The 121,896-nt window shown below is 42.6% G+C and overlaps 6 protein-coding genes across 11 annotated transcripts in view; 5 read left to right on the forward strand and 1 right to left on the reverse strand.

Moving 5' to 3' along the window:
* Nucleotides 1–33,812, forward strand: part of cadm1a (cell adhesion molecule 1a) — a 330,464-nt gene extending 296,652 nt beyond the window's left edge. For 2 of the 3 annotated variants that reach the window (XM_034550066.1, XM_034550067.1), the window contains 3 exons: nt 6,548–6,580; nt 31,345–31,473; nt 33,417–33,812. In XM_034550066.1, the coding sequence (XP_034405957.1) occupies nt 6,548–6,580; nt 31,345–31,473; nt 33,417–33,535 (281 nt within the window). In that variant the 3' untranslated portion in view covers nt 33,536–33,812. The remainder of the gene's footprint in view (nt 1–6,547; nt 6,581–31,344; nt 31,474–33,416) is intronic. The other variant, XM_034550068.1, reaches the window with a different exon arrangement.
* A 25,427-nt stretch (nt 33,813–59,239) lies between these two features.
* Nucleotides 59,240–62,501, forward strand: sc5d (sterol-C5-desaturase). Its single transcript, XM_034551074.1, has 5 exons — nt 59,240–59,340; nt 60,276–60,493; nt 60,691–60,823; nt 60,948–61,048; nt 61,575–62,501. Exons 2-5 carry the CDS (start codon nt 60,284–60,286, stop codon nt 62,037–62,039), a joined length of 909 nt encoding a protein of 302 aa, XP_034406965.1. The 5' UTR covers nt 59,240–59,340; nt 60,276–60,283; the 3' UTR covers nt 62,040–62,501.
* Nucleotides 62,502–63,575: 1,074 nt separating this feature from the next.
* On the reverse strand, nt 63,576–69,950 carry plekhb1 (pleckstrin homology domain containing B1). Its single transcript, XM_034550837.1, has 6 exons — nt 69,758–69,950; nt 67,126–67,278; nt 65,718–65,820; nt 65,514–65,553; nt 65,343–65,433; nt 63,576–63,709 (listed from the first exon to the last, which is right to left on the reverse strand). Exons 1-6 carry the CDS (start codon nt 69,792–69,794, stop codon nt 63,576–63,578), a joined length of 558 nt encoding a protein of 185 aa, XP_034406728.1. The 5' UTR covers nt 69,795–69,950.
* A 2,041-nt stretch (nt 69,951–71,991) lies between these two features.
* Nucleotides 71,992–81,701, forward strand: LOC117742322 (tubulin-specific chaperone cofactor E-like protein). The gene is made up of 8 exons (XM_034549499.1): nt 71,992–72,069; nt 73,869–74,011; nt 74,130–74,269; nt 74,384–74,565; nt 75,176–75,432; nt 75,548–75,674; nt 75,799–75,915; nt 78,649–81,701. Exons 2-8 carry the CDS (start codon nt 73,879–73,881, stop codon nt 78,992–78,994), a joined length of 1,302 nt encoding a protein of 433 aa, XP_034405390.1. The 5' UTR covers nt 71,992–72,069; nt 73,869–73,878; the 3' UTR covers nt 78,995–81,701.
* A 2,047-nt stretch (nt 81,702–83,748) lies between these two features.
* On the forward strand, nt 83,749–106,327 carry tecta (tectorin alpha). Of its 4 annotated transcripts, none has more exons than XR_004611020.1 (24): nt 83,749–86,382; nt 88,484–88,548; nt 88,632–88,768; nt 88,885–89,172; nt 90,031–90,168; nt 90,253–90,418; nt 90,523–90,935; nt 91,070–91,640; nt 91,738–92,348; nt 92,420–92,990; nt 94,101–94,729; nt 95,282–95,939; nt 96,759–96,958; nt 98,362–98,742; nt 100,644–100,930; nt 101,533–101,813; nt 102,459–102,569; nt 102,698–102,900; nt 103,020–103,183; nt 103,278–103,526; nt 104,154–104,316; nt 104,422–104,510; nt 104,686–104,805; nt 104,984–106,327. XR_004611020.1 is itself a non-coding variant. In XM_034549496.1 (24 exons), exons 2-24 carry the CDS (start codon nt 88,485–88,487, stop codon nt 105,082–105,084), a joined length of 6,591 nt encoding a protein of 2,196 aa, XP_034405387.1. In that variant the 5' UTR covers nt 83,749–86,382; nt 88,484; the 3' UTR covers nt 105,085–106,327. The 4 variants fall into 4 exon arrangements, 3 of the variants coding, with proteins under 3 accessions (XP_034405387.1, XP_034405389.1, XP_034405388.1); XM_034549496.1 differs by having other exon boundaries at nt 104,422–104,506; XM_034549497.1 differs by lacking the exons at nt 83,749–86,382; nt 88,484–88,548; nt 88,632–88,768 and having other exon boundaries at nt 89,007–89,172; nt 90,062–90,168; nt 104,422–104,506.
* A 3,902-nt stretch (nt 106,328–110,229) lies between these two features.
* On the forward strand, nt 110,230–118,240 carry LOC117743176 (ubiquitin carboxyl-terminal hydrolase 2-like). Its single transcript, XM_034550985.1, has 12 exons — nt 110,230–110,716; nt 114,579–114,626; nt 114,734–114,857; nt 115,842–115,953; nt 116,060–116,170; nt 116,267–116,331; nt 116,463–116,566; nt 116,744–116,824; nt 116,927–117,005; nt 117,199–117,306; nt 117,441–117,561; nt 117,802–118,240. Exons 1-12 carry the CDS (start codon nt 110,564–110,566, stop codon nt 117,905–117,907), a joined length of 1,212 nt encoding a protein of 403 aa, XP_034406876.1. The 5' UTR covers nt 110,230–110,563; the 3' UTR covers nt 117,908–118,240.
* Nucleotides 118,241–121,896: the final 3,656 nt, after the last annotated feature.

The following is a 121,896-nucleotide window of genomic DNA, read 5'->3' on the forward strand; positions in this document are numbered from 1 at the left end:
TAGCAGTGGGGACGAACAATAACTAAACATGAGCGAAATTAGTCCCTTTAAATTGGCACATTTTTATCTTGCTCTTTCAGAAACTGAACTCTGGGCTATTGTGAGTGTAAATCTCCAAAGGGTGTAGATAGAAAACATCACTTTGTGCCTCAACTCAGAAATCAGCCTGAGCCCCAAATGCAATCAAAGCCTCTCTGACAGACCGCTCAATTGGAACAAATCTCACGAGTCTGGCAGAAATCACAACCATTGTGCTTGATTATGCCATCTGATTGGATTAAAGAGAATACCTATCTATGCGGGCTGATTGATAGCTCTCTTGCGTCAGATCAAAGAGCCTGGAGTCCGCACAGATCTGTTCTGATTATTCCTATTTTGACTGATTAACACTTGGATGTCTGCTGGTTATTGCTAATGTGCCTGCTGAGGATAAAAGAGTTCACTATATGGGTAAATAATAATACAAATATGTCGTTAAAGGTAAAATAAAAATGTGTAAGTTAGGCCATGAAGAAAGTGAGAAAAAACTAATACGAAATAAACTAGATTCCAATTACAAAAGAAAAGTTTATAATATCTCATTTAAAGGAGCTGTAACATTCTGACCATTAATATAGCAGCATACGACTATTAACTAAGTAAAGATATGGTGGACTAATGTCTCCCTCCATGTGTGTTATCCAAGCTTCTCCTTGATTTTTACCCCCTCAGATATACACTGTTTGCTCTGCCTGCGCTGTTAGCGCCGTTGTTGAGAGGCAATTGAAATGATCACCATTATTTCCTTTATGATATAAGTAATATTTGCGAGCATTGTGGCCACTGTTTGAAATGTATTTCATTTGTACTTCTGAGTGCTTTTAACTATAATTATGCATTGCTATGAGCAGATTATAAAGCATTCTAATCATCCCTACAGTGCATAATATGGGTGTTGTAGAACATGGTTACCAATATAATTTGCATGTGAATCCAAAATGCTAGCTCCGACTCTGCTTTCCACTCTACAACCACCTCCATACTTAATGACAGAGTAAGATAAGACGGAAAATACAGAAAAATGGCTGCGTACAGCGTGTTGGCGGGTTATTTCAGTCCCCGGTGAACGTGCGTTGAGACGTGTGGACTCCACCTGATAAAGCAAACCTAACGTCTTCAGTGCCAATATTTTCGGGTTAAAACAACCCACTTACAGTTTTCTTCCAGATGTCCTCTCTTTGCTTTCAACTATCAGAGGAATTCCATTATAACTGTGTATATAGATTGAAGGCGGACTCATATGGACCATAATTCGCTCTGCCAGTTGATTTTATGTGCCGCCCACCGCCGAATGAATTTACCAGAGTGGGGTTGAGATATTTTTTTCTTTCTATCAGTTACCCATTAGAGGGACAGAACAGAGCACTTAAAACAATCTATTAGAGCCCCAACACATGGCTCATAAGTGCTTGGCCGGGTTCTCCAAGTGACATGGGGAAATGACAATAGCTTATTTTCACTACTAAATACATTTCTTAATTGCGTAATTTCGCAGACCAAATCGTACAATTAGGACGTATTATTGATTGCCATTCACAGTCGCCCTTCATTTTTTCTTAACGACTTTCAGGAGCATGAATGTTCCGTTTCTCCTTCCTTACTTTTCGATGTGTGCTTTGCTGCATTCTGGGGGGGGGGGGGTTTCTGCCATTTCTGTGTCCGTGTGGTTGGAAAGATTTTTGTTGAAAAGCAACACGGTGTGCGTGCACGCTCTCTTTAGGGGGGGCAGCAGTCTATTGCTTTAGTGGTCGCCGGGGCCAAAAGGAGGTCTTTCTTTTGTGTAAAACGCAAGACCAAAAGTAGTCGTTTGTACATTCATCCTCACACATGTTCAAGCTATCTCATTACCGCAGCTCTCTTTCCCTCATCAACACAATATGACTAATCGTTCCCTAATTCAACACGTCGGCGAACGAACAATGCCACTTAAACCCTGAATGAGGGAAAAAAAAAAAAAAAAGATAATAGATGTGTACCTTGTGCAAATAAAACAATCTTCGCCAGGCTAGCATTACGTTTAATTGATGAAGGACCATAAGCGGGGCTGACAACCAATTAATTTAACCCACAGAACAACAAAACGGGCACGGAAGGGAAGAGAAACAAATATTTTGACTTTTGTCTGGGTCTTGAATCACATGAACACCATCTGGTGAAGTGTCTCCACCTCACATTGTCCGGTCTGACACGTGCACACAATGTGCCGGATAATGTGTGATATTGTTCCCACTTTGCTCAGTTTGATTCCTTGTCTTGTTTTAAAAGTGGAGCAGCCGGCCTTAACTAATTTGATTCGGGTCAATGGCGTGACATTCATGCAACCCTGAATATTATAGCTCTCATATAGCGCGTCATGTGGAAGCATATTGTTGTTTTTCGAGGTATAACTGCGCTCCACGATGACCAAAAAGAGACGACACTCATAGAAAAAGGGTACGGGGAGGTAATCAGCCAGCTATACAATATCTGAAAAGTAGCATCAGTGAAGACCATTTCTCTCTTCATTTGCACATATGCTCATAATTAGCACCGTACGGCTCCTTGACTACACGTAGTGTGTTAAAATGTGTTAAAATAGCTGCTAAATTGTACATGTACATCAAGCAGTCACCTCCTTTGCTGAAAAATGAAGCCAAGACTGAAGTGCGAAAATCTGCAGTTTCTCAAATGGCCACTCAAGGCGACCCTCATGTTAAAACGTCCTACTTTACACCCTGGTATGAAAATAACAGCTATAACTAATATCCTGGTTCATAACTCACCTATTTTAATTGAATATCGTTAGCTATGTCCTCCGCTCCGTCACCTCAGCTCCACCAACCTCTTTGCCCCATTTTTTGGATGAGCAGGATTTTACTTTGCCTCAGTTCAAATTGTAAAAAGTGAAAACAAGTTATTAACACCGTACGACAACAACAACAACAACAACAACATGATTAGTCAGTATATGCTGTTAGTTCCTCAGGATTCAGAACCTGTTGTTGTTTTTTTGTTTGTTTTTTTAGCAACATTCAACAGTTGTTAAAGTGTGAAATCTATTGTTGAAGAAAAGAGATCGCCGCCCCGTTTCTCTATCAACAGATCTCTGTGGGAGACGGAAACAATTCTGATATCTAGGAAACCACAAACAAAAGCCGAAGCAGGGAATGCAGGTTCGAGAAAGTGGATCCAACAAAAAAAAAAAAAAAGTAATCTCGCTGCCAGCGGGGACACCCGGCAAGCCCGTTGGCATTCTCAGCACCGCGGGGGTTCCACCTAATCCATTTCTGCCAATACAATTATGATTGGCATGCAGTTATCTCTACACGTTGAGCTGGATGTCATGTCACAGTAAGTCACCAATGGGCTCATGGTGAAGTGTGGCAACTGGTAATGGAGCCGATGCGGCCGCATCATATCTGTGAACGTCGGCGAGAACACTGCCGATGTCTCCGTTGACCTGTGAAGCTGGGGAGATGGTGGATGAGGAGGAGGCTGTTTAAAAATGGACAGGCAATCACTCAGCAGCAGACATACTGAATGGTCCCACATGGCTGCCCCCCCGCAGTGTAATGAGGGTTACCAGGCCATGCTGGCTTTCTGTTGACTGAGGCTTGCAGGGACGGAGGATTCATTTTAAATTTTAAAGCCGAGGAAGTAGCATGGCTTCTAGACTATTCTGTTCAATTCAATACCACGGAAATAAAGAATACTCCGGTCACTCATTTCCCCATTTCTATTTAATGCGTGGCCTTTATTAATCCGCGTGCACTTGTGTTCACGTGGACCCAAGCACGGCCCTTTTATTTAGCCTTCATTGAGACAAGTTTGCTGTTTTCAACCCTTTTTAGATGTACAGGCACAGTGTGTAGGATTTAGGGATGGATGGAGATGACTCAAGATTATTTTTTCAACATGTATTTGCTACTGCAGAGGACGGTACATAACCCGTGAATTGCCCTCTGGTATCTGTTTCTGCATCGTTGCTCCCTCAATAATGCCAAACGGCTCTTTATTCCATACATTATTTATGACATTACAGTTGGCGGCCTGCTGAGTTTCGTGTATTAAATTCCTGTTTGCTACTTTACTATTCAAGAGCTTTTCAAATCAACAGGAAAACATTGAACCTAAATTAATTACAACAAATCTCAAAACCATGAAAGACAATATACAAGAAGAAAAACCAGTAACGCGTGGTGGGCAAAGAGAGGCAACACCATTAAAATAATAAAAAACACATGTAGAATACAATATATATATAATCCATTAATTGACTTCTTGTGTGAGCACCACGTTGGTAACATAAGTGACCTTCAATTTGTCACAAACCAGCTGTGTAATGTGATTGTAACCAGTAAAAGTTTTAAAGTTTACTACATAAACAATTTAATCTCCAATGAAAACCACAAAACAGTGCCTATGCTGACGATAACTCTGTGTAACAACTGTAATCAGTTTAAATATAAAATTGCTCCAATGATGTAGAATGAGTTCGAAGCGGGCTACAATAAACCAATACGTGTCAAGAATACTGTTGCGTCTAAAAGAATGCCAATGCAATTAATATGCAACTGCAAATATCAGCCATTATTGATAACTGGTGAGCTAGCTCCCTGTTTGTTACATTAAATTGATACGCCTCAAACATTTCGTACATCTCTCAATCATCGTGGTAGGTTGATTGGGTAGATGGGCTGTTTTTTGTTTTATTAGTTGGCCTTGTCGCAAAGGATACTGATGATTTAATTAAATTAGAATCAGCTAGACATGTGGTAATCTTAAGGTAAAACTTAACTGGCTAACTTGCTTATTCGAGTTAGAAGCACTTTGCACTTTAAGTATGAAATCCCTTCAGTGTTGTTACTGCGGCGTGACTCAACCACATATGCTAATACATTGTCAGTGTAACGGCCGGCCTGTGGCATTATTGAGCACTGACTTGTCTCAGCTACTCGAGGACCTAGAAGAGGAATGGGTCCTTGGAGGCCTCGGTGACTCTGAAACGGACTGAAAGCAGTCTCACCTTGCGAGATGGTTCCCCCCGTACCCTGAGCCTCTGGCGGCAGAGCCCAGGTTTGGCATTGGCCTACTGCTCCCCGAATAATTACACATAGCGAGCACCGTTCTCTCCTACACAAACATCGCTGTGTCTTTAATAGCTTTCCGGCACTTTCTCATGTCTCCGCTGAGACACAGGGCCAAAGAAACCTAAGGCACGCTAATGTACACTTAGCCTCTTGGAATAACATTACGGCTGTTGAAACTGTCCTATTTGAACACAATTTGCCTTTTATGCCGATGATTTGACTAAATGTCTGCATGTTTTTTTATTGTGTTAGAAATTTTCTCTCACGCAGACGCACTTTGTTATTCACTCGGAGAGCAATGATTTCGGACGGGCCCCCTTTATGTTGGTGTGCAGGCATCTCCATCAAAAAGGGTTTTTAAATGGCATGCACAGATTTCAGTCTGGGCAAGGTGCGACCCCTGCTTCTGTTTCCCAGGAGTGTAGTCTGTAGTCTCAATGTAGGTAATGATGCACAGGTCAAACCAAACACTGGACTTTCACCCAGGAAACTGACATTGGTGTCCCATTTGAAACTAAGCCAGTGTGGACTTATTTCAGTTGTATTACGGTAACCTCCGTTCTCTGTGAAAAAAAGGTTATTTAACATGACAAAATGTACTTATTTTACCCCAAGCTACAATCTTTTCCTCAACCTGACTTGGCAATTGTGTTGCATAAATAAACGCTCATTTTGAAAAGCGACCGTGTGTACACAACGAGCAGAAACTGTATGTTTCCATTTATTTTTGAAAAGACACTATGCGTGTACAACTGACATGCAGTCCCTGACTCACCCAGAACTGATGCTTGAGGGGCCCTTAGAGGGTCAGAGTTCGAAGATTAGGGCCACTGGCCGTTCTGCCGTAATTGACGAGTAATGCTGCGTTCACACCAAAAGCGTTGCGGATATCCGCAACGCTTTTGGTGTGAACGCAGCATTAGGGTGTTGGAATATTTTACCCACGCCCAGTTAAACTCTTTTTACTTTGAGTCGCTGCCACGCCAAACATTTTCCTTTTGCAAATAGATGGCGAAGCGTTTTCCAAGTCATGTCCTGATACACTGGGACAAGCCGCACAATGATTTCCTCTTGATAGTTTGTCTTTTCTTCCAACCAAAGCTGCCTAAAGCACGTGATAATAGTCTCTTCCATATCTCCTCAAGCAGTAGCCCCCCCCCCCCGTCCCCTCTGAGTGGAACGTCCAGTGTGTGCAATGGAAAGTGTATTTGTGTGTCTGTAAGCTTATGTTTATCTCTGCACTGCCTTTGGTTCCCTTTGATTTCCCTTAAGCCTTATGTCTTTTGTCATGTTCTGGTCTTCTGAATGCTTGCTTATGGGTGTCATTTGTTTTCTCCCCCTGCCCCTGCCTCCTCCCCATTTCTCTTTTTATTTGCATGCTGTTCCTCCTGTTCCACACCTCCCTCCTCAACTGCCATGTCCTGTCCTTGTGTGCTCAGACACTGGGCCCAGCACTGAACCTGCAGCTCATGGTTGGTATCTCTACTTTCCTCTTTTTGTCTCTTTTTTGACTTGTATGCTTTCTCTGCAGCATGCTTACTGTTAACTGTTGTTGCACAGTTGACAGTTACGCCGGGCTGCCCAGCCTGGAAAATATCATCTGTGTGCCGGGTTTCAGTCGTTTATCGATCCAGCTGACCTGTCTCGGAGCACCTGTCAAGGAACAGTCGGGCTGTTTTGTTGTTTTTGCTGCATTAATTGTGCCAAAAAGATGTTTATGTCACATACTGTCACTGCATAGAGCCATGCAGAGCATACAAAAGAAAAAGCCTCTCATCCTCTTCGGTGGAACTGCATTTGTGGAATGGTTGCACCAACTAACCAATTACAGTGTTTCCCTGAAGGTGTCACAGAGGAATAAAACCCACTCTGAGGCCAGGCCTGATTATATCAACAGCATGAAATGATTCTGTGCAGAGGCAAAAATAGACCTCATTTACTCGTTTTCATTAATTTGAATGAAGATGATATGCATCATTTTCTCATTTTGCCTAATTTGCATCCCCTTTTTTTCATTATTTCGTGGCAGCAGTTTCATAATTAGTGTGAACAAATCCATGAACGCTTGGTCACAAACTTTCTATTAAGCATGTGCTCAGTTTTGCTCCATCAGGACATTTTCAACTGACCTCCCTTGCTATAAATGTCAAATGATATGGGGCTGTGCAGCGACAAAAAAAAAAAAAGGAGCTACGGTCCCCTGACCCTCCTCGTTTGTGCTTATTAATCCATCCAACCAAACATTATCTTATGCTTACCTGGGGCGGGGGAAAGCAGGTTTATCAGGGATAACTTCTTAAGAAAGGTGTCCAGGAGGCATCCAGATCAGATGCCCGAACCACCTCAGTGAACCCTTTTTTGACGCAAGGGTGCGGCGGCTCTACTTCGAGCTCCCTCCGGACGCTTGAGCTCCTCAACTTATCTCTAAGGCTGAACCCAGCCACTACTCCAAAAAGGACACTATCCTCCCTTAGCTGCGCCTTGAGATGCAGAATCGGTGAGAAAGGGACAACCCTGAACAACCCTTGGGGTATTTGGTCCAACTAATTATATATATATATATATATATATATATATATATATATATATATATATATATATAGGCAGACAAAACATACACGCTGATTGAATAACCAAAAATCAAGAAGAACACGGTTTTGCCAGGATACTTGGTTGTCATAAAAACAATGTCAATGATTCCATTGCTTTGTTTCTTTTAGTTTCTTTTCAATGGAATGGTCAGATATGATAAAAAATAAAAGATGGGGCCAGACGGGCTCAGGGGTGACGTGTAAACAACAAAGTGTCCTACAGAATCAGAAGCAGCCATCTTATCTTTTTAAATGATAAAAATGTGATGATTCACACGCACGAGGGGATCGGTTTACATGAGATGGGCAGGTTTTTTTTTGCTCTTCTAATGCAATTTGAATTATTTGTTTTACAATTCATGGCTCGAGTCACGGTGCCTCTTGTACTGAGGGTTTTACAATTAAATTAGCCTTTTTAACTGTGAGCGCACGACTGAGGGATCCATTTGATTTTACAGTGAGAATCCAATCCAGAGGGACGTTTTAACACTATGTACCCAATACCATTTCAATAATACGTTCATCAAATAACTATGTTTGATTGGTGTTGAGCCCTTTTCTTTGTTCGTGCAAGGGTTTTCGTACTTATTTTGTCCACACAGTATTACATTGCAATGTACAATCGGCACCTCGGTTCCATATGCTGTGATGAAACAGAAAATATCCCTTTGAACAACTGGTTTTGCGTTGGCTTCACATGTTGGACCAACACATTACCACTCCCAACTCGACAAATACAGACTCTTGGTAAGTGTCACGAAGCTACAAACGATGACCTTCTAGAGGTCGACCTCTAGCGTCACCTTTGGTCGCGTCGGGGACGGCGTGCCAAATATGTGCTTCATACGTGTATCGTGTCTCTTAAAAATTCAATTCATAGGCGGTTAGATTCAGGCAACATAATACTTAGTTAGGAAAAGAGCATTGGTTGATGTTAAATTATTCTTCGCGCCCCGTTATCATGCAATATCAAAGTGTAGATGATTTAATTACATTTTAAAGCACCTTGTTGCATAAATGCCAAAGCAAATAAAGAGAAGTTCCGTCTCTACAGTAATGCTTGATATCTCGCGTTTCTAAAATATTTTCTAATTTATGCATGCATGAATTGAATTAACGATGTAATCAGTATAAATTGGCATGTTTAATAATTCACACTGATGGTGTCGGGGATGTGAGGCGGTTGAAGTGCCTCCTGACATGGCGTCGATTTCTTGTGTCAGACAGACACGCCTGCAGCTCTCTCCCTGTAAATGATGTTGGCAGCTTGTATTGGCCAGGCCGCAGATGCTTTATTCTCCTATTTGTGAGATTTGTTGTCAACATTTATGAGTTTTTGAATGGTTTCCCCAGATGCTGTACTGTATCTCAGCGGTTCATAAGTGTTGAGCTGCGCCTTGAAATACCGTTCTAGTGCAGCAAGGGAGGACGCACATTTTAAATCTATATATGCTTGAAATTGTACTAGAAATGTTGAACTAATTGCAATAAACAGAGGCTCAAGATTGCGGATATTGTAAGGCCAGTGTTCAAGTTGCGTGACGTATCTTAATATTTTTCACAAACTTCAAAATATAATCCATTAAACTCACTTATGTATCTATCTATTCGTCTTATCTTAAAGACATCTCCATCTTCAGCCCGAAGAAACCACAAGGCTGCTCCATTTTTTTTTATTTATCTTTTTTTGTCAAAGCAATAAAAGAAATTAAAGATTGAAATAACTGTTGCTGTGGAAACGGCGACATCATCTGTGATGTGTGTGTGTGGGGGGGGGGGGAGGAGCTACATTTTTTCTTTTTCTTTTATGAACCGCTCTTAGTCCGAGACCTGTTTGTCAGGGGCTGATGCCCCGGACAACATGGCCCCCAGGATCACTGAGCCACTCAAACTCCTCCACCACGTTAAGGTGGCGATTCGCGGAGGAGAAAAGATACATGTTTTTACATTTGGGGTTGAGTCCACCGGAGCCAGAGTGGAATCCGGTGGACTCAACCCAAATGTAAAAACATGTATTTTTTCCAGCGTGCAAGCAGTAGAGAGAGGGGTAGGCGGCGGAGACGTTGGTGTCCAGGAGAACTGGAGCACGGCCCGTCAAGCAGTTGTTTTTTTTGTGTGCAATGTGTTTTTCACAATATTCAAAATGGTGGAAAATATCTAAGTAGGTGGAGCTTAATGCTCCGATTTACTTTTTTGTCGTGAAGACTACTTTGTTGTCGTGCAGACTTTAAGAACACCTATAGAGAACCCCCACCTATGACCAACGGACTAGAAAAGTGTGCCACACTTCTAGTCAATTGGTGTTCTGAATCACCAAAATTGTATATTTCCTCACCGTAGTATTTTAAATATATCATCAACTATGTTCGCTGCTGTAATCCATATAATAACATTATATCAGCAGCGTGGTCCGGTCCCTGGACTTTACAGAGCTCTGAAGTGAGTTTCAGCTCATCGGGGCTCTCTCCAGCTTGACTGTTCAGGTTCATTGTCACATTTCGTTTTTCTTTTTTTTTTTTTTTGGGCTGCAGCGGGCAGCTGCTTTCAGTGAAGAAGCTCTGATGAACCCACTGCACACATGCAGAGACTAGCTGGTGAACATTGTGCAGCCTGTCGTAGCTAAAAGAGCCAGATATCTCCCCCTGAAGAGCTGGTAGAGATCAAAAACAGAGTCAATATTAGAGCAACCCTTTTCTAACTAAAAAGGTGATGATAAATGTTGTATGTTGTTTGGCTAATTAAGGCAGTTGTTGCAAAGTTTAAATTAATTGAAAAAATATGTTTTGAAGACCTGTCACTTTGTTTACAGCTTCTGTTTACAGTAGACGTGAAAGGGGTCAGATATATATATTCTGTTTCATGAGTGTTGAGTGTTGTCTTTTTGATTTGTAGTAAAAAAAAAAAGCATTTCCCTTTAATAATATAAGTGTAAAGGGCAAAAGAACATGGGCTTAAAGCAGATGAATGGGTTTTCAAGGTTGATTGATGGAAATGGGATTTCATTAATATGCATACACGATTTGGTGAATGAACATTAGTGAAGGGTTCAGGTGTTGTATCGAATATTTAAATATAATTAACTCTCACTTATTCCACAGGGCTTATGTTGATGTGAAATCTGGCTCTCGGTAGAAATGTAAGACAGTTTCTTTTTTCGGCTGACTAATCACGTTTCGACCCTTGAAATGAAACGGCAGACACACACACACACACACACACACACACACACACACACACAGAGCCCTGAAACATGTCTAAATGCAGTCCTTAAATACAAGCTCACGACATATCGATCACATTTTAACACGTGAAATTATTCTCACTTTTTCCCTGAAGGTTAAAACCTGCTTTGTTCTGAAAATAGCATTGCGCCCCCCCCCCCCCCCCCCCCCCCCCCCCCCCCCCCCCTCCAGGAGATAAAACCATAAATCCGGCTTCTCTATAGAGGTTACCAACAATGAGCTTACAGTGAGAATAGGATGTTGGTAAGACGCCTTTCCCTTTAAGTATATTCAAGGTCAGCATTTAGACGTACATTAAATTCAAATACAGATCAAGTGTCGGTCCCCTGTTAACACCCACAAAAGTGCCGAAGTCAATCTCTCTGTGTTCGCAAAAGCATGCTATGCGCGTGCCACTGTTGGAAAAAAAACAAAAGCTTAAACATCATAAAAACAATTCCAAAATTGTTGTTTGTGTGCTTATACATCAAGGTAAAAGTTTAACTTTGAAACGGCTATGTTATTGATGTTTTAATATTAGCAATGGGGCAAATTTGGAAGGTGTCACTCGTAGGGATGAACCCACAAACGGGTGCCAGAACAAAGCTCTTAGATTTTGCCCCAACACCTAAGTGATGTAACCCAATCAGAGCTTTGACTAAATGTACCTGTGCAGGCTTGCAACTCAATTGTAGTCAAGTACGTATACGATATTTACTGAGCTGTGGAAATACAACACTGTACTAAAGGCCATTTTGTATAGTCAAATTTTGTATAGTCAAAATTCAATAATGTTAACTCAACATGTTCTCTCAACATGAATGGATAACTTGAGTATACATGAACTTCAAATACAATACATTAACAGTATTATCTATAAAATAATCAAACAAACAAGAATCAAATCAGCAGCAGATTTCTTAACCAAATATACATGCTCTAGAGAAAATAATAATGTATCCTATTATATCTCTTGGATGTTAACTTTTATTTCAAGGAATCAATGTGTTGGTACATTAGGGACCATAATACTCAGGCGTGTGTGGTGCTAAATGTCAGATTTTACATTTATTGCTTGGTTTCTTCCAAATAATCAGGACATATCGCCTATTCTGGTAAACAAAATAAAAGAATCAGCTGATTAATAATACTGTGTGAACTAAGTTACACCATCCAAATGTGCAGGAACCATCGGGGCAGCGTTCTGTGACTGCCGGACCAACAAGTATGTAAATATTCACAGCTTGATTCTGCCGCCCTCTAGTGGCCCAAAAATACCCAGTTATTGCAAGTTCAACAAGTTTAAACAGGAGAGTCCTAAATATCAATCAAGCTCAGGCTGTTCACACCAACACGGTCCTGAGGCGAGAGAGAGGTCTGATCCGGCAGTTCCTCGTGTGGGCGTCCGTCCCGAATACAATACAGACGGCGTTCCAGTAAACAGTGAATCACTTTGTTCCGACTTGGATTTCAAGCCCTGATTCAACGGATATCGACAGTGGTGAGTCACCACCGACGGTCAATGCAAAGATAATGCCATCAATAGCAGCGTGTCCCCCTGGAGGTAGAGCGGGCCACTCGGTAGACCATGAGGAAGTTGTGAAAATGAAGACAAAGAATCCACGGACGTGAAAGCGTGCGATGTCTGTAGCAATACCTTTTTTATGGCTGTTTAATTTGCTTTTGTCGGGGTATACGCATTTCACGGAGGTCTGATACCATGGAAACGCAGCTGCAGCTAATGATAATTACAACAAATACGTTTGACTAAAGAAAGGTTAATGGGTTGCATTAACAATAGTCAATTGTGTTTAGAGTTCTGACAAACTGGCACACTTAATCAAAAATAATCAGGGGTGGATGTGTGGCTCTGGAGGTAATGGAGGTAATATGGTAAATAACCCTTTAATAGTGTTAGCTGTCACAGGGGTGACGCCCTGCTTCAGCAAAGACTGCGTATACGTGCATGAGCCTCCAGTTGGTCAATGTAAAAACGGCCTGTACATGCAGCTGGTCAGTACAAAAGATAATAATGTACTTTATTGATCCCACAGAGGGGAACTTCTTCTCTGCATTTGACCAAACATTAGTTATTAAGGAGCAGTGGGCTGCAGTGTCTTGCTCAAGGGCACTGGGGAACTATGGGGAGAGCAGGGGATCGAACCGGGTACCTTGTGTTTGCGGGTCACCACTCGAGTTGGGTTTATACTGTTGTACAGTAGACATGCCGTCGCCCATTGGTCTGTGCATGCCGTCGCCATCTTGGTTTTTGGAGCATTTTATTTTATTTTATTTTATTTTTTTTAGGTGACCAAAATTTCACATTTGTTTTTTGGTAACTGAAAAAAAAGGAGTTCAAAGTTCTCAGACAAAAACACGGACGTCTCCCATTTCGGACAATGGCGTGGTAACGAGCCGTCAATCACAAGTTAGCCACGTCCTAAAGCTTTATCGTCTATTTTAATCTAAACTAGACCATCATTTAGTAGATGAACCATCATGCTGCATTGATATTGTACCTCTTCTATACAATCAGACTTAATTTTGCGACAAGGGGGATTGACCTGACCCCCCCTTGCTGGCTATTTGAATATAATGCAATTTTAAGGCACTTCATAGGCTTCACTTCTCAGAACTGGATAACAGTTTTGTTGTTTTCATAAAAAAATAAACTTCATTTGTGATAATTTACAAGTGCATTTCATGAAGTGCTCCCTTTAAGTGGTCCGATGTGAGGTCCCGTGACAGGGGTGTCGTATGTGTACAGATTGTAAAGCCCTTTGTGATATTGGGCTATACAAAATTGAATATGATGAATAATGTGGGTGTCAACCGGGAAACCTTTTAATAATCCCTGGTTTATTTGGGGAAAAAGGCAAAATGCACGTGTACGTTTCTGAGCCCCAGTGTGACACCAAGTCAGAGCCTTTAGAAAAAGCATCCGCGCTGACCGCCTCCCGCTCCCCCATATCCCTCGCAAATGTTGTTGCCATGGTGATGCCCCGCTTGTCGCGGACTAAAAAAGAGAGAGAGGAAGCTGAGACACTATTGAGCTCGAAGGCACTTCTCGAGATTGTCCATTTCCCTCTAAAATAGGCCAGGTACGGGGGAAGTGGCGCGGAGGGCAGCCGGGGAACAAATTAAACATGCGAAGAAGAGGCTCTGAGATGAGCTGGAGAAGTGGGTGTTGAAACGTTGTGTTCTTAGAAATTAAGCTTTTGCTCCAAAGCTGAAATGAAATGAGAGAGAGAGAGAGAGAAAGCGTAAAAAAAAAATTCCGTCATAATGACTGATTTTATTATGCATGTGGATAAACACCGCTGCACTTCTGGCTCTCGGAAGCTCTTCTGGTACAAAGTCGTTTTTTTCACCCTGTGAGAGCCGCGGAGTTAAAGGCGCTTCGTTTGAAAAGCAAAAGCTACAGAGAGCGTTACATAAACGCTCACGTGGTAGAAAGAGCGACATCAACTCGTAGAACAGAGGAGGGAACAAACAGAGTTCATGACAAAGCCTTTCTCGCTTACACAAAGCAGTCTTCATGAGAGCAATACAATTACCTCCTTAAACAATGTGCCACACAAATTAAACAAGGTGGGGTTGGGAACCTTTTTTAATTCCCTCTCAACCATTGTGAATTGAGATTTGATTTAATGGAAAATGCCAAAATGAAGTTGACTTCTTTTGGTTGGCTCTTTCGGAGGATGGGATGGAGGACGCCTAGAGAGATGTGTTACTGTGCTGAACATCAAGTATTTCTAATATTCTGTCAGTGTATCGAATGCAATTCCCGATCACAGTGTGTTCCGATGACATGCTGTTTACTGTAAAGTCAACGCGGTTTAGTTGTGTTAATTCGGCGTAACGCAGTAAATAATGCTTCCACCAACATGACTCGCATCACTTTGAGACATTTCAAAGACAAAACCTCCAGAGAAGCCGGTCAAAAATGGTCCCGCGGCAATTCTTCACTGAGCCGGAGCCATCGCTCCCACAGTGTTGCCCTCAACAGTCCAGTCAATAATCATGGCTTTGCTTTGTGGAGGATTTTCTTTTGTGTCCGTGTTGCCTGCGTGAATCGACTCGTTAAAAAAAAAAGAAAATGCACATGGTCCAGCGTTCTGGACTGTTGAGTGTCGGAGCAGCGTTTTGCTCTTCTCATCTCACTTCCTTCTCCTCACTCTTAATGAAAGGGCATGCTGGTCGAAGATGTCAGTTGCTTTAGCTGATGGCTAGCCGCACTGACTAATTTCCCATCCGGAGAGGTGAGAGCGTCTGGAAAGGACACACCTGCCAACGCTGCTGTCAGCAAAGCGTGTGGAAGCAGTGGGATAATTGAGCCGCGCTCCGAGATCTAATAGTGGAGAGAGGAGAGGAATACAGCACTGTAATGGCCACTTTGCTCACAGCAGGATTGTGGCAGGTGAAGCGCGGGACCTTTCTCTTTAATCCAAGGACTCAGCTGTCACATTTGGATGTCATTAAAGAGACGAGGCATTCATTAAATGACAAGGCCACACTGTGTCGAATTACCATCGGGTATTGATGTGCAACAAATGTAGCGATTGTTTCTTCGGACTCTTGATTACTGCTGCATGGGGCAGCTAACTTGGGGAAGTATTATGTAGAGGATGTGTGTGTGTGTGTGTGTGTGTGTGTCTTGTGTCTCGTAATACCTGCTGAGTATGGAAACGATTGGGGAAGACTTGGCCAGATTCCAATAGCTGTCCTTTTGTCTTGAAGACTGAGTCCTTGCAGCGGTGCGCAGGTGATTCTGGGCTAACTGACTATCAAAAGGCCCAGATGGCGTTGCCAACATCACTGACTGCCTGACATATTGGTAGGTTAAAGGGACACAGTGGCAATTTCTTTTCTATTTTTCTGACAGTCAAGGCATTAGTATGATGACTGTGTGCATAAGAAAAATATTCTTTTGGTTTGATGGGTTTTTTTGGCCTTTGAAAGCGGAGAACCCGATTTATGGAATTAGCATTAAAAAAAAAGAGTCACAGAGTACACAGAGAACATAATGGTGGAATCGGAGCAACCTACTCCCTCCAGTGATAAAGTAGCAGCTTCTCTGATGTCAAGCGAGGATAAACATCCATAAATCATAGCGTAGTGTTGACCAGCGCTGACCACTGTGCTATCCGTCTCTGCTCCATAGACTCTCATGCAGTCGATTCATTTTCTTCATGTACAGGCTGGTTTTGTAGATCACGGTTTAATATTTTATGTTATAGTGATTTTTTATTAATTTTTTTACCAGGAGATGTTGGAAGGTGATGTACATAACTAACTTTAGGAGAGTACGCTAGCACATCATTAGCAAGCGTTAGCATTATAATATGTGTTAAGGGAGTGCAGTTAGGGACACCGTGGGCTCCGTGTTAGCTCTCACAGCTTGAGTAGCAAAGGGTCAATTCAGCGTGACTCTCAATTCTGCATTCACCAACATGGAAAGAAATAAAGGGATAAAACCAGAATGACTGACACCATTTGCACTTCCTGTTTACGGTACCCAAAGCATGATGGGATCTACTGTTAATAAGAAAAGGGATGAACAACCTGAGTGACCAAATCCAGGAAGCGTAGCTTTTATAATCTCTTTATTTTGGTTTTAGAACTTTGTATTTGTTGAGTGTATCACTCCTCTGTGCATTTATATTTAATGCATAGAGTAGTGTGTTAAAAAAAAATACCCAACCAATATTCAGCTGCATAAAACGTTTTCTTGTGCAGTACTAGTAAACATGACATTTTCCGAGTAACCTATCAATATATGACATTCCATGCCGAATACTATATGCCATAAACCTGTGAATAAGAGAGTGAAAACTCAGCAAATACAGATGAGGGCTGAAAGGATTTTGGTTCAATACCCTTTTCAGCATTAGCACAGAAGCTGCATTTCCTGGGTCCACGCGGGTCCACAAATATGTGGTCAGGCTAAAAAGGTGTGCTTCTGAAATGGAAAGGCAGATTTTATTTTTTATTTTTTCTTAGAATTCTCTTCGGATGACAGAGATGTCAATAGGTCGGTAACCTACGACTGTGTAGCTGCAGGAATATTACAAAAAGTTCATCTTGTTTCCCACGTTCACTTCATTGTGATTTTAAGTAAGAAGGAACCGGTCTCACAGAAGGTTTGCAGCTCATAAAGGTTATGTCATTTAGTTATGAGTACGCAACTTCCTAAGGCGTCAGAGTACTCAGTTTACTTCTTTGTTGTTATGCAACACGTTAGATTGCAATTCAAGTGATTTAATCACAAATAAGGAATACACTTGTAGCTGGTTGAATCCTGGAGGAGATGCTCCCAATATCAACTGTAGAGTCTCCATCTTTCTCTGTGGTCATTCAAATAAAATCCCTACGATGCATAACAAAATTCCTAATTCATTCCTAAATTTCAGACGCCGTCGTATTCAATGACAACAGAGTCAATGCATTCAAAAGGTAAAGAGTGCACGAGGCCACGTGCCCTCGGGACAATGCACAATACAATTATTATTTTTGGTAACGCCGTAAAGTAACATTACCCAACAACTAGTTTGTGAGGTGTCATCGGCGCCACTCTGGGATGGATGCCTTTATCGTGTGTGTCTCATGCGGGCAACACAGAGATGGATGCGTTGGTGTCTTTGAGACTCGCAGCCCGGTGGCTTGACGCCGCCTTCGGGGCTCTCTTCAAATGAGGCAAACATATGCTGCATTAATTAGTTTCAGACACACAATCGAGTGAGGCAGGTGACAAAGTGAAGTGAACCTCCAAGGTTCCGTCTGGCTTTCGCATGGCGAAGTCGACCGGGGGCCTGTGACATGAGATCTATTTAATTAGTCCGCACAGCAAAGTTAAACATTTCCAACAGGAGGTCAACAAGTGGCAGACGGTTTCTTTTTTTATGTGACTTTTTGGGGGTCCAAAGGGTCAGCAGGGGTATTGCGATATATATATATATATATACTGGTATGGATGATAACCGTGACGCTTAAAAGTAATACACATATGATAATGCCGTGTCAATAATCCAGGTTCTTCTGGTTGCCTTTTCACTAACTACTGCTGCCATTGTTCTTTATTACACTCTCCACCTGCCCTACACTCGGAATTTGAGTGTAATTCATATGCCCCCAAAAAATAAAATAAGATATACATTTGAATGATAACCTTAATATTTATTTATCTTATTTTATTCATTTATTTATTTTATCCTGAATTATTTCGGACACAATAATCATGTGAATGAAAATCTGATATAAGGACAGAGCATATGTACATTTTAGGTTCAGAAAGTCCATCCTATACATGGTCTATCATACTTTTTTGTTAGAAGATGTTCAAATGTACCTAATATTACTATATTGTTAGTAAGTAAATTCTATTAAAATCTGTATACTGGTCTAATGTCCTTGCTTTTATTAAAACAGTTTGAAGCAGACCACACAATCTACCTGTCAATCATCCCAGCTCTGCCACCTGCTGTAATGTTAACACAGCCTGCTGCCACGTTATCTCTCACATGCCCTGAACAACCCTCTTACTAACGATGCAGTGTAATATGCTGTAATCATAAAAAAAATAGTGGTATTGTTGGCAAAAAAATAAATAAATCATATTATGTTCTTGGAATGTGGTCCCTGGAGTCATTGTCTCCAGGGACCACATTCCAAGAGTCTTAGTGCAGTCTAATAGTTCAATATTTTTGTCTGGACTAAAGTGGTGAATTCGACTGACCAATTATTGTCTGCACGTTGTGTAATATCCTCTATTGGCTCCCAATGTGTGGTGCTGGGTATGTCTATTAAATGGTAAAACATTTCTCAGATACAATGCAGTTTGTATGCATTCATATTATATGTATTTTTCTGCGTTAATGATGATCATAATTTGGTTGGCACTCTGAGCTCCAAGCCGGCAGACGCAGCAGGTGGTGAGTTGTAGTTGCAAAAAAAAATAGTATCCCAGGGCACGTGACCTGCATATTCCTTGCTTTTGAATGCTCTTATTATAATTTGCATTTAGGCTCAGTGTTGTCATGACAGCAGCCAAAGTCTTGCAACTTTCATCTGAGACAGTTGTACTGTCTGTTGTTGTTGTTGTGGTTGTAGTTGTTTATTTTAAGCTCGGCTGGGCCATTAGTGTACGAAGGACATGAAAAGAAAACTAAATTATAGATTTTGTAAGGAAACACCGTCACACATTTTCCAAAAGAATGGAAAATCACATCTGAGAGGAAATTGAAATTGATTATTAATCATTGCAAAAGTATCCGCTTCTTCCCCATTTCCCCTCTCAGCTAATGCTTCCTCCCGAGGTGTTGGTACTTCTCTCTTGTGCCATTCTGACGTTTCCCATGATGCCACAGCCAGGGCTTTTTCATTGCAAGGATATTGTTTTTAAACGATATATTAATAAACAATAGCCTCAGCGTTTTAGTGTAAATAGGACAAAACCCATTCGTGGAGATCATCCATTGTTACTGGCTTTATTTTTTTTCCCCTGACACCATCCATGCATGTAAACCGGTCTGGATTAGAGGCCGACACCCTGCACTCAGCCACGTTATAGGATTTTATTATCACTGCCGTTTTTTTTTTGTCAGCGTTGCTACACCTGGCGGAGATTGTGCCACAACAATGCTCCTCAAAGACGGCCGGAATGGCATGACAAAGCCCCCCGCGTACCCCCGGACTAAGATAACAAAGGAAATATCCCGCTAGGCACAACTTTACATAATGGCTGAAATCCGTTTTTTCTTTTTTTGTCTTTTTCTCGTGGCTTAGCAGCCGAACTTTGCGGAGCAAAAAGGTCAAACCTCATAAAGTCCTTTTTTAATGCACCGCGATGAAGACCATGTCCACACGGATTGGGAACAACCGCCTTTAACACACATTGCACTTACTCTTATTTAAGTCGCTGCGATTAGACAATTACAAGAAACTTCAATTATAATAGCCCTTTTGAGACCCCCCACCGACACTGTTTACATACATCCTCGTTTCCTCTGGGGGGGGGGGGGCCGTCTTTGTGCACAGTATGTGTGAGCATTTTTTACATATTTATTTAAACCTTTATTTAACCAGGTGAGTCCCATTGAGATTTTCGAGGGTGACCTTGCCAAGAAACACATAGTTACAAACAAAAAACACAGAGCAAGACAAGTTAAAAGAAACTTAAAATTAAGAGACAGTGGCATAACACTGCACGCAAAGGAGTCATCATAGTTAGTCCAGCACTAACTCTGGAAAGAGGCTCTGCCAAAGCAAGCGGCACAGCACAGTATACCTCCTGGTTTTTACAGAAGAAGAAGAAGAAGAAGAAGAAGAAGAAGAAGAAGAAGAAGAAGAAGAAGAAGAAGAAGCAGCAGCGGGGTTGGAACCTGGAGGCTACGCTGAGTCACAAATCCCGTTCTTTTCCACCGCACATCAACTTCTAAATGAAAAGCGTAAACACGGAGTGCGCCTGGGAGAGACGTTATTCTTCTTCCTTTTTCTGGTAATGCGCGGCGTGTGTCTGTGGAGCAGAGCTGCATTATGCAACCGGGCAATGACATGTCTCTCTCTCTCTCTCTCTGAACAGTAGTCAGCATCCTGTAGCTAAACCTAAGAAAAATAATAGCAGCACTCTGTCGATATCCCACGATACTATTTGTTATGCTGTTCGATCGTAGAGGCCGTAAAAAGCACACACAGGGCGGGCGTCTTGAAACTTAATTGGATTTAGTCTGTCTGACAACTTTCCTTGAGGATCTTGATTATTTCTGCTCAATCCATCTTTTTTTATGGATTTAAAATAAAAACCTTTAACCTCCTTAAGTGTACGTTTAAAGTGAATACTGGATACACAGTTTAAATTGAGTTTAGATGTTGTGGTGCAACAGAATTAAATGTAATCCAGGTTTAGACCAAGCTAAACCAACGTTTATTTTTATGTAACAGTTTTTCATATTAAGCTAGTTTAAAGTTTGGTACCACTTGATTAAAGCTCAAATATGATTTGATAGGGTTTTGTTTTTTTTTAAAAACCTGATGAGCATCAACAAAGCAGATTGACTTGATGGACACACCCAGACCGTAACTATAGCGACAGATTAGAGAAGGCAATAACCTGCTAAATGCCCTCACGGTGTTCGCTGCACACATATAGGCCTCACCACAACATATTCTTTTATTTGTGGATTTATTATTGAGTCAGTGAGGCGAGATATGAAAGTTTCGTGTCGACAGATCATGTCCGTGCATCGACCTTGACCGGAGAATGGCCTCCAGTCTGTTTACTGCACGTATGTAAATGTGGCCATTGTCTCAGGCTCTTTTTTTTTTTTTTTTTTTCCTGGATTAGCCCCTCATTTCCTTGGCACAGTTCCTTCACCCAGGGATGTCTCCGCTGAGTACACAGATCTACACAAAGCCCCCAATGTAATTTCCCTGATACTATTCTGTCTCATAACACCGGGATACACACTCTCCTCTGTTATTGTTATCACTGTACCAAGAGCAGGAGACTTTGGGAGTCAATTTAATCAGCGCCCGCCATTTCTGTTGCGTTGACCTTGGCGAGATCGTCCTCTTTGGATCGCTCAAACCAAAGTTTTAACAATTTTTTCTTCTTCCCGACAAGCAGCGTCACGCCATTTTCTTTTCTAATGAATACATGACCAATTATCATTATCTTACGTTTTGACCTTATCTCTGTTAAGGTCAAAATATGACGTTGTCTCGTACAAGGGGATCCTCATATGTATGTGTTTTAAATCATTCAACATGAGCACACACACACACCAGGCTTCTGGCCACCTTTCACATCCACAGGGCATAAATCCCGGGGAGTTTTTCCAGCCGATGAAATGGCCATGGCTGGAGGCGGGATGAGAGGAGAGCATTGGGGGGGGGGGGGGGGTTGATAATCACGCTTGAGAGAAGAAAGGGCAGTCTGGTAGATGGAGGAAAAACTCCACTGGGCTTCTTTTCTTTTTCTTTTTTTTAAACATTGCCCCCATTAACAGGACTGATGTGCATCTCTGCAACAAGCTGCAAACTCATTTGGCCTCGGGAGCCATAGAGAGTCCTCAGTGTGTTGGGATAAGTCACTCCCGAGACCCCCTAAAAGCCATTATTAGAAGGTGTTTATTGAGCTTGCCGCGGCCCAGATACGGCGTAATATCCTGAGTACAGTTATAGCCCATACTTATATTATATTTTGGATAAACGTGATTAAATAAATGATGAATAGCTCCATCATGAAAAAATAAAACAAGGTGCAAGTTTTCTTAAGAGATAATGCACTATTTCTGCTCGCAGTTGGAACATTTGCTTGATTTCATTGAAAATCCGTACATGCACTAAACTCTTTATATTACATTAGGAATACCACAAAAGGAGAGACATTTGACTATATATATATATATATACATATATATATATAGTTTTAGCTTTCTATATTCAATGCAGGCCCACAGGTTTTGTGCCAGAAAGTAAAAATGAACATTGAATACTGGTGACTTGTTATTTTCAGAAGACAATGCCCTCAGTGTAAAAAGTGTTAATTATAACTGTCATTTTTCTGCAGAAGAAGAAATAATTATAGAATGAATAATGATATGAATTCATATTGAAACGAAGTGTCACTGTCCCCTCGGTGCTTTGTCTAATTTGAATTGCAGCAACATTATTTTATCGCCCCCCCCCAACCTGCACAAGTGTAGAAAAGGCCTGTGGTAACATAACTCTCTCTCTAATAACTCCAAAGTAAAGTATGTTTAGATCTGTTAAATCTGAAGAAATGTACATTCTTCAACGACTTTGAAAAGACGTGATGGTTACGATGGTACTCGCCGTTCTCGTCGTCCGACCTCTCGAAGCGCTTTAGCATTCGCACCCGTTCCTTCACTGATGGGAGGAGCTACCAATGCAAGGTGCCACCTGTCCATCAGGACGCCAACTATTCATTCGTACCCGTTCACACGCTGCAGGAACCGCCTGCGAGAGCAATTTGGGGGTTTAAATGTCTTGTCCAAGGACACATCGACATCAAACCACCCGATCCTCTGATTAAAGGAGGACCCCCACACGCACCTATCCTCATGCACGCTGCCACGATCGTAATGAGGGCCCACCACGTCGTCACACGAAAAAGACCTGTTGCATGGTGGGAAATGTAGGTTCCATCCCTTCTGGGGCTCGACCGACACGAGGAACCCTTGTACGATACCCCGTCTCTTGAAGGCCCACCAAATGTAATTCTGAATTGCTGCAGGATTCTTTCAATATCCCACGTTATCCGGATGGGATCCTCAAGCGAGAGTGTTTTTTTTTTGTTTTTTTTTAAGGTCTCGCCGTTCACTGCAACATATCAAAGGTAACGAGGCCTTTGAACCAACAGACTTCACTATCCAGGGATCAGGCTAGCAAAGCCAGAACTGTCTCTTGAATCACTGCAGAAGTCTTTTTTTTAATATTAATACTCCATGACGTTAGTTTTAATAATTCAATCTTAAACTTTATTTGACCCTTTTTAGCTGCTCTGTTTTTGAACGGCGCCGCTATGTCTTTTTGACGTGTTGTTGACACTTCGAGAAAGACTCAATGATTCTCAGGCCAAGTCGCTCTGTACATGAGCAGGGTGGTGCGCTACTACCCCGAGAGGCAAAAGATTCAACTGACATCTTTTAAATAGGTTCAATGGATAGGTTCATCGGGACTTTAATTAGATTCACTCTTTAACCGAGAGCGTTGCGGGCAATGGCAGAGGATCTTGACAAGCCAATGTGCTCTTATGACACCCCACCCGCATCGCGCCGTCCTAGTCCTGATTGCCCTTCTATCCGCGGGCCGCACGGGCACACCGGTGCAAGCATTCGTGAATGCTTAATTAGCAGATTAGGAGATCCAATTAGGAGATCTCCTCTGTCTCAAATCAGGCCTCTGTCAACATGTCTCGTGAAAATGAGATACTCCCACTTAAGGTGAGCGCTTCTCCCACAGCGGAGAAAAAAATAAATAAAAAAATGGCCTCTCAAATGGCCCCTCTTGATTGACTGTTGGGTGCTTTGTTTAGCCCCGTGGACACCTCGTTCGAGCCCCCGTCCCGGGATTAATCATTTATATTTCAAGGGGCACGTTTCAAAGGGAGACTGAGCTTGAGTGTCAGCGGTAAGATAAGTCCAAGACGGGAAATGAACGTAATATGAAGAAAAGAACATAAAGCTGGATTCTGGAATCGTGTGTTTACGTCGTGTACTTTTGCGATTAAACTGACAACCCGTGACTTACAGTTGTGTTTAGAAAGGCCTTTTTATATGGATCCGGAAACAGAAAGCGGTACTGTTGCTTGTGATGTACAGTAATAATAAACACCACCACTGTGGTTATCATCTATCTTTTTACATCCCTATAGCCGCCTGGATTATTGTCCTTAGCTTTATCATAAAAGCTCTCTCTGAGCAACATAACACACAGCAGCTATTTATGCTTTAAAGCTTTATTCATTCATGTGCGGTCACTAGGGGGCAGAACAACTCAGAGACGACCTACTGACGCGCTGCCCTGATATACAGTATTAAAGAGGTGTCATATCGGTAATAATAGGTTCAAATTGCACTGGTTCCCTTGACAAAAAGCAAAGGGAATTTTTTCTATTGGATTTTTGGATTATTGCAGAAAGTAAGCTCTGTGGCGCACACACATTTAAAAATGATGATATTTACACATTTTGTTCATCCGGATAATCTTCACAAATGAACACACTCTTGTGTGACGTTTTTAAAAAAAATATATATATATGAATACAATCTCCAGAAGTAAAAATCTTAGCATTAGACACATGAAAGCTTCAAAACTAGACAGTGGGATATTTACTGATATATTTTATTGTGCGTGTGGTGAAACGTTAAAATGCATTATGCTTGTGTTAACCACAGACCCTATTTTTCGACATCAAACCTAAAAAAACTTTTAAAAAATCAAAAAAACATTAACTCTGAGATATGGGAACCAGAAGTGAAAACATGAAAACTAATTTCCAGGTTTTATTGGACTCCTGCCTGCAGCACTCTTATTACCTAATAAGCTAACTTTTCTTTCTTTAAGAGGATCCCCACTAACATTATTATAAGCATATTCTTCCTGGGGTCCACCCACATACAGGCAAACATACCAACACACTTATATCCACATAAATACTAGCAAACAAAACACTTAATCTCATTAAATGAACAATTAAGCACTTTTAACAAACATCAATCTGATCAATCACAATGTGAAACTTGATTATTCCCTTTTCAACACAAATAAATAGCTTTTTTTTTAAGGTTATAAACATAAAGCCTTAATGACCTTAAATTGTCTATTTAACCATCCAGCACTTTTCCATTCTCTCCTCGGGGACCCTTCTACTTTCACCCAGTTTTACATTTTATTTCTGTTTGCGACCAGTAATCCGCAGACATAGATTAATGTGTTTATGTATTCACTCTGGTTTGGTCTCCGCTAACTCTTAGAAAGAAACGTATCTTGCTCTCTAGCTATTGATACTTGACTTTCTTCAGTTTGGTGATAAGGGTCCGTTTATTTGACTCTACATGTTATGATCGCTCAACAGCTACGTGGGCCTTTCAAATATATACATATATATAAATGGCACCAACCATTTGGGGATATCTGTTGTGTTTTTAGCCTCCACATATGCACTTCCACTGCAACAGAAATGACTTTCAAGGGACAACTCAAATTGCCTTGAATGTGTGTAAAACAATGACGCGCACCATTTTGACTCCCTATCTTGAGATAATAACACAAATAAACTGTATCTCGAGAGGTGACAGTAATTGCTCATAATTGATGCACCAACCATTGATGCACTGTTATGACATGCAAATTGCTTTATATATGGGGATCATTGGGACTGAGTGCTTCCAGAAAACTGACAGCACATGCTCTGCAGCTGTCATCCAGGCAGTTCTTCTGGCTCTTTTCAAAATGGAACCCCAAACAACCGGCTTTTATTTTATTTTTTGTTTGTTTGATAATCACAGAAATTGTTGACTTGTTGTCATTCCAACGATAACTTTTTAATGTTTTAGCCCTCTCGTCCTCTTAAATAGCCTGACAGTAGCTCCTCTTTTTAAAAGGTACGCTAATAAGGTTTAGGAATCCATCTAAGTTAACTTATTTATATTATTTTTTTTCGTGTAAATAGAGCTGCAATGGAAGAAAAAATAATATTGTTATCATCGCCTGGTATGTAATTTAAATTTCAACGGCAACAGCACCATTAAAACCACGTTTTTATGGATAATGATGCAACTGAATATCTTCTCCTACTCTTTGCTACAACTTTGACCAAAACATTTGATGAAAATATACTAAAATACGACGTTTATCTTACATTTCATAAACATATACTCAGGTCGCCAGGTTTACTGTTTTAATGATGGCTGTTTGCTGGGAATTTTTTATTCAAAATACAATATATTTCCACAAAGCCATGTTACAATTAATATAAAATCTCCCAAAAACCTTTGAAAATAGCACAAGAAGAGTCCCGTGCTCCGCAGACAGATATGTGGAGAGTGGAAGGTACACAGTATTCTGTGAGATATTCATCAGATGTCTATGAATAAGAATGATAAAAGCATTGTTCTTTCTTTTGACAATACAATACAACTCGCTCTTGTATTTTGCACGACTTTATTGTTAGAATACTTCGTCATAACACCTAGTTTATGTTTTCAAAACATCTCTCCTATGGGCTTCGTTCTATCTTTGATGCTGAATGACTGAATCATAGATTTATTTTTTCATCATGTTTAAAAAAAAATAAATCAAATCAAATCCAGCTTAATGAAGATGTTATTACAATCAAACTAGGAAGAGAAAAGCCGGGACTCGAGGAAGTGCACAGCAGAGTTCAATCTACTTGGGAAACGGCTACACTACGAAATCCTCCTGTGACAACAACAATAATATATATATATATATATATATATATATATATATATATATATATATATATATATATATTACTTTTGTTTTTGTTTATAGGAAGGCCACAAGAGGTGTTTAACGCATGAGAGGAAATACATTCTCTTTTTGTAGTTTTCTACAATTTTTTTTGTTTATTTCTGGTTTATTTCTGAAACGTAACTCAAATTAGCAGCAAATTAACAAAACAGTTAATGCAAGACAACTGGATTAAATAAACATAACTACAACAACAACAACAAAAAAACAGTAAAGCGAGAAAAGATCATATTAGTATTATCAGAGATGATGAGCAGTGAGTAATTCTCAGATCTCAGCGTTTAAGCACAACATGTATTGCACCGTGAATTATCCTTTAAATTGCCATTTCCATTGAGTACTTCAGTGCCCCCGCAGAGTGATCAATCACTTTGGTCTGACAGTCCTTCACTGACTATGAAATGATTCATATTCACAGTCCCCAGATAAGGATTCCTGTAAATGTTACGATATTTTGTGTCTCTCGTCTTGAAAAACAAGACACCTTGCCAAGTATTTCTGAAAATGAACCTCTTCAAAACCCCCACATAACTTTATTTTAAATTCTTGCGGAGATCTCAAAAGTTTCCAAAGATAACAAATATGTCAGGCTGACTTTTCGTTGAAATGGGTACGAAATGATGCATACGACATGTACAATATTTCTTTTTGATGGAACGGTTATGAAAAAAAGATGTATTGGCTTTGAATATTTCTCTCAGTGTAAGCATCATACAACTTCAATGAAGAGCTGGAACAAGCTGTGACACTCAAGGATTTTTTAAGATATTTTTTGGCATTTCTGCTTCATTGGGTAGTGATAGCTGGGGGGGGGTGACGCAGGAAAGGAATCGAACCCGCGCCCACTGCGGTTAGAACAACGTTCCATTCCAGCGTCACATTTAATGGATTAATTAATTGATTTAAAACGACGCCTCTTTAGCTAGAATGTCTCGTTTCGTTAAATGCACGTTGCCGTGACTCCTCGTCCTCGCCCTCTTCTGCTGGCATCTCGGGTGCGAGGAAGGAAGGAAGGCAGGAGGAGAGGAGGCGAGGAATAGAATCGAGGGACGTACAAACTGAAGGGATGAGAAGAGTCCCAGGTGAGGTGGATTTCTAACCTGAAAGCAACCTGCGGGGAGGGGAGGGGGGGGGCGAAAGGGATTCCCATGTAGTTTACCGTGTACTTTGAAGCTCTTTCAAAGTAAGAGGAGGTGTTAGTGACCCCAGAACCTTTCCTCCAGCACCACCAACAGGCCCGGCGAGCTCCACCTAAAGGGCCGGTCTTGTTCACGCAGGTTAGCCCACAAGGCAGAGTTTATAATGGAGTGAAGCGACGTGTGATATGATGTAGACATGTGGACAATTTCATGTCCTCCCACCCCCCATATATGAGTTTTAACCAGAACTGTTTGATATAGACAACCAAGAGTAATTTATTGCAACCGTCCAATCCCCAGCACTCTGACCACACCGCACACACACACACACACACACACACAACACGCACACACTCCCCCCGCCTCCCCGTAAGCCACAGTCCACATTAACATCGTAATAGGAAAGTGTGTTAAAGCACAGCTTTAGCAGCCTGACAAGAGCGAATTGGATGTCAGAGGGATTCCTGCTCAGTTTAATTGAATCTGCCCCAGCGCTGAAAAAAGAAAATCTGAAGTCAAAATAACCTATTAGATCCATCAGGTAATGTTTTGTTGGGTTTGACAGGTGGCCCTGCTCCCCCCCCCCCCCCCCCCGGCCCCCACCTCCCCTCTTTTTTATTCCTGCGGGTTGTAGCGCCCGCTGTGTGTCGAGGTGGGCGGGAGCTGATGTTATCCACGATGTTTCTCACTCCGTTTCTGTTATTCGTTAATAAATTGTGGCCCCCGCTGATTCTTTTTTTTCTTTCTTCCTGGAGCTCACTCAGCAAATCCCTCGAGTGTAGAAGTCGGCTGGAGGAGCGTGCGTTGGGGTTTTTTAGCGAGTCGCTATCGCTAATGGATTGTGGGGGCTGATGATTTTCCTCCACGTGAACCCGGCTGCTAAGACTCGGCGTTCAGTGTTCTGACTTTACTTTTTTTCCTGGCATTCTCTATTTTCTTGTCTTTAGGAAAGACATTATCTAGGAAGCGAAGGTTACTTAACCTTTGCATGGTGTAATGGTATCTTAATAAGCTGAAAGCACAGGAATGCATTAGTAATGTACACATTATATTAGATACCAAAGTGCTACGGATGGCAAATTAATTCCAGGTCACAATCTCGATGCAACGCTTAAAGCCAAGTAAGTTATCTTCCCTCCGACCACCTTCACCTTCACCTCCGCCCTTCCCATTAATTGAACTACAGCACATTGTGTGGGTTAGTGATGGAAAAATGTGCTCCTCCTTTGTGCTGAGAATGGCCAATCACATCCACAAGCGGATATTAACTCTGGGTTGTCATGGATCCCTACACCTGATCAATAGCTTTCACATCGCATTACAGCCAAGAGCTTCTGGGGGCTTTTATGTGTCCAGCCCCTAGCAGGGATTATTTTTTTTTGTAAAAAAAAATAATAAAATGTCAACATTCCTACTAGTTTTTGTAAATGTGTTGCCGTGTGTGCACGGTTGAGTTAAAGTTTCTTTTTCGGGTTTCTTTTTTACTGACATTTGATGTGCAAGACGCATATTAAATCGTACGTTCGGGAACGGTAAAATATGAAATGCCAGGTTGTTTTTTTTTACCCCGTCCGTCTGCTGTTCTTAGGAATCAGACTCACTCGGCTTTACTCACAGGGTGCATGTCGCACGTGTCTCCACGCTGCACATCTGAGGGAGGAGCGCACGCATAATAAGAGGACACGTGTCAACAGAGGTCGATTGTGTACTCCATTCAATGCACCGAGGTAACTTGTCAGTGTTGCGGGGAGAAAAAGGGAGGCGTCGCTCCGATGTGATTTACAAAAGCCAATCCGTCAGCTGTACCTGCAGCGTGTTCCTCGGGTCGACCATTCAAACCTACGGGCAGGTGCACGCCAGAGATTACGTCTGTCTGTTAGCGCACTGCCATGATTTTTTACTCTACATCAAAACGTTTTGTGAATGAAACATGCTCCACAGATAAAACTGCCTTCCCTTGCCCATAATAACGGATTATCGGGTGCAGATGTGAAAAAAAATAAATACAAAAAATGAGGCTAAACAGAGTAAGATTATGAAATCATAATTCTGCGAAGCATTATTCTGAGTAATAGCAACGAGCTCTCCTTCGGAGTGGCCGCTGTAAATCAGGCGCTAAATACACAGATCGCGAACTCGGTAAACGTCGCTTTCTTCGTAAATCTGTCCCCGAGTGATTTCTCATTGCGAGCCCGGCAGGAACATCGTCCTCGCTGTCCCGCTCGGTTTAATCAATTCCTGATTGCAAAAAAACAAAACTGTTATCCTCGTGGCAATTCTGGAGAGTGGTTATTAAAATGTCGGCGAGATAAAAAAAATTTTTTTTTAAACGGTCCCGGGAGTGTGACTCGCAAACAAAAAGGTTCATGCAACACAAAGTAATGAGTAAGGTCAAGAACTCAAATTTTTTATTAAAAAAAACAGACTAGTCCACATATAGGCTTCGGCAAATATTGTTGTCCACGAGGAAGTTGTTGTGTCAAGTTATGCATACAACACGTAAGATGGTTGGGGTTAGGTACAGATTTGGTCGTGCACGAGGTAATTAGAGCATCCAGGAATTTTACTTAATTACAGTGGGATCCATGGAAATATGTTTGTCAACAAAGATACTGTACTCTTAGTGATAAACAGCCATTGAGAACCGACATTATTAACCAATTTAGTCTCGTTGGAACTTTTTAAAGGGATGCATTTAAAGGGACGTTTTGCTGTTTTCAAGTGGCGTCCTATAAGGTACTTATCCTTACTTAGTGTATTACCTACTACTACGCGGCGGTGAGCATGAAAACTTTGGAGCTTAAGCGTGCGCTATATTTAGAATATGTTCACGGCTCTATCTCGCCATCACACGGCCCTCAACGGGGAACTCATCCACGCTCTCTTCAAAACCGGCAGATTACGTGAACAAATACAGGATAGATAAGTTTCCTTTCACTTCAGTTCCCTCTCGCGAAAAGAAAAAAAAAAGCACTCCATCGATGGGTTGAAATACATTTCAGAACATTGCTTTGCTGTTTTTCCCCCAAACTGGTGGCCGTGCCAACCGCCATCTACTGTACGACACACTGGGCAATAGATAAGTACCCGATACAGCCTCACTTAAAAACACCCAACTATCCGTTTTAAAGGGCCCATTCATCGGCACATCTAACTGTTGGGACGTCCCAGCACAGATGTGGGGGCTGACTGTCCCCCCCCCCCCCCCCAGTGTAACACTGAGAACTTATCCACGATGAGTTTCTTTTTGCTTTTTGCTTTTAAGATTCCCGAGCTGGAGAAGGAGCACCCAGAACGGTGGACCACGCAGTGATCGGAGGAGTGGTGGCCGTGGTCGTCTTCGCCATGCTCTGTCTACTCATCGTCTTGGGGCGCTACTTCGCGAGACACAAAGGTACCGGACCTGAAAAACACGGCGTTATAAACGCACATCCACGCAACTAAAGCTGCATTGGGACAGATTATTATATATATATACGGCATGCATGAATGACATTATGGACAGGAGCTGGAAATGTTTACCATCCACAGGACTCACCAACATGGATAGACGGCAGTAAACGGGTGCAATCGGCCAATAAAAACCACACAATACAGCCATGTTACTGTAGTTGTAGAAAGCCGGAGGTGGGCGGGTTCTCAAGATACTGTTCGAGTTCGACTAACAACCACCTGGCAAATAAATCTCGTCCTCTTTATTTGGAGACCATGGGACAGGAGGATATATATATACGAACTGAGTTTAGAGAATAAATACATGAAAGCCAGGAAGATATAGCACTACCTCACAAACCAAACCAAGTCCTTGTGCGCACGGATTAAAGGGATTAAAAAGAAATCAACAAACAGCATTATTTAAAAAAATAGATGTAGAAATACATTTTAAAAAATACAGAAAAATTCAGTATATTAAAAGAGGCAGTTTACAGAAAAATACAGTGTTTACAGACGACACTAAGCACTAGCATATATGTTCTATATACTAGAAATATTATACAAAAACTCTCTAGAAATAGTCACAAACTGTAATCTATTGGTTTTGTGGACAGGGGCATGAATTGTCAATTTTTTTTCTTCATGTTGCTCACCATGAAAACAATGAATATGGAAAGTCAATTAGGATCCTTTTTTTGTGGTAAACCCACGAATGAAACAGTCAAAACCACACAGAGACCACTTTGCCTAATGGCATTGTGAGTGTGTGAGCTTTTAAAAATGCAGCAGAATTGCCAGATATGAATATTCACGAAAGAGCAATAATGATGGAGAAGAGATGCTTTTTTTTTCTTTTTTTCGCCTTCTTTCGGTTGCCACACCTATGCAGAGAAACGTGAGACTGGAGCCAGGGGGAAGTCACTCACTTTAACTTTTAACTTTTAACTTTCTCCATTGGAAACAAATTACTCGACAAAAGACTGAAGCTTCTTACAGCAACCCATAATAATAACCATGAGAACAAATGTGTGACTGGAGTGTATTAACCCGGCAACAGGGCGAGGGGGTGGATCACAGCATGTATATCAATATATACATATAATCAAAATTCATAGGGTCGGACAACTTAAAGTGCCATTTTGAATTGAGATTAAATGTGTAATTTGATTTGCATCCATACAGGCAAACATTTTGTACCTATAATCAATACATTGTGATTATGCATGAGAGCACTTAACAAGAAGGCCGCCATCGGCATCTGAGTTGAACGATGTTACCATGTGTACGCCAAAGACGGCAACGGATGCTAGCCAATCAGAGGCCGAGTAGGGCAGGGGAACAAGAAGGAAGAAATATATGGAATTTTTTTGTCTTTTGATCACAATCTCAACATATCCCAGGTAACCATCCCTGCGGTACAGCACCATCTTGTTTCCATCTATTCAAGCAGAATTTGGTCTTTTTTATTTCCGCATTTGAAGTGCCCCGTCCTCGTGCCGCCTCCGCTATCAACCTCCGCCGCCACAGGATGGGAATAAATCTTGTAAAGTCAATTTTAAGGGGCTCGCCGGTTCCTTCCGCCGCCCCCCCCCCCACCCCCCCCCCTCCTCTGAACGTGACAAGGTTAATTGTAAGGTGCGAGCCACGCTCTCCCACACATACTCAAGATCATTCCGAAGCCCTGATTCTCATGTGCCAATTTGAATGAAAAGTAGGGGAAATGATGTATAATCTGAATATTACAGCTTGCTGGTGTTGGGTTTGTGTAAATGTCCGCACGGAGACAAATTTACATAATTAGGTGCTGAGGGATGTAGAGGCACATTTTAATCTTTTGTATCATCTACGCAGCGCCGGCTATTACCCAGTCCGTGACTCTGTCCTCCATCCCCTCCACCTCAGGTACCTACTTCACACACGAAGCCAAAGGAGCCGATGACGCAGCGGACGCCGACACGGCCATCATCAACGCGGAGGGCGGCCACACCAACTCGGACGAAAAGAAAGAGTACTACATCTAATCGAAGCAGGACCCCCCCCCCCCCCTCACTCTGGTGTCCTCTTTGGGACAACGAGCTGTTTTTTGGGGGGCCGGGAAAAGGGGGGAGGGGGTGTTTCGACGTCGGTTCAGGATCACGTTCAGTGAGAGCAGAGGGTTTTAGGGAGTAGGAGAGAGGTGGGGTTTTAAAAAGAAAGGCCTGGTTTTAAGCCGTTGTTTAGTCTAGTCTGCAGATGTAGATGGAATGTTTTGTGTGAAAAAAAATCAATAAAAAAATTCAAAATCAAAACAAAAAATGGGCGGGCCTGAGGGGGGGGGGGGGGGGGGGGGGGGGGGGGGGGGGGGGGGGGGGGGGGGGGGGGGGGGGGGGGGGGGGGGGGGGGGGGGGGGGGGGGCGGGGGAGGCTGCGCCACACGTTGCCAGAAATCACTGTAGAGAGCTTCACCATTTCGACACCTCCCTAACTGCTGGTACGAATTTTATTTAGTTCAACCATTTGCAGAAAATTCTGTGCCTTGTTCTATCCATACTTTGGATTTTGTGTTGATCCTCATTTGCATAACCTTGTTCCCCCCCCCTCCCCGCTTCATCTTTCCCACCCCCCCCCCCCCCCCCGCCCTCCCTCAAACTCGTAATCATTGATGTGCTGTTGGCTTTTTTTTTTTTTTTTTGTATGAGGGTAAAATTACACAGCCACTTAATACCATTTCCCTAAATGTGTCTGCACACACACACACGCGTAACAAAAACTCTTTCCAGTATACTGTGATTCGTCTCGAGCCGTTACTTCCTGCTCCTTACGTCCCCCCCCCCAGAAGTTTTGACAGCTCCAAAAATGCATGGAATGCTTTACATATCATTGTACAAAGGACATAAATGAGAAACAGGTTTTATGTACTGTATATGCTCTCCCTGCCCCCCCCCCCACACACACACACACACACACCCCTAAACATAACCACTTTCAAAACATAATCCAAAAAGAAGGCAGCAAGGGATCATATTAAATGATTTTATTGGGCCAATTCACTTTTTAAATTCACGTTTTGTTCTTCAAAGCAAATGTACTACTGCCTATTTAAAAAAAAAATTGTAAAATACCTTTCTTAGTAAAGAAAAGTAGGACATTTTTTTCTTGGTGCCATTTCGTTATTTTGATTTCTTTCTCTGTTCAGTACTATTTTTCTTCTATTAGTCTGGATGGAAGCTTCTGTGTTTCCCCCCCACCAGCTTTTATTGAGTTGTAATGATGAGATTCAATTGATTTCCATCTGCTCTCACTCTAGCATATTTTTTTTTCTTACAAATGGGAAAGTAAGAAAATATAAATTGGTTTAAAATTGGTTTTGGCAGGCTCTCAGTCAAGATGCCCCAGTAATAAAAGGCTGTTGAAAAAATATTTGCTATTAATATTGGGCCAACTAGCAGCCGAAGGTGTATTGTGCATAACTTTACCGAAAAGAGAAAAGGCCTCAACCAAACGCATTCAAATTGATTTCATGAACACATAAGCTGCACAAAACATCCTGCGTACTGCGGGGGGGGGGGGGGGGGGGGGGTTCACGTTATCTCACAGACACACACAATCCAATGTAAATCAAGCCAACGGAAACACAGCTGTATTGTACACTAATCCTTACTAAGACATATTTTTTACAACTTAATAGAATTGCGATGGAGTACCTCGGTGGATTTTATTCCGTTACGCTCATTGTGAAAGTTTGGGTCAAAAATGGAAGTACATGTATTCAAATGCTCTTTAAAGACCAGTCCAGTCTTTCCACTTCCCATCGCCTTCTCGAAAATATATATATTTTTTCTTTCATGCAGCAGCTTGAGTGCGTAAACAATTGGTAATATTTGTGCATGTACGTACATCTGTGCTAAAACTCATTCTTTTTTGCCTCCCTGTCTTGCTTTATGTATCACCTGCCAAAACTGAATGAGGATTCTGTTTTGCTGCGCCAGCTGGGGAGCGCTGAGGAATGCCAAAAGTAATTAATTGTTAGCAACCGAACTTGATACACGTGTTCTCGCTCCGGGGTTGGTAAATCCATGGGTTACATTGATGGCTTCTTAACATGGCAATAAGGGTCCATTGGCGGCGTTGTTTGTCATCATTACGTGTTCACACAGCGAGCCTAATGAGCCCGTCCTCTATTATGTCAGCTGTGGGTGGATGGAGGTGAAGGTCTAGGTCGCGGTGGACACCTTCCAACTTTTGAGCAGAGCTCCCGCGTGTCGTGATATCTTGTCGTTTTTTTTAAAACATTTAATTAACTCACATTTCATTGAAGCCTTTTTTTTTTTTTTTACGTTGTTCTGAAAGATAATTAATTAATTCTATACGTGTGACGTATATCAACGTTTATAATACAACGTGCACAGTCGTATCCAAGATTCAGTACTTTTGTTGCCATGTTAACACGTTTTATTGGAATTTCTCAATGTGCAGCTCCGATTGCAACACATCGACAATGTGATAGCTTTAATATATCATAGCCATGCATGAAGGCAGCATTCTGTCTTTCCATATTGAGATTGGGGTTTGTTTGTTTTTTTCCGAGGCATTCCTAAAGATTCTGTTCCCATACAACAACAACTGCATTGTCAATTACGTATTTATACTCTCGGATTACATTTTTTGTTTTGGACATGTCACAAATACCTTTCCAATAATAGGACTCTCACCCAGGAGACTGTTGTTCGTGTCCCACGTGAACCCAAAAGTCAACGTTGTATCTAATTCTAAGTACATAATCTAACAAACATACTTACAACAAACATGTTGTTTAAAGTGCTACAGCCACAGAGATTCAAGAAAGGTTTCTAAAAAAAGATTATGATTATGAATGGATCATTTTGAAAATGTTTAAAGATTGGCTGCTCCTTCTAATGAGGCTCGTGAGTTAATAGTCCAGTGACTTTACCGTAGATAACGTCACATAAATCTAAAAACACCACCGCACTAAAATAATCTAATTATATAGTTATTGTAGGCCTATTGACACATGCAAAATTACTTTATTGCTCTACCACAAAAGATTAATTGTCTGAGTCTCACGCCTCATGATTATATAATATGCAGGTTGTGCAAGAACTTATCAAGTAATGAGTCGCTGTTTATCTCATTTATTAAGCAACCGCGCAGAACATGAGCTGAGCCACATACAATATTTACTTTATGAATAAAGATGCACACTCCTACCTTCGTCCTTGACAGAAATGAAAACTTCTTGTGGAGAGAATGGAATGGAGTGAGGGAGAGAAAGGGAAATCTAGTTTGCTAGAACGTTATCAATATCCTTAATAAGCGCCTTGAAACCAAACCATGACGCTTTGCCACATTTAACCACATTCATTGATTTCAATTTACAAATGCTAAACCACGTGTTTCAAACTGCGGCCACAATCCGGGAGAAAATGTCCTCGAAACGTAATTGAGAATGCAGTTGAGTTTAACATGAAACATGATTTTGTAGGCGACGGGGGTCGTCAAAAGGAAGTTGAGAAGGTTCTTGTGAGGTGCATTACGCAAATTCCACTATCCACATCTGTGCATTCAAAAAGAAAAGTTGTTTGATACTTTCTCTGCAGTTTTAGAAGACAGTCGCTGGTTGGGAGCTGTGAACATGTTGTTTAGCTTTTTCCATATGATATAGCAGTTGTAGATGGGGGGGTGGGGGGGGTGGGGGGCTACAAGAGCAATGTTGCATACAAAGATCAAAGATGATGTGTCCAACGCTCTCCAACTGTTAATTATTCTGTTCAAACTTGAGTTAATTTAAAAGTTCTGTACTCGCATAGGAATTACCACTGAGTTAACACTGTATGCTGATGACACTGTATTGTGTTTGTTACGTGGATGGGCGGGGCGGGGGGGGGGGGGGAGGTGGGAGGGGGGGAGTGGTTCAAAATAGGTTTGATGTTTTACAGTCTGGTGTCTGATAAAACTATTAACCGACTTGTTATTGTTGCTTTATGAATCACAGAGCAGACGCCACTTTGTCTGCAAGACCGAGAGTGCGTGATTTGTAATTTACAGTGAGCACTATTTCGCTTCAGTGACATGTGGCAGCTTTCATTTAAATCAGACTTCAACATATGTACTTGCCAATAAAGGAATAGAACTGAGTATTGTCTTTTCCATTGAGGCTGATGCATTAATATTTTTATTTGTGCATATTAAATCTGTTGTGCGTTTGGAACGGCAGGAGTGTTTCTCCCAAATGTTTTGCCGACTATAATTTTTGCTCTCCCAAAGTTCCAATATAAAAAGTATCACGAGTAAAAACGATATCAAAATAACATTCGAGTAGGTTTAAATATTCAGAAAATGATGAGGATTGAAAATCAATCTCAATTTGAATTAAATAGCAGAATGATATTTTAGGTTACTGTATGTATAATTGTATTTTCTAAATGCCCAGTAAAGTAAAAATGGTCTTACAGTGTAACTGGTGTAGTTTTCTCCACATTAAAATCTTTTGATAATGTCCTGTCTCTGGTTCATGCGTTGCTGACCGATGTGACTGCATCTCAGGTAGAATGCAAAGTTTAGGCCTCACCAATGACATCAAAAGCAAGTACAATGCATCCTCGTCAAATCCAAGTGCAGCCCATTATTTTAGATCCGAGAAGTAAAATTGGTGGTATTTTGCATATTTGATGTACATGTTTTCTGTATTTTTCTTAATATTTTTGGTGCACTGTAAAAGATGTGTTGAGTATTGCTTTTGTGTTGACATAGGTCATAAAGAGTACACTGTTTATTGGAATGAAGCGGGACCAGAAACTTGTTGTGGCTGTACGACTACTGCGGCTTTTCTTCGACTCGCCACCGACCTTCTGGAAGCACGTTTTGATTCCCGAATAGTTTTTTTTAATTTTTTTTTATTGTGTCACCAGTCATTGTTTTTAGATCGATTCTTTTGGTCTCTCTGCTGTTCTTGGGAAATGTTAATGTGTATTAATGGAGAAAAAGGAGTTCCACATTCCCATACACATTTTGTATTGGTTCATAAATAGACATTTTTACAAAACAATGAAGAGTTCTTGTCTTAATAAAAAAGAAAAGATATTAATGTCCAAAAATAATCAGTGTTGGTATTATTATTTTTTTTACAGTAAATGTAAATATATTAACGATCGTGCACCACACGTGGAGAGAATTTTGACTAATGTGGACACACTAACACATTATTTACTTTTCCTCTTCAGTAACCATTTGCAGATGATGAAGCCGGACTATATTTTAACCTTTTCATTCTGATGAAAAATTCCACATTTTGAAGATTGAAAATCCACATTTTCTAAAGGCAACATTTGTACACATATTCCACCACACTTTAGGCCTTTATATATATATGTATATATATTGGGGGGGTTTTTTTGTATGTGCGTTCAGTTTGATTTATTGATTTTTCTGAGCTTCGACCAATCACGTTGTGCAGAATGGACTAGAAGGTCTACTTATGAGGATTTCCAAACGACAATAGGTGGAACCAATGTCCCGTGTACTGTAGTCTCCATTGACTCTCCCCAGTACAATGAACCCGTTTTACTAGAATAGAGTGCCATGTACAATGAGAGGCGCTTTCAAGTTTTACTTGATGATATTTTTTAAATAGTTTTTGTGGTTCCATTAATTATCCTTTCTGAGCTTATGTAGATCCAAGCCTCAAAATGAAGCTTAACTAATTAACTACTCTGACTTCAGTCAACCCGCTCACATAATGGATTATTATGTGAATATGTGCAGAGATATATTCGGCGTTCAGACTCTTGATTTCATCACTCTTCACAAGGAAACGCTGCACAGCAGGGATAACAACTTTCCCTCCCCCGGGGGGGAATACAGACTCAGGTTGTGCTCGTGAAGTGGTTCATGCACAGCAATAACGGCAAGAGGTTGCACCTGTTGCAGCATGGGTAGCTTTCAGGTGGGCAGTGCGGCAGCAAAAGAGCAAAACACAGACAACTTAGTCACCGCCACCGTCAAGGGGGGCATTGGATATAAGGTTGCAATGCCTGGAGTGGCCAAAGATTGTCATAATTTTGCTCTGTAATGAATAACTGCCAATTTAAGGAATACTGGAGGGGTTTTACACTCAGAATGCCTCACGAATACACCGCCATCTACTCATGTTCAGCTTCATTGATTGTTGCGTAGCTGAATATCATGAGTGTACTTAGGCTGAGACAGGTAGACAAAGAGAGAAACAGGGGCTGTATATATATATATATATATACATACATACATACATACATATGGTGTATATATGGCCCCCACCGCTTTTGTTCAGTCTGAAGGGAATCTTGGCATGTGCTGATGTCATGAAATCTTTATCACATGCATAAACCAGTGTGAACAAGCAGTATAAAAGGAGCGCTCCTAATTAACACAAACACAGGGTGATACCTTGAGCATCATCGTGAAAGATGGAATAAATTCGACTGAGGTCTAATAATCTGAAGATCAATCTGCGCCTCATCTGCTCGCTGAGTGCAGTCGCAACGTTTTAACTACCATCCTAAATAAATGAATATAGCGTTATTGATTCCCACACAGTAGATTGGGCTGATGTGAGGCAAGCTATCTGTCATGGAAAAAAATATACTTCTCCATTCATATTTCATGTTCATGAGTCAGGCTTTACTTTAGACATTAATACACCTATAATATTCAGTATTCAGTTGATGACTTAGAGTAGAGCAAGATATTATCTTTTTAATTACATTTTCACCTCGGGCTCCCATTATACCTCAAGTGCTGTACATAATGAGCCAACACCTTAAATAAGTAAAGGTGATACTGCTATTGATTAGAACGCGGAGGCTCGAGGCAAGCTATCAGTCATAGAAAATGTAGTTCTGAGTTCATGCGTTAACGTACGTGCTAGTTGGTCTGTTATAGAATCATTGCTCAATATCCTCGAATAACTTACTCGAAAAGAAATTATTCTCATCGCCAGCTATCTGGGCTCCATGAGAGAGCGTCGTCGTGTCTCTGTGTGTTTTGTCGACGGTAATGACAAAAGGTCGACGGTGCAGTCTTGTCTTCGTGCGTTAACCTTGCGAGCTGCGGAATCCTGAAATAAATAATATAATATTTATCCATTACATGTGCACGGCGAGCACGTTATAATTTGACGCAGTGCAGGCCCGGCCGGGTCTCTTGATCCCGATCTAACGAACTCCGTCCTTGTTGCCACTCGCATATTATTCTGGGATCGGCTTGTTTGGCACCGACCCAGAGGCCATTGAGATTAGAAGGCCACGAAGAGGCTCTGCAAAGCAAACTACTATAGCTTGATATGAACAGGCGAACTGGAGGTGATTATGAATGATTTATTGATTGTGAGATCGTAAGGAGCAGACCCATAAGCTCTTGTGGTAATGGCAAACCTTAAGGGCACTCAGGAAATTAGGTCACCCGTAAGGGCTCACGACAATTAAGCCACTTGTCCTCGCTCTGCAATCAGACCTGGTCCCTGGTCTGAAGGGAGCAGTACTCTTTGCATAATGGTATCTTTTTTTTTCTCTCCATATAATGCTTTTTTTTGTTTGAGTCAACACATTCCCACTCCCAACTTGTCACATACTTTGGTAAGTACCCCCCCCCCCCCCGGCGTCTGATACTGAAACACCGGGGCGCACTTTAGCATCTGCGTGCGACACACTCCAACGTAAACCCGCCCACATCATTATTAGACAGTCAGAGCCACTGACGTGGTGTGAAGAGTGCCGACGGTCGTGATCATTTGTGTGGGCGGATGCTTCAAACAAACACGGGACTCTCACCCAGGAGACTGCTGTTCGAGTCCCGCGTGGAACCAAAAGTCACGTGACTCGATGGTATCGTTAAACCAGTCGACATCTACCGCCTACTTTTCGTGCTTTTTGTTCAAACATAACTTCCACGATTCCCTTTCGAGTTGTTGTTTGTGAAATCAGAGCTTGCGCCGCTCACGTCATCTTCTTTCTTTGTTTGCCATTCCGCATTTGTTATGATTGTTTTGTTTTTAACTGCAATTTCTGCTCAGTGGGTTATTTTTGACTATTTTTCCTATTTATTTCCTATTATTAAACTTTGCAACGAGTTCTCTAATGGTACTAAATCAGTCTTAATAATCAGAATGAAGAAAATGCATGGCTATCCCTTGACTGTATGCTGTATAGTGCTGTGCATCAAAGGAGGCATGGTTTGGTTTAGTTTGTTTTGTATCATGTCATAAATAAACCACATTTAGTGTTTATTGTTTAGGTAATTAGTTTTTAAGATATTTGGTCATATATATTGTTTATGGCACTACTTGTGGGTCAGTGGTTAGCATGCCCGTCTTTCAATCAGGGGGTTGGCGGTTCAATCCCCACCCTGGTCGATGTGTCCTTGAGCAAGACACTTAACCCTGCATAGCTGTGTCTACGATGTATAATGTAACATGTAAAGTGTCTTTGAGTATCTTAAAAAGCGCTATATAAATTAAATGTATTATTATTAATAAATGAAAATGTAAGGGGTCACCGTTGTTTTTACAATACTTCCTGAGGGAAACATGAATATTTGTACCAAATTTCGTTTGTGAGACATTTAACTGAAAGTCGCAAATGTCAACCTGCTGCGTTTTGGCTCCAATGTAAATCATAAGTAGCATTATGTAGCGATCCATCTGGAAGAACTTCAGATGGGATGAGTTTAAAATGTCAGAGCACTATAGTGGCACTAGATGAAAAGCCAAAGGGTTCATCAAAGTCGGTGGTATCCATCCTGCGGGGCCCATGAATGTCTCTGCGTAACGTATTGACAGTTTTTTGGCAATATTCAGAGCCAAAGTTGTGGACCAATCCACCGACATCATCACTTGCACTAAAATGTGATCTGAGAATATTGACACATGATTATTGCCCCACCCTGATCTGAGGACTCGGTCCAGTGTGATGTCACGTCCTCACTCTGTCTGCAGTGTCAAGCCACGCCCTGTTTTGGCCCGGAGGTTCATCGCCTCCACGGTCCGGATCAGGTAATGTTCCAGGAGACTAATGAAGACGTGGAAGTGGACAGCATCTCGTGGTTTTAGTGCTGACAGATGTTTGATGTTGTTATTTTTCGTTGTTGTTCGGAAGGATCTTGGCCTCGTGAGAGGCTGGGTCGGTCTCTGCGGTCCATCTTTCTTCAGCTACGGCATTTTACAACACTGACTTTGTTGTTTTTCACTGTTCTCTCAGGCAGCTCATTGCTGTTTGGGCAGTGAGTGCTTGGCGTGCTTAAAACACCGAGCTTTCAGAAAAGTTTTGCAATCACTTGAGCTGAAGCAACTCCTTGCCTTGGGGTTGTCTTCCAAATACATCTGCCTAACCTAGTGGGGTTTGTTTCACTCTTGCCGAATGGAATTTATTCTTCAAGCAATGTCACCATTATTGGCTTCACTGAGATAATTGATGACCGACCCGATATAAGTGTGATCCTGGTAATGGTCCAAATAAACCAGGGGTTTTCCGAAAGAAAAACAACTTTGTCGCTAGATATTAGAAACTATCACAGATTCCTTTCTCAAAATAACGTTGTGTGAGTGCAGCAGCAGAGAAGAAACGTGTGTATGCACCTCGCAAATGAATGCAATTACTTTGAGTGTAATTGTACATGTGCTTCCCCCCCCCCCCCCCCCCCCCCCCCAGAGGGTCTAAAATAAAAGGTCTTGGTCAGTAAGGCTGTGGTTGATCTTCACCATCTTTGTGTTTGAGCGGCCTCCGAGGCATTCAAGGCTTCACCATGTTTAATCCATGGGTTTGCCTGTGGGTTTCATGTGTACATGTACCTGTCTATTGGGACTCGAGGTGATGTGGTACCAGAGTCTGTAAAGAATCGTGTACCTCCTCACAGGAAGTTTGTCTGTTTTGCCATGAAGACCTTTACTAAGTAGGCGGTACGACCAAGCCAGCCAGCCAAGTCGAGAGGGAGGTTTTGTTGCTGTTTGGGTTCGGAGAGGAAGCCCCAAGGCCATGCTTGTGATGTTTAGACCTGTAGTATCTCAACCTCAGGTCAAACCTCGACTACAGGAGCAAGTCAAATTGTCAAGTTGTCTTGAGGTGTCGATATCTTGGCAAAGGCGAAGATGACTGCTGAGTCTCAGTGGTTGTCCACGTTAATCTTATTTTAGCAGATGGAGTTTTGCACATTAGCGTGATTAGCTAAATGGGTTCTGGACTACGGCAGAAGATGACAACATGGTCAATAACTTACACTCATGTATCCCACTAAAAAGAACACACACATACACATACACATACACCATAAGAGCAGCTAAAGATGTATTGCTGCTCCTTAGTTGACCCACACAAGGATGCTGATGTCTTTGTGTTGTGCATTAATTTGGCTTTCCTGTCATCTAGGATGCTCCCATTACCTCTTAATTGTTGTTGTTCCTATGTAGAATTAATTGTCTTTATTTTAACCAGCTATTCAGTGTTTTGTTTAGATATTTGCCCTCCAGAAACATTGCCATTGTGCCAAACGGCTAAACGTGTGAATAATTAAAGTAATAGTATGCTGTGAAGATAAAATATGTACTCTACATTGTTTTAATTAAAATAAAATGTGGAGCTGTTTATCTTCCCATAAGTGATTTTAAATAATGCTTTTCATTATTAATGGTAGCTCTCGTTGTTCATCTTCTTTTCTTTTTTTTGTCTTGGTTTCTGCTGCAGATCAAACTCCATGTGTGTTCTTCTAACATGAGGGGAAATCTTTTTTTATTTTTCATGAAATCATAGGTATTTCTATCAATGTGCATTAGTAAAAATGCTTTGTATTCATCTTTCTGAGCATGTATTGGCCCCTTTTATTGACAGGGCGTTCTTAAAAAGAGAAGGGAAAAAAAAGAAACTTGCTATAGGATTTGACTTTTTGTTTTGTAGGGCCACGGCCGTGTTATCTTTGAAAAGAAATAGAAATTTTGTGAAAATGTTTGCAGCCCTAATTCAGCTGGTCAGAGCCCCATTCCCTGACATCTGAAACAGGTGCTAGAGGGCCTTCTTGTGGTCACTTGAGGAATTGCACAATCAGGAGCAGCTTTCTCCAAACTGGCATTTAAAAAAATTATTGAATCATATGACGTGAGTGACAAATGCAAGGGAGTATTATTACTGTTTTCAGTTTCCCCTTCAAAAATGCATTCAAAACTCTGACTTTCAGTGAAACCTCCAGCCAGGAAGTGGTGATTGTCATGTGTTCAAATGCTGCATTCAGGGCTCAATGTTTCTTTTGTTCATTCGTGTTGTGATTGATGGCTTTTACCAACACCGCTCAAAAAGCAGAACTGCTATAAGATAATTACCCCTGTGCAAATGATTGTAATTTGATTTGAACATTACTAATTGGTTTTCACTACATATAAGAAATTTCTGGTATAATTAACCATTTTGAATGATCTCGCCTCTTTTTTATTGACATTTAGCACAATGCATGACCATCCTGAATATCAACCTAATGTATCTTATTAGCCACGTCCTCTAGACCAAGGTGAATTAATCAAAGCAGACTTGCTTTATGTACCCCGCCCCTTCCTTTCTTCTTCCTCTCTCTCTCTCTCTCTCTCTCACACACCGAGGCAGCTGGGGATTCATTTGTCTTGCTGATTAATGATGAGAACCATATCCTCCACAACACCAGTAAATTAAAAGAGATTGGGGACAGAGAGAAAAGCTCTATTCATCCCAATCAAATTTCACAGTAGGTCCAATTCATCTATAAGCTTTATTTCTATTGTCTGCTACACAAACACCAAAAGCACTAGTCATTCACTTTCTCCTCCCAGATCCTCTCTGGCAGCGGGAGGATTTCAACTGGCAACTTTCCAGATGCACGCTCATTTTTCAAGCCTTCAGGATACAACCATGCCCATTTCTTTTTCAGGTGGTAATTGTCACCAGCAGCTGCTCGGGCTCCCTGTTCCCGGTTCATGCCCGGCTCTGTGTTTCCGTGCTCTCCCTGTGTGTGTTGTTGGTGTCCTCCCAGTCTCAGGGAATGGATCGAAGGTCATCTGAGGACATCGACAGTTCTAGATTGGCAATAAGTTAGTGTCTTTAATGTTGTACGTAGTCTGTGATGTGGGGTACAAGTATCCTTTTGTGTGCTTTTACATGTTAATTAAAGAAATGTCAGTCATGCATAACTCATTTAAATTATGATACTAAAACAAGTTAAATATAAAAGAAATTTCAGTGCAATCATAAACTGCCGTGAACCGTCTACTGTCACAACAACCTCATTAGTTTGTGCTGGTTAGGGTACTTGAGCAAAGAAAAAAGATATATAAATATATATATATTTCAAAGGCGGGTACATCATTGAAAAAGGTTTCAGAACCGCTGCTCTACGGGGAGGGTAATACCCTCTGACTGGAATACGATGCCCGGGCGCCCCGGTTAGTCCGGGATAGTCCTGGTTTCGAGCTGGGCGTCCCAAGACCTGACAAATATCTGTTAATATCTGTAAAACAGTGTCCGCGTTCGCATGCTAATGGTTAGCTGTCATGCTGAAGAGAGAATCTTTTCTTAGGAGGTTCACCACTTCCTTCACATTGTACAACAAAAACACGCCGATACAAAAAGATCATGTTGAAACGTCCAGAGAGCAATAAATAAATAATGTGTCACAGTCAGCCATTTGGCCAGAAGCATGCGTAATGACGAATGTCTTGTTCAAAAAAAGGTATCCGACGATCAATAATTATACAACACCGATGCAATCCTTTATCTGTTATGAGACAGTTTTAAAATCAACTATGTTTTGGTGGATTTTGGGAGACAGGAACATCTTTTTTTTTTTTGTCTGCTGTCCGTGGTGCTCGCTAGGTGTGATGAGGACTGAAACACTCGCATGGATTGAAGTTTCAGCTTTTATATCAATCTTAACCCGTTTTCCCTTGTCATTTCTTTTAGACATTTCCTTTAATACCCTGGTATATCATACTCTAGGAATCAATAACTTTTCATCTCGTGCATGTGTTGGATACACGGACTGCCCAGCGGGACCCGCAGTGGGTGGATGGTATTTGTCCATTGTTCAGGGACTAAAAAAAAATAAAAAATCAGTCCCCAAATGTTTCATTTATCTTCACAGTTTTTGGCAGCTTCCCAAAAAAAAGCACAAGACATCTCAAGTGACTGGTGTCCGGAGGAAAATAGATGGGAGCGCTGAAAAGCACACATAGCATATCCCTAATTAATGCTGCTTTTCCTCTGCTGCTTGAAAATCAACTGTAGTTTCTCTGTCACGCTTTCATTTCTTCTTTCTGTTTTACCGTCTACTGCTTTAAAAGTTGGTAGTTTGAAAATGTGCCCCCTTCTGTCAGGGCAGCAGCAGGAATGAGTAATAGAAGGTCTGCGAGGTTTGTAACCCATTGACATTCACAGATTCATTGATCTCTGGCAGAAATATGCCGTAATTAAAAAAAGGCATGGAAGTGAAAACTATTAAATCAGTACTAAACAGACCTAAAGAGAAGTTATTGGAAACATTTACATTATTATGATGTTATCTAGAGGAAGAGACAGTCTGTCCTCTGGGTATAATTTATGTCTGTATCAAATGTATCCGCTGTGTAATATAAATAACTTGTGCGATATGAACAACAACAAGTCTGATCTTTCATTTGCACTGTCCACTCTGCTGCTGCCATCCTGCAAATTGGACAAAGGATTATGTTATTTTATCTTATCTTTATATATATATATATATATATTTTTTTTTTTTCAATATAGACCAAACCAACGCACAGACTGGGCATTGCCATCCATAGAGCATGCTTACAAATGATGCTGATTCATTGTATTCCAAAAACATTGAAGCGGCTACGATTAGCGAGTTGATATTCATTTGCAAGTCCTCTACTTAATCTGCCTGCATTTTTCACATCATAACATCCACGACCCCTGAATCATTCACCTCAAAATGCGGCCAAAAGCTAAACAAGGACCGCATAACCTTGAGCTATTCTTTTTACCAAATTGAAGCTGCATTTGATACCAGGAATGTTGCCGCTTCAGTGCGTTGAATACATCTTTGAAAAAAGCATTTGAAATCATGCAACGTGAATAAGAAAAAGATCTCCGTAAAATTATCTTTTATTGCTGTTTATTTGGAAGATTCCTACTTTATATTTGTACATTCTCTTCACAATCTTCGAGCCACGCAGAGTTTTATCCATTCAGGCAGTAAACAGCCCTTGAACTTTGCTGCCACCCTTTGAATTATTAAGCCGGCGTTGAAGGATTTATCAACCAAACGTGTAACTGCCAAGCAAAGACACTTTTCACTCATTTTTCTTTGGGGTTAGCCACGATGTTGTCCTCTACGTGTAACCTTTGGACCTTTTCACACCTCACCCTTTCATTTATTCTCTCCCAGCTCTTCCGTTTTTGTCGTTGTTTTTTCGATGAAAGTAATGCGCGAGATGTCACGGGGGCCACGGGACCTTTTTTAACAGCGGTCGATTAGACGGCTACCCTTTCAATTGGGAGAAAGTTCTTTGACTGAGAACTGTGATGCACTTGAAAAATAGGGAACATATAGAGCAAAAACCTCCCAACATCATGTTACTACCCATAGTAGTCGCCATGTGATGGTTTGAGAATATACGATATAAAACCAGTATGCTAGCTCTTGATTTACACCTTTAAAAAAAAATGACATTCAGAAGAACAAAGTGTGTTGTAATCACCCGCAGTCAAAGTGAACATATCAGGTCATGACCTACAAAAACCATCCGCCCCCTGTTGGAGTAGGCTTTATTTGACCTTATTTGAACTCTGATTGAATAGCAAAAACGTAGCTATTGTTGCGTCCGTGTAGATTTTTAACATCTTTTTCACGTGTTCATATATTCAGATACAGAATTTGAATTGACAACATTTGGGAATAATAACTGCCCTCACCAGGAACATGATACCTTACCATGTAAAAAATACCGCAGACATACATCCCTGAGTCACTGAGGCATGAGCCAGTCACATTGACTCATATACAGTATATGCAATAACTACTAAACTCAAACTCTTCTGGAGTCACTACACTCTCTGTTACTTTTTGACAGCACCTTACTTACTGAACTTTGAGTCACTTTGGTTGCAGTAACACTAAAGTGAAGGCTAGCCGCGCTCACAATAGCATGCTAGTTGATTCTCCTAACCTTTAAGCTAGCTGTTTTGGAAAGGGCTCACGGGATACATTCTTCCCTCTCGTCCGGGACCTTTGACATTTCCACGAGGTCGTATTTACTACATCTCGTTGCGCGTCATGTCATACAGCACTTTCCTCTCCGGGCTGCACCCGCAGGGGTCTTAAAGCTGTCAACACCTTAAGATTGTACGACTGATTGTGTTTTTTACTCCCCCGTGCTTCCCCAGACGTTAAGAACAGCGTTATCACAATTGATAGAAAATGATGGAGCCACAGTTCTCACGGAAAGGACTCCAGATGTGATAATACCAAAGTATCCTTTAAAACTGGATTGAAACGGCGTTAACTTGCCACCGCGCTGCATCCTCTGTGTCAAGCGGATCCTGGCCCTCGAGCCGCCTGCACTTTCCTTTTAACAACGACACTTTGCTCATTTTCATTAAATGCATTTCTGGACGTAGTCTCCTCTGAGCAACTGGTGTGAGCAACTGGTGTCTGGCTCATGTTGTTGCCACAGCAATATACCATCAACTCGTACCAAGAGCAGCAATGTAGTGAGTGAATCACTCATTATCAGATGTGTTCTCATTTGGTATCTGCTTCAAGCTCACGATCGCAGCCAGAAACACTAATACCACAGATGATGGCGCAGCACTCAAAGCTCAGCAGTACAACAACAGGGTGTCAGGGTTGCAAGCTCTGCAAACATTGGCTTCTTTCTATCCGCCGGATCACATACATGGAAACACACACACACACACACACACAACCCTCCACCACCGCAGCTGCCTCCAGCATGTGCTATTTTGCCAACTGCAACCCTGGGCAAGATAATAAGATGGCTAGCAGACATTTTGTCAATATTTCTGTCTTGGCTCAGAGTACGCCTGGTTGGCTTCTCACTGATAGATGTGTTGACTGAGTTTTTTTTAGTATTTTTTTGGGGGGTGTTTTTGTTTTTCCACAGGAGCTCTGCCCTGGTTTGCCAGGGCCTGCGAGGAGAGCAAGTAGAGGCACGTGCAGAGGGAGGAGAGAAGGGCTCACTAATGCAAAGCAGTTCATTAAAATCAGGCACAAAGCATATATCAGGGGGGAGGGATGCTGCTAATCAGGGCCTGTGGTTCGTCCAGCGATATGTAAAAAAAAAAAAGGAGCCGGTATACTCCTCAGCTGTGATCTTGTCTGGGGAGCGTAGCAGAGTGTTCTGACGCTAAGGAGACCGTGCAGGTGATTGATTCTCCAGAAGCATGCTCTTGGTCTGCCATCGGATTAACATACGCAGCATTATTCATGCCATGAATATACAAAGGAGGCAATGAACAAATAAATACTGACATGCATCCAGGAGCTGATAAATATTAAATGGAGCACACATGGCTTCAGATTTTAGCATTTCACAATTTGAACATTCATGCTGTGAGGCCCCCTTAGCCAAGGTCTAAGGTTCAGTTCAATAAGGTTGAGCAGCCATGTGGGCAGACGAGGATTCATCACAAACATCATGTGTGGGCTTCGGTTAGGTGTTGTGAATACTGCAATTCGGATTCTGGTATAATCTTCAGAGGTTTGCAGCGTTTCAGAGGACGCTTCGCCAAAGTTATTGGAATTCATCCATAAAGGCATGAATGTCTGGACCAAGTTTCAAGACATTTCACTAAAAGCCCCAAAAAACATCAATCTGCTGGTGTCACTAAAAGGAAAAAGGGGAAGTCAGGGGTTCACCAAAGACAGGTGTATTCATCTTCTGGGGATCCCGATAGGCTCAGTCACGCATTGTGACGACCCTCTCTGCCACTGGCTCGTGTCCCTGCAGGTGGGCGTGGCCAAGGGTCATCAGAAGAGTCCTGAGACCCCGACTGGCTGTCTGTAGGAGAGTATGGTTTGACCTGACACTATACAACACCTCACACCCACTTCCCACGCATGCACTCACCTCCACCACTGAAACTACTGACTCCACACACCACTGTTCATTCTACCTAAGTTCTGTTTTTGCTACCTTAGTTATGTTATGCTACCTAAGTTAAATAAAAACCCTTTCTGTTAACTACTACCTGTGTGTATCCCCCTTTGTACACACAGGTATCCCCTAAAAAACATCCTAAAACTCCTGATTGAAAAAGCTTCATGGATGACTATGTGCAGAGTATAAACGGACCAGATGTGATCTTTAAAACTTCATCAGAGGTGCAACGAGGGATGACTCCCAAAAAACACGAGAGCTGCTATCTGGACATGTGGCAAAGAATCCAAACTGTCACTCATAGGATAGGAGAAGCACGAACAGGGCCGAGACCCGAGACACCCTGCTGGACCACCTCTACAGTTTCTATGCCATATTTGATAGACTGAACTGAGACATCCCCTCAAGATCCCAAGGTACCCCCTAGGGAGACGGCACTCCAGGTGGCTCACAGGTTCTTAGGGCTTTGAAGCAGGTAAACCCCCACAAAGCAGCAGGACTTGATGGAGTGTCACTGATAGTCCTGAGGGCCTTAGCTGAAATGGTAGCAGGTGTGTAGACAGACATGTTTAACTCCTCTCTCACACCGTGGTCTATAACTCCTCCGTTATAGTACCGGTACATAAAATGGTGCCTCAGCCGCCAAACTTTATGCCCTGTACACTTGTTTACACCCATGAAAACAACATCATTATTTAAATATGCAGATGACACGACCATCCTTGGCCTCATCGAGGGAGGGGGGAGGAGTCTTTATACAGGGAACTGGGAAACAACATCTTTGTATATGGAGGGGACAAAGACCTGTTTTTTTTTGTTTTTTTTAAACATAGGAGGAAAAAACAAATAAAGAACTAATTATGGACTTCAGGAGAAGAGCCCGGACCCTTATCATCAAGGGCACCACGGTGGAGCAGGCTTCAAGTTGCACGTTTCCGGGCATTTTCCGTGACAGAAGACCTAAACCGGGCCAAAGACACTGAAGAGAAAGGAAAATCTCTTCAACGAGTCATTAAAACTGCAGAGAGACTGATCGCCGCAGACCCTCCATGGACACCCAGTGTTTTACTGCCGCTGTCAGACCGATTGCAAAGGACATTAAGGAATGGAAGGAAATACCCCCGCCCCCCACCTCCCCCACACCCCACCTCCCCCACACTATGGACACTTAACACTTCATGCTCACACCTTACAGACTGTGTTTCTACCTTCGCCCTCTTCTCACTCCCCACGACTATACCTCACCATACAGAGCCCATTGTTCTGTGCAATAATTCATTATTATTCATGTGTGGGAGTTATAGATGTATATTTTATTTGTACAGAGTGTGCATTAATGTGCATAAAGCATGTATGTTTGTCAATACTTTTCTTGATTAAAAACTAACCCTTCGGATTAGATTAATTTCTATTTGCATGGATATGCTGGACTTCCTGGACGAAGTATTTGAAGTAAAATACAAAAGTTACAGTAACACAGTACACTAACAGCAGTCCTGTGTTTTGTGAGACCATCCGTCCTCCTCTCCCGCTCACCCTATGATGACTTTCTTAATATTTAAACTATGTCAGTTACTCTGAGCATCTAATGATGACACAGATGGGTTTAAATTGGAGTTAGTTGAAAGCCTGGTGCGTCTCATACAGACACTAAAGTAGGCCTCTGTGCCTTGACTACTTCCTTCTAAATACTGTATAATATTGTGTTTGGCAGCTCATGTCAATGGAAAAAAAGTTTACCATGCATGCTGACCATATCTGTAAATATGATGCAACGGTTTCCAGCATACAGTCAGAAACCGTTTCTAAAAATACTTTAAATTAAATTATACGGTCATGGGTTTCAGTTAATCTCCATGGAAACAGGTGCGGCCCTGACACCTTAAAGTCCCATCTCCTAGCGCATTTCTGCAACCTCGCCGACTTCACGTGGTGACAGTGAACACATCTCCGTATGGTTGACGAGAGCTTGTGAAGGCACCGTCTCAACGTCCAGAAGGTGCGCGCATTGGGATTGATCTCTTCTCTCTGTAAGTGCTGTAAATATGCTGAATCCTCTGCAAGTGTGGAGAACATACTCTGAAGGAAGGAACATCTATCCTTTTAAGTTTACTGGAAAGGAAAGAAAAGTCGAGTCGGCATTTAATTGAGGCCCGAGAGAAGTTTGAACCAAAGTAGTTCTGAGACACCCCAAAAGAAAGTTGCACCTAAGACCACAATCCAGGCTCTGATTCCAACTCCAGAGAGAAACTAAAAGTAAAAGTATTTCTCGCGCTTGCCTAGGTGTCTTGTGTATGCATCACAGAGGTTATTAGCCCACAGTCTGGGGTTGTTGCCTTTGAATCATTAAGTAAGGGGTGAGTGTTTGAAGCGCCTTGATATAATGATCCTTGGCAACTCTGAGAGTTCAAAGTAAATTGGCACGGGTAAAAAAAAAAAAAAAGAGGCTTTTCTGCCACTGAGCAAAATAGAGAAATCAGCCAGCTATGTTTAATAGAATTTTCCATCAGTGCTCAACCAGTCTCTCAAATGGGTTATCTAAGATAATGGCTGCACGGGTTCATTACCCCTTTGTCAAATTAAATTTATTTTTCTCTTCAAGGGGGATTGGATAGTGATTACAGATCTAACCAAAAGAAGGCTCTAACTTTCACTGTGTAAAACTGGGGGAAAAGGCCACAGTGACAGCAAAATTAGTCTATTTCATCTCGAGAGCTTTGTTGCACGCTGAGCCGTTCACTTCACAAAGAAAGTAGGTGTTTAATGTGGTTTCACCATAGATCTTTGTTTGCCTTTTTTCTTCTTCTTTTCTTCCTTTTGTGTGACTCTCGTTCCTCTCAAGTGAAGGTCTATTGTGGAAATGGGGTGACGACGCGTAAGGCAACTATTGACTTAAATTACATAGAATCAGTGGATGAAAGAAACATTGCTGTACTTATTGGATTTCTAATCATTGTTTTTTTTTACCTTTTCTCTTTAAAGGAAATTAAAATGTTTCATGGTTTGTAGAGAAAACACTCTACAGTCAACTGAAGATGCATACTGAATAAATACACTTACTGTTACCACCAGTAATATAATATACAGTGTATTTTAATTTGATGTTGTCCAGATGTGAGCAGCGTCTTCACTTCCTTTGTGCATTGCATTGTGGGAGAGTATACGGTGCATCAACTGTATTGACATCGATGAATCGTCCGTTCATGTGAGAGTTATCATAATTACGAGACTCTGACGTCGACGTCATAATTATATCAATCATTAGGCAATAGCCCCTTCCCTACTTCCTTCTTTCCTTCCTTTCTTCACATCCTATCTTTTTTCAAATGATGCATAACACACGACGACCAAAGAAGGTTTAAACAACTATAACTCGGTTGGCACACTGGTCATCTCCTACCCAGATATGGACGTCCTGTACCGAGACCTGGAACATGTTGTGGCCTTCAACATTGTGGATGTGCGAAGTGAACAAAGCAGCGCGGAGCCACTTCCAAAAAGCTTCTTTTTTTTTTTTTCTTATGGCACTCTTTGAGGAAGACTTACATCAGACTGCACCTCTCAGGGAGTGCAGGATCTACAAATAGACAGCTTCAAAGCGTTGCAGGTGCCACCTGTGTGATGAGTGAACTTTACTCATCAAAGTGGAATGGGTGGAGCATGTTGTGTCCAGAAGGCAATTTGCATTTTAATATCTTATAAGTTGTTTGATTCAGTGTGTGTGTGTGTGTGTGTGTGGAGGCAAATCTCATCACCGCAAATCCATGGCTCACTGAAGAGTTCACTAATAGTCTACAAAATATTACAACACACTAATGAAGGCTTCAAGTGGGGTCGTTTTCAGGTTCATCCCTCACGACACACCTGAACTTCATTATAAGATCATAAACAGATGTGTATGATCAGATGTGATCATAAACAGAGTATTTTTGCGCAGATTGCTGCATTCATCTTTTACACATTAATGGTTAAACTTCTTCTTTTTTTTTTTTGTTCTTAACAGTGACTATAGTATTCCTCTCTTTACCATTTGCATTTCAGTGTCATCATTCATTTCACCTTTTTTTTTCTTTTTTTTTCTTCCATCGGTAGGAGATGTGAAAGCTCAAATACATCAAAGTGAACAAGGTAAGGCCGAGCAGAGGTGAGATACACTTATTATTTTTCAAAGGCACAGTTTCAAATAAGTGTCAAGTCTGAGGTCCAGAGTCAAGACCAACAAATGCCAAGTCCTGTCGAAGGACAACATTCATGACCTTATGAGAAATTATTTCGCATTTTTTCGTGCATTCACCTCCCAATTTCCAGCAACACAAGCGATCTGAGTGAGGTTAAATGAATACTGTGTTTTAAAAAATAAACTAACATCTTCACAAGAAGGCAGGTCGAGGCAACAAAACAACTTAGTTTACTACTTTTTGCGTCGGTGGCGTTAGATAACTACTTCCTTCCAGAAGGTCAAATAAGTCAACGTCGACTTGGTTTCACTGATTCAGTAGATTCACTGACTTGATTCTCACGGTCCAAGTCATGTGACTCGCCACGCCTCTTGTCCAGAGCCGTGCACCTCACTGGGACACAAAGTCTTCATTCTAAAATATTGTAGAAATTCTCAACATGTTTGAAGCGTGACGGGAACGTGAGCCAAACGGAGCCCGGTGTATTCCGTGATGCCGAGCACGGGCTTCACAAAAGGCTCCGGGGTTCGGTAGTCTCGGTTTAAATAGTCTTTGGTCCTCTTTAGTTAGAAAATATCGCTCAATAAATCCCTCCTTGAACCAAAGTTCTCAAATGCACGATTGTAAAACTGTCACCTGAACATCTGACGACAGAAAACGGGCCTCTAATTGGTGCTTTTTGTCACAACGAAATCCATTCACGGCAGAGGAACATTTAGTTTGCAGTATTCATACGACATGGTCTCGATTCAGAGTTAATTCTCGTTTCATGAAATGTTATGAGACTGTGTTATTTATGAGCAGATGCAACCCCAGCCCCAAACTGACTAAACAACAGCAGCTGTTGGCCTGCACCATCCAGACCCCCCCCCCCCCCCCCCCCCCCCCCAAAAAAAGAGGAGGTGAAGTGCTTCTCACGGATGGCTGGCTTTATGTGCAGGATGCTGTGATCCGGACGTATCTTTTAAACCAGCGCGACCACGAATCCGGGCCCAATTTTGGCCAACGAACACAGGATTATGTTGTTTGCAATTCTTCGGTGGCGGGTTCAGAGCGGCGAGCGGTGTGATGTGTGTGTGTGTGTGTATGTGTGTGTGTGAGTTGGCAGTGGTGATGCTGAGGAAAGCACTCTAAATGTGTCAATATGAAATATGCGCAAGTCAATGTGCACTTCGGACACTATCAATATGAAAGCTGGGAGCGGCTGAAAAAAAAGAAAAAAAGAAAGTGGGCTTGATTCATATTTCAAGGTAAACATTTAAAGTCATTTCTGTTTATTGTTTATAGTCTTGGTCTTATTTTTGTTCTCGTAACTTGGCCGTCAACCCGGTTATGACAACACTGTGACGTAATCGCAAAGTCACTTGTTAATTTTCTTAAACTTTCAAAGTAGCAGTTTTGTTGGGAGTGAGAATCTGTCGGATGTTTTTTTTTTTTTTTTTTATTGTCAGAGAAATCAAATTCATCTTAGTCCCATCAACCTGGTGACAAGATAATCAAATTTTTTCTGATGGTGTCAAAAGTTGAGCAGTCACCGTGTCTCCGGTCTTGACAACTTTCTCCACTTTTTGATTACATTTCCCAAAGTGACACATCCAATGTTGTTGCCTACTGAGGAGATGATGAGCAGCAGGTTATCTGGGGGCTCAGCATGAGGGATGCCTCTCTGCAGACATCCTGATTGGCTGGTGTGTGTCTGCACACAGAGAGGAAGATGCCTTCACAGCCTGTTAGACAGTGCCAGCTGCACTCAAAACATCCAACTTTCTTCTAAAGACACTTTGAGTCGAGCTTTCACAAAACAAATGCTATGTTAAAAGAACACAGTTGTGTTTTGTTTTTCTTCTCCACATACAGAATTTTTAACAAGTCTCCTGGGTGAAAAGGCCCGTGCTTTGAGTCGTGCGTCACCCTGACCTCCTCACAGTACAGACTACCATCGACTGAAACATGTCAAAAGAAAATGTGATCTCTGATAATAAACAAAATAAAAATAGACCCAAAAGGTAATTCACAATTTTGGAAGGTGCATTTAAAGACACTGGGATGCCCTGTTCATCGTTGATGAACTTCTCTGACTTAATAATTGGCAATGATTAATAAGTGGCAACGGTGGGAGTGCAGATCGTCAACTAATCATAGGGGGGGGCAGTTCAACCCCCGGCTCCTCCTACCCACATATCAAAGAGTCCTCGGGAAAGACACTGAACCCCAAATTGCTCCGGATGGTTCGATAGCACCTTGCATGGGAGCTTGCTGCTGTCTGTCTGTGTGTGTGTGTGTGTGTGTGTGTGTGTGTGTGTGTGTGTGTGTGTGTGTGTGTGTGTGTGTGTGTGAATGGGTTAATGAGAAGAAACATGTAAAGCACTTTGGATTAAAGCGCACTATTAATGCAGCTATTTATTATCCGCATGCAGGAACTGAGGAGTCCATGAAAACGAGACAGCAGCCTCCATGCTTTGTAACACTAAACCAAAGTGAGGCCATCTGCCGTCCTCACATCACCACAAGTGGAGCAGCGGAGGAGAGCTCCATGCTTGCAGGGCTGCACAGAAACATGCGAGTGGGGCTTGGCAGCGCCTGCGACAGTCTGGAGGCCGGTCCAGGGTGCACTCTGCCTTCACCCAATGTCAGCCGGGATCGGCTCCAGCAAACTCCGCTCTGGCTGGCAGAGTGTTGCTGGAGGATGTCAGTGCGATGCTTGGAGAGGATGTCAGTGCGATGCTTGGAGAGGATGTCAGTGCAATGCTTGGAGCTGCACTAACTCCTTTCCATCCAGTTGTACATGATTGTGGTGGAAGCACTCTTTTAAACACCTCATAGAAGCTATGGGGTGTTTAAAATTGCACATTAAATTCAAGTTTCTGCATGGCTTCATAGAGACAAGGGTGAGGATGTGTTTTTTTCGTGATTTGGATGAATTGACCCTTTGAATATTCGAGCAATTACATATTTTTACGAATGGCTGTACTCAGACAAAAGTTTAATCAACTTTTTATTTAAATTTGGGATCTTTTCTTCGAGGTAAGATTCAAGATTTAGTAGGCCGAAGCGTAAAGTATGTTTCAACAGCTGTGGGAAACATTAAATGTCTTAATTATAGAGGTATACGTTTCTGTGTAAATTAATCTGTTGTTTACAATAATAACCAAAAACACAAGTGAAAAAGATTACTGAATGGACTTTATAATAAAAATGACAGAATATGTTTTTTGTCTTTTTGTTAATGTTTGTCAGTCCCTCCCTCGTGGTAATATGAACCAATAATTTAAAAGCTTCTGATGGGGGCTTTCACATAAAATGGACAGTTGCCTTCAGGCCAAAGCAAAGAGTACATGCTGGCTCTGAACAAATCGTTATCCTGCCATTGGAACTGAGCTGATGTATCATATTAAATACGTTTTTTATAATCCTCGTAGAAATTAAATAAATACAATCGTGGGGGTTTATGGAGGGCTATAACCTTTCCCCTGCTGCAATATCCCCCAAACATAACTGATGCCTAATATAGGAGATTATAGTCTGTCTAATATAGAATGAATGTAGGTTTTTAATTAGCTAATCTCCAGTGGGGTTTCCTATTTAATATGCATGCATGACACATGTGGACAACGATAACACAGGAGAAGGCTAAGGTCACTCCCTCTCGTATCTTAGAGCACTGGTGACACCTAGTGTCAGGATGGGGGTCCGTTTCTCAGCAGCATGGAAGCAATATGTCATCTCTGACAGCCATTAAAAACCAAAACCGTTTAAAACAGATGCAAATCACAGTACTGTGCTAATGATGTAGCCGTGCTGTGTCTAGTGGTTGCTTAATTAAAAAAAAAAAAAAATACGCCATGCTCGTTTTCCCTACAATTCACAGAAATGAATTTAACGAGTATCCTATTAAGAATTCTTGAAACTCGTCATCTTTGTGTTTGAATAAGAGGTTATATAATCAAAAAAACATTACGTCGCACTGCTTACAGGCAAAACACGTTGCATAAAGCTAATTGAAAGTTTAAGTAACAATGTAAAATGTAAAAAAAAAAAAAAGAAAAACAATATTTGGTGTATTGGAAGATGCCAAATTAAATAATGGCTCCCAAATCTTACGGGTACCTGTGGAGGGTTTTTTTTCATCTCAGTTCAATACGTTTTGGTAAAAATTGTATAATGTGCATGTTTATTTTTTATTAAAGCTTGTTGTATTAATAAAGCATAAAGCATCAACTAGGTTTGTGTAACCACCTGGGGGCGTGTCTTGCCCCTGCTCCAGCCGTGTGGCAGGACCTTGAAGCGGGCGGCAGACCCGGTTGCTGTAACGCCATGAGCAGATCCTCCAATTGGCCAATCGGAAATCATAACAACCCTGCGGTGATGCGAAGCTACGCGCTCATTGGATACCGCTCGTGTGACGTAAGAGGTCGCGCGAGCACTGATTGGTCGCTCGCTTCCCTTTTAGTTCCGACAGGCTATCCCCACCGGCTTTGTACCGGAACACGAGCAACCTACACACGGTACAGTAGCCCACTATTTTTTAATTTATAAGACATGACGTTGTATTAACAATATGACAAGCGGAAATGCTGTTGCCGTTGCAAACGTGTTGTGTTGTGTTCATGCTCTCCTGCAAGCGCAGTAATGTTGAGCTTTCGGGCGAAGTTGCCCGGGTCAAGGAAATTACACAAATGGGACATCTCGATGACAGAATGAACGTAACGTGCGCGCGTGGTTTCCATAATTCATCCGTGTCACTTTCACGGTGTTTGTGCTGAAAATGAAATCCGTGGCAGAGCCGTGAGGTCCCGGATCCCGGACACCCCTTTCCAGGGCTCAGAGAGCCAGGAGTCCAGTCAGAGTCCATCAAGACATTTCCATATACTCTATTACTGTCAGGGCTTCTTGTGTTTATAAATATTACCAAAAAAATATATTCAGGGAGTTGTTCATATATCACTGGTTCACAGCGTACATTATTTATTACCTGCATGCCATGTAGTTTGCTAAAACACATCAAATTGTTTGTATTAATACATTACCAGATTAAATATTAAATATCTTTCTTCTTCTTCTTCTTCTTTTTTTTTTAAAAGCCCACTTATTCAGAGCTTTCAGCCTCACATTATTACTTTCATCAGCAGAAGGAGTTTACTCGGTTGAAGACTACTGGTATTGATTAACTGTGTGATATCATACTGTCAATCATTCACTATCTGTTATACACCTGAAAGGCTGTAGTTGTACAAATAACAACAATCACCGCATATTAAACACCGCTTGCAGCCAAACATGCATCACGGTGTGTGTTTTTAAACCGCGTATCAATTGTTAACGCAACGTATACATGCATAATTTAAACAAAGTTTTACCACACAAGAGATCACACAAACAACAGGGCTTCTGGGAAATGCAGTGTTTATAACATGTGTGCTCCCTCCCCTATACTTCACAGATTCCACCATGGATCTCGTGCTGAACGTTGCCGACTATTACGTCCTGTCCCCGTACGTGTTCCCTGCATCGTGGCCCGAGGACGGGGCCCTGCGGCAGATCATCAGCCTGTTGGTGCTCACCAACCTCGGGGCTGCGGTCCTGTACCTGGGCCTGGGAGCCATCAACTACTTCTGCGTCTTTGACCACAATCTAATGAAACACCCACAATTCCTAGAGGTATGAATTTGGGGCCGGGATCTTTGCTTTGGTTTAAAAGCGTCAGCTAAATTACATGAAATGTACAAGAATATTGGCTATTTCTGTATAGTTATTCTTATTACCTTTAAATGTGATTGGATCGGTTCAAAACCGGACGATTTCATGCATCGTTCCTTATTGCCAAATCCATTTATTTTAATTTCTTTCCTACTTAGAATCAGGTTCAGAGGGAGATTAAATATGCGATGACCTCTCTGCCCTGGATCAGCATCCCCACAGTGGCCTTGTTTTTCGCTGAAGTCAGAGGGTTCAGCAAACTGTACGACAACGTCGATGAGTCTCCGCTGGGTAAGAATGACCTCACCAGCTCTCAGGCGCTCTGTTATCTCGCTGTTGTTGTTGTTGTTGTTGTTGACGCCCTGAGCAAACCCAGTGTGGCATCGCGGTGGTGACTCGCTCTGTGTGCTTCCAGGCTGGCCGGGGCTCTTCCTGAGTATGATCTCCTTCCTGCTTTTCACCGACATGTGTATCTACTGGATTCATCGCTTCCTTCATCACAAGCTCATTTACAAGGTGAGAACAAATGTGGGGATATAATAATAATATAATAATTATATATATATATATATATATATATATATATATATATATATATATATATATATATATATTAGCAGCAAACAACAATTTACTATGTAAAGATAGAGTGGAGTAATGGCTGCTTTTTTTTCTTCAAAAAAGTCCTTCACAGACATTGGAAGGGCTTTCAATAAAATGTATTGAACACAATAAAAGAGCAGGACATTAGGTTTAGGTATAAATTAGTAGATCATTTAGTGATGTATTCCCTCACCAAAGTTATTCAACAGAGGAGTAAAAGCATCATAACTGCTCCTCTCAGCACTTGTGAACCACACTCACTGCATCTCTTCTTATCCTGGTGGTGTCTTTACCACTGTCACTTTTTTTTTTTTTTAATCAACCATATATAAATGGATATTATATAAAAATCATAGTGATACAGATTTCTTTGAGAGAGCAGTTACTTTCTCTCTCTCGCTCTCTTTGACGACTTTGCCTTCTTCTCCCCAAAAAACAGCTGTTTCACAAACCACACCACTTGTGGAAGATCCCCTCTCCCTTCGCCAGCCATGCCTTTCATCCGGTCGACGGCTTCATGCAGGGCCTCCCGTACCACATCTACCCCTTCTTCTTCCCCCTCCACAAGGTGCTCTACTTGGCGCTGTACATTTTCGTGAACATCTGGACCATCTCGATCCACGACGGGGACTACCGCGTCCCCGGCGCTCTGACGAGTGCCATCAACGGCTCGGCTCACCACACCGACCACCACCTCTTCTTCGACTACAACTACGGGCAGTACTTCACTCTGTGGGACCGCCTGGGGGGCTCCTACAGGCACCCGTCGGCTCTGATGGGGAAGGGTCCCCATGACCTGATCCGGAAACTCCAAGCAGAGGGAAAGTTAGGAGACGACGGGGCGAAGGTCAAAGGGCAAGTGAATGGGGATGCTCAGAGAGGAGTCGCGTGTAAGGAGGAGTAACAGAACGGGGAAGTCCCATTTAAATGCTGAGAGTGATCAATATTTTTATAAAGACAATGCCATACTCGGCCAGGAAACGAAGCGCAGCGTAATTTGAGTTCCTGTATTTGCCAAAAGAGCTGTTGTGAGATTTGAAACACTGGATAAGCTGCATGTGAGATGGGTTTCCTCCGGATTCCTGTCATTTAGAGGCAAAGCTTTGGGAGCAACCCAATTTGCCAGATTACAATGTTGGCATTCCACATTCCTGCAAACCACGGATACGTTGAATCTCAATGTTTCTGATCCAAAAAAACGTGTTTCATATCAATTCTTCTACATGCATATTTGAGATTGCACCAGTACCGATATCAGATATCGGTCCGATACTGACTCAAAGAGCTGGATCGAGTATCGGTGACAGTAGGCTGATGTGGTATAGGATACCAATATTTTAATAAATGACAATTCTGCACATGAATATCTATGTTGTCGGGTTTTTTGTTACATTTTTCTGTACCGTTCACGCTCACATTCACCCCTACAAGCAATTTCGCTTCACCTTCACCTGCATGTCTTTGGACTGTAGCTCCACACACAAAGGGGGGGGGGGGCTGTGTTTCCCCTCCAAATTGACAATGTTTTTTCGTAATATGGTAAGAGAATTTTTAAGAGGCCTTGCTGTTGGGATCGCTACGTCCTTTGAGCATTCCGATAAACGGACAAGGAGCAGGCCGACATCGGGAGTCTGAATATTTTAATAACAGCGTGAACAGCAAAAAATCGCATGGAATCCGATCTTTTTCATTATGATTCATGACCACTTTCATATATGTGGTCTTAAATCAAGGTCAGTTGTATTTTTTTATTTTTTTTTTGCAGTGCGAATGTGTCTGAATATGCTTTTACATCGCCCTTAAATCGACAAGGAAAACATTTTTCTTTTCTTTCTTTTTTTAATTGTGGAGATTCAATTTACAGGATCATTTTAACTACAGAGTTCATGCCTTCTCCCCGTCTGCTGGGGTGATTGCATCATCATTACTATGATAATTAGAGACCCATCACCATGACAACTGCAGAAGCTCCATCAGCTGATGAAGAACAGTGATCACACTGTGGTTGAAAGCTCCGACCCTGGGATGGGATTGTTTTATCGAACTAGAGCAGTTTCAAAAAGTATAGTTATTTAGTTGTATGCAACCAAACAATAACAATAATAATCAATTTATTTCCTACTACGGACTCCAGTTTTATCAAGCTATTAAGATGTAAAATCCACGCAGCAGATTAAACAAGGTCAGATACAAAATTCAGTGTGATGCACAAGCGGGGACAACGTACAATGACGTGGCATCCTTTTTCAGCTTCTTAAGTCTCATATGCAAAAGTGCACATAAGAAGAAGAAGAAAAGGAAGATGAAGAAAAGCGTGTCGTCACAGCAGACGAGATTCCTCCATCTTCTGGGGCGTTGTTCTCCTCGTGCTGACGTCTTGGGCCCCCGGCCCCCGGCCTCCAATGCAAGTGTAGCGGCCGTGTCTGTGATGGAGATCTTCTCAGCAGAACAAGAAGGGCATCCAGAGGAACGATCGCATTGCCGTGCCCGCTGCCATGCCCGCCAGCAATCCCAGCGCCAGATGCTCCAAGACTCCATCAAATGGGTCCCTCTGAACAACCACCTGGTGGGTTCCTGAGATGAAGAGACAAAGGGAAGACACATTTGATGTTCATGGTCGCTGAATCCGTGTTCGGCAAATCAGAGTGAGGGAGAAGCTCGAATCCAAATCTGAAGAGAAGAGAAATCTGATGCCCCCCCTCAATAAAAGGGTGTTTATCAACCTGAACATATTTCTGAATTGTTCTTTTCGCAATCTTTGTGTTTGCATTTGTGAGTACTGTCATATTCATGTCATGTGTTTATGTAACTTTGTAAATGCTGTTCATTCTGTACACATGACATCTATTGCGTCAGTCCATCCGGGGAGAGGGATCCTCCTCTGTTGCTCTCCTAAAGGTTTCTTCCCTTTTTTCCCTATCAAAGGTTATTTTTGGGGAGTTCTTCCTGATCCGATGTGAGGTCCTGGGACAGGGATGTCGTATGTGTACAGATTGTAAAGCCCTCTGAGGCAAATTTGTAATTTGTGATATTGGGCTATACAAAATAAACTGAATTGAAACTGAATTGAGTCTCCCTGTGTGCATTTGCAATTATTGAAACTGATCTGACCCCATATCTATTTCCCTATGTTTTTTTTTTGTGCCAATAGGTAATAATAGAAAAAAAAAAAACTTTCTTTTACCCAGTATGGTTTCTGACAACTTAATGGAAAAAAAAGACGAGTTTTTTCACGCCGGATTTTTTAAATTTACTCTTTTTTTTCGCTTGATCCAGTCTGTTTGTTTGTGTGCCAAACCGAGCCTCGCTATAAGACGCCTCCTCGTTCTGAAATCTTGCGTCACATCCACTTCAAAATCAGCTTAATATTCACCCGTGACATTGAACATGTTTTAGGGAGCACTAAGCTCCGCTCTGTGTGCTCCACCACAACAAACTACTCTGACAACAGCAGCACTCGTCTCTCCGCAGTTGCCTTGAGCGGTGACGTTGCAACCCCGTTTAGAGGCGCTCCTCCTGGGAAACTTCACAACGATTGTTGTCCCCATTCGTCACTCAGACACTAAAACATGGGTCGGGGTTGAACTATACAGAAGTGAACCTTTAGCAGTCTACGTCGACACCTACATCAATGAAATGTGGGTGACTTATATTGATTATAATTATAAGGCGGCTCCGGCATGTTACCAGAATGAGTGCGATACAATACAATCATACATACATACATACATACACACACACTGTATTTGTATACCAGGCCTGTAACCAGGGATTTAGAAATACTGAGGTCATAAGGTTCCTCCAATGCACCAAAAAAGAAAAGCCCTCTAAAATGTTTTGCAGTTACATAAAAGCAGAGATAGATGTTTTTTTATGAAGTAGAAAGGTGCAAAAAGCAAATACATTTGTGGTACATGTCCAAAGAAAAATGTCTGTGGTGTTCCCTAAAACCTGGAAGGGAAATTTGTGTACTGACAACATGGAGGGGAGTTTTAACATTGTTCATTTGTATATTGTATTGATACAAAGCTTGTTGCAAATCTGCAAAAAAATATTTTTGTTTGGCTTTTTCTCCCCGCCAACACAAAGTTGTAAATCTGATGGTGAAATAATGAATACTTTTTTCGTTGGTGGCCTAAAAGATATGTTGAGTGTGTGTTAACTTAGGCTATCTTTGGTGTGTCCTGTGTTCATTATGGAGAAGTACCTGGTCCTGCTCCAGGCGTGATGTAGACCGTATGGTAGCTGTTGATGGGGACAGCTTGGTAGAAGTCGTCATACGGGTCGTATGTGAACACCTACAGAAAGAAAACCGTTAGCATCACCGAGAGGGAGCAGATTATGTCTCGGCTCTCACAGAGAACAATGGATCACTCACTGGGTTTCTCCTGGTGTCGAGCAGAGTCAGTTTCCACGCTCTAAAGAAGAAGAAAAAAAAAAGACATGAACAAGAATGAAGCACTGACAGATGGTTGTAAAGGGATGTGGTGGAGGAAGCGTTGAGATTTCTTAGGGAAAAGAACTAATACCACACTGTGAAAAAAACATGCCACTCCTGGTAAATTGAAGGGAGAGTACCTACATGGATTCATCCTCGCTGTTAGCACACAGGTTGACTGTTGAGCCGCTTGTGAGCTGAACCACAATGAGATTCTCCCTGGGATTACTCTCCGGTGGACTCACACCTGCGGCACCAAAAACAGGTTAAAGAAGCGACTCGTGTTATGTCTTCCGTCAGTCAAAAAACCTCAAAGAAAAGATGGGAGATCACACATTAAGTGCAGTTGGGTACAATAAAATGGTACATTTTGGATGTCATATAGATTTTATACCATTTAAATGATATCAGTACAGCTTTCGTCATATTGTCATGTTTTCACACTCTTACTGGAGGTCCATTTAAAAATCTCTCTGGACATCTGCATGGACCTGATATCTACACGATGGAAGACACTTGGTTCGCTCTTCTTATTCTTTTTTGTGAGACCATTTTAGATTTTTCTTTAAAAAGCATTTGCTTCTTTGGTGAAAGATCTGCGGTTCGCTCTCCACGGGGGCACCTGGTTCTGTCAAACGCTCTCGTTCTCGGCTCGGCTGCTAAATGCCCCCGCAGAGCGATCCTCAAACAGAAGCATGGGTCCCAGTTCCATACTAAACACTTATTGTATGCGGTACTATTTTCCTCTCCTTGAACAAACACAGTTGTATTTGTTTCTTCCGGTTTAGCGCTAGCTAGTTGTATTTGTGCTAGTTTAGCGCTAGCTAGTTGTATTTGTGCTAGTTTAGCGCTAGCTAGTTGTATTTGCGCTAGCTAGTTTTATTTGCGCTAGTTCAACTCCACTGTTCAATCGGACGTGTTTTTTTTGTTTTTTTTACAGTTTTTAAATTCAATCACCCGTCAGTGACTGTGAGGATGTGCTGAAGGCCTGAAATCACTTATGAGGACATTTTTAATTCCTCCTGTGAGGAACTTAAAAAGCATCATAGCATCATGAGTAAACGGACTCTGAATACAACACACACACACGGCTACAATTTCTTTAATTATTAAATTAAATAAACCTGTCTGTCTGTTAGCTAGCTGACAGGGTTCAGAAAATAGACACTAATAAATCTGTGTATGTCAGTAAAAACCGGAAGGGGGAAAAAACAGCCTTTTAAAGAGATGTTTTTCGTAAACTTCTAAGACACTGCTAACAGGGTATAACATTGACTAATGGATATCCTCAATTATCTTTTGTATTCCAAATGTTATGTGTAAATGTGCTAATTATCAATTATGTAACGCTAAATTGCGCTTAAAAAGTGTATTAAAATAAGCACCTTAACGCGCATTATGGATGTTTTCTTTCCTCTAGTCTGAAAAAACATTAAGGAAGCAAATAGACCCAAAATATCAAAATTGATCAGTGCATTAAAAAAAACAATTACTTATTTTATTTATTTTTAAAGGTGTACTTGCTGAAAAGGTTAAAGGCAGCTGGCTTTACCTCGACACTCCAGGCCCGATCTCACGTCCACACACGCCGTCTTGAGGCTGACGCGGTGCTCCAACTCTCGCCGGCTGTCCGTCTTGTAGAAGCAAAGACTGCCATCTATCCAGAGGTCGCACCAGTTTAGCTTCCAGCGTTTTAGGACAGAAGCTAGCGGGGGAGACACACGGAGGTGGGAAGATGAGTAAGAATGATGACCGTTCACTGAGCTCAACATCGAGGGTCACGTAATTGTCGAGTCGGGACTATGATCAATGCGAGCATCTTGACTGGTCGATTTCTCCTCTTTTGGTTCAAGCTGTGTGAAAAGGGAAAAGTTCCATTGCTTCATCCTATTTCAAAAAGAAACGCTCACAACTAGCTCATGCATTGATTGGACAATAAGTACCTCACACATAGAGGTGTGCGTTTGTTTTCAAGAGGTGTGCGTTCCCATTGACTGTCCTGGGTAAGCCACTGAATAGGCATTGCCAGGCACAATTAATGGGATTAGTCACGAAAGTTGTAGTTTTACAACAGCTGATTTGACCTGATTTGTTTTCATTGATGCGTACGTATGTGTAGCATATGGGCAAAAATGGCTTATAATATGAAAAAGCACGTTTTCTTGATCGTACAATGACCTGAACATGAGAAGCGTTGTGTTTTTGTAAACTCAAAGCTTTTTTTACCTCACGGTTTAGGTTTACATCGACATACAAGAGCGCGTGTTCTTCACTGAGCCGGCCGCCATGTTTTTTGTCGTTTACATGTTTTCAGATTTAAATAAAACTGAGTAGCTGTGCGAGTTACAGGTCGGTGTGTGGCAGCTCTCCTCCCCGCCATCGTGACGTTCTTTAGCCAGAAATAAGTGCGTTCCATAAGCTGCCAGCGTGTGTGTGTGTGTGTGCGTCTCTCTCTCTCTCTCTCTTGTGTGTGTGTGTGTGTGTGTGTGTGTGCTGTCCAGCAGCAAGATGCTATTGCCCTTCTCAAAGTCACCAATGACCTCCTCCTCTCCTCAGACTCTGGCCACCTCAACATTCTCCTTCTCCTGGATCTCACTGCAGCCTTCGACACCATCAACCACAACATCCTTCTCTCCCGCCTCGAATCGTCCCTCAACATCACCGGAACTGCTCTCTCCTGGCTCAAATCATATCTAACAAACAGACAACAATTTATCAGCATCAACAACTGCACCTCCTCCACTGCTCCTCTGTCTCAGGGCGTCCCCCAGGGTTCGGTGCTTGGTCCTCTTCTGTTCATCCTCTACCTGCTCCCTCTTGGAAACATCATACGTCATCACGGTCTCCTCTGCCACTGCTACGCTGATGATGTCCAGCTCTACATCTCCACAAAAGCCATTACCACTACTACTCACTCCACTCTGACCAACTGCCTCACTGACATTAATTAATGGATCCAAACCAACTTTCTCAAACTCAACTGTGATAAATCGGATATGATCATCATCGGCCCCAAATCTCTCACCAAAACCAGTCACAACTTCTGCCTCACCATTGACAACTCCACTGTCTCCCTCCCCTCACATCCGGAACCTCGGAGTCATGTTTGACAGCAACCTCTCATTTGAACATCACATCAAACAAATCACCAGAACCTCCTTCTTCCACCTAAAAAACATCTCAGCCCGTCTCCGCCCATCACTTTCCTCATCTGCTGCTGAAACTTTAATCCAACGCCTTCATCACCTCCAGAATTGACTATTGCAATAGTATTCTTTATGGCACATTTTCCAAAATCCTAAACAAACTCCAATACATCCAGAACTCTGCTGCTCGCCTGCTCACCCACTCCTGTTCCCGTGATCACATCACCCCTGTTCTCCAGAGCCTTCACTGGCTCCCCGTCCCACAACGGATCCAATACAAAATCCTTCTCCTCACTCACAAAGCCCTCCATAATCAGGCCCCCTCCTACCTCACCGACCTGCTCCACCACCACACTCCATCCCGTCAGCTCCGCTCCTCTGATGCCGATCTACCTGTCCATCCCACATAGGACCAAGCACCGGACGTGGGGTGACAGAGCCTTCTCTATATCTGCCCCCTCCCTCTGGAACTCTCTCCCCAAACTCATTCGAGACTGCACTGATCTTTCCTCATTCAAATCGCAAATCAAAACCCACCTGTTCAGAGCTGCTTTTAATGTGTGATTGTTTGTTTTTTTGTTTTTGTTTTCTTATCAGGGTCCGAGCGACTCAAAGTCCCGATTTATTTGTTTTATTTGTTTTACCTGTATTTTAGCTATTCTTATTTATTTATTTTTAGCTTTTAGGATGTTTTAATCATGTGAAGTGTCTTTGAGTATTATGAAAAGCGCTATATAAATTAAATGCATTATTACTATTATTATTATTGCAACTATCCAGTGTTGTCGACGACGACTGTTTTGGGATCGCTCGTGACAGGCCTAGTGTCAATCAGATGCAGAAAGCCAGAAATTGGTGTGTCCAAATTGCAATTTTAAGAAGAAAAAATAACTATAATGTTAAGAGAGGGAGAGTAAACAAACTGAGAATCCTCACGTTAGAGCTACTGGTACTGCGCCCTTATAAAAGTATGTTTTATAAGTATATAATCTGTCTATCACCCTTCCCTTGAAAGCCGTACATCCAGTCTCTACTCACTTTGTCTCCACAGCCAGCCTGACCTCAGGAGCGCCATGTGTTGTTGTTGTTGTTGTTGTTGTTGTTGTCCCAGTCCCTGTGATTTAATAATGAAGACAATCCAGTAGCGGCAAAAAAGGAGAAAATTAAGTTGTTGGTGTTGAAACAAGAGTAAAAAAAAGCAGCTGGTTGTGGACTCCTGACTCTGTTTACATTCCCTCCGTCCCCCAGACAGCAAGGTTCTGGCAGATTAATGTGGACTAAGGCTGACTCACTAGGATCATTCTGGATTAGGAGTGCTTGGCCACTCCCCTTCATATCCCTTCTCCTCTTCCTCACTCCTTCTGGACTGATTTGTCTTGTTGACTCTGGCGCAGTGTGCCACACCGTGTTTATATTGATGAAATACTCTTGTTTCATGCTCATAAACTAACCTCATGTGAGCCTTGTCCCATTCATTAATGTGCACGTTTATTGCACGCTTTTACAAGTTCATCCCTGCACATAAATAACCACATGAGGATTAGCCAGGGGTCAGTTATGAGAGGCTTCGCAAGATGTCGGCAGGGCGGCCCGTGACACGCCGGTGACATCATTTCCTTTTATAGCTTCAGAAAAAAAAAGTCGAAGAGTCACCTGATTGTCTATTTAGAGTGAATTCTTAATTCAGTTTAAGGTCATTGTCTGCAGTGAAATAACTGTCAAACTCATCCGAGAGATGCATTGTGTAAAGAGCTTTTTATCGGACTATCTGACAAATTTGGACAAACAAATCTTTTATTATAATATTGTGAACCCCAGGGTTAGAAGTAGGGAGAAATCAAATGTATTTTTGTGTCGTAAAACACATGCATTATTATTTCATTAAAAATGCAAAAAAAGAAGAAAAAAATGTCTTAGTTAGTTTCTAATTTCTTTTAAAAGAATGTAAGTCTTGCACACAAGTTTAACCAAATATCACAATTTCGATGTTGTTATTTTCCTGACCGAGAAATTCACACGATTCGTTCAAGGACCGTCGGGAATTGAACAACAACATCGAATTAAAAATGTTATTTATTGTTTAATAATGGCTGCCAGTTTGGAACATGGTGGTGTTGGACATAATATAGAAACAAAAATAAAACAGACATTTTAATACATATGTGGGCTGTTTAGATAGGACAACAATATACCTATTGTAGCTTTATCTTGGTGATATCACATATCTTCTCCAAAAACAAACTTTGGATCTTTCTAAATAAATGTCTATTAACTCTTTAAATGAACTATGACACAGCTAACTATCCAGAGAAAGCCCAAATTCTTAAAAGAGACGGAGAATCTAATGGAGTCTGGAGAACCATAAACCCTTTAGGACGTCAAATGGATGAAGGAAAACAGGAAGATCAAACTGATCATGTTCCCTCTACACAACACTGCCATCTGGTGGCAGCATGTGGGATAGACCTATTCCATTCCATTAATGCCTCAGTCCAATATGTCAGCTCTGACTCATTCTAAAGTAAGTCAAAAATAAATAAATACATGTCAAACTTAGACTACAAACATCTTTCTGTATTTGGTGAAATGATGAAAACAGCTACTTTTCTATTTTTATGTCTTAACTGTTTATATGGCCGTCAAAGATCAGTGTACTTAGTGACTTATGAGCCAAATGTAATGATTTTGTCATTGTAACTTTTAATTAACCTGGGAAATTGCATCCTCTCCCGAAGAGGTCTCTTTCATACATCATGCATAATTCTGTAAATGTTATTTTAAATGTCATGAACCATTTATATTATTGGTGAAATTATTTTAAACTATACATTTCAGCTGTGAAAATATATTTTATATTTTGTTTTTTACTGATTCTTTGTGACAATTTAAGTTATTTTTATAATCCATTCATTTATTATTAATATATACATTTTTTTTGTGGATATGTTTTTATTTAGTTTCTTACTGTGTATGGTTACTGCCCATTTTATTCGTTATTCTTTTTATTTTCTTATTTGTTACATGTCCGAAATAATACATGGTGAGGTGAAACTAATGTTTTAAGTTTACACTTAATTATATCTTAATTTTCTTAAATTATATTTTAAACCACAGTACTCTTCATTATTATTATTATTTATTTATGTTTGCAGTAAAATCGCAGACTCTCTTTAAAGCTTTAAATATAACGCGAGCATAGTTTTTGAAAAAGTTTGTACAGGAGTGCAGACGGGAAAAAACAAGCCATTTAAACGACGTCACTTCCTGCAAAGTGGGCGTGTCCTAAACTGTCAACTAACCGAAGAACAACAAAAACAAAGCAGCACCGAGTGGGGTTCCGCGCGAGGACGGTGAGTGCAACGGTCTCGCATAAACACCGTGTCGGTTGCGAAATACAACGTGAATAGTTGCACGCGACGTTGGCTCGGTGAGCCGTGATGACGACGAGTGGGAAAAAAACCCATCTCAACGCCTTCACCCGGAGGTGGAGGTGAAAGGTGTAGCGACGCTGCACACCTTTTCGAAGATCGACTCCAACGGACTGTCGCGAGCTCGTTCGCCTGTGAAATGGATGCGCGTGACCCTGCGCTGCTTTTGTAACATGTTAAAATCGTTACTTTGTATATATTAGCGACATTGTGCGACCTGGCCTCGGTCGTACGTCCCCAAAAAATAACACTCGTAAAACCTGTTGGTTAAACTGTCCTCGCTTGCTATAGTTAGTCTATATAAAATGTGCATTAATAGTTATCGCTATTTAATTGCGGGCATGAATTTGTCAATAACGCACTATTTTGTTCATGTTTAAAACACCGCGGAGGGCAGCGGCGAGTAGTTAACAAAAAGTTGAACTCTTATCAGGAGAAATAACTTGAAAATGACTTGGAATAATTGATAAACAATGGTTTCTGTGTAAGATACACAGGAAGCGTAACCGGTGACGCGAGAAATTGTAACATGTAGATAGATTATAAATAGATGCGTTTTCTTTTTATAATGGAGAATATCAACCTGGTCTTGGCATATGTTCATAAAACATGTGTCACTCTAAAGTTACCATCTCTTTTGTCAGCCTTTTAATGCAAGTTTCATTCATTTGCTCTCATTAATATACCATGCAACTCTATATTTGCATGAATAAATTGGCTTTCTCTGGTTCCCAAACCCACAAATAGCTCTCATTTTTTTTTCTCCCTTTTTGTTTGTTGTCGTTGTTCTTATCATTTCATCAAAGCTGTCGACAACATCGGCGGCCAGGGGAGATGTGATGTGATGTGTAGTTGAAAACAGCCTTTCCTTTGGTCTCTGCTACATCAGAGCTGAGAAACAAGAAACGATCCACGACAGAAACATCAGACGGACTCGTAACGCTCAAACATTTATTAAACACACCTCCTCGGGCGGGCCGAGTTTTTGAGATGATCAGACCCCGTTTATCTGAAACTGATAAGGCTGATCAGAGAGCATTACATCAGGAAACATGACTTTGGCTGAACTACTTTTAATGTCTACATCACTAGTGATACGGCTCCTATACTACTTATTAATGATGATACTGTCACTACACGACTGCCACCTTCTATTCTACTTTTCATTCCTCAGGGAAGTTGTAGCAATGCTTTGCCAAACAGGCAACAAGTAATATTAATCCTCCGTTGTTGTTGTTTGTTTTTAAGGTATTTATATCATTCTCTAGCTTCGCAGTAGTGTTTTTGAGCCGTAACATTGCTTCTCTTCAACGCCACGAGTCAAAAACAGTAAACAGTAAACATCCACCCCACTAACGTGGACTCGGCTAGTGGTAGTGTGGACATTATCCATAACCTTATTGATTAGCTTGCTTTGGTAACCTTCGTCACTGCCTTTTTGATAATTCCGCGGGGGGAAAAACAACGCAGATGGAATCAAGCTTTAATGGAATAAATATAGCAAGAATAACACATTTTACATGACAATAAGTACAGTGTTTTTTTTCTTCTGTTTGATCTCGGTGACTTTCCATTATCTGGATAATCGTACATTTTGTCTCGTGATTTTGTAAAAAGCCCTCTAAGTCGCCGTAATGGTGGTGAAATAGAAATTAGAGCCTGATGGAGTTAACTGACTGCGTTGTTTTGCACCCTCTTCCTTCCCTCGCATACCTCCTCAGGGCTGGGACCATGGAGTCGTCCTCTGATGAGGAGGAGGTGCGCACCTTCGTCCAAGTCCTCAGCGAGAAATACAGCCCGGAGAACTTCCCCTACGGCCAAGGAGTCGTGGTCATGCTCAGCCCACCGGGATCCCCCGTGAAAGGTGAGGGATGAATGCTGCTGGGATGATGTAGCCCATGATTATGATCACCAGGACATTGATTACATTTACATATCAAAAAGCTCCTGAAGTTTGCTTAACTGACTAAGTTTGTTTGCAGATCGCCTGTTCGTGCCGAGCATCCTGGTTCTGAGTGATTATGGGATCCGAAAAGCTGGAGACAGGTCCGACATTGCAGCTTTCTGTGCCCATGTGGTCGAGCTGGACCTGTCCCACAATCAACTTAACGACTGGACCGAGGTGGGTGCCCTTCAAAGACATACCACAGAGAGTTTTATTTACAGTGATATAGACAGAAGTTTGCTCTACGGTGTTGTTGTTGTTGTTGTTGTGTTAATGCTTGTGGGTTTCCAGATCTGCGACATTGTTTCCAACATCCCCCGCCTGGACTTCCTCAATCTGAGCATGAACCCTCTGAGCGGCATAGAGCTGGAGCCCAGCATGGCGGAGGTGTTCCCCAGGGTCCGACAACTTGTCCTCATCAACACACACATCAGCTGGGACACCGTGCACACGCTCACAAAACACACACCCGAGTAAGTGACGCAAGCGCGTAAACGTTGCCTGTGGGTTGTTAATAGAATGACGTATTAAGACCGGAATATACAACAGATGTTTGTCCTTGTTTATTTTTATTGCATCTATTCTACCACGGTGATCGTGTCCAAAGATAGTAACACACAGTCACCTCTCTGCTGCTGTGAATACTCACAAGAGCTTTGAAAATGTACTTCGAGGAACTTTTAACTGGTTATGACGCGGGCTCAATTTAATTATGACGCATCTACGTGACCTACATAAGTACTCAGCCCTCAGAGTGTCCATGTAAGTGTCTTTTAAATACTGTTTGCAGAAACCTGCAGAGCCCAGATGAAGTTGCTTTTGAAACTACAAATTTGTAAACCTTTTTTTTTTTCTTTGGCATTTTCATCAGGAACAAATGGGCATAGGTCTGGACTGACACACTGTTAGTTTGGGGTCTAGAATAACAGCATGACTATGCAGATGCAAACACACACCCTTTTATGTGAGGATGTAAGCGCAAGAGAAACACAAAATGACCACAACATTATTTTAAGAGACGCAGATTCGTCCAGAAAACATTGTTGTATTTGTCATCCTGAACCAACTCGCCTCATCCTGCAGGCTGGAGGAGCTTTTCCTGTGCCTGAATGGCTACAACACTGTGTCCGAGTCCCAGACCTCCTGTCCGTCTCTACGCCTGCTGCAGATCGCAGACAACCAGCTGCAGGAATGGGCAGAAGTGCGGAAGTTTGGGCAGATGTACCCGAGTCTGAGAACACTGGTTCTGGCCAATAACAGTGTGGGCTCTGTGGGTGACACCCATGATGCACTGCAGCGGCTCTTTCCCAACCTGCGCAGCATCAACCTCAACAACTCAGGTCCGAGAGGGCCGGCGAACGGCTGTGAACATTTTCATCTCACCGTGTATTCAGTGCATGCTGGGAACTAAGTATTTTCTGTGGCACTAACACTCTGTGATGTTGCGTTATGCAGGGCTTAGTACATGGGAGGACATTGAGAGGCTGAATTTCTTCCCTAAACTGGAAGAGGTCAAAGCGAAGGGGATTCCTTTATTGCAGCCTTACACCACCCACGAAAGACGTAGCTTCCTTTTAGCACAGTGAGTCTGGCGCACACACACACACACTCGCGCACATCAAACCCATGTTACCCTACACATGCAGGACGGCATGTTTTCTAATTTCCTGTCTAATCCTCATACTCACAAATGTCCCTGCCTGCAGGCTGCCATCTGTCGTGCTGCTGAATGGGAGTTCAGTGTCAAATGGAGAGAGAGAGGATGCCGAGAGGCTTTTCATCCGTTACTACCAGGACTCCCCACAACAGGAACGCCCTGAGAGGTACTTAGACGTGCAGTGTGCTTGTGTCATACAGTCGCACACGTTTATCACTGTGCTCCTTAATTTTAAGAGGCAATCTCAGTGATTGCTGATGAGTTTTTCAAGAGTTCCACACCCTTGAATGTTATATCTTCCATCTCAATCAGCAGTTTGTAACGCATGCTTCAATGCAGTATTACGGTGGGGATGAGCTCTGCGATGTAAAATACTTTTATAGTAATATCAAATCATTTCACGCTGGAAGGACATCCATCCGAAAGGGTCAAAGCATTTCCTGCTCCCTGGAATGCAAAACATATTTTAAAAAATAAATAATTTATCTCCTTATTTGGCCTTTTATTAAACCAGGTGGAACTAACGTAGCATGTTACAAAGTGAAGCAACAGGTCAGTGATGCCCCAAGTATTCATTTGTATCAGTTTTGGTTTGGAATGACCAATCAATATCAAAGTAGGCACACGCATTGTAACTTAGTCACAGCCACGGATGGTTTTAAACGTAACTATTAATTATAATGAACTACTTGTATGGCACCTTCCATATAATCCAGTTTACACCAGAAGAACAGCTTAAAAGATGGCAAACCAAACATTAAAATACAATAAATAATGGGAATGCAATTTAAAATATTGCAGTAACAGTCAATAAAAGGATACAGACTTATTAAAAGCAAGATTTTAAAAAATGGAAAGTGTAATTATTAACATTCTGTCTTCTTTTCAACATAACTAGAATAATCCGTGTGCATGTATTGACCCTGTGAGGCGGCGCTTTGTGTGTATTTGTATCTACCAGATATTCAACACAATGATAGTTGTTGTCTTCATAGCTCATATGAATCAGGAGCCTGAATATGTGAGTGAACACCTGTGAAGTCGTAACAATAGCAACAACCCACCCCTTGTCCTCAATACATTTACAGTATGTGATATCATATTTGGAAAGGAGGTGGGGGGTGACAGCGGTCAAATAATTGCCAGTGCTCCTCACCGACTGCATTCCACTTAACCTCGGCAGAATGTTGGAGAGGGAGTTGTGAAGGAAGGTGCAGTCTCTGACTGGGGGAAACTAACCTTTGGGAGACAATGCCACCAGTCTCTCCCTGCTCAATGAGTCCTTTGTGCAGGGAATTCTCTGATTGGAAAAGTGATACACAAGGTAGCAAGCAGGTTGATTTTTTTTTTTTCCTCTTCATGTATACACCTATACTCTGTCAACCTCAAACCTTAAGTTGAGAGATTGATTAATTTCTGATGTCACTGGAGCTGATCTGCTCGCTATGAATCACTTTTTATTACCGCAAAGAATAGTCCTTTTACGTGAAGATCCGAGGTGTGTTTTAAAACCACGTCACAACATAGTATCATGTCCCGCTGCATAGTTCCGATCGCCACTTCCTGTTCGTGGAGCCAGGTGCTCGGTGTGGGTCCGAGGTTAGGGATCGCCATGACTGCATGTGGCTGCTCCGGGGGGTGTCGGGACACACTCGCTAAGCAGTGAACACACCGATATCCCCTTACCCTTCGGATGGGGCTCTGGCCTTGCTACCCAGAGAGATCAGAGCACTGCATGGTGGGTCACAGCCTCTCAAGTGAACTAATCTGACAACAAGCCTGGCTTTGAGTAGCGCATAAATCACACCGGTGGAGACTGAAACACCTCAATAATCTCTTGAGGATGTGCAGAGAATTGTGAATAATCTGGGTAAAAGGGGTTGTGGGAAACAGAAATAAATGCTTTGGTTGACATAGAGGATTAGTAGCAAGGAATAAGTGAAAGAGAGTATCCAGTAGAATGTGTAGAGACGGACTGAAAGGGACGCTGGACCTGGAACAGTGGATATTGAAGGCCGGCATGGGAGGGAAGAGGGGCCATGGACATTTATACTTTTAAAGCAGGTTATCTTTCAACCAGAGGGCTGCAGAAAGGAGAGAATGAGGGAGGATGCCAGGTAGTGTCTGCATCGGCGCCGCAAGCTGTTTTTCAGCTACTTTACTCCTCATTATCGAAGAATGCTTGAAAGAAGAACTGGAATGCTGACTTGTACCTGCAGCGTTATTTGGTCCATTATACCATTTTTTTTTTTTTAAATAAAGCCTTTTTTTTTTTTTTTTAGCTAAATAGCCTCTCTTAGAATGGCACTTTGTGCGCTCTGGCCTTAGAGGAGAATTCCCACGGTGGGCCACAAGTTTTGGCCAGAAACCCCAAGCCAGGGGGTTCGGCTTTGTCGGGGAGGAGAGGGGAATTGCTTTGATTGGCCCAGCTGTTACAGTAGCTTTGAAAGCACAGGGCCTTTTCTCCTGGATTTTATTTAATCGTTCCCGGGTCCTTATCTCAAAACGCATTCCCCTGAGGTGGCTGAGAGCTTTCTCACGGCAAGCAAGAGGCAGAGAACTCAGTGCCTCTGAACACACACATACACACACACACACACACACACACTCACAGGTACGTGTTTACCCCCCTGCTTCCAGTCCTTATGCTAAGCTAGGCTAGGTGCTTACAGACCCGAGCTTTGTGCTTACACATGGAGAGAAAGAACTTTTGCAACATTTTACTCGAATGAGCAGATATTGACCACAATAACTTTTTAAAGGATAACATAATCCCATTCTTACTGGCACACGATGCCCCGAAACAGGTTACAATTCAACATGTATTTTTCCCTGTTTCTATTCAGTAGTCTTTACAACAACAACCCTGAACCAGTGATCTGACATGCTTCCTCCCCAGGTACCACACCCTTGTGTCCAAGTATGGTCAGTTGGCCCCGCTGGCGGAGGTGGACCTGAGCCCCCGCAGCACCACGGTGGACGTTCGCTGGGGTGAGCGGGTGGAGGCCGTCAGCCTCCACCTGGAGCAGACGGTGGGCGACCTAAAGAAACACCTCCGAGCTCTGCTGCAGCTGCCCACCAATAGGATCAGGCTCTTCTACATCAACCGGGAGATGTCTTCGGTCGTGGGACCCGAGGAGTTGAAGTGCGGCAGCCGGGCCCTCCATTCCTACAGCATCCGAGATGGGGATGAGATTCTTGTTGTGCCCAAAGTCGAAGGTTGCTGCAGCTCCTCAGATCTTTGAGTCCGGAGGCTCTCTGGTCTTCAGGACTTACTTTGACTTGAGCCGTTTTTAGATTAAAAAAGAAAAGGTGAATTTTTTCAGCCTTGAATGTAGAGACGATCGCTGTCCACCACACTGAACAAATCTATACATAATAATAATATATAGTAATAGTAACAGTAATAATAGTCTATTTGTACATAGGAGTGCCACATTCACAAAGCTTGTATCTATTTGAGTGGCACATTTCTGTGGTGCTTGACTGCAGTTTACAGCTCAATTATGAACATTGTTATGCAAATCTAGACATAATGCAAACAGTCCTGGAAGAAAAACAAACAACTGCCATAATTGCCAACTCACTGCACAATTTGCACATTGATTTAAAGAAATTCTATTTTATAATGAAGGCGTTTTTCTGATGAGATTTGAGATTTTAGGAGGAACAAACTTCCCCTTGCTTGTGCCAATTATTTGAGGAGTAACACACGTTGATTGAGTGACAAAACAAATAGATGACACACAAGTTCTGATGAAAATAAGGTTTTCAAACAATCCCAGCTGCTGTGTGCATACGTTCTGTGGTTTCACTGCTCGTTGGGTTTCCAAAAAATGCTTTTCTGCCTCATAATCAGCAGCTCTAAGATGCTTTCGCTCCATTTTCCCATTAATTTTGTGTCAATACAAGATTCGTCTGAGGCTTGTTAACAGTGAACTATGAACAGTGCAAGTTTTTGTGCTCGGCGAGAATTTAGTTGCAGTGAAAATCATTCAACCTACTCCTGTAAAGCCAGAACAATGGCAAACAATGAATCCTAATCATGCAGCAGCCAAGCTGACTTGACGTGCATGCGCGTCTATGTCCGTTTTTTAAAAAGACTCTTTCCCATCACTCAGATCCCTCTCTTTCCAACATGACTCTTGATAGCAGGGAAATAGCCGGGGATGAACCCGAGCTGGAAGCGCAGCTGCTGCTCGGTTCCAGACGAGTGGAGCTCGGGGGTCTGGGACGGAGGAGAGAAGGAGCGTCGATGCTCAAGTTACCGCAGGTCTTCTGGCCGTCCGGCCCCATGAATGGAGCAGCTCTCTCAGCTGGGAAAACGTTGAGGCCCAGTCGGTATGGTAACCACACACGGGTTCTCGTCCCTCACCCGTTCACCTCAGTCTCTCCTCCACATCCGTCTAACACACCTGACACTGCCAGTGTCCGTTGTTTCCCAGGACGTGGGGTCGTGAACCTTTCTCCGTTGGCTCACATTGGCATCGGTTGTTTTCAAAACTTAGAGAAATACGCGTGACCACTTTCTGACGGCCTCTTTCACTGCGGAAATTTAGCAGCCTGGGGTTTCTCAGAACCTGAAACTTCTCAGAACCTTGTCAGGCCTCACTAAATTGGCCCATGGGAATAGTGAGTAAAAATACACTATCAAGGCTAGCACAGTTGTCCACATGCTGGCCGGAGACTTCCACAGACTTGAAGCCAAAACATCTTGGCGGTGAGCAAAGGAAGCACTTAATTTTTTTGTGAGCGGAGCTCGCGTTTTAAAACGTCATTTAAAACGTTAATTTAAGTCATTTCCGGAAGCCCAAATTGTGATCATGCATTAATATTGGGATTAATTGTGTAGCCCTTCTGCGTGCAGATTGTCGTGATCCCCCAAATCCTGACAGAAGTTAGGTTGAGAGCACGAGTACAGATGTTGCTCGCGGCGTATATTTATGAACATAAACGGTGCATGTACGACGTCGTACAAATAATCACTCGGGTTTATTCTCATAGTCCAAAGACAGACATGGACATGTCCGGGCTGATTTTAAACATTGCCGTGTTGTGAAATCCCGCTGCTTGATGTGAGTTGAGGAATAAAAATGTTTTTTTTTTCTTCTCGAACACACTTAATAAGTGAAGGTCAGCTTTCTGTTACCAAAAGTGTGTGAAAATGGCCGCCGTCGACCTGTGGCAGCCTTGCAGTGCCGTCTGGAGAGCAACAGAGAGAACAACTCACGTTGATGGAGGTCGCATTGAGTTCCACTATAATTCGTTCAAACTCTATTCAGTAACAATGTAGTCTTGGGCAAAAGTAAATAATATCCTGATGTGTTTAAATGTAATCTTGCAAACAAGACACTTGTATATTACAGTTGTTTGAAAGATATGTTTTGATAGGAATATGTAATGGATATATGAGTGGGAATTACTTGACAGGGGGGGATGGGGGGGGGGGGGGTGTAAAGATGGTGTCAGAACATCTCTAGTGCGTACACAGGAAGTAATGGGATAAGCGTAAAGCATTTTTCTTTTCTAAAGTAATATTGGATGTATTGGTGGTTTGCATGTTCTGATATTTCTTTTATGTTTGATTTAAAAATGTGTACGAGATGCTTCGTTCCAGGGAAAACAGTGTTGTTTGTGGGCATTTGTAATTCTGAATTATTGTTTTATTTGTGCACCTGTCACCCTCACGTTTATCCTTCAGTAATACCAAATACAAATATTATTTAACGATTTTAAAATACAAAAGATAGTTGATAATCTATAAATCAGTTGACTCTTTGTTGTTGTTGTGTTACTTTATCATGTTTTGTTTTTTCTGTCCCTTCTCAAATGTTTATCTAAATATTTATAATGGTGCTTCTTTTTTCTTCCATTCTCGAGCTCATCGTGCCATATCTACTACACCTCGCTTTCACTTCTCTTTAAGGAATAAATTATAATTATTTCAGCTTATTCCAGTTTTACATCTCGTGTCTGCTTGTACTGGTCGGCTGTTAATGAGGCCACGCTGCATTCGATGAGAAGAACCAATGAACTGTGCTGAACACTGTTCAGAGGTACTGTATGATTTCATGGACCGTGACGTTTTCAGTGGATGTCGCTGCTAGTTGAGAGATAAGATTCACTAAATTCATTAGAATTAATCCTCTGGGGATCGGGGATCAATCATCTTTATCCAAACTATCAAAGGGAAACAAACACTTAACAAACACACATCACTGCATCGTTTCAATAACTGAATACAAATATTCAGACTAAATTAGTACAATAATAAAGCACCTGGTGTAAATGAATTGGCCTGCTTACGTGTCACCTGTGTACTGTTTTCACGGTCTTCATTGGAAGACGAGAGCGTCACGTTACAGGCAGAATGTGCACGTGCTCGGCACGCACAGCTCGGTTTAACAGGCCGAACGCTTGGCAAGGGGAGAAGGCGGTATTCTGCGGATCTTCTCTCATTCTGGCAGGCGGGCTTTAGTGGAGCTGCAAAAAGTCCATTCCTTACGTGTCAGGCGGTGTTGTGTTTCTGGGCCATTCCCTCTATTTTCCCCCTCCTTCTCTTCCAGCAGCTCTAATCCTGTGTGAGATATCTATGACCACCCATCTCCAAAAGTGTTCCTTGTTGGTCCTAAAATGAGGGAATCCCCACTTCCTCGGGCATCTTCGGTGGTCTTCTGATTCCCTGGCATTGACTGTAGCGCCACCATAGGGTTGACACTTTTTAACGATGGTGAAATGTCTTGACAGCTATTGGATGAGCCGACATGTATGTCCCCAAAGGGTGATTCCTAATGCCGGTTGACGTTTCCTCTTGTGACACCATAACGGTGTTATTTTTTTTATTTTGAGTGTAATGACATGCCGTGTCCCAGCTGTTGTATCGTCATGTCTTTAGTGAACCCCAGACTTTTCAATCTTGTGCTTTTGGCAGGTTGCCATCATTTGTTCAGGATGAAATGTCTCGTCAACTATCGGATGGATTGTCATGACGTGTAGCTCAGACAGTAACGTGTCCCACAGAATGATTGGCTGTGCCCTGGCTCTTCATTTAGCAACACCATCAAGTCAATAATGTAATTTGTCCAATACTTTGGTTTGGGACCAAATATCTGCAAAAATAATGACATTCCCATTGGCCTGAGTTTAACTTTGTGTTTTAGCTCTGAATAATCAAGCGCTAAACTAAGATGGTGAACCCAGTAAATATACCTGCTTAGCATTGCCATTGGTAATGGTTGCATGCTAACTCAAAGCACCGTTGTGCCAAAGTACAGTCTCAGAGATGTTCACAAGGTCAAGTTCAGACTTTGGTTGGAAGACAGATGCGGTTGTTGAGCATAGATCACACCTTGCTGCGTAAACAGGACCCGGCTGCACCGTTGGTATTCTGATCTGCCCTTGATCTGCCCCATTGCATTATGAAGTGGGATTGAGGGCAGGGGGGCTGAACGGGGCCTATTGTGTGCCGAGGTGAAGGAGTCGTTGGGTTAAGAAGGTTTGGGTTACTGGAAGGAGGTTCACCATTGTGAATGGAAAGGAAGGAGAGGAAGGCAGGGCAAAGCCAACCGCTGGGCATCAGGGTTGAATTAGAGTGGCCCATTCCACGGATTAGGTGTCTGCCAAATAGAGCTCAGCGGGTATCCGGTCCAGGACCTTCTTTGTGAAGGTCAGGCTTGATGGATTCTCCAAAACGTGTGATGCTGGATACTTTGACCCTGTTCCCACAAGGTGCCCTCCTACTGCAGAGAAACCTTTTGATGTCATTTATGTCTGTCTCTTGCAAACTATCGTAAAGGTGGTATGAGCCACCCAACGTCAGCCACACGGATATAGTAATAGTTCAAAACCTTGGTTATACTTACTGCAATGATGGTGGTACGGACATGAGCTGGCTTAGAATAGGGACGAGGAAACCTCTGGATCTCTGGACCCCCCCCCCCCCCCCCCCCCCCCCCCCCGTAAAAGACTGTGTTCGATGGTGGGATCAACGTGCAGATGCGACAAGCATGAATCCCATTTTAGGGGGTTTGTGCTATTAAAAATCAGTACTGGTCTGCAACACTTTTAATTAATACACAAATTATTTATCCTTTTTACTATTTTTTATAACTGTTCCTGCTGTTGCCACATCTTTAGGGATCAAAACCCTTTGGCCAACTCTATTTGGAGTTTCAGTTCTCGAACACTGTTCACTGCATCAGTGAACTCTTGATGTTGAACTCGGTTATACACGCACAGTGCAATGCCCCATGTCCCTCCCACTCACCGTCTTACTTAGGAGCTAATGCTCATATCTCCTCTTTGGTCAATCGTTCAGCATCAAAGGTGACATGTATTGCTTTTGTTAAGAGCTGTTTGGACCGTCTCAAGACAAAGGTCACAGACTGAGTCATCAGAAGTTGCAGTATTGCAAAAAAAGGATGGATGTGAGTTGATGATTCAGGGAATCCGAATTGTTCTCATGAAATCAAGTCGTACGAGTCACCTGACCAGGTCCAAAGGTGACTTGGTGTTTGTGCCTGTTCATAAAGGCCACACACAAGGGTTGGGCGAAAAGTCTAGTTTATGGGCCATAAAACCAAAATGGTGAGCTAAAAGACACAAAGGTTTCATGGCATACCCAGATTGTAGAATAGTCTGAACAGCAAAAAGAATATAGTTACTGGTGTCTGCCTTGTTACCACACCAACCCAAGCAGAAAGGTTGGTGTCGTCTGGACACAAATCCATTCTGATCATTTTTGAATATCCGTCTGTCTGAAGTCTGATTTATGAATGAATTTGCCGGCAATTGCCGCTGAAGAGTTTGGTGGCGATTATTTTAGAGTGCAACACATTCAATGACTATATTAAGATATAGTCATTGAATGTGTTGCTAAAACAGACATATTGATTAGCTCCGCTTTAAGTATTGAGAAGAAGAAAAGAGCATTATGATTTTCTTTCATGTTCTCTGTTCCTCGTGAGCTGTTTTGAGGGTCACCGAGTGGGAAAGCGAGTGCGATGAAACCGGCTGTTTTCGGCCCATCTCGAACCTTCCCACTTCTGCATCCTTGACATTTCCCAAAACACGAAACGCAACATCAGGAAGCTCCACCGGCCCAGTGGGTCGGCTGTAATTGTTGATTTATTTATTTTTTGTCCCCCTTTGTGCGACGTTCTCTGTCAAAGGTTGGATAAGAGTATGTGACCATATACACATCAAGACGTGGGAGGTATAAAAGAAGTATCCACAGAGAGCCTCGGTGCTGTTTAATGGGAGCCCGGGGCCTGCCCTCAGACCTGGATCCTTTCACACATCTTGCTCCCTGCCTCTCCAATTACTTCCACTGTCTTGCAACAAAGACCCAACTGACTGCCCTCTCCTTCCCAGACCCTATCAGTGTGGATCCACCTGAGATTTCTCCTCGCTATCTCTCCAGCATCTATTGAAATGAAGTGTCTTGTATAACCTTGTAAATGAGGCTGTTCCTAATTTAAAAAAAGGGGGTACAGAGTATCCAAAGGGGCTAATGTTAATTCTGTAACTCTACCTACCACCAAGCTTGAAAAGCAAGGTTTCAGACTGTGTGTGTGTGTGTGTGTTTGGTTTTTTTTGTCCATAAATGCCCCAGAGTAAGACTGTACTACTTTGGCCTTTTTTTTTGTGCTCCGGTGCTCGAAAGCTGCCTTAACTGCATGAACTCTTGCAAAGTCTTTGCCAAAGACAAGGTCTCTATTTTATACCCGCTAAGGACTTCTCAAACCAATAAATCAATAATAACCGTAGAACTTAAGCCCCAAATCTGTTTTTTAAGCTGCTTCAGATGCTGTTTGAAACATTATAAAAAATGGTGGTATTCAAACATCAGCGTTCCACAAAGATAAAGGCCGCAGTGTTTCCTCCAAATTGTCCAGCAAAGACACATTTTATCATCATTTTGCAGGTGTTAATGACAGATCCTGCACGAAAGGCTTGACATTCATCCGTTATGAGAGACTCTCTTTGTACTAAACATTCCTTTTATACTGCATTTAAAATACATCCTCGAGCAGTAATTATCTTTGGTTTTTCCACTTCCCTCCATCTTTTCCACATCTCTGACATCCCCTCTCCCCTTCTTACATATTGCTCCGTTTCCACTCCCTCTCTTCCTCATATTCCTACGCTGTCCCTCCCCTCAACTTCCCTCTCTCCCCACCTACCCCCTTCCCCAAACACCGATCTGATTAAGTTGAACAGTATCCCAGGTAAAGTTTGCACCTGCTTTTTAAGGCAAAGGTCCTTCCACAGCTTCAACAGGTTCTTTTCGATCTCAACTTATTTTTCGTGCAAGGACATCACGATTTTTACCACAAAACACAAACCTTTTGGATTGTCGTTGCTTCTACTGATAACCCTGTGGAGCTGGATTTTGACAAGAATTGCTCTTCTATCGGGACACCCAGCTCCTCTACAGACCCTCTTCTCTTTTCATCACTTCAACAACTATCACCTCCACTGCCTCATTTTACTCCCTCCATCCCCACTGCCCTTATTTTACTCCCTCCATCCCCACCACTCCGTGGATGGTCCCTTGCTGAATGGGACACATCCCTCAGGAGGTTGCCAGGTTAGACGATTGAGGTGCTGGATGTCCATCTTCTGAAAGCAGGTGAGAGCATAATTTCCTCCTCTCCTCGTCAGTGGTTTCTTTATTCATGGCCTGACTGTGTGGCAAAAGAAACCTCAACTTTCATCACTTTTTGATGCTGCAAAATTTTATTTAGAAAACGATGTGCTATAGGTTGCCGTTGGTGATATCGCTGTTGCTTCATGGTCTAATATAACTGCTGATAACTAACACCGCTCCCTTAAAACTTGGTGAAAGTCCACTTCTAAGACAAAAATGTTTAACGTAAACATAGCACAATTTCAAAGTCAACATTTTGACTTAATCTAATGTTCAAGCCTCAAGTGCAAAAGTACTTACATTAAATTAATGAGCTTTAGAGAGTGAAGCTTTTGATGAAGCATGTGGCTTACCTGATACGGTAACAGTTGTCTGTCTTTGAGCTTGACCTCGTAGATAAACACGTTGAAGTGGCTTGCTCATCTTTTAAGTCCCGGAGGCTTTATCTTAATTGCCCCGCTAAAAGGCAACTTGTTAATGCCAGAATACATAAAATGGAGAGTCAAAAGAGCAATTGTGTTAATCTTCCTGTTGACAATGTATGATGAGAGGCTGATGACATGAGGTGCAGACCTCTCTCAGCAGTGCTCACTAACATTGGCCCACCTGAAGACAATTTACCATCAAGCTGTATAGAACTCACACATTAGAGAGAAGATTTGAGAGAATTATCCTCACATACCTGATGTATCAACAGTATTGCATTTAGGAGATAAGATAAGGCTGTGGGTATATAGTTTCCTTAATCATACCAAAGTCCACTCCTAAATTGCTTTTGTCAGTAATTACAGCAAAGGTGTCTGGTCCAGACTGAGCTCAGCCCATTACACTTTAACATTACTACACAGCTGTTGTGTGACAAAATCATCTCACGTCAAAGGATCAATTTACTAGATTTGTATTCAGTGGCATCAACTGTAACTTCAAGCCAACAGAACACCTGTTATCCTCACTGCAATGTTTGTGGATGATAAAACAAAAATAATAACCCCATGCACCATCAACCTTTGTTCATTTTCATTTAGAATGACGTATGCGTGTGGCTTCATATGTACACGTAAGAAGTATTTCCGTGCATGACGTTGACTGTCTAGTAGCTAGCAGCCCAGCTTGCCAGTGATCATCATTAGTTATTGTTTTTGATGAATTGATAAAGCATAAGAAACCTGAGAAGGTTGCTTTCTCATCTCCAATTTGGCAAACAGAAAAACTGTGGCAGTACCAAAGTTATATCAGTTAAGGGTCTGGCTAATATCCTCTGCCATTACCACCGGTTGATGCCAAATGCATGCTGGGATACTGGTGGGGACTAACATCGTGACAGTTATTGTTATTATGGGAAAGTCCGCCTGCCTTTGGCGAGAATGTCTCGGAAGATGTCTAAAGGGGAACCGTTTTATCTGTGGAAAGTTGGCTGCGATGTATAAGCTCATTAATGTTTAAATTCACTGAATGTACAATTTCTATATGATGATGAAAACAAAATGGTGCCAACGCTGTACACTCTACTTTGCCAATGGGAAGCTTGCCAAGCCAAGCACTGAACAGTCCCAAAGGGCCACTGCAAGGACCTCGGCAATTCAAACCTACTCACTTAAAGCCATTAGTGCCCCAGTGTTTACGTCTCACTCCCTTCAGCCAACAAGGCATGGATGGATCCCAAACAGAAGTGGTAATGAGGTCCTAAGCAGCCTCGCGGCTTCAGACACAGAGACACTGGAGCAGAGCGGGCCAGTTCGGTCAGCTGCAGGGAATCAAGGCACAGAGAGGCCCGTAGTCCACTGTTGCCGGCTCACATGGGACCGTAAGGCAAATGTGATCCTGACACATTGTTCTGGCATGCATAATAGGGCCTTTTCAGGGCTCCTCAGGGGAGACCTGGGAGCCTGATCTTAAAGAAGTAATGTGACGTTGGTTTGATGGTTCTCCCTCCTTTCCACTTTTGTCTAAGGGTCTTGTTTATGAGACGTTGTCCTATGACTCATGTCTGCCTGCATTTCCATTCACTTTAAGGAAAAGGCGAGACAGATAATGTGACAGTTGCTGAGACATCTCATTCTGTTTCTCTCTGTTTTTTTTTTAGAATGGTCAGGCCAGGCTGTCCAGTCATTCTGCTCCACCTCTTCAGCATCTTTGTACAGACAGGAGGTACGAATCATCCTCCACATTAATTCCTTCATCTTTTAGGTTGGAGAAAAGTCCATTTAATGAGCTCTTTATTCTTCTTTTAGCTATTAAGGATATCCTGTATCCTTATGGACCCGGCCATAGGGATCTAGAGACTCCAAAGATGGATGATGGGAGTTCTGCTGAAATTACTTTGCTCATTCAATTCATTTTCTTCAATGTCCCCTACCGTACTATCTATGTAAGTCTTGATCAAAACTCTTATTGCTGGGCAAAAAATGTATAATTCATCAATCTTAAAATAATTGATTGCAATGTTTTAAGCATGAAATACAACCTTGTCTGTTCTGCCCACAGATCAACAACAACGGTGTGATCTCCTTCAACGTGCAGGTTAGCCAGTTCACACCAGAATCTTTTCCCCTGAGCGACAGTCGGTCGTTCATTGCTCCACTTTGGGCAGATGTGCACAACGGCATCCGCGGAGATATTTTCTACCGAGAGTCCATCGAACCAGAAATACTGGAAAGGGCAACGCAAGATGTCCGGAGGTACTTCAAAACCATGCCCACTTTCTCAGCCAACTGGGTCTTTATTGCAACATGGCACCAAGTCACCTTCTATGGAGGAAGCCAGACAACCCCGGTAAAGTCCAAACACATTTCCACACAGTACTGTTTAGCTTAGCTAAGCTAACTCTGAGCAGGGAAACTGCTAGCTCAGGTCAATAGAAAGATTCAAGTCTATCGTTTTCAGAAACAACAAACAAATAAACACGTTTCTATTGCTCTTCCTTGGTGTTGGATGCTAGCAGTTTCCGCCTGCTGTCAGTCTTTTTTCTAAGCTAGGCTAAAAACATCTACTGGCCCAGTAAGCCTTTAGTTGGGGATTTGCATAGCCAAAGACATGTCATACATTGAGTTAGAACTGTGATACACTTGTGAATTATTTTAGACATCTAAGTTACATATAACCATTTTTTTTCATAGCATTTCAGTGACTACATTTGAATGTGAGGGAGGTTCTAACTACACTGAAATATAGTGAAACGCTGTGGAAGCAGCATTTATATCTTAGCTTAGACATTTAGAGAGAAGAAGAAATTCACAACCCCAAAGCCTTGTTTGAACAAACATGATTTGATCTGCACCAAAACCACGAGGGACACAAATGAGATTAAACTGACATCTCTTTGAATTGATATAATATGATTTTATTATAATCGTATTTCCCAAAATGTTCAGACACAGAATATAATTTAGTCAGACAATGGCCAAGTGCCATTTTGAAACGTACCCACCCATATATTTTTTTTGTGTTCAGTGTAAGTTTCTGAAAAACTGGCTTCTCGAACGCAATTTAGTGAATCTGGTGTTTTATTGTGTGAAACATTTGTTGAGCGTTGGAATGTTTCGTCTCTGTTGAGGCATTCTTGTTTTTAGTGTGTTGCGTCTGTTTTTTTCTCTTTTTAAAACTATTTTCATCTTCTCGTTTGATTAAAAGGTGAACACATTCCAAACTGTACTAATCTCAGATAGCGTGACGTCCTTCAGCATGTTCAACTACGGAGAAATCACATGGAGCACAGGAACAGCTAGTGGTGGAGATCCTTTAACAGGACTGGGTGGGACGACGGCTCAGGTATTCTCACTATGTCCGCAGCCGCTTCATACGCATCTTAATCCTTTTACCTCACGACCGCCCTCACACCTTTCCCCTTTTCAGTCAGGTTTCAATGGTGGAGACGTCGGTCACTTCTTCAACCTGCCAGGATCACGGTCAAATGAAGTAGTCAACATTGAACAGACAACCAATGTAAACACCCCTGGGCGCTGGTTATTCCGCGTAGACACTGAACTGGTAGATCCTGCTAACGGCTGCAGCTACAACGGCAAGTTAAAACGTTGAACACTGATATTTATTTCCACACGGACCTCTCTTGTGAAGAACTGTACTTGTAAATAATATCCTCTGTCTTCCATTCATTCTGTCCAGGGCGTTTTTACCGACGGGGGGAAGTGTTCTGGCTGTCTGACCAGTGTTTACAGCGATGCCGCTGCCTTGACATTAACAATGAGGTGCAGTGCCAAGAGGCTTCATGCGGGCAGCTGGAGACCTGCGAGCAGCAAGAAGGGGCCTTTTACTGCCAGCCAACCCGCACCAGCACTTGCGTGGTATTTGGCGACCCTCACTACCACACCTTCGACGGCTTCCTATATCACTTCCAGGGAACCTGCTCCTACCTGCTGGCTCGGCCCTGCTGGGAGGTGGCTGGGTTGCCTTTCTTTAGCATCGAGGCCAAAAATGAGAACCGTGGCGTCGCCTCTGTTTCTTGGCTTAGAGATGTCACAGTTGAGGTGTATGGTCACAGAGTCCTGTTGCCCAAAGGCAGTTTTGGAACAGTCCAGGTGAGACACAGACGAAGTTTTGAAAGTGTTGTCATGATAAAGGTCGAAGAACAAAGTGACAGTAATGTAAATGCGCCAAGTTGTCAACCATTATCCTTTGTTCCTTCTAATTATTCCTTTCTTCATCTCTCCAGGTGGACGGCTTGCTGAAGACTTTACCGGTACAACTCCAGCTTGGTGCTGTCAGGGTATACCAGTCTGGGGTTGCCATTGCTTTAGAAACAGACTTTGGACTCCTGGTAACCTACGACGGCCAACACTATGCATCCATCTCCCTACCCAGCTCCTACTTCAACAATACGTGTGGCCTTTGTGGTAACTACAACGATGACCCAGCTGATGATCCTGTGCTTCCCGATGGCTCGCTAGCAGAGAGCGTCGTGGAATTAGGAGGCAGCTGGCGAGCAGAGGACACGGACTGGAGGTGTACAGATGGCTGCGCCCAGAACTGCAGCGTGTGTGATGCTCTTACAGAAGCCTTCTACTTTCGCTCTGACTACTGTGGGCTCATCAACAAAACCGATGGACCTTTTAGGGACTGCAGAGCTGTAGTGGACCCTACAGCCTTTGTGTATAGCTGTGTATATGACATGTGTAGCAACAGGGATAACATCACCACACTCTGCCAGGCCATCCAGGCCTATGCTCTGGCCTGTCAGGCCCTTGGTGTCACGATACGACCATGGAGATCTCGCACCTTCTGCGGTGAGATTCAGTTTGATTCAGTTTACGCAGATTCTTTATCGTACATTAATTCACTTGTGTCGTCTGACATAATTTCTTCTCTCTTACTGGTTCTCAGCTTTGTCATGTCCGGAGTTCAGCCATTACCAAGTTTGCACAAGTGCCTGCCCTGCCTCCTGCTCGGATCTCACCGCTCCCCTGTATTGTGCTCACCCTTGCACTGAGGGCTGTCAGTGTGACCAGGGCCATGTTCTCAGCGGCAGCCGCTGTGTTCAGCTTGAGGACTGTGGCTGTGAGCACAACGACCTCTATTACCCTCTTAATAACACTTTCTGGGCAGAACCCAGTGGTGAGGAAAGTGAATGTAGCCTCCGCTGCGCCTGCGGGCCTGCTGGGGAAGTCTCCTGCTTCAACGACTCCTGCAAGGAGGGTGAGGTGTGTGTGGTGGAGGTGGGCTTGCTGGGTTGTTACCCTCGAAGGGAGGGAGTGTGCTCAATCACCCAGAATGCAGTGACCACCTCCTTTGATGGCACCTTCATGCTGATCCCAGATGACAGCTCCTACTACCTGCTGAAGCTGTGCAGTGCGGTGCCAGCTAATGGCTCGATGGTTGAGGTGAAGATGGGCAGGCGGCTGGTGAACAAAGGCCCCACTTGGAAAAGACCTGTGGTGGTCACAGTGGCTAACCTGGAAGCTCAGATGGGAGGGATAGATTTCGATATAGTAAAGGTTCGTAATTACTCTACAGGGCAAAATATAGCTGTTGCATACCTATATCGATGACACCTTTTGTGTTCCAGGTGAATGGTGAACCAGTGGTGCTTCCATATGTCCATCCGATGGAGACAATGATGATCTACAAAGCACCAGGCAATGCTACAGTGGTGGAGTCCCATGGACTGCTTCGTGTCCAGTACACTCGGCAGGGATTCCTTAACATCTCCCTCTCCACCCTCTTCTACAATGTTACTTGTGGTCTATGTGGCGTCTTCAATAGCAATACCACTGATGACCTTCGTCTTCCAAATGGCCGCCTGGCGGACTCTACCGAACAGTTCACAGATGGCTGGCGGTCCATTGCTGATGACCTCACCTGTAATGGTGACTGCGATGCCCTTTATCGGACGTGCACAGACTTGCGTCTCTACCAGAACCCTTGGATGTGTGGCAACATCAATGACCCGGGGAATAGTTCATTTCTAGCATGTCATGCAGTGGTCAACCCCTCACCATTCTTCAGGAACTGCTTGTATAACATGTGTGTCAAGGAAGGGAATCGTTCGGCACTGTGTTCTTCACTGCAGGCGTACGCCACCGCCTGTCAGGACGCCCAAGTTGGCCTCTCTTCCTGGAGGAGCGCCACTAACTGCCGTGAGTTTATATATCTTTACTTCAAAGCATCAGGTTCATATTTTTGATTCTCTGGCATCAAACCCAGAGTGAGATTAAAATACCAACTCTAAGTGGCTCTGCCACACACACAAAAGTGCCTGCAGGCGCTTCCAAACCTGTCTTACTGACACGGTTTTATTTATTTTTATTGTATTATTTGTATATAAAAAATAAAATATAGTGGTTAGAACATTTAAATTACCTTTAGAGAGGCGCGTTTCTTTCTGCTTCCTTTTTCTGTGGTAGATACACAAATATACCTATTATTTTCACATTTTATTTCCTCTGTAACTACTTATACTGTCATTCCCCCTTTTAGAAGCCACAACTTATGTAGGTTCCAATCAAAATTGAACTTTACATCTCATTTTGCTTTCTGAATAACCTGACTCTTGATAGAGTTGTTCGCATCAGAGCACTCTAGTTTCTTAATTGAGCACAAATCCGATTCAAAGGCCTATTTCACAGCATTCCTCTTGACTTGTCATAGCTGTAAAAGCACAGCTGGAACTAATGACAGTGACAATGACTCTGTTCCAGCAATTATTGAAATGCAATGTAGCAATGTATTCATTCATTCATGTATTAGTCACACCTGTGTTTGACAAGTGAAAGTAAAAAGGTCTACCAGTATTCCTCATTAGATCCACTCCCCCAGTGTTCAATAGTGTTGCACTAATATTGACCTCTTCTTTAAAAGTACTCTTGAAAAGCGGCTCTGAAAACTGGATCTTTCGCAGACCATTGAAACTTTTATTTTTCCTTAGCGACCAACATAAGAACACTTTTTATCGAACACAGAGTGCACAGCTAACCGTGCTACTAACAAGGAAAAGTCATATTTTAACAAAAATAGGAATGTAAAAAAAAAACATACATATTGACGGACACTCAAGTTGTGGATTATGCTGCAGGAGAGATTTGAGAGCACATTTTATTTTGCCATAAACTCGGTTACTCGTGGTGAATCCAAACTGTCTACATCTGCTATTGAGCGACTCAAAACAATTCTTTCAGCTGATTATTCTTGTGATATGCGTTTGGCCGTTGTCCTTGCTTCTCTCTTGCTTTAATGCTCTTCTGTCTCAGCTCTTCCCTGTCCACAGAACAGTCACTTTGACGAGTGCACCGGTGCCTGCCCTCTGACCTGTGCCAACTTAGATGAACCCGAAGAGCCATGCCCTCTGCCGTGCCAGGAAGGGTGTCAATGCGAGGGAGGCTTCGCACTTCGCGATGGCCTGTGTGTGGCACGCAGCGATTGCGGTTGCACGAGCCACGGGCGCCAGCTGGCCACCAATCAGACTTTCTGGACAGACTGGGAGTGCCAGGAGCGCTGCTACTGCAATGGCTCCGACAACAGCGTCTACTGTCAGCTCACACCCTGTCACCCTGAGGAGTTCTGCCAGGAGAACGACGGCCTGTACGTTTGTCAGCCGCGCACTGAGGCCCTGTGCGTGGCGGCCGGTTATGGACATTTTCTGCCGTTTGGCAGCGTCCCGTTTGAACTGCAGAGCTCTTGTACTCTAAGCATGGCCACCACCAGCTGTGGGAGAGAGAACAGGGACAATGCAACCACGAGTGAAACTTCTCCTCAATTTAAATTGGCAGCTCGTAATGAGGAAAGGGACACGGGCCAGGCCATTTGGGTGAGGGGCTTTGTACTGGAGGTCTACGAGTATGAGATTGAAGTGTCTCGAAGCTACAAAAACACTGTCACGGTGAGTGCATGAAGAGTGAATTACTCAAAATATGAACCACTTATATGCATGACCCCTGAAGGTCATAGTTGTTGTATTTGTGAGGACACGTTATTTCTAATCAAGACGATTAAATAACCAGGCAGAGGCTGAATTCCTCTTTGATTGGCTTAAGGTGGATCTAATTTCAATGGGCATCTTTTATCAGGCTGGATTTGGCTCAGACAAAACCCTGACCCTGAGCGACATTTGGACTGGGTTCACAAACCGACTAAAAGATCTGAAGAGGAATAGAAATGACACACACACACTCACACACACACACGCACACACCAACCAGATATTTTGTTCCGTCTCTTGGTATTTTATTCAATTAGATTATATGAAAAACCATTAGAGCTATTTCAGTGAGTCTTAATGTTATCCATTCATCAACTGGATTTCCCCACACACTTTGAAAATGTGCGTGTGTGCGTGTGTGTGTGGGTGTGTGTGTGTCTCTCAGCTGATGTGTATCCTAGAATAAGAGCTAAACCTGTTCAAAGCAGTTTTATTGAACCTCTCTTCTCTCAGGTGAATAAGGAGCGTTTGTACCTTCCTCTGAAACTGGGCCTGGGGAAGGTCAACATCTTCACCTGGGGCATGCAGCTCATTCTGGAGACCGATTTTGGCCTGAAGGTGGCCTTTGACTGGAACACCCTCCTCCTGTTGACTTTGCCCCGCGACCTCTACAGCTCCTGCTGCGGCCTCTGCCAAGGCATGCCCTTGTCCCCTCCCACCCTCACCACCACCGACTGGGGCATGGCCTGGGCAGAGCGGGACACCTTCTGCCAGGTGGGCTGTGGAGACTCCTGCCCGCGCTGTGGCCTGGGAGAAACCAGCGCAGTGAATGACTCCCCTCTCATGGTGGCCGATGCCAACATGGACCTCGACGCGGACAACGGGGAAAATGAAGTCGACGCAGGCATACGCTTCCACATCGGCAATGGACTCTATGTGTTTGTGGAGCCCGAGGCAGTGCGGCTCTGTGGGCTAATTGTGGATCGAGGCGGTGCGTTTGCTCGTTGTCACAGCAAGGTGGCGCCAGCGTTTTTTTATCAAAGCTGCCTGCAGGACACCTGCTTGGACCAGGGAGCTCAGGATACAGTCTGTAACTGGCTGCAGATGTATGCCGGCACCTGTCAGACCCAAGGGGCGCCTGTTTCCGGCTGGAGGAGCGACACGCCGTGTGGTGAGTGCAAGTCTGGGCTTCACCATGCACTTCATTCACATGTGCAGTGGTGTGAATGTCTCCCCTTGTATTAAAAAGACACATTTTAGGTATTCTCACATCTGTTTCTCATCTGTCTTTCTAGAGACGATGTCTGTGTGACTGTAAATAACCCACATAACACACTGTGAACAGTTTCTTTGGTGGAAAGTAGTTCCAGTGAAAACTGTTTCCAGTAAGGTCTGTGGGTTATTCACGGTAACGAACAAGGACAACATATTTGTTGACGTTCTTAAAAGCTTACTTTTGAAAATTTCAGTTATATTTACATGTAATTTCTCGATTGCAATGAGTATCACAACTCCATAATATTGGGTTTAGGGCAGAGAGGTGCATCTATATCAAACCGTGGGCACCAAAACTATCAGCACGGTTATATACAATCAGAGGAAACAGTATAACTGTGCCTGGTTGCTGTCAGTCAGGAAATAGTTACAACAATGTTTTTGTGGTTTTAAACAAATGAGATTCGACGTGTTAATTAATGGGCTTTCAGAGGTGTTGGTGTGATTTTCCTTGAACTTTGGATGAAGCATGGCTGTTCCGTCTCCTTCTAGTCATTATGCTAAGCTAGGCTAGCCACGACCTGCACTCTTCTCAACTCAAAAAAGAAGCGCTATTTCTTTAAAGAGCTGCCATGTAGCCACATATGCTCTATAAGTTGGCTCTCCAATCAACAATAAAAAGGTCCTACTGGAAAATGTCCTATATGTGCACAATGTATTCAGTGCAGTCGTTCCCTAATATATCTTTGCCAACCTCCCTGCCCCCCCCTCACAGTCCACAGCTGTTCCCCTAACAGCCATTACTCCAGTTGTGTGTCGGTTTGCCCGCCCCAGTGCGCCCCCGCCCGCGGCCAGAGGGACTGCAGCCAGGACTGTGTGGAGGGCTGCCAGTGTGACCAGGGCTACGTGCTCAACGGCAAGGGCTGCATCCTGCCTCAAAACTGTGGCTGCTACACTGATGGCAAGTACTACGAGGTCAGTCTCACATCCGGCACGACACGGAATAAACTCACGTTAAATCCGGCAGGTATTACGTAGTACCGTAAAGGGAAAAGCCTGTCGCACCAAATGTATGAATAGCAACGTTGCATCAGAATTTAGAATCGTTTGCTCAGGGCTGAAACTAAAGATTATTTTTCTGTTGATTTTGCTTGTGCACGTACCTTTGAGTATCTGGAGTGGCTGCAAACATTAAAACTGTGAAATAAGACAACCAGGGGCGTCGTTAGGCCTATTTTAAGAGGGCTTTACCATTCAGGTTTACCTGTAAGTCCAGGTAAATACAGAATGTGGCTGTCTGTAGTTGTTAACGAGTGTTACCTGCTTACATTCAGGTGTACCTGTAAGTCCAGGTAGTTACAGAATGTGTCTGTCGGTAGTGGTTAACAAGTGTTACCTGCTTACATTCAGGTTTACCTGTAAGTCCAGGTAGTTACAGAATGTGTCTGTCGGTAGTGGTTAACAAGTGTTACCTGCTTACATTCAGGTTTACCTGTAAGTCCAGGTAGTTACAGAATGTGGCTGTCGGTAGTGGTTAACGAGTGTTACCTGCTTACATTCAGGTTTACTTGAGGCAAATGAAAGGGAAGTTAGAAACTGTCTCCATTGAGCGAGTGTTAACGAGCCAATTCGAAATACAAGAAATATCCATCGACGTCTCTCTATTCTTTGCATTAATAGAGATTATTATTACATTTTTTCCATTGAATGGTATATTTGACACTAAACTAGTTCATCTTTATCTCAGTGATAGTCCTTTTATTATGGGCAGCCAAGATCAGAAAACAAGTGATTCAGATTTGGCACCCACTCCCTATGTCACATGGCTATTAGAATATATACCTGCATCCATCATGAGTTTCTCCAGCGACTTGAGAACTTGAGAACGTGCATCATATTTTACAGTATGGTTTTTTTTAGTCATTTAATTAGTAGTTTTCCTCGCCCAATGCTCCAAAGAAAAGAAGAAGAAAAACAGCAAATCCTCACAAGGAAAATAAAACTGCAACGTAAGCTCCCCATTAACATCAGGACAGCAGAAACTAAAAACACATCTTTTTCGACTATACCTTGAATAGGAAGGTAGCGCCATAGTAGCACTTTAGTAGCACTTAAATGTCTCTTACTGATAGCACTTTGTAGTTTAACTTTATTGAAGAAATTGTACTTGCTTGATTCTTGTTGTTCTGAGTTTGGACTCATAGTTTAATGCACTTATTGTAAGTCGCTTTGGATAAAAGCGTCAGCTAAATGACACGTAATGTAATGTAATGTAATGTAAGAATGTTTAATTAAAAAAAAGCCACTTTTCTGCCAATCAACTAATAAGTTAAACGTCTCCGCTCCGGGTTCTAACTGACACCTTTTCTTTAATTCAGCCCAAGCAGCTGTTTTGGAACAACGACTGCACCAAGCGCTGCCAGTGCATCGGACGAAACCTGGTCCAGTGCGACCCGAGGCGCTGCAAGGCCGAGGAAGAGTGCGCCCTGCGCTACGGAGTGCGGGGCTGCTTCGCGCGGCGCTCCCAGCACTGCGTGGCGTCCGGCGGCGGCGTGTTCAGGACCTTCGACGGGGCGTCGCTGCGGCTGCCGGCCTCCTGCTCCTTCGTCTTGTCCACGAACTGCCATAAGCTGCCCGACCTCTCCTTCCAGCTCATCGCCAACTTCGATAAGTGGACCACGCCCAACCTCACCACCATCTCCCACGTTTACCTGTACATCAATGAGGAGAACATACTCATCTCCGGCAGCACTGTCAAGGTGAGCGAAGCGTTCTGCCAAATATCGGACACACGGATGAGAGGCGGTTTACACAGCAGTTTAGTTCAATTGCATTGACTCTTGACATCTTTACTGTCACACTAATCAATATTTGTATGTGAACCACGGATCAACTAATTACATGTAATGAGAAAGGTGGTATAGACATAATAATCACTGGACTCCCCTCGGCTCTATGGAGCCTTTTCGTGTCTTTCAGCTCATTGTTTTTTGATTTTTTTTATCTTGCTTAGGTTTAGTAAAAAAAAAATAGATTGTGGTTTGGGTTAAAAATTCTACTTTAGTAAATAGAAAGTGACACAAAGACAAACAAATTGATTTCACACAGGACATGAACAGCTGCCTCCTTGGTGAAAGTCCTGTGTTTGTTTGGGTGACAGAAAAAACCTTTTTCCGATATTTCTTCTTTCAAATGTTACATGGTCTTTAAATTCAATTCAATTAAGTTCATTTTGTATCACCCAATATCACAAATTACAAATTTGCCTCAGAGGGCTTTACAATCTGTACACATACGACATCCCTGACCTTTGACCTCACATCGGATCAGGAGAAACTCCCCCAAAAATAACCTTTCACGGGGAAAAAAAAGGGAAGAAACCGTCTCGCTTTCATGAACCTATTATCTCTATTGGGAGGTTATTTGTTTAAATCGTCGACTTACTTTTCTTCTGTCTGCCTTCATCAAATCTCTCCTCGAGAAACTTAACAAACAGTCCAGAGTCAAATCGCCCCTTTTGCTTGCCAGAGTACTTTTCAATTGACCAATTACCACGAATTGCCTGGTGGAGCTGCTCAACTTGAGGCTTTAGGCCATAGCATTCCACTGAAAATGCACTCACAGAGGAAGATAATGACGCGCTGATAGATTTCATTTTTTACTTAGTCTTAATCCTGCTTGATCTTAGTGAGCCATTGACCACTCAACTGCCTTAAGATATGTATTTGTATTAGTGATAATGGGCTAGGGTCATATTTACCAGAACAGTAATTACAGCACTGTCATAATCTTTGCTTTGGGCTGGGTTTTTTTTCTCTATTATATGCTACCCCTCAGTGACATCATTTGTGGAAATTAAATCCGTTTATGCAGATGACACCCTAATCTACATTCCTGCCCGAGGAGAAAAATAAACTGTTTGTTGTCTCACGTTTCATCTCGGTACATTAATTGCAGAATCTTGGACGCATACTTTCATCTTTGATTCCCTCCTCTTTGTTCAACAATTAAGGACATTACGGCAATTATGATATTTCCTAATGATTTTGACCTAAGGATATGTCTCATAAGTCTGACCCCAGTTTTAAAACATGGTTAAAAACAATGGATTTATAGATATATTTATAGATACCCTATATCTGTGATTGGGGACACTTTCTCATATCATCCATGAACTAGTATATTATCTATAAACGTACATGCTCTTCAAAACTGCAACAATTTATGCATTGAGTCAAAAAGAACAAGAGGTTCCCAGACAGTATCCACACAAAGATTTGAGCAACAAAAATGGGTAAAACATTCAAGATTTTTCGGGTATTTATAATAACACATGTATTTTGTTTGGCTTCTTTCATTCATTGAATAAGAAATGTGTAAAATAAAATGTAAAAGGGTAGGCGTAATAAGATAAGCCTTAAAAAAAACACTTTACACATTACTTGCTTTGTCTTTATGTCACAGGAAAGTGTTTTTTTATTTCTGTTACTGGAGTTTTTTATTTGTCGTAAGTTATGTAGCGAGGAGTAACATAAGTAACGTCACCTTCATCAATTCTGCAATCCTGCTTGTGTCAAAGCTTATTATGACTTAGGCATGATTTGGCATGTAAGGGCTTATCTCAGATATGTAAAGACGTCCATCTCCTGTGCCTTCACAGGTCAATGGTACACCAGTAACGGTACCGTTTCTAACTGGGCTGATGACGCGCCTGTCGACGGCCGAAGGTTTCATCATCATCGACACGCCGCAGGACATCCAGGTTCGGTACAACCACTTCAACACCCTGAGCATCACAATGGGCCAGCGGCTGCAGAACAAGGTGTGTGGCCTCTGCGGGAATTTCAACGGGGACCCCAGTGACGACTACATCACCTCCAGGGGGAAGCCGGCCGTCAGCGCCCTGGAGCTCGCCCAGAGCTGGAAGACCAACGGTATGCAGAACAGGTGGGTGAGGCTTACAAACATGGTGGGATATGTTCTACGCCATTTACATGGAAATGATCCGAACAATTATTTTGCGAAATCTTCTAGAGATCGCCTCCGAAAATGCAACATTACAGCTCCACAAATGTGCATCGTGAAGATGATCTACATGTGTTGTGAAAGGAGTCTGTCGTAGGGACAAAGTCTCAGAGATCCATCACCAAACTCTTCAGTTCTTTCAGCCTCTTTTAGCTCATTGTTTTGGCTTCACAGCCCACAAACACGCTCCGTAGCTGGTCTAGAAAGTTCAGGAGTTGGTGGAGACCAAAACAGAGTTAGAGGGACAGTGAATATCATGTCGCTCCGTTTACATTGGTTTAGGCTGGAATATCCACTGACAGGAGTTTGATTGTAATGTAGTCTACAACTGGGACTTCTGCTGTGTAGCTTGGCCTGTAAGTCCCTTTGTCATTCGGCGTCTGTACAGAGAAACCGTGACATACACTCAAGTTAACTAACTCCATCCCCAAACATTTTTTAGTTTGACTTGATGACTTGTTGTTACCCGCTCGATTTAGAGGACGCTGCTTTAAATGGCTGCCACGTTTCCTTCCTTCCTCCAGTTGTGATGAAACCCAGTTCGTGGCTCTGGCTCAGTCCTGCGACAACACGGCGGTGCTGGCGCTGCAAAGCGAAGACGCCTGTCAGAAGCTCACCGAGCTGAAGGGTTTCTTTCAGCCGTGCCACGGCCTGCTGGATCCCCTCCCCTTCTACCAGTCCTGCTACCTGGACGGCTGCTATAACCACCACAAGGCTCAGGTCTGCGGCTCCCTGGCCGCCTACGCAGAGGCCTGCCGCTCCATGGGCACCCTCACCACCAAGTGGATCACCCAGGAGAACTGCTGTAAGGGCACCGCGAGGCCCCCAGCCTCTCTCAGCACACACACACACACATGGCTCTTGTAAAGTGTTATGGTTAGTGGGTGAGTGTGGGGGGGGCGGGGGACTGAGAGGGACTTAACCTCCTCGTCCCCAGTGGAATTATTATTATGAATATATTTCCTCAGCCATAGTTTGGTTGGTTCAGTGCTCACCACACTTTTTTTCTGGGACGTCCCTGACCATTTATACTGCCATGTCGATATCACCTTATCTTATCTTGAAAAGGTAAACCAGCCATTTTGAAGAGATGTATGCATTTGATGAATTACAATTTTGTTGTATGCATGTGTAATTAAAAGGTATTCAAATACTATATAAATGAGGCCGAATAAATGCATTTAGGTGGAGTTAACAGGCTCTTAATTCTTCTCTTCCTCTCATTACTTAAACAAACAGAATGTTCACCAGCCCAAAAATTATTTAGAAAGATACCGTCATTCAGGCTCCCTCGTGTGGCTCAAAGGTGTACTGCAGATACAAAAAAAAAAAAAAAAGAAAAAGTTAAATAGGAGACTATGGGAGACATCCAAACGGATGAGTATGCATGTTTACTTCTCGAGCTGACAGTGTGTGTGACAGCTAACGTTGTGTGTGGGCCTGTCTTTAGCAGAATGGATCTACGACCCCTGCGCAGGAGAGATCTGCACAAACTTCACCTGTGAGCTGGAGAACGGAGGTGACCTGTGCGGCTGCCCCGAGTTGCCAACCAGCACCGGAGGTGAGCGCTTCACAAGGCAACAAGGTCCTCAAACACTTTTGGGATTCTGGGCCATATATGCGGAAGAATCACTCATCTCATGCCACCACGTGAAGTACTTGATGTCTGTCCGTCTGTGTGTGTGGCAGGAGACGATGACATCATCCAGGCGGAGGTGAACTGTAAGCATGCTCAGATGGAGGTCTCCATCTCCAAGTGCAAGCTCTTCCAGCTGGGCTTTGAGCGCGAGGACGTCAGGGTCAACGATGAGCACTGTGCCGGTATTGAGGGAGAAGACTTCATCTCCTTCCGCATCAACAACACGAAGGGGCACTGCGGCTCCATCGTACAGGTTCGGCTTACGTTCCTTTTATTACTCGATTCATACGCGTGCTAATTAGTAGGATTAAGCAGGCTTACCGGACGGATAACGATCTTCTCGTCCCACTCGCTTCTCTGTTTTCCTGCCAGTCGAATAGCACACACATCATGTATAAGAACACCGTGTGGATCGAGAGCGTGAACAACACCGGGAACGTCATCACCCGGGACAAGACCATCAACGTGGAGTTTTCCTGCGCCTACGAACTGGACCTGAAGATCTCGCTGGAGACCGTCCTCAAGCCCATGCTCAGGTCAGATGGAGCACGAGTAGCATATCAGGTGTTCTTCAATTAAAACAAAATGGCTATAACAACCGGCGACGTTTTCTCCCCTCCCCCTCCCCAGTGTGATAAACCTCACCTTACCGACCCAGGAAGGAAACTTCATCACCAAGATGGCTCTCTATAAGAACTCCTCGTACCGAAACCCGTACAGGGAGGGCGAGGTGGTGCTGAGCACGCGCGACACCCTCTTCGTGGGCGTCTTCGTGGAAGGGGCCGATGAAAACCAGCTCATCCTCATCGTAAACATGTGCTGGGCCACGCCGTCCCGCTACAGCAGTGACCGACTCCGCTATATCATCATAGAGAGAGGGTATAGGCTTGGACACACACATAAGGATTGTCTTCATTGCTGAATAATCTGGGGACGTTTTAAATGAATTGTTTAGCCAATAAGATATCAGAAAATAATGAAAATTGCCCATCAAAATGTCCCTAAGCCAGAAATGGTTTGTTCTAAACAGTTAAAAAGCCAAATATATTTGATTTACCAAGTGAATGTTTGGAATTTTCTACATTTTAGAAGACGAACCATTGATTATAAGATTCAAGCGTCGTTTGAGCATTGCATTTTTCATAATGCTGAGTCAATGCTGGTATAATGCTTATTACTATGCTAAGACGGTAGGGACCTGTTCAAATATTTAAACCAGTTCTCTTTTTAAATGAAATATTTTTTTACTTTCTACAACGCCCATGTCTATAATGCATTATGAACCCACTCATAGTGAGTTATGATCTTCTTTCAACATTTTATTTGTGTAGGGGCCTTAAATCTGCCGGACTTGCAGCACGTGACGGTTAGCAGAGCGAGTTTGGGAGCGTCCAGTCTAGCGTCAGTGTTATGGAGGGCGATGAATGTACCGATGAGGGAGTTTAAGCATGAAGTGTGAAGCCCGTGGCCTTTTTTTTTTTTAACACCTGCCCCTCCCTCCCTCAGGTGTCCAAACGTTAAGGACAACACCATCGGCATGGTGGAGAACGGCGTGTCGCTCACCTGTCGCTTCCACGTCACCGTCTTCAAGTTCATCGGGGATTACGAGGAGGTCCACCTCCACTGCGACGTCACCCTCTGCGACTCCGAAATAAACGCCTGCAAAGTGGTGAGGAAAACCTTTTTTTCCTGGGTTCTCGAAAAAAATTGTGAAAAATGATGGCGATGAACACAATGTCTGTATGTATTGACGTGTGTTGTGCTGCGCATCCAGAACTGTCCGCACACGAGAAGGATGTACTCGGAGGACAGTGGTCATAAAGAGCACATATTGACCGTGGGACCCATAAGGAGGAGAGGCGAGTGAGGATTTAAGAACTGGTTTTCATACTTCTCTTTGGCATAACAACTCATAATTGAATTTCTCATACGTCCACGTTCCCTTTCACAGAAATGATTCATTTCCAAATATTTATTCCAGCACTTTCCGCAGCTGTTCATTCAAATTCCAAATTTTTTTTAAACGTCTCTCTTTCAGTATCAGACTGGTGCGAGGAGGTAAACGGAGGCTGTGAGCAGATCTGCACCAGTAAGACGGCCGGACCGGTGTGCAGCTGCGTGACTGGGATGCTGCAACGAGATGGGAAGAGCTGCCGGGGTAAGCACCGCACACACACAGACACACCCCCACACACGTGTGTTCTCACAAAGCAATATAAAACAAACAAAGCTATATATATATATATATATAAATGCATGTAGACACACAAACACATTTGATGGTGACGTAACACCACCGAGCGTCCTGTATGATGAATGTTTTCTTCTCTTTCCAGCTGCGAGCTCGAGCGGTAACCTCACACCTGCGTTCTCTCTGCTGAGCGTCAGCGCTGTGATCTCCATGTTGCCGGCTCGTACTCACGCTCTCCTCTCCTAACACCCTGCGAGCACAGGGGGGTGGGGGTGGGGGGTGAGGGAGCCACGTTGGAGAGGAACAAAAAAAACACAGAAAAGACTTGAAGATGCACAAAGTTCATCAGCATTAATTAGCCCGTAGATCAGCTGTGTTCCAGTCAAAAAATATCCAAACGGGACACTTTACACATGTTTGAGTGCACTTATCGTTGATGCAACCGAAGGTAACTGAACAAGGAAAGTGAGTCGGCACCTTCACCTCCTCCGTTATATTCATACGTCAGGACACCTCACTGTGTATTATCGTCTACTTAAAGCCATCTTTCAAATAATTCTGATACTACCACCAGATGGCGCCACAGTAAGACGTTTTCTCGTCCCTATTATATCGTGTTTAAGGCGGGTCATTCCCGAAAGACTTGGGTCCCGTAGGTGGGACGCTGGACACGTTGTTAGGGTGTCCAAATAAGTGTGCAGACCTTCCTCTGTCGTCTTTCATTCAAACATTTAAATCTGCAGTTCACCTTTTTTGAGAATGAATGTTTGTTTTCCGATAAGTGTGTCCTCCTTGTGACATTTAATCTCATTTGAAAAGGCGAGGGTATACGCACGTACATTCAGTTCTTTTAACTGATTAGATAAAAACCCGACGAGAGCCCGTGAACTCAGCCTAAAGGCCTATTTTAGGGCCTATTGTGAATTTGTGGGAGCGAAAAGAGGAAAGGATGATGTGTTTCACGATGTTATCAGTGGGGAGAGTACATTGTGCAGTGAGTATTTATGTGGGAGATGGGCACCTTGTGGAATGAATACTTTTATTTTTGTTGTCATAGATTAGAGCCCAGGTTGTGAGATATGCAATTTCATTCATTTTTTTATCCCTTCTATCTTAATCAGTTATAGTGTCGTAACACCGTTGGCGCCGACTTGTCGATCCATTGAACATGTTGCCTGTTAAAGATGGACATGTGAGGACTTATAATACTGGTTCTCCATTCTCCAGGTTTCTATGTGGCGCCTTCTATGTCACCACACGTGTTATGTAACCCTTCAGTGTTCTTTACTTTACGTTTTGTGTTAGTTTATATGGCAGTTTTCTCATCGCTAGGCTACTGTTTTGCTACATTCTATGTACAGATGTACAGTCATTTCCTGTCGGTATACAGTATCTTTGTTTGACGTTTAAAAACATGACCAAAATATGTTTTAATTCTTTGAGAGCGGTGCCACTCGACTTTTAATAAATGAATAAGTTCTCAAAGTCAGTGCGAGTCGAGTTTATTTGATGCATGACATGCAGCTACGGCTAGTCGGGGCTACAAGAGTGCTGGAAGAAGTACTAATGTATTTTACTTAAAGGGCCAGTGCGTGGCTTTTTTTAAAGTGATGTATTGGCAATAATTAAACTTGATATTTATAACTATGTTTTATATCACCTGAGACTAAGAATCGTTGGTGGTTTTGTTCGCTGATAATGAGCCCTTCATAGAGCGGGTCCTCTTCGCGGTGTCCACAGTCTTGGAAAAAGGGAGCGGAGGGGTATGCAGTCGGTTGCAATCTGCAACCACACCACTAGATGTCACCAGATCCTACACACTGTCCCTTTAAGTAAAAATAGCAATACTGCAGTGTAGAAATACACGTCCATCAAAAGCAGCAAAAAGTAGTATTCATTATCCAGAATGGCCTATTTCAGAATGATGTGTATTATGTTGTTGGATTATAAGTAATGATGGATTAATACATTCATCATATTAGCTGGTACAGATGGGGATCATTTGAATTACTTCATAGGCTGCTGGGTAGTTTAATATATGATAGTACATAATAATGTCTTAGCTTATTACATTTATCTAGATAAGAAAACAAACTAAAGCTTAAAAAATAAGAATAGTGGAGTTAAACAAGTACAATATTTACTATAAAGTAGCAGTAAATGGAATTACTCAAGTAAAGTACACGTACCTCAAAAGTAGTTACGTTCTACCACTGAAGAAATTGTCTGTATAGTTACACCAACCAAAATAAACCTTCACAACCTTCAGTTCCTTAATTTCACTCGGAAAATATATTTAATTTCCATAAATTCTAAAAGATTAAAAGTTCAGTTTTATTTTGTTTCATTTTTTTGGTACGAGCGTTTAAAAAGAATAAAAGGTCCCGAACACGTGTCGTGTTTCGAAATCGGACCAATGCAGCCTAGCAACATAATTGCAATAAAGACCACATGCCTCATGCCGCCCCACACCTCGTGACCGCGTTCAGCTATTTGAAGGTTGCAACGTCTTCCCAAGTAAATTCCTTCCACCGTGACACCTGCCTTCGAGGCGTTCATTTAGTCATCCATCAGCTCTCGGTGACGTTTGACAGAGAAAGGAAGTAGGTTGGGTTGTACGGATCGAACGTGGGCGGAAGAAAATGCACACCTGCTTATCGCACAATTGGTAACCTTTGTTGTTTTGTAAGTGTTGCTCTTCCTTTGTGAGCCTCCTCGAACCCTCACACTTCACTTACGAGTTGAAGACGCCGGAGGGCCTTTGTGATTTATTTATTTTTCCTCAAAAGCAATTGTGTAACTTTGAAAAAGCAGAAATCAGAACACACTAATATTCCACGAACAATGGTTCAATCGTAAAAAAAAAAAAAAAATGTTTTTAAACGAGCTGATAGTAACGAGGAAACTGGATTCTCAAATGTGCAGATTGTTCTGTTAAATGTTTTTTTTTTTTGTGTGTACTTCAGGTCAGGAATACACAAAGTATCACCCGGGGAAAGTACAACACAGTCAGTACACAGGACTAAAAGGAAAAAACAAAACAGTTATCTCATTAGTTCGTACTAAAAATCGAATAATCTCCCTGAAAGATACTGAACGTCCACCAATATTGTGTTTTTTCATAATAAAACTGAAAACAAAGTTATTAGCGGTTCACGTAAGTGCATTACATTAATGTGCTGTTCATACCACTATTTTAATGCTATGCAGCTATTGTGTCGTCTTGCTTGTATTTCTTGGGATGTGACTCGCTGTGGAGGTGAGGTGAGGTGAGGTTTCCCTTTGTTTGTTCACGCGTGACTGCTGCTCGAGGTATTCCCTCTCCGGTGAGGTGTACTTGAGCATGCAGGCTTCAAGTACACCTGTGCACGCTCGAATGAGGAGCGGCTCCGGTACAATGGAGGAAAAAAAAAGAAGGTGTGTTTGAAGTTGTAATAGCGGTGCGATTATTTGGGGAGAGTGCTTTTTTCCCTCTCGTCAAACCTGTATGTCTTAGAGATAATTGTTTATATAAATAATTTTGAAAAGGTGAAAAAGTACAAATCTTAAACCGGATTTCTTTGCTCCTTTTTTTTTTTTTTTTTTTTTTTTGACCCAGTGGGGGACAGAATTATTCAAGTTCAAGAAAGTTTTCCAAAAATGGAACGAGTTCGTGAGGTCGATGCATATCCGAAGAACGCCATGTTCGGTCTGTCAATTGCTCACTTCACCGTAATCCAGATTGACAAATATGCCCGAACAATATTTATAATAATAATAATAATAATGCATTTAATTTATATAGCGCTTTTCGTGATACTTTACATAACATAATTATAACATCCTAAAAGCTACAAAAAATAAGAACAACCAAAATTACAGGTAAAACAAATAGGGACTTTCTCAGTTGCTCGGACCCTAATAAATAAAAATAATAAGAACATGGAGCAAACAATCACACTTTAAAAGCAGTTCTGAACAGGTGGGTTTTGATTTGCAATTTGAATATTAAAATTGGTTAGCCAATTAATTTGGTTTGAACGTTCAGGTTTGAATTGCAAAAATCTCCAATAAACTGACTTTTGATGATATCTCACATATCAAAGTTGTACCCCCCCCCCCCCCTCTAAATGTCCATAAATCTTACCCAACTTTATAGATATCACATATTAACGGTTAATGATTTAGTAAAGTTTAAAGTTAGTTAAATCAAGTGAGTTCATGTGCTCTGGGAACTGACAAACCCGGATCTGATCAGATAAATGTGATGAAGTGGTTAGCGGCTCACATTCCTCTGCGACGCGTTCAGGGTCCAAAGGGATTCCCAAAGGGATTCCCTGCCTCGGGGTTCCTGATGGGTCTACATCTGAGGTGTTTCCCCACTGACGCACTGGGTGCACTGGGCACGGTGTTTTTTACCACGGTGTGGCAGTCGGGTGTGAAACTGGATTCAACGTCGTTGTCCCACTCGTCAGTTACTGGTCGGATTAACATCAAATTGTATTGTAACAACCTCGAGAGGGTAGATCCTCATGTTATTATTACTCGTGACCCCTCGACCTTTCTCCTGGCGCTACAATCAAGCTACATTTACATTTTAAAACGTGGATGTTTTCAGAAAAGAGTCAAACGCAATTCACTCATTGTTCTTCAGTTCTGGTGAACTGAGAGTTGTGTGGTTTTCTGCCGCTCCGCATCGACAACAACACGCAGGTATAAGAAACCCTGATTCATCAGCTTTGGGTGTTACGTGACTCTGAAAGCACTGGACTCAGTGGTTTTTGTGAGGACCCGTAAAGCTTTATGGAGACCAGCTATCAAGTTTCTTATCAGACTCACAGCTGTTTCTGTGTCAAGTCAGACCCACATGTCTAAAGAGCAAAGTCAAGGTCAGCCAGTCTCTCTCTGCGTGGGGGCGGGCGGAATGAAGCTGATGAGAGCCGATACAAATATGTAAACTATTTAAACAATTATTTTTTTGCGAACTGCAAAGGCTTGATTGTGGCGTCGCGCTCTAAACCCCATCGTATCAATGAAATGGGAATATTTTTTTTTGAATTTTGAAGTGGAATTATTTATTAGATTTAGGACAATCCGATTTATTACAATTATACTATCAATTTTAGAATTGATGGGAAATAACACTTTGTATAATACTCCACAGCGTTTATTGTTATAGATGAGGATGTTGACATAAATAATGTTTAGATATACGTGTGTGTAAAATGCGGTGCATTGTTAAGCAACCAGTGGTTCCCAACCAGTTAAGAAAAATAGTCTCCGGTTGAACTTTTACGTCTAAAGGATTTATTTAAATTTTTTTCCATGGTGGTGTTTTTTTTCTCACTTTTTCCATCTGCTCTTTCACAAGCTTTTCTCTTTTCACAGCCAATGTGCCGTTCGCGGTGGTTGCCATTTCCGACGGCCCCTGAAGGCACCGCCTCTCTCTGGGTGGGAGGGGATGTTTATAGCACGCAGTAAAAACTCCAACACGCGCCACCTCGGCGTTATTCTCCAGCGCAGGCGGCTCGTGTAACTTCCCAGTGCGGGACGGAGGAGCCCGAACGAACCCGAACCCGCAGCAGGGACGACAAGCGACCCGGAGACTCTTGTCTCGCCAGTCGATTGATTATTTATCGATTTTTAGTCTCGACTTCAGCTCCCCCTCGGCGCGACGCGAGTTTTCAGTGGGATTTTTTTCTTCTTCTCCCCCTTTGGTCGTGCAGACCACCACCAGGACACCGACATGCCGTCTCTGCGACACTCCTACACGGTGACGGTGCCGGAGGAACCGTCCGCTTTCCCCTTGGACAGAACCGACCTGCGGCGGAAGAGCCCGTCGTTGTCCCGCTCCAAGCTGGTGTCCACGTTCATGGGTCTGATCATCAACCAGGCCAAGGTGAGCGCGGCTCCTGAACGCGTCAGCCGCTTCACGCACACTTTGTCATGTTGGTCACGTGATTTGCAGAAAGACATTTTTGTTTAGTTTTAAGTATGCACTGTATTTTTACCAGTACTATATATATATATATATATATATATATATATATATATATATATATATATATATATATATTAGTGTACTGGTAAAAAAAAAATATATATACACCTTTTTGGGGGCTGAGGGTGGTGGTGGTGGTCTGGAAGGGCCTTCAGATTATTTAGATTGTTCACAAATATGACCTATATATTCATTTCAGGAAGGTGTGGAGGACAACTTGTTGTCTTCAATTTTGTTTTCTAATGTGATTGCATAATTATGTTTCACCACAGATTTCTTTTGTTTTTTATAACCCGTGTGAAGTTTTTTTTGTTTTTTTAAGTGTTCATGGAAGTTTCTTCTCCAGGAAGGCCTGTAGATCACACAGTAGATCGCAGTGTGCTGACAGCTGCAGTGTTTTACACACAAATAGCGCAGTCAAATGAGTCATATCTAGTAGGAAGAAAAATAATATCATGGCTATGCTTGGGTCGAGCAAAAAAAATTAGACACCATGAAATACAGGAGGTCACTTTAAGGTCATCGCTAGTTTAATTCATTTATGTTCGAGGCAGATGAGTGAACCTTTTGCACAAAAATGGAATAATAGAAATATATAAAGATATGTCAACCATCTATAGATTACCACGGGGAGCTTTGTGGAGGTCCAACTCTGACCTTTCAGCCTGAATCTGCCCTGAAGTGGAGGGGGGGAGGGGGGGGGGGGGGGGCATTAGCACAATGCACAATGCCAGGGAGTCAAGAACAGCGGCTGGCTGCATCAAGGTAGCAATTCGAGTGGGACGTTTTGCGTAATAGGAAAGATAAGGTGACCAGACTGACACCTTATCATCTGCACAGTGCACACACACACACACACACACACACAGCATGCATACACTTGTATGCATGATGTTTTTACACAGCAGTGTGAATGTTTGTTTTTTTTGGAGTCACAGGCTGCACTTTTAAGTCCACGTCCTCTCTGAAAGGGAGTAAACGATAGTTTTATTATCGGCCTGTCCACAGATGATCCGTGCTCCCCTCCTGGAATGCATGTTTGTGTTTTCCCCGGGACAAACTGTACGTTAGCTTGTTGCGCTAACAGAGTGTATTTGGTCGGTTGGTACACCGCCACGCTTTCAGGCTTAAATATCATCCACAACCAAAGGATGGATTGACGTGAATTTTGATTTTTAAAAAGTCATTTAGGCGCCTAGATTAATATAATCTCAAAATGATTTTTTTTTTTTTTCCGGCTCGCACCACCATCAGCTTTTCATTATCTAACAATCATCTATCATGTTTTCGGTTTTATAAATTCTCAACACAAAAAAAAAAAAAAAAAAAATGCCCATCGCAATTCCCCAAAGCTCAAGGCGATAGTGACAGTCCTCCATTTACAGGTGTAGATGCTAGCTACTGAAAAGTATACACATAGCTAGCGAATAAAGGCCATCGCGGCTTTGAAGCCAATTTCGTTGTCACTTACACACTGTTTTTCTTCCAAAAATAAGATCGTATTTATTCATGAAGTGCTGTTTGTGACGGTGTGGGGAGCAAAACGTCAATCGGCAAACCGCCTTCTTAAGAATCTCTATCGTTTTCTGTTTTTAGAAGGATGACCCAACTTTGGGTAACGTTTTGGACCTCTCCCAGCGCTGCTGCTGCTATGTAACCGAGACGCATGTTCATACTCTCTCCAAGGGAGTGGCATAGCTGGCACCGTGTGTGTGTGTGTGTGTGTGTGTGTGTGTGTGTGTCCTCCGTCGCACGTTATGCGGCCTTGACCAGGCATGCGTAGCTGGTTTAGGACAGTGTGTTCTCTCTCTCTTCCTCGCTCTCCTTCATCCCAACCGGAGGACGGCGTTCTTGCTCAGAGCGCACATGGAGATATTACCTGAATGCATCACCTCCCCATTGGTTGTATTTTTTATTTTTGGCGCCGTCTCTTTTGATATCGCATGGCGCCCGCTGAGCGTGCCAAGTCCCTCTGGTCAGTATTTACCAGTGCAGTGCAGCACATTGGCACTCGAACGCCATATGCTCACCTTTACAGATACGGACGTGAAGAAGAGAGAGAGACACGAAACGAGGGGGGGAGATGTTTGAGATTTCAGCCATGAGGGATGATAGTTGATATTTTAACACTTGTATTTTTAGCTTTTGGAGCAACATGACGACCGCCACAAGGCACTAAACCGCTCCACTAACACAACATAATAGGACATACTAGGGCTGAACAATTAATACTCTTAAAAATATATTTTTTTTATCGCTGAAATGTTAAAAAAAACAAAAAAAAAGCTGGTTCTGCAGAGGATGTCCTGGCCTCCACAGCATCGTCTAAAGACCGGATCACAAGAAGCACACTGCAGGCAAACAGACAGTAGAACTCAGAGTACAGTTAAGAATTAGCTGTACAGTATATTTACCGTAAACACAGGTAGCTGACTGTGCTGCTCAGTTTACAGACGTAATCGCTGTAATTTTCACTTTTAGCTCCTCGTCCGTCAGCAGCGGCGTTGACGCATGACGGTGCTCAATTACGCCGCGTCATCAAGTTACACGGTTACTATGTTCCCTCATTCAGGATGAGCTACAGGTCACAAGCCAATATGTCACTCCAGACATTGGCATATAATGAAAGAACCATCACGCGCATTTGACTCGGTGTTAAAGGAAGTCCTTGTTCAGTCCAATGGGAAACAATATTCTTGTTGCATTTTCACTAATGAATCAACGGAGCACTGCTTTCACTTTCATATTACGTGACATTCCTGCTGATTTTAACAAATCTCTGCATTAAAAACAAAGTTTCTTCTTCTCATTATGTACATTATTTAGTACATCTAAATGAAGACATCTCCATCGCCCCCTGGTGGCTGCCTGTTATGACGCGCTCGTTTTAATATGCAGCGGTAATTTTCACTAAGCGGAGCACGTGTCGATCATGTTCATTTAATTGTGGGAAACCAAATTTGTGATTTGATATATTATTAACTGTGTAACCCTAGGATAACATTTTACGGGTGACTTTTTTTTAAAATATGATCAGGGAGCATTAAAAACTCTGCGAAGAGCATGAAATGGTTTCTCTCGTTTAAAATTTTTTAATTAATTGGTTGCAGTCAGAGGGTGAGAGGAGGGGGGGACCTGCTGGTAGCTTTCAGAGCCTTGCATCAGTCCGCCCAGCAGATGATTAACACCACAGGTGGCCCCAGATATGTCCCATAAACATGTTGATCCTCGCCTCCGGGCTTCGGGCAGCGGCTCGAAAACAACTGGACACCGCGATCTGTTCTACAGTTTCTCAGTAGAAGGTTTATTTTTCTTTCTCCCCGGGCCGCGTCACGCATGCTGATGCCAACAGCGTGACCATCAGATGGTGGGCATCGAGTCAAGGCCGTCCTTCCAGGCTTAGTCACACTTGAGGAATGCAGCGGGCAGTAGTTGCATCACACCGACACCGCGTGCAAGGGGATCTGTTGCGGATGTCCAGCGGGGCTGCACAGACGAGGGGGAAAGAGCCATTAAGAGCTGCGTGGACACTTTTAGAGCGTGGCTGCGTGTGTCTCTTCAGCATCAATACATCATTACATATTCATTTGAGAAAGAACGGTATAATTAAGGTGACATACAAGAGTTTAATAAATGTTAATTTCTTAATGTTTCTGCTAGGTCTTTTAAAACCTCTTTTTTTGCTTTTTTTTATGTTCCATGTGCAATTCTTCAATAAAAGCATGAAACAAATCTCCTTTTTTTTTCCCTATTTAAACAGAACAAGAGTCCTCAAGGCCTGGTGGGACTGAGGAACCTGGGCAACACAGTACGTGCTTTCCCTTTTTGCGGTCCGATGTCCAACACGCTGCACTTTGACCCCCGTTAACTTCACCTCTTTTTCTTTCTCTTTTTTTTGTGCCTGGTGCCTCGCAGTGTTTCATGAACTCCATCCTGCAGTGCCTGAGCAACACGCCCGAGCTGCGGGACTACTGCCTGAGAAACGTCCATCGCGCGGACCTCAACAACAACTGCCCGACGAACGCCGCTCTCATGGAAGGTGAGGGGTCAAAAGCACGCGTTGGCAGCATGGCGAGGGGCACGGGTGGCGCCTCGTCAGGGTTGCGTCACTTTATGTCTCACGTTGGCAGTTTTTAATATTTCTTTTTTAGCTACTCAATATAAACCGCACGTCAGTGTGCGCCACTTTCGTAGTTTTTAGATGTTTCCCTAACATGTTGTCATGTGTGGAAAGACCCAAAATGAACTCTGTAAGCGCGACAACTCGATTGCTAGAAAGTGAATTCCGTAAACCATAATTGTATTGGAGATGGTTCTGTTCCAATCTTCTTCTTTTTTTTAATTAATCTGCTGTACTGAAAGGGACCATTTCACTCCTCCCGGAGCAATTTAGAGGGCGTTAGCACACAATGTTCTGACAGGTGTGTGTGTGTGTGTGTATTCATCACAATGTTGTCAAGCGTGTTTGCACATGCAAAGAATTTGGGATGGTGATTGGTCCATGCCGATAGACTTAATTAATAGAAATGTCAAAAATGTACCGTATGATAAACAAACAATATAAGGGTTTGTTATTAAAGTGATATCCTACTAACAGGATGTATTTTCCTAAAGTAGAATAGGCCAAGTAGTTCTGCCTCACCGTATTTATTATTATTTTTTTTTCAGTCTTCGGTTTAGTTTAGTTTTTCAGAATGTATTTTATGTGACAAAATATTCGACTCGAGGTCTCATCTCAGAAGCTGTTCAGAGCTTTTCCATCCGCGTCTCCCAGCGGTGGGAAGACTCTTCTTCATCATCGCATAGGAAGTGGCTCAGGTGACTTGAAGCCACAACACGACACCTGAGCCACTTCCATTCGCTGATGAAGACCCGAGACGTGCGGTAGGCAGAAAAGCCACGGCTCGATTTCCAGAAATGTCAAAAGTGGGATATGTTGATTTTTTTTTTTTTTTGCAAAATGGTGTCGTGAAACTTCTTGTTTTCACGATTTGCATCATTTTGTCTTTCCTTTGCCTCCCAGAGTTTGCGAAGCTGACTCAGAGCCTGTGGACCTCTGTGAACAACGAGGCCATCAGTCCCTCTGACTTCAGGAGCCAGATCCAGAGATTCGCTCCCAAATTTGTGGGGTGCAAGTACGTCTCCTCCTCGGCTTGTCGGCCGTTTCATTCGATTCAGTTACCGAACACCAGCTGGTTTCACGGTGACGAGAGTAACGATTCTCCTTCCGTCTGCTTGCAGTCAGCAGGACGCCCAGGAGTTTCTCCGCTTCTTATTGGACGGTCTCCACAATCAGGTGAACAGAGTGACGGTCCGCCCGAAGGTGTCCGTCGAGGACTTTGACCACCTCTCGTGAGTCCGCTTTTTGCATCTGTAACGGGGTATAAGAGTAGTTTTTATTTTGAAAGTGTTTCCTTCCTGAGCTCCGCGGTCTGGTTTCATTCACAGGGACGACGATAAAGGCAAGCGGATGTGGAACATGTACTTGGAGAGAGAGGACAGCAAAGTCGTGGGTAAGGGATGAAGCCTGATGGACTGCATGATTACCGTCTTCCTTCTTTTCTGTTTTAACCATCCCTGAATTTAAATGCATATTAATTATAATCCAACATGTCTTGTTTCTGCCTTTTTTCTTTATTTTTAGATCTGTTTGTTGGACAGTTGAAGAGCTCTGTGACTTGCACCGTCTGTGGGTTCTGCTCCACGGTGTTCGATCCCTTCTGGGACCTATCCATACCTGTTGCACAGGTCAGAACACACACACACACACACACACACACACACACACACTCACTGGAAAGGTTTAGCCAATCCATAGAATGTGAAATAGTGTCGCCAAAGCTTCTGTATTGCCGTGGAAAGTCATTCATAAACCCAAAGTTTCATGTTTCTTGAATGGACTCGCTTTGTATTCCGTCCCCGCAGAAGAGCTCGGGTGAAGTGAGCCTCAAAGACTGCTTGAGGCTCTTTACGAAAGATGATGTGTTGGACGGGGAAGAGAGACCGGTAAGGGGCCACTGCACGATCCTTTTGTAAAAATATATATATGGATTCTAAAACAACAGTATCTCACTGCCCTTCGTCTTTGTTTATCTCCCTCTCTCTCAGACGTGCAACAGATGCAAAACCAGAAGGAAATGCACCAAAAGATTCAGCATCCAGAAGTTCCCCCAGATCCTCGTGCTTCGTATCCTTTTCATACGTAAACATCTTTACCAGTGCAGTCGCTCCAGACATTAGAACCGATCTCGTCTACAACCTCCTATGCAACTAATGGATTCCCCCTCTTGCCGTGGAGGTACTCAAAAGTGCACTTAAAAACGCACTAGTGTCATGTTTAAAACCAGCGTCTGCTCCTTGACTCGACGTTCCCCCTCCAGACCTGAAGCGTTTCTCAGACTCCAACATCCGAACCAGCAAGCTCTCCACCTACGTCAACTTCCCCCTCAAAGAGTTGGAGCTGCGGGAGTTCGCCTCGGAGTGCAGCGGTGAGTTGTTGTTTTGTTTGTTTGCCGAAGGGAGAGGGGGAGGGGGAGGGGGAGGGGGAGGGAGGACGGTCCGTGCACTTTCCAAGCTCTGATGGAATTCGATGAGCGAGGCCTCTCTTTTGTGTTCCCTGCAGAGCGCGCCGTGTACAACCTGTACGCAGTATCCAACCACTCGGGAAACGCCCTGGGAGGCCATTACACGGCCTACTGCAAGAACCCGGCGCTGGGGGAGTGGTACAGCTACAACGACTGCAGGTACGGACCCTCTGATCTCCATCGCGTGCCATCGCACAACCTTCGCATTGTCGTCTTTATCGAAGGTGGCAGAATCGCTGTGATTACACTGAATGCAGCTGCTGTCAAATGATGATTTAAACGGGGTGGCGACTTGTTGACTGATCACCAGTGCAGATTGGGGTGCGTGCACGGATAGTGTCGGGGCGGGGTTCTCAAAAGCAACAATGCTCTCTAACAAGCGCTGTGTGTTCTGTGCAGGGTGAGCCCGGTGTCCTCCAGCCAGGTCCGCAGCAGCAACGCCTACGTCCTCTTCTACGAGCTGGCTCCCGCCCCGCACAGCAAATATCAGACGTGCCGGCTTTAGGCGCCAGCGGATGAGTCGACGAGCCGCACCACCCCACCCCACCCCACCCCCTGTTGGGAGAGAGCTCCGCCTAGTGGAGAGAGTCCTGCAATTACAGACTGAATGTGGAGTGGAGCACGCTGGAAGTGTCGTTGCAGGAAGGGGGAAAAAAACGCCCTCTGACCTTCCTTCCCGATGTGTTTTTTTTTGTTGTTTTTTTTCTTTGTTAAGGAGGGTTTGGATGCGACGGCACATTTGAACTTCGGGATGTTTCAAGCTGGGCTCGTACGTCGGATGGAACTGAAGTAACGCGGAGAAAAACACTACTTGCATTTCAAAAAAAAAAAAAAAAAAGTTGTAGAATTCAGCTCAGAGCACAGCTGTGAGTCAAACTTAAAATGCCCTTTTGGCAAAAGTGGACTCACTCAAAAAAAGAAAAAGAAAAAAAAAAGACACTTAACAGCTGTGCCTGGAATCTGCACCCAGTCGAGTGGATTTTCTTTGACTCTTCATGCCCTTTGGACATGGACTATTAACCATAAGGACATTTTAATATGCGACGGCATTGCAGAGACTTGAAAGATGCCTCCAAACAGCAAGTGCAGGATATAATTTATTCTATTTAACAGAATGCCAGTAACTGAAAGAGCATACTGTAGATATGTAATTGAACAAAGCCTTATAGTGTCTTCTTAGGGGGGAATCCAATATTGTAGAGAGGATGTTTCATGTCCAAGCACATATTATTTTTGTACAGTATTTATGGACAGCGCAGTGAATGTAAACTGTTCTGTGGGAAAGCCAGACATACCAAAGCAGCTGTATAGAAATGCATCAACAATACTCCTTGCAGCAATAATGTTTGCTGACTTTACACCCGAGTCAGTTCAGAGCCTATAAATGATTAAAATTAAATGTTAACTTATATTGCATTAAGTGTTTTCTTTTTATTTAACCCCTTTTTAAAAAAAATGTTTTAATCCAGACAGTCAAATACAAGTCGAGGAACAGTTATTGAGGGTAAAATATATTGTGGGTTTTATACATTGTTCACCATTCAACTAATCCAGTGACGATGCTGACACCAGACAAAAGGAAAACGCATGACATATTATCACCTCCATAAAGTTGTGACGGCCCTCCCTCCAGGAGCCAGGACCAGGTCTTTCTCTCCCATGGCTTCCACACTATTTGTTCCAGTTAGTTTATCGTTACATTTTAACTTCTTTTTTAGTAACAACTCTGGTAGTCTCCCCTCCTGCGTGCAGCCTTGAGCCAGGTCGTGACCTCGATGGTGAAGTGCTTTATGTGCAGGCTGTGCCTACTTGTTTAAATGCAGATTTGGAGTGTTCTTATGGGAGAAAATGTATATTCTAGTCATTTTGTCTATTTTTTTCCTTGGTTTTCCTCCTATATAGTTTGGTAACGATCTCTTGACGGTGAGTTTGTTGCAGCTCGGCTTTCCTTGAGTTGTAGAGTTTCCTCAAATGTACGCTCTCCTTTTTTTTCTTTTAGCTCCGTCTTTGGTCTCCAACCAACTCCGGAGGGGAAAGATCTGGCTCTTTTTAGTGGCTAAAAAAAACAAAAACGCTCCATTGTTTATGTTCACCGGGTAGTTTCTAACTTTATCTGTTTGGTATTTGGTGCCGAGCAGGCAGTGCATATACAAAGCTAACTGCTGTAGCTGGAAATGAGGGACATTGCAGCAAAGCTGTGGACCGGGAAAACCAAAAGGCCCGTAGAGCTGAGGGAAACTCAGGTGATAATTCCCATTTAAAAACGATCCCAATCCGACGGGGCCTCATCAGATGGCCTTGTCCAAATGTCCCACTTCGCCCACTAGAAGGAGCTGTGTGCAGTGCTCATGAGCCGGGTTGGGTCAGATCACTTTGAAACAGTCAAAATCAACTATTAAAATATTGCTCTTTTTATATTGACACAGATTTGAGATTAAATCTTTTTTTTTTTTTAACTGGCTCAAAACATTTTCCGTGCAAATAAAATAACTTTTTCATCTTGCTCTCACGCAAGAGGAGAACTTACTCCAAAATGTTTATTTTCCATTTTCAATGTAAATAAAAAAAATGTACAAAACTCAATTTACCATAAATCATCATAAACCTATAAATAGGTCCCCCATAACAAAACAACCTGAGAGGAATAACTTGCAGACCATATTTGGCATTTAGAACTGGACGAATACAAATTACCCTCACAAAGACCTGCCGGCATTAACGTAAAGCCTATTTTGAGTAAGTAATCCATGACCAATGTAACTATAATCTGGTTGCACATTTTTTTCCAAATGTAATCCGTGTTGATTAGTTATTTCTCGTAATCTGTTTTTCGTAATCTCAATTTCACGTTATCCGTTACCTGACCGTGATGCTGATATGTGTTTATATATTATTGAGTAGTCTGCACCTTGACATGAGTACCTTTTGGTTATCTGACCAACTGAATCATTTATACGTGTTTGTTTGTGTTGTGCACGTGTGATTAGGTTTCTGTGGCTGAGACAGATCATCCGTTAGCGAGGGAGCCAATTTGGGAGGAGAAAATATATTTATTTTTTTAAAGTATTGGAGCAGGGCGACACTGGGATGGTTTGGATACACACGGCTAGTGGGATCAATGACACAATGGGAACCCGGCATCCACGGGCTGGAATATATAAATTGGACATAGTCTGTAATCAAAATTGACATAAAAATATGACCCAGTTTGATTGATTGTATCCGGAGACGTCATATCTCATAATGATCTATTGGATGGATTGCTTTGACATCGAGTATACAGACATTCACGGCTCCCACAGACTGACTTTGGTGATCACCTGACTTTTATTTTGCTCAAATATCTCAATAAATATATTAATTGCAAATATAATGAACGTTTTTTTTTTTTTACTCCACCTATTTGCTGTTAGCATTAGCTAATGCCTCATTTTTATTTCAACATACATTTTCAGAGGAAGTACAATACCAAAAAAAGTATTTGTTTAAGAAGTACTCTAGGGAACTTTTCATGCCAGTATCTATTAGTTGATTCTTCTTCTTTACCAATTCACAAATAAAAGAAACGGCCCTTTATTAGTTTGTTTTTATTAAAATGTTGTATCTGAGCTACAAATGGGACACTCCCCTCCCCCAACATGCATGCACAAGCAGTCCCTCTGGCTCCCATGCACACCATATGGGCCGATCACACAGCTCAGGGGTATTAACAGTAATTTGCCTGCATGGGAGCGGTGTTGTTTTCGTTGTCGTAACCAAGCGCTCTCTATGTTGACACTTCCATAGCTAATGACCATAAAACCGTGTAGGCTAAAGTCCACTTTAAAGTGCAGCTGTGATATAACATGAGTTGTTGTTTTTTGTAGATATTATGTCATCAAATCTCCATGGTTTAAGTTAATTTACCAGAAAATAATGTAAAATATAATATGAAGCTGTAACCAGGTCAAGGCTAAATTATAAAGGATCTGCTTTACATACTCGTTCTTCCAATTCAAGAAGCAAGTCAGGAGGAAAACATCACATTCATGGAACAAGAGGACCTCTTTGCTCAGTCCAACATAGAGTAGGGAAGAAGTGGGCAACAATAATCGGATAGAGAATCGGACACCGCAGCCTTTGCGGTACACTTTGCATCATGGGAAAAAAATCCCATGATGCAAAAATGAGTACAGTCGAGCAATTTCAAATCAACTGAACTCTGTTCCAGACGCATATAGAAACATACCATATTACATAATTGTACATTGAGGGACACTTTTTTTTTTCCCCAGAGGGAGGCGATAACTGGCAGGAATGCAAAGTACCTTCCGCCAACTGCCGTAAAACCACGAAGAAGAACAACTCCGACGATCGTGACGCAGCTTCCGGTTAAATACGTAACTGACGTCTCCTCCACTTTTTTTTAAATTATTTTTTCGCTCTACGTTTTTTTCTGTGTTTATCTAACGCTAACTCACTTTATATATGCTAAAACCATGTCGCCATTTTTTA

Source organism: Cyclopterus lumpus, chromosome 14 (genome assembly GCF_009769545.1).
Source record: "Cyclopterus lumpus isolate fCycLum1 chromosome 14, fCycLum1.pri, whole genome shotgun sequence".
NCBI lineage: Eukaryota > Metazoa > Chordata > Actinopteri > Perciformes > Cyclopteridae > Cyclopterus > Cyclopterus lumpus.

Excerpts from the sequence above, each read along its gene's own strand:
- LOC117742322 (XM_034549499.1), top strand. The coding sequence starts at position 73,879 with ATGGAGTCGTCCTCTGATGAGGAGGAGGTGCGCACCTTCGTCCAAGTC. Across the intron at positions 74,012-74,129 it reads ACCGGGATCCCCCGTGAAAG|ATCGCCTGTTCGTGCCGAGC; the intron begins GTGAGGGATGAA and ends GTTTGTTTGCAG. Across the intron at positions 75,433-75,547 it reads CATCAACCTCAACAACTCAG|GGCTTAGTACATGGGAGGAC; the intron begins GTCCGAGAGGGC and ends TGCGTTATGCAG.
- tecta (XM_034549496.1), top strand. The coding sequence starts at position 88,485 with ATGGTCAGGCCAGGCTGTCCAGTCATTCTGCTCCACCTCTTCAGCATC. Across the intron at positions 88,549-88,631 it reads CATCTTTGTACAGACAGGAG|CTATTAAGGATATCCTGTAT; the intron begins GTACGAATCATC and ends TTCTTCTTTTAG. Across the intron at positions 94,730-95,281 it reads GCTACAAAAACACTGTCACG|GTGAATAAGGAGCGTTTGTA; the intron begins GTGAGTGCATGA and ends CTCTTCTCTCAG.
- LOC117743176 (XM_034550985.1), top strand. The coding sequence starts at position 110,564 with ATGCCGTCTCTGCGACACTCCTACACGGTGACGGTGCCGGAGGAACCG. Across the intron at positions 116,332-116,462 it reads AGAGGACAGCAAAGTCGTGG|ATCTGTTTGTTGGACAGTTG; the intron begins GTAAGGGATGAA and ends CTTTATTTTTAG. Across the intron at positions 117,307-117,440 it reads GTTCGCCTCGGAGTGCAGCG|AGCGCGCCGTGTACAACCTG; the intron begins GTGAGTTGTTGT and ends TGTTCCCTGCAG.
- sc5d (XM_034551074.1), top strand. The coding sequence starts at position 60,284 with ATGGATCTCGTGCTGAACGTTGCCGACTATTACGTCCTGTCCCCGTAC. Across the intron at positions 60,494-60,690 it reads AACACCCACAATTCCTAGAG|AATCAGGTTCAGAGGGAGAT; the intron begins GTATGAATTTGG and ends TTTCCTACTTAG. Across the intron at positions 61,049-61,574 it reads ATCACAAGCTCATTTACAAG|CTGTTTCACAAACCACACCA; the intron begins GTGAGAACAAAT and ends CCCAAAAAACAG.
- plekhb1 (XM_034550837.1), bottom strand. The coding sequence starts at position 69,794 with ATGGCGCTCCTGAGGTCAGGCTGGCTGTGGAGACAAA. Across the intron at positions 65,821-67,125 it reads ATCGGGCCTGGAGTGTCGAG|GTGTGAGTCCACCGGAGAGT; the intron begins GTAAAGCCAGCT and ends TTGGTGCCGCAG. Across the intron at positions 63,710-65,342 it reads CACGCCTGGAGCAGGACCAG|GAACCCACCAGGTGGTTGTT; the intron begins GTACTTCTCCAT and ends TCTTCATCTCAG.